At 38.0% G+C, this 114,357-nt stretch overlaps 2 protein-coding genes and 1 pseudogene across 6 annotated transcripts; 2 read left to right on the forward strand and 1 right to left on the reverse strand.

Annotated features, from left to right (window-relative positions):
* Positions 1 to 2,687: 2,687 nt before the first annotated feature.
* LOC118971676 (serpin B4 pseudogene) lies at positions 2,688 to 6,907 on the reverse strand (annotated as a pseudogene).
* A 1,205-nt stretch (positions 6,908 to 8,112) lies between these two features.
* Positions 8,113 to 82,221, forward strand: LOC108387119 (bifunctional glutamate/proline--tRNA ligase). Of its 5 annotated transcripts, XM_073221393.1 has the most exons (33): positions 8,133 to 8,429; positions 12,800 to 12,884; positions 16,130 to 16,229; positions 16,993 to 17,149; positions 18,388 to 18,527; positions 19,726 to 19,820; positions 23,381 to 23,507; positions 24,194 to 24,386; positions 27,712 to 27,883; positions 39,658 to 39,891; positions 41,112 to 41,196; positions 41,906 to 41,965; positions 42,260 to 42,280; positions 45,892 to 46,002; positions 48,461 to 48,597; positions 49,421 to 49,628; positions 50,225 to 50,337; positions 54,079 to 54,196; positions 58,875 to 59,231; positions 61,997 to 62,230; positions 63,531 to 63,793; positions 65,422 to 65,473; positions 65,919 to 66,128; positions 66,486 to 66,558; positions 67,908 to 67,987; positions 68,215 to 68,316; positions 68,953 to 69,108; positions 70,888 to 71,085; positions 71,547 to 71,720; positions 75,994 to 76,154; positions 78,159 to 78,237; positions 81,689 to 81,753; positions 81,855 to 82,221. In XM_073221393.1, the coding sequence occupies exons 1-33, from the start codon at positions 8,384 to 8,386 to the stop codon at positions 82,003 to 82,005; spliced, it is 4,557 nt and encodes a 1,518-aa protein (XP_073077494.1). In that variant the 5' UTR covers positions 8,133 to 8,383; the 3' UTR covers positions 82,006 to 82,221. The 5 variants fall into 5 exon arrangements, 4 of the variants coding, with proteins under 4 accessions (XP_073077496.1, XP_073077494.1, XP_073077495.1 ...); XM_073221394.1 differs by lacking the exon at positions 42,260 to 42,280 and having other exon boundaries at positions 8,134 to 8,429; XM_073221395.1 differs by lacking the exons at positions 68,953 to 69,108; positions 70,888 to 71,085; positions 71,547 to 71,720 and having other exon boundaries at positions 8,122 to 8,429.
* A 17,373-nt stretch (positions 82,222 to 99,594) lies between these two features.
* LOC140846146 (calcium/manganese antiporter SLC30A10-like) lies at positions 99,595 to 110,633 on the forward strand. Its single transcript, XM_073221634.1, has 4 exons — positions 99,595 to 100,250; positions 100,878 to 100,952; positions 107,509 to 107,748; positions 109,937 to 110,633. The coding sequence occupies exons 1-4, from the start codon at positions 99,686 to 99,688 to the stop codon at positions 110,404 to 110,406; spliced, it is 1,350 nt and encodes a 449-aa protein (XP_073077735.1). The 5' UTR covers positions 99,595 to 99,685; the 3' UTR covers positions 110,407 to 110,633.
* Positions 110,634 to 114,357: the final 3,724 nt, after the last annotated feature.

Here is a 114,357-nt window from a genome sequence, read left to right on the forward strand (position 1 = left end):
TTTTTTAAATACTGTCAACCTAGTATAGAAGCAATTCACCTTTAACTGGATGATGAGTATCTGTAAGAAACCAGCCACAAACATTATTCTTGATAGTGAAACAGTGACATTCCCACTGAAGTCAGGAATAAGACAAATATGTTCTTGTTCAGTTTTATCATTGGTACTGTTCAACATTATTCTCATGGTCCAAGACAGTGAGAGAAATGAGGTATAAATATTGGACATAAAGATAAAAAATACCTACAATGTATAATACATCTAAAAAAATGATTGGAACTAATGAAAGCACCCAACAAGATAGTAACACTAAGACCTAGTAAAGTAAACTCGAAATGAATCAAAGACCTAAATATAAGGCATGAAACCATAAAACTCTTAGAATAAAACATAGGCAAAAACCTCTTGAATATAAACATGAGCAACTTTTTCATGAACATATCTCCTCGGGCAAGGGAAACAAAAGCAAAAATGAACAAATGGGACTACATCAAACTAAAAAGCTTCTGTACAGCAAAGGACACCATCAGTAGAACAAAAAGGCATCCTACAGTATGGGAGAATATATTCGTAAATGATATATCTGACAAGGGCTTAACATCCAAAACATATAAAGAACTCATATACCTCAACACCCAAAAAGCAAATAACACAATTAAAAAATGGGCAGAGGATCTGAACAGACACTTCTCCAAAGAAGAAATTTAGATGGCCAACAGGCACATGAAAAGACCTCCACATCACTAACCGAAGAAATGCAAATTAAAACCACAGTGAGATATCGCCTCACACCAGTTAGGATGGCCAACATTGAAAAGACTAGGAACAACAAATGCTGGAGAGGATGTGGAGAACGGGGAACCCTCCTACACTGCTGGTGGGAATTTAAATTAGTTCAACTATTGTGGAAAGCAATATGGAGGTTCCTCAAAAAACTCAAAATAGAAATACCATTTGACCCAGGAATTCCACTCTTATGAATTTACCCAAAGAAAACAAGATACCAGATTCAAAAAGACATATGCACCCCTATGTTTATCGCAGCACTATTTACAATAGCCAAGATATGGAAAACAACCTAAGTGTCCATCAGTACATGAATAAAGAAGATGTGGTACATATACACAATGGAATATTATTCAGCCATAAGAAGAAGAAAATTCCAACCATTTGCAACAACATGGATGGAGCTGGGGGTGTAATGCTCAGTGAAATAAGCCAGGGGGAGAAAGTCAAGTACTAAATAATTTCACTTATCTGTGGAGTATAACAACAAAGCAAAACAGCAGCTGACTCACAGACTCCTAGAAGGGACTAGCAGTTACCAAAGGGGAGGGGGCGGGAAGGGTGGTTTGGGAGGAAGGGAGAAGGGATTGAGGGGCATTATGATTGTGCACATGGTGTGGGGGGGTCACAGGGAAGACAGTGTAGCACAGAGAAGACAAGTAATGACTGTGGCATCTTGCCACGCTGATGGACAGTGACTGTGGTGGGGGCTGTGTGTGGGGAGGGGACTCGATAATATGGATAAATGCAGTGACCACAATGTTGCTTTTGTGAGATCATAAGATTGTATATCAATGATACCTTAACAAAAAAAATCTTTACAATCTAAGAGAAACAAATAAGAGATCCCAAGGATTTCTCACTAAGTAAATGGCAGTGTGTTCCCGATATATCATGATTCAGTCATTCCATAATATTTTGTGAATGTACATCTCACATCTCTGATGTGCAGGAAACTGTGTTGGACCCTTTGTGAAACTTTAATATTATCAGACAAATTTTAAAAGTCACATCAAGTAAGAGGAGTATGTTTGGAAGACGGAAGCTCCACACTCTCTCATAGTATTAGCACTTCGTGAGAATATTGCTTATTATGGAGAAGGAAATGGTGACCAAGTCTAAAATAGCTATCCTGAGATAATCACATGAGATACAGGTTGAGGAGGTAAAATGCCCCAAACCATAGAGTTATGTGACTTCCACCTTGGAGTTGTTAACAGTCGTAAGAGAAATGCTGAGAATAATAATACAAGTTCCCTCATCTTAAGTAGTGACGTAAGCTTTACAGTTTTCTTTCCTCTCCCCAACTATTACTTCATTTAACTTAATTAAAATGTTTTGACACATTTAGAAAAAGATAAGTATTATTCTTTGGCCATTTGTGATATTGTGACCAGGAAAAAGAAAAGGTTCTTTCATTGTTTTATGTTTCAGTGAAATTATGCATATATAATCATAAATAAAGCAGATATGCAAAAAAGGGCCAAAACATAGAAACTGAAGTGGTGGCAGCATGAGGAGCTCTTTAAGCTATTTCAAAAGGGTAAGTATAAAGGCAAACGTAGTAATGAAAGATGATCTAAAACTACCCTGATTTCAAGGAAAACATTTTTGTCTAATTTACTACCTCAGACAGACCATCAGTGGAGAATATGAGGCTAACAGGTTATGCGACCATCTTTACAAAGTAAACAGCTGAGACAGTTCCAATTCTCACTTCTGTGTTTGTATCTGTGTTTAAGAGACATTAACCTGTGAAAATTATGTCTGAAAGGCTATAGATAAGAAAATGCAAGAGTAGCAGGGAAAAAAAAAGCTGAAGACATCAAAGACTTGTGAAGATACATTCAGAACTGAGATTTGAGTAAGAAGCCAATCACGAAAATCTGGGAGAAAATTGTTTCAGACAAAGGGATGTACAAACAGATAAAAGATGTGAAACAGGTGCCCCTGTCTCTGAGGTCACCCTCACTTTCTAAGTGCGTAACCTTTTAATCTTAAACTTTCTCCGACCTTTCAGGGAGCCTCTCCTTGCTGAGGCTGCCTGCTGCACTTCTCTCTTTAAGTAACTAAATAAAACTCTCACTCTGCTTCAAAAAAAAAAATACAAAATGGTAAGTCTAAAATAATGATAAGATGTAACAAGGCAATGGTAATGAAAGTTATAAGCTTTATAAGCTGGGCTTGCATTTTTTCTTTTTAAAAAATTGAGTCATTGTTTTACTGATAATGTATTTATTAAGAAAACCTCCAGACACATAGTCTCAAATATTACCTAAATTCAAAGAAATGTGAGTATCTAGGTTAATACTTTTGAAGAGCCGGTATAATTTGGTTTGGTTTGTTTAAAATGAATCAGAAACAGAATGATATTTCAAATTTAGAAGAATGGCAGTATTGAAATATCCTTTTATCTAATACTTGAAGTTGAACATTTTGTTCAAAGGGAATTTTAATGTGAAAAAAGTAGTTTTGCAAAAAAACATGTGGAGATAGACATGCAACTATTAAATTCTCATGACTATGAGATTAGAAAAGCAAACAAATCAAAGACAGCCTGTTATTTCTAGCAACCAAATTACTGTAACTACTCAGAATTTTGACCAAAAGTAGTGACAGACTAATAGCATCTAAGGGGAAGAGACTGTGCCAAAGGAAAAGATGCTGTTGGTCTTAATGTGCTTGATGGAGACAGGGAAGGGTGATCATAGAGTAAATCTTCATAAATTGGTAATGAAGTTGGAACAATTTCCATGCCAGTGGCAGCTGCAGCTCTCAGCCTTTCTCATTCACCTCTGCAAAGGACTGAAGTAGGGTTGTAGACACCTTGACGCCCCCACTCCCAGGCATGTCCGAGAAGTCAGAGTCCTGTTAACTGAAGGCATTCACTGTCCCTGTGGCTCCCAGCAAGGTCTTGAGGTCATAACTCTCTTCCAACTTTGAACTGAGCTAAGTACAAATCCACATCTCTCTTGCTTATATTCCGGGAGCTTATCCAGACTATTAATTTTTCAGTGCCGAGTTTATCTTCAAGCTTTTGCAGACCACTTACTTCATTTAACAACAACAAAAATCCTGCCTTAGATCAGCAAAATCCTGCTTGCCTTTCTATGGTGTTTATAGGATCGTGGCTTGCACATCTTCCAGGAAGGCAAAATGAAAGGGCTTGCTTTGTTTCATTATCTGCACAGATTTGCTCATATCCTTCTTCAGCCAAAATTCTCCCTTTTCAGTATTTTCTTAATCAAATTCCTGGCCACACTGCCCTATGAAATAGACTGTGTTCACCAGCACCAGTAAGGCAGAGCTACTAACAGAGCCATTGGGAAACAGGCCTTTGATTTTTTTCCATTTATTTGGCTTTCCACCCAAGGAATGATCTTTCTACTTCCTTGTGCAGCATTTACAAAATCAGCAGATTGCACAGTGGCTAGGTAAAATTTCTTAACATTATCCAAGTATTCCTGAAGAACTTGCTGTGTCATTTCTCCACAGAGCCTGTTGGCGATGTTCCATCCATGTTCATCAGTGGGGCTCTTTAGTAAGAAGCTTTTGGAATTGGTGAAGCACATATCCTGAGTTTTCAACCTGATCTGTGGTCGCTCTTCCTTTCTTCTCTGTGACTTCATTAAAGGACCTCCTCAATTTTGAATGCAGTGTTTTCTCGGGCCCCTAAGTAGAGCAGGGCTGGTGTAGATAAGATGCTAACAGGGGAAAAGAAAAATGTGCTCCTTTGATTTTCCATGAACAGAACAAATGCAAAGCGGGCCTTTGCTTCACTCTGTGATATGCTAGTATTTTCAAAGTGAAGATCTATTATAGTTTTCCTTTTTGATCCATATTTTCTTCACTCAAGCTCTTCTTTCTATAGGTTATTGAACTCTAGAGTTTTGCCTATAATACTTTAAAACATTCCTTTTTAAGCTTATTCACCAAAGATACTTTGACAGTATGTAAACTTTTTAGTCGTGTTTTCCACAGATGTGATGAAGGAAAAAAAGCTAAGCATAATTACCATTTTAATGTTTAATATCTGCTAATAATGTGACACAGTTTTCCCTGCATGGTCTTTTGTAAGAAGGAGGCACAGCCAAGAGTAAAGAACTATTAGTGACACTGTGGTATACTTGCTAAAAGATATGTATACAGTAAGAAATCGGAGAATTTGAGAGCTTTTGGAGCAGCTTGTCTCTGAAGATTGCCCGTTTCCTAGAGCTCTGTAATAAACTACTACAAACTCGGTGGTTTGAAGCAACAGATATTTATTCTTTTACAGTTTTGAAGGCCAGAAGTAAAAAATCAAGTTGTTGGTGGGACTGGTTCCTTCTGAAGGTTCTCAAGGAGAATGTGTCCCATAACTCCTCAGTTTTGGTAGCTGCCAGTAACCTTTGGCATTCCTTTGGTTGCAGCTCCACCATTCCAATGTCTACCTTTGTCTTCGCATCTCCTTTCCCTCTGTGTGTTGTTTCCCTGTTCTTTCTGAGACAATGTCATTCAAGATCCTTAACCTCATTATAAATGCCAAGATTCTAATTCCAAATAGTCATATTCACAGAGACTGAGGGCTAGGACTTGGACATATCTTTTCTTGGAAAACACAATTCAATCCACCACTACACTCCCCAGTGAAGCACCTGGTATTCATGTCTTTGTGTAGTCCCCTCTTTTGTATGTGGGTGGGTGGGCCCCAAGACTCACTGGTCACCAATCAAGTGCCTCAGAAGTGATGCTGTGTGACTTACACAGTCAGATCAGGAAGAGACTTGCCGTTTTTATCTTGATCTTTTGGAACCTTCATTCTCAGGGTGGACACACACCACCACGAGGAAGTCTTACTGCCCTGCTGGAGGTATCACTTGGAAAGGACTCAACTACACATGGAGAGGGAGTCGGGTAGCCTTCCAGACTTCCTAGCAAGGCATCAGGGGAGTGAAACCCATTTCCTAGCTTCCGTTTAATAGCACCAAGTGACCCCACTTGATGCCATATGGAGCATCTATTGGTTACACAGCCAAGAACTGCCAAAATTCCAAACCCACAAAAACATGACAAATAATAAAATCGTGTTGCTTTAAGTCACTAAATATTGTGGTGGTTTATTCATAGCAATAAATTGACCTTACTTTGAGTTTCTCTTTTTCTATTGAATATAAATAAATCACATATTGAAAATAAGGGGACCAGTAAAGGAAATACATAAATATAATTACAAAGAACCAATTTCTAATTAAAGTATCAAGAGTCTTGTTAGATACGGAAGTAAATTATTCCTCTTCCAGTTCTTAGATTTATATCTGCACTTCATGTAAATTAAACTCATGTCTTTAGTTTTCAAGTCCCAACACATGTCATTCGGTGGATTAAGCAAGCATAGCATAGTATAGATTGCTTTTCATTTGTTCATTCATTAATTCAACTCTTTATTGAGACCCTACCATTAAGACAAGCACAGTATATGGTGTTGGAGACCTGAAGATGAATAATAGTTCTTGGCATTGGAAAGCTCACACTCCAGTGACACTAGTGGGCTGGTTTGTATTAGAGATATGCATATGAAAGATTCTCCAAAGCAGGATCTATAAATTTTGAGAAACAAATTAATTTTTTTCCCTCCAGTGCTGAAACATCACATCTTTGAACAGTTGGCTCCTTCTCATTGGACTGGGCCCAGGTCCAAACACCTTTTTAAAGAGGCCTTCTTTATATCTACTGCTCCCCTTCTGATTCCATCCTCCTTAATCCCATTACACCCTTTGTTTTCTTAAAAGGCATTTAATGAAATTAGTTTATTTTCTGCCTCATCTCACTATAGTGTAAGCTTCATGAAATTAGGGACCTCATTTTTGTTCACTACATATTCCTAGCACTAATAACACCGCCTGGCATGTAAGATGTATTTTTAAAATAGTGAACGAACAATGTACCAAAATTACTGTAATACATTATTGAAACCTTTTGTGGTGCCCTCTCTATGAGACACCTTGAGAGTGTCTCTGTATTTAATTTAGTTAATTCCGGCCTCTTTTTTAGGGCAGTGGTGCTTTCCACATCATACAGATTTTTCCTTTTGGCTTTGAGTCCAGTTTTGTAGCTCATCCCAAGCAGGTGAATAGGACTTCATGCCATCGATTTAGTATTCTACCTTCTCTCTTGGTTCCACCTGACTTTTACATTCTTGTCTGCCTTCCTCAATAAAAGTTTGTTTCAACACATTTCTAAGTAAAGTACATGAAGCTCTGGCCTCATCCCCTCTGCTCAGCAAAACCAAACAACAAAAAGAAACATTCAACATTTATTTTTTGTTCTAAGAATTAACACACAGTTGCAAGAATACCTAAATTTTGTAAAATATGATGCAAATTAATTTTCATTGTTTCATAATTTTAAATTGCATTTTTCAAAGTAAATTCTGTACTACCTTCCTCCCAACCCTCTCAGCCATCAATTGCTTTATGGTCTTTTCCTGGTACCAATTGTGATAAAGTAGGAAGGACACCACACCGCCCCGGCCTCCTCCTGTGCTAGGCATTGTGGGGAATCCCAAGAGGTCTAAGGCAAGGTTTCCGCAAACAATCTTAAGAGCTAGCAGGGTGTGATGAGAAATCAATGTAAACAAAGGGAGGTAGAAAGGCACAGTTGGTATGCATAGAATCACCTGGAGAACTTGAGATACGGGTCCCATCCTTAGAGATTCTGATAGGAAGGTGGGGAAAGTGAGGGAGGTCTTGTTCTGATGCCTTACTTACCCCGTGGAGGCTGGCTATGTTACAGCCACTGTCCCGATGGGTTGGGACAGCCACACCTAACTCCTTTACCGTTGCATTAAGCACTCAAATCCCATTTTAATGGAAACGGCACTCCCTAGTGAACACAGGGATGTTTTTAGGAGGTTAAGAGAATATGGGAGTGATGCCTTCAACACACAGTTTAGTAAGAGGTACGCTTACCCTCTGAAAAGCTGTCTAAGCGCACGAACCAAAAGCAAATTGGGGCAGCAGCTTTTAGTTATTATGCCTTTTATATCATTCTTTTAGCCTTTATTTTCAGGTACGAAAATAGCTCATGAAAATCTATTCTGAAAATGAGGAAACATGAGAAAAGCTTCCCCCTTCTCCAATGCGATCGTGGCTATCGTCTGGTGTATATGCCTCCAGGACCTCTTCTGTGTTTCGGTACACACACAGCCCACGGGCGATATACCACAGCTCTCGCGTGTTTTCTTCAGTGTTCACGTGAGCGCCCAAGACAAGTAGCAACCGTCTCACAACTTGCTTTTCTCGCTTTACGAGGTGTCGTAAAGTCCCGTGGGTTTCAGCGCCTTTTCCTGGCGGCGTGGAGCGCCACGTAGGTCCTTCTGCCCCGCGAGGCCAAGGGGCCGAGTCGAAGGCTCGGAAGCCGGCGGCTGGTCGGAGACGGCGCGCGGCGATGACGCACGGCGGCGTGCGCCCAGACGGCGGCGGCCACGGCGCAGGGGAGGGGCGCAGGCTGCGGCAGCGGCAGGCGCGGCGCACACGTTGCGGCTTCTCCCGTTCGGGGGTGCGAGGTAGTCTGGGCAGCCGAGCGGGCGCGCTGACGGTAAAGCCGCAGACCCGCGGAGATGGCGATGCTGTGTCTGACAGTGAATTCCGGGGACCCTCCCTTGGGTAAGGGTCCAAGGCCGCGGCCTGTGTGGGTTGCGTCAGCCGGGAGGATGCCGGGCGGGGAAGGGCGCCGCGCCGCGGCTTTGCGCAGTGGCCGTCCCGGTCTGGGAGATTAGTGGGCCTGCCGCTGTCCCAGAGCTGTGCCCGGATAGGCCCCGCGCCCCTCGCTCCGGCGCGCGGCAGGTGGAGCTGCCCCTGGAGACGCTGTTCTGCGGCGTGGAGGGAGGCGGGCGTGCTGTGAGCCCGGCGGGGCGGCTGAGGGAGGCTCAGCTTAGGACCTTCTCCCTCAGAGGGCTGACGTCTAGCCAGCCGCGCCCTCCCTTTTGAGTTAGTTTCCCCTGGACATCGAGATCTGATTGTAAAAATAACATTTGGAACTTTAAAGTCCTTATTATCTTCACTTCCCCTCTTTTAGCATTTTCCCTGGTCATAGCTTTCTTCCTCCTCTCAGAAAAGATATTCAATCCAGTTTACTTAACTTCACGTTTTACTGGGTTTAAAGGGCGCAAAGGCAGACGATCACAGTAGCGTTCAAAATTTCAACTGAGGTTGCGTTTTTTTTTAATTAAAGGCGGCAGGGTAATTGCTGGAACATCTAAGTGCACTGCGGACTGATTCGGCTGCTTTACTACACACCCCATGGGTCAGCGTAAATGTCGGATCGCTCACGTTGCTGATACGGCTTAGATTTCATTTGGAATTGCTTTTTCAGTGTGGCCAAGGTTACTGTGGATAGATAGCGTAGAATTTACGCTTTAAAAAAAATTATTAGTTTGGGAAATTACACAAAAGAATTTAAGTTGTTTAGTGATATCTTTTTTGTTAATATGTATCTCTAGGATAGATCTACTTTTCTAATGTTGGAGAAGCCCAGACTTTTAGGTAAAATTAGCCACAGAGGGCTGACAAAATTATTCATTATATTATCAGTTTTGGTGGTGGTCTCAATCTACTGAGACAAAACCACAATTTAATAACCTTTAAAAAAATTTTAAATGCCAGTGTTTTAGCATATTGGTAATTATGGGTTAACCTTACACAAATCAGTGAACTCTAAAAAGAAATGGGTTTGATTTTGGGGCTGGAAACTACTAGGCAACGTTGTCTCATGGTTAAAGGCAAAGACGTTTGGTTCCTGGAGACCTCGATCCAATCCTGCTGCCACTTACTAGTTGTGGAACCTTGACATCTTCCTTGTGTGGCTTCCTCCACAGTTTCCTTGTTTAAGAAAAGGGGAATAATACCTTCCACATGGGGTTGGTTGCTAGAATTAAGTGAGACTGTATGTGGAGAAAGTTCCTGACACAATTTAGGTGCTGAATAGCTATAGTTTCTGCCAGTGAACTTAGAAAGTCACCCTGGGGGCGAGAGACCTCGTTCCTTAGTGATTATAGAACTCAGAACCACATTTTTTACCAATATTCTGGAATAAAGCCTGTCAGAAATTTGCTGTCATTTTAAACTGTGGACCAATTATAAGATAAATATTTGTTTTTCTCCCTCCTTTTTTAATTCTTCCCACTATTTAAAATAAATTTTTAAGTAATAAAATTAGGTAAAATATTTAGAAAAACAGATTGCATTGCTAGAATTTCCCTATTTTACATGCACTCAGCATGTGAAGTACTTTTTTTATGTTAAAATAATTTCAAACTTAAAAAAGGATAAGAATGGAACAAAGTACTTTTTTCTCCCTGTACCACTGGAGAGTGTCATACTGCAGATGATGATGCTTCAGCAGTCCCAGAATCCTCCATTGTGCGTCTCTGTCAAGCAAGGAAAGTCTTCACGTGACCTTACAGGACCATCAGAATCAGGAAGTAGACTTGTATAAAATTCTTCCATCTAATGCATAAAGCCCATTCATATTCCAACACTGATTGTTCCAGCCGTCCCCTCCATAGTGCAAGGATCAAAATTTAGGATCATTGTTTGCACCTAGTTGTCATGTCTCCCAGTTTCTTTCAATCTGAAATTTTTTTAAGTCTTTTCTTGGCTTTCATAGCTTTGGTTTCTCAAGGTGATAGCCCACTTACTGGAAGAATGTCCCCTGATCAGGTTGTGTGAAGTTTCCTTGTGGGTAGATTCGGGCCACATGTCTTTGGCCAAAGTAGCACGGAATTGATTTCTTGTTCTTTGCAGCCCATTAACTGGTGCACAGATTTAATTTTCCCCATTACTGATGATCTAACTTTGATTACTTGAGAGACTCTATGCGAGCTTTCCCCACTGCAGTTTTCCTGTTACAGTTAAGAAGCACTTTGTGGGGAGATTCTTTGGGACCATGTAAACCTTCACCCACTGGTTTCAGCATCCATAGATGCTGCCTAGTTATTTGTTACTAAGATGTTAGCAAATGTGACCTTCCAATTCTGTTGTCCCTTGTATGCATATTAGTTGGCATTTTTCTGTGAGATCTTTTTCTTTACCATTAAAAAAAATACCACAAAATGTACTCAGTATGTTATAATCTGTATTATTTCATTTTTTCTTGACTGGATATTGGATAATAGTATTTTTAAAATTAAGGTATCATTGATATACCATCTTAATGAAGGTTTCGCATGAGCAACATTATAGATACAACATTCACCTGTATTATCAAGTCCCCCCCCACATACTCCATTGCAGTCACTGTCCATCAGCATACTAAGGTGCTATAGAGTCATTACTTGTCCTCTCTGTGCTATACTGTCTTCCCCATGACCTGCCTGTATTATGTGTGCTAATTATAATGTCCCTTAATCCCCTTCTCCCTCCCTCCCCACCCACCTCCCCAGCCCTTCCCTTTGGTAATGGCTAGTCCCTTTTTGGAGTCTGTGAGTCTACTGCTATTTTGTACCTTGTGTTTTGCTTTGTTGTTATACTCCACAAATGAGTGAAATCATTTGGTACTTGTCTTCCTCTGCCTGGCTTATTTCACAGAGCATAATACCCTCTAGCTCCATCCATGTTGTTGCAAAGGTAGGATTTGTTTTCTTCTTACAGCTGAATAGTATTCCATTGTGTATATGTACCACGTCTTTTTTATCCATTTATCTATTGATGGACACTTGGTTGGCTTCCATATCTTGGCCATTGTTAATAGTGCTGCGATAAACATAGGGGTGCATATGTCTTTTCTTCTTTTCTTTGGGTAAATTCCTAGTAGTGGATATCCTGGGTCAAGTGGTATTTGTATTTTTAGTTTTTTGAGGCACCTCCATATTGCTTTCCACAATGGTTAAACTAATTTAATTCCCACCAACAGTATTTTCATTTTTTTAATTAAAATTTTTATTTTTTAAAATGAGTTTTATTGTTATGACTTGCATATGATAAAGTTTATCAATTTAAAATTACAAATTGATTGATAAATAGTATGGTGTGTAACCACCACAATAATGATATAGAGTATTTCCCTCATTTCAGAAAGTTCCCTTATGCATTTTGCAGTCAATTCCCTTTCCCCATCTCTGGCACCTGATAGCTGCTGATCTGCTTTTGGTCACTATTGTTTCACTTTTTCTAGAATATCACATACTTTGAGTCATATATATGTTCTTTGAAGATAGTGCTTTGAAGACTTAGCTATCTTGATGCCTGTAGCAGTCATTCGTTCTTTTTATTTGCTGTGTATGTCTCCATTGCATGGGTGCATTAACACTTATTTACTTCAGTGGTCAGATTGCCACTGTTTGCCAGTGGAAGCCCCTCCAAGTGTCCTTTTAGCATATCTCCTCAAATGGGGCTTGATATTTAGAAACCAATACCTGGGTGCCAGTTGTCCATCTTAGCCAAATTAAAGGACAAAGGAAAACTTTAATGTCTATTGAGAGGCAGATTACACTGTGTTTTTTAGAGTCTAAATTCTGGGCTCCCCACCACCTGCATTCAAATCTTGACTATTAACTATTTATTCAAGGACTTTTGCTAATTATTTAACCCTTTTGAACCTTAGTTCCTCTTCTGTAAAATGGAGATAAAAGGTGTCTACCTCTTAAGGTTACTACAGAAATTAAATATAACGACTGTAAAACATTTAGTAACAGTGCCTATTGCCTAGTAACCACTCAAATGCTTTAACAATATCTTTTATGCAAAGCACTATTATAATTTCTTCTTGTCTCTGGAGGGAGAAGAAGATTTATTTCAGTGTCCCTAAATGGAAATTGAGCATATTAAAAAGCACTTGGGCTTTACCAGTGAATGGTTTCTGATTCATTATTTCTCCATATCAGAAGACTATACGTTCTGTTTTACACACTTCTGGGAAAGAATTTTACTCCTTGCAGGACATAATATTGGTTTGTTGAGTCATCCTCATTGCTTTATGATTCAAGTTTTAAATAATACATTGTTTATAAAGACAAATCTTTTCATCTCATTTTTAGGAGCTTTGCTTGCAGTAGAACATGTGAAAGACATTGTCAGCATTTCTGTTGAAGAAGGGAAAGAGAATATTCTTCGTGTGTCTGAGTAAGTACTTTTATATTTTGTTTTCAGTTCTGAACAGCATTTTAAAAATATTCAGGATTCAGTGTCACATGCTTGTTTTACTTGCTAATCGGTAGGTTGTCCCTAGGAAAAAAAAAGTATGTTTTTTCTTACTCATTCTGAAAGAGCTGTATCCAGAGGCTTATATTTGTCAGCAACTATCTGATCCCACCTCTAATCTTTTGAAAAGAAACTAGAAATGTGCAGAAGGATTTAAATGTAGTAGTTTTTAATTTCAGTGTACTTTATTCTGGTGGAAAATGGAAGTATTTAAAATCAGTGTTATTAGGAAGTAAATTCATTAAGTCTGCAGAATTGAATATTGAGCATCTATGAAAAAGGCTTATGAAGATTTTTTTTAATGATGGATATGTTCATAACCTAGTGTTAAAAAAGTAGAATGTAAATGTAAAATACATAACTGCATAGAAAAATATGTTTGAGAAATGTACAACACCTTTAATACTGTTTGTTTCTGGGTGATAGAATTGTGGGTGGTTGTCTTTTTTATTGCTCTTTTGTTTTCAGAAATTTAAATGATGAGCATATATACTGCATATTTTTGATTAAAGTGAATTATTTGCATCCCAGTATATATGAAAGATTGAGTGCCTCTGGACTTGTCTCTTTCTTTTGGAATCCACTAAAAAAAATAAAAAGAACTGGAAAGGGAGATGTTATTTTCTTGCTTAGTTAGACACAACCTGGTTTTAGTTTCTTAGAACACTTTGCCAGATAGTGGAATCTGGACCAAATTGAAAGAGAGTTTCAAGGGTATTCTCAATTAGGATTCAGATCTTGAAATGTGTTAGAAGGTTTATAGTAAACTGACAGAAGGACTTACATTGGTTAAGGGGCAAGATACACAAAATATAGACTGACAGCTTCATGCTCCCTCTTTCCTTTTCCCTTCCAGTGTCATTCTTCACCATTCAGTGTTTACATTATAATGACCCCAAACGTTTTATTCACCACTGAGCCACATGTTACTACTTTTCATGTACAACTTTTACTTTTCCATGGAATAACTGTTGTTTGTTCGCTTTGATCTTTTTCTCCTGAAGCCTTTCTGATTTCTGTTCTTTTCTGTGTGAGTTCAGGAAATTTACAGGAATCTTCCCTTAGGTCTCAGTATTCTGAAATTTCACAATAATATGCTTTAGGATGGGTCTATTTTTCGTCTGTCCTCTGGGCACTTGGTTGCTTCTTTCAGTGTGGAGACTTGGGAATCCTTCTACTCAGGGAAATCAAAAAATTTTTTTTCTTTCATTTCTCTTCTCCATTTTCTGTTCTTTTCTCTTAACTTTCTGGAGAGTTCTTCAATGTTACCATCCCATTTTTCTATTGAGGCTTTCACTTCTGCTATTACATTTTTAGGATGTAAGAGTTCTGTTTTTTATTTTCTGAGTACTTTTTTGTAGTAGTCTGTTCTTGTTTTGTGATTGCAATGTATTGTTTCATTGCTCAGAGGACATTTATTTACTTACTTTCTAAGTTTTCTTATCCCTGCTTTTTTTTCCAAGTAATGTTTTTCTGTGTATTTCTCTTGGTCACTATCTTCAAGTTAAAGTCTTTCTTCAAATATTAGGTAACTCCTGAACGATTATCTCAGATTTTGACTGGGAGATTAAAGCTGTTTGCAAGTTCTGAACTCAGGGGTGGGCTTGTCAGCTCTCAGCTTTACTCTGTGATGCTCTGACTGAGCTTTTCATTTTGGGGGCATTTCTAATGTTAGGATCCTGAGCTCTTTCCTCTTGGGCTGATCAGATTATCCAGAGAAGACTTTTAGTCTTCTGTTGGGAAGCTGAAGAAAAGCTGGTACCAAAATATTTTGGTTACTGAGGGTGGGAAAAAGGCTAAGGATCTCAGCATCTGGTCTACATGTATTTTTTTTTTTTTTTGTATCATTAATATACAATTACATGAGCAACATTGTGCTTACTAGATTCTCCACATTATCAAGTCCCCACCACAGACCCCCATTACAGTCACTGTCCATCAGCGTAGTAAGATGCTATAGAGTCATTACTTGTCTTCTGTGTGCTATACGACTGCCTTCCCTGTGCCATCCCCCCTACATTACGTGTGCTAATCATAATGTCCCTTTTTCCCCTTACCCCTCCCTTCCCACCCATCCTCCCTCAGTCCCTCTCCCTTTGGTAACTCTTAGTCCAATTCTTGGGTTCTGTGAGTCTGCTGCTGTTTTGTTCCTTCAGTTTTTGCTTTGTTATACTCCACACATGAGTTGAAATAATTTGATACTTGTCTTTCTCTGCCTTGCTTATTTCACTGAGCAAAATACCCTTTAGGTCCATCCATGTTTATACATGTATTCTTTTATTCTCTCTGTTAACTGTATAGTCCAACTTATAACTGTGCCAAATCTTTTCCAGTCAAGAGATGCACTGTTTTACTCTTTAGAAAATAGTCTCCCGTTTTTGCCAGGATTAAGTTGAATAGCCTTAGCGTGCAGAATGAGGTTTGACAGTATCTGTGTTTCTGACTGATACTTAAAGAGACTTTCAATCAGTAGTCCTTATTTTAGTCCTAGTTCACTTTTACTTCCAAAGATACCTGGTTCCATTGATTTGTAAGTCTTTTGAGTACCTAAAATTTAAATTGGATTCATTTTCAATATTGTCCTCTGTCCACTTAAGATTCAGTTTTTTCCAGACCTGTTAAATCCATTTGTTTTCTAGCTTCTGAAATTGTATTGCTATTATTTCTTCTCCTTAGTCTTTTTTTCCTTATAGATGAGTATCTTTTAAAAACTAATGTCAAAAAATAATTTTAAGATAATGTATTTAAAAAAACACAAAACCATTTTGATTGGGTTTGATTCATCAGCTTTACCTGGAAGCTGATAAAACTAGCCTCTTTGTTAGAGTATATCCTTGATTTTTTTTTTTTGCTTTGATTTATTTTAAATCACTGTCATTTTCAGGATCCCAATTATATTTTCCTATTTTCACCACTAAATAGATATGTAGAAACTAATAGAAGGATGAGGCATCATAGATAGTCTGTTCTGAAGTGATTTGTTGGATTTAGCTGAACATTTCACAATAAATTGGAATTTGATAGGAACAGTAAAGAATAAATTATATCTCTTTACTGTAGTAGGAAATGCATAGTACATACAGTAAGGTTTCTGTTTTTTCTTCATAAATCTCATGACTTGATATGCTAGAGCAATGGTAATGTTTTATCTCATGCTTATATTTTAGAAATGTGGTATTCACAGACATAAATTCCATACTTCGCTATTTGGCTCGAGTTGCAACTACAGCTGGGCTCTATGGCTCTAACCTGATGGAACATACTGAGGTAAGGAACGAACATTTCCTTAGGTGTGTTTGTTTTGATTTATGCTTCTGCTTTTTTAAGAACTTCATTTTATTGAAGTTTGAACTTTTAAACCTGTACCACTTGTTCTATTGGGTCAGTAAGTGCTGTCTTCCTCTTCCTAGATTCCTAGAATTTCTTAGCTGGATGTGACTGTATAGATCATCCTTCACAACTCCCTTACTTTACAGATGAGGCAACAGGCCTACAAAAGTTAAGAGGTTTCTCTGGGTCATGCAGATAATTTGGATCCCATTTTCCTGTCTAAGAGTATATTGACTTAATTACAGCAATAGTGGATTAACTTGCAATATTGTTCTTCAAATGTTTTTGGACTTTTTAAATTCCTGTTTGTATTCAGCTCTAACTTTTCCTAAATTTTATAAAAATCAAAATGCAAAGAATAGTTTTTAAGTATTTATTTTTAAATACTGCAAATGGATGAATCTGTTTAAAAGGTAACAACTGGTTCAGTCAGGTTGGTTACTCCTTTCTGTTGCCAGATCTCAAATCTTTTTTTTCTTTTTCTGGAAGTGCCACTCCACTGTCCTGTGGAAACAGGAAAAAAAAAACCCAACAAAATCACAAAATTTGTTTAAGTGCCAGTTTAAGATGCCAGGCTATCAGAATTAAATCCAAATAATGGTAAACTGTAATTTGAGACAAGAAAGACATGGTACTGAGGTCTTTTGTTTGTTTCAATCTAAACCCTAGGGTATTTCTTTTCTGTTTTTTATGTTCACAGATTGATCACTGGTTGGAGTTTAGTGCTACAAAATTATCTTCATGTAATTTGTTTACTTCTGCAATCAATGAGCTCAATCATTGCCTGTCTATGAGAACATACTTAGTTGGACACTCTTTGAGTTTAGCAGATTTATGTGTTTGGGCCACCCTGAAAGGTATCAGTAATTCTTCTTAAAGAATGTTCTGTTTTAATTATTTAATATTCTGCTGGATAAGAAGTACACATATTTCTATGTGTATGAACAAATATATACATGTGGTTATGTGTGTGTATAAAATACATGGTCATACACACACATAGGCACATACTCACTTTGGACTTTCTTGCAAAGGAATGACCTCGCTGTCTCGCTGTCTGTTTTATTCCTACTCAGTCACAGGAAGTCCCTGTTTTCTACTGTCCCTGGAGATCCTCTCTCTCACCACTCAGCTCACCTCTTGCCTTTGAAGCTGACCTTGGTCCTCTAAGGTCACTTATGTCAGTACCTCTCCTATCTCAGCCATTACTTTACTCCAGGCACTATTGTCTCTGACTTAGGGGTGAGTGTGTGTGTGTGTGTTGAGGGGGTTGGCAATCTGTAGTTGTTCCTCTGGGATGTTACTTTTTCCATCTTATGTGATTAATTTTCAATAAGTAACAATATGGGATTGATGAGAGATGCAACAGGGACTTGAATTTTGTCAGCTTATTTTCTTTATTAAAGAAATAAGCACAGCTTTATTAAAAAACCACAAAAAGCCTGAAGTAGATATGCCAAAATGTTTTAACATTCTTTAAATCTAGGTTACATGGGTCTTAAAAAAAAAAATTCTCTATATTTTTTTGTGGCTTAAGCTTTCATCCAAATTGTATTTTCATAATAGTAACACTAAATGAAGACCATTTCTAATTAGGTGTTTTCATGTATAGATATGACATTTTTGTCTATTTTGATATTTGGCTTACTGGTCATGAAAGAATGGTAATATCTTAAGGAAGTAGCTTTGTGGTGCTTAAGACTTAAACTTTTCTTCAGTACTTATTTTGGTATTACATCTGAAGAAATGAGCTACTTCTTGATCTTGATATTTTTTTGTTGTTGTTCTTTGGTTGATCTATGTAAAGCTTTTCCTTGATTATGAAATGTAGCTTTGGCATTGTAGTGGATGTGTGGTGCTCGTTTGGGCAGGATTTAGTATTGACTTCAGTGAATTGAAATACTTTAATTTTTGTGCATTCTCTAGAATATGTTATAAAGTATTAGAAAACATTTCAGTGCATACCCAGATTTTAAAGATTTCATTATAGAAGCACAACTTTAAGTTTCTCATTTACTTAAATTAACCATAAATAGAACTTTGCTTTTGAAGTTGCAGATTTATTGAATGACTCTGAAATTGTGTTTGCCAATAGGAAATGCTGCATGGCAGGAACAGCTGCAACAGAACAAAGCCCCAGTTCACGTAAAACGCTGGTTTGGCTTTCTTGGAGCCCAGCAAACCTTTGAGTCAGTAGGTGCCAAGTGGAATGTTTCAACAACCAAAGCTAAAGTGGTAGGCTTTTTTTTTTTTGTTAAATGCTGACATCTTTGTCTGAGACCCTAGATCTGAAAAGAAAATTATTCCTACTCAAAATTCATTTTCTTTCCAGGAATAAAAAAGGATATGCTTGGAAGAATCTGCCATTGTTAAATTTTGGCTTGATTTTTGACCATTGACTCCATAAAGCCTTACTCTGTAATTATATGTCCCAGAGATTATGATCGTCCAGTGTGTGTCCCTTAGGAAGTTCAAACTCCAAGCAACTAAAATCTCATTATTTTACATCTGTACAATCTTTTCTTCCTCCTAAATCTATTCTCTGGTTTTTGACCACTGAATCCTGGGCTTCTGCAGAAGCACTTTGTCAATTCTGTAGGAGTAAGTGACAGTAGAAAAGATCTCTTTCCCAGCTAGTTTCTCTACTGTGATCTGTTGTGTATATTGAGTGTGTAGTAAAGTTTTGATTTAAAGATTTTCTGATGCAGTAAAATTTTTAAAAATTCTGCCTGCTTGGATAGACACCATAGTCTATTTAATTGTTTTGGCTAAAAATCTTTATTCTCCCTTTACCACTTTCACGTCTAATTTGTCAACAAGTTCTATTATTACTTCTTAATGTTTGTTTTCTGTCTCCACTGCTGTAGATTTCTCTTGAGGCCTCATTACCCACTGCTTGATTTAATACCATAATCCCATTACTGAACTTCCTTTTTTTCCCGTCTTTCTTCTAATTTAGCCTCTGTACTATACCAGATACCATTTTAGAAAATACAAATAAAATGGTCCTATTACCCCTTGCCTATCCACCCAACAAGCATTTATAACTTTTGTGGCCACTGCACTGCTCTTCCCTGCCTTTGTGTCTTCCCTGTGCTGTTATTTGTTTTCTTAGAATGAATGCCCTTATACAATCTGTGTGATATATTTTCACTTATTTTTCAAGGCCCAGCTTGATTTTTCACCTCGTTATAAGCTTTTCCTGATGACCCTAGGTGCTGTTGGTTAACTTAAACTGACTGCTCTAACGGCACCCTGTTACCTATGTTTGGTTTTATTTACGTCCTTCACAAGATTTTGAGTTCTCCAGTTCAAGGACAATCATTTTTTCTCATGAACCATGCCTAGCACATGGTGGGTACTGAGTTGTTAACTAAATATATTCTTAAACCTTTAGCCATGTAAATGTTTTTATTGTTGTTCTGCTTTTCAGGCACCTGAGAAAAAGCAAGATGTTGGAAAATTTGTTGAGCTTCCAGGTGCTGAGATGGGAAAGGTTACTGTCAGATTTCCTCCAGAAGCTAGTGGGTAAGAAAATATAACTCATGATTATAATTGAATATATTTCATGGAAAAGCTTTAAGATCATTACTAATACTTCTAGTATTAATAGGTTAATAATAAAGAAGAAAATAAGATTTTTAATGGAGGGAGTTAAAATTCCTAACATCTTACTTATTGGGTTTTAAGTATTCACAGTTGATGTTACTTTCTTAAGTTTGTAGTTTTAGTTTATTAACTCATTAGGCAAGACAACGTTTTTCTTCTTTTTGCCCCAGACAGAATTTTAATTATAAAGAGAAATATACATAAATATAAAGTCTTAGGTTTTATTTACATTTTGAGATGTTTTGGCTTTCATTTAATAAGGGTTTGTATTTGTAACCTGAGCAGTCCTTTCAGTTAGCAGTAAAAGTTATAGTAGATGAATTTTTAAGCTATTTTTTCCCAAATAAAGGAAGGGGTGTCCTGAAAAGCCCGTTCCTATTCAGTTCTTTCCATTATTAGCAGGTTTCCCAGCTCTTTCACTCTTGGCACCCGTAGAAAATGATAATATTTGAATAGCTCATTAGGGAAAGGGACTGTTCTCACTGGAGGCCACCCACCTGGGGCTGTCTCAGGTCTTGCCCAGCTTTCCGCACAGCTGGGGGGAGTCTCTGCTTTTGTACACGTGTCCACCTCTGTGAGGCATACTGGACAGGCTTTGTAATGTGCCCTTCCAGTGTTCTAATACAAAAAAATGCCTCTTCCCAGAGCAGTCAGCCTCAGGAACTTAGCCAGTAGGAAAGGATTATGCCATATTTTGTAGATAAAATGATGATTTATTTTCAAATTTCACTTAATTTCAGATTTTGTATTCTGTAGCCAGATTCTTACCCATCCATGGTGAATGGAATGTGTAGACAGTAGAGGTGGCAGATAAGGAAATCACTTTGTTTTAGCTCTTCTTAATAGTCATTCACAAACTATTTCTTAAAATACCATTAACAACAAAATCAGTTTTAGAATTCCACTTTTGAGTTTGCTGATTTAGGCAGTGAAATAATGGATAGGTAGAAGAAGATGAAAGAGAAATAATGATTATGGAAAATTCACAGACTAAATCATTGAATGGCCAATTGGTAATTGACTGAGTAGAATCTTATAAATAGTACCTACCCACATGGCTCCATACCCACAGACATCTTGGGTCCCAATATCCTGCTCCTTTGTACTTGGTGTGAGAGGTCATGGTTGTCCTGTTGGGCAGTGACTTTAATGGTTTGATAAAAACCACTTCCTTAGCGGTGACTATTTATAACTATGCCATTAGAACATTTGAACTTTTTGAGTCTTTTGTATTTTCTGTCACGTCTTGGAATAGTGAGTTCCTCATATTTATTATTTACTGTATAACATATGTTTTTCTGTTCTAAATTATGTCAGTCTCAGAGACCATGTTCTTGGCCAAATACAGTTTGAGATTTGGAATATAAATCAATGTTCAGGTTTTTTCGGTATTCATAATTTTGATCATATCCTCTTACACAGATAAAGGATTCATTCTTACCTGTTTTTTAACCTTTTTTTCCCATCTTGCATGAAAGATCAGAAGACTTGACTTTTGCCTTTTATTCTTTTCTTAGCTAACATGTATATAGCACCTATTATGTGCAGGTAGTACCAAGCACTTTACATATAGTAACATATTTAATCCTAACAGCCATATGAAGAAGGCATTGTTGTTATCTCCATTTGACAAAATAATTTCAGGAACTGATTCATACAACACCTTAGTGACTTGCCAAACTCAGACTACACTGTCTGGCTCTAAAATCCATATGACTTAAAATTATACTGCCTGTCTGTTAAGTGTGTCAGAAGCCTACTTCAGCATCAGTACTAACTAACTAACAACAGTGTGAATCTTATTTTCTTTAGCTATTCTGATGCAGGTTGTCTCTTGAGCTAATTATTTTAGTTATCTTGTGAATTATTTTGTAATCCACCTAGCTTTCTTGCTGTTTAGAATTATTAGAACCACACACGTTATTTCAGATTCAGAAATATCTTCAATAATGGTTTGATTTCATCACCTCTCTTAGTTCCTGTATGTAAAGCCTGGCACATTAACTGTCATTTGTAAGTAGTTAGGAATTATTAGTCCTTTCTTTTTTCTCCTAATGATGTCTATCACGTTACAAGTATAACATTTTGAGTGAAAACTGCACCCAGTCTTTCTGTTTCTTTCTTGGAACTCATAGTCCTTTATTTCATTTTTAATAAACTTCTTATTTGAAAATAGTTTTAGATTTACAGGCATGTTGCAAAAGTAATACAAAAGGTTTCCACATATGATGCATCCAATTTTCTCTTATATTAACATCGTACATTACTGTGGTACCTTTGTTACAAGTAGTGAACCAATATTGATATATTATTATCATCTTCATACTTTTTGGATTTCATTTTCCCCTAATGTCCTTTCTTATTCTAAAATCTCATCTGTAATACCTCTTATAGTCCTTTATTTTGTGCAGAAAGTTTTGAATAACCCTAAATGCATTGATTGTATCTGCTCCCATTAACCTGTGCATATAAACCCTTCTTAAAATGGAATTACTGATCTAGAATGCTGCATGAATTTCTAAAAAAAATGGGTTGAGATTTAAAAAATGACATAAACTTACAAGGGGTTGTACTTTCCCCTCCTCTTCTGGTATCAACCGGGATCAGAGCTGTGTATGAAAAACTAGGGTCCTAGACCAGAACAATGCAACTACAACTACCATTATCAATTAAAATGAAAAAAAAAACATGAATGAGAGCTGATTATTTAAATTTCCTTGCTCTTGTGCCATTTGCTGCCTGACAATATGTATTTTCAACAAAAGTGGTACAAGGTACTGCTTGTTATTGATAGAGGAGGATAATGATGTGTAATATCATCAACAGTGTATTTTATTTCTTAAAATTGTCAGCTGCCTATAGGAACAAAATAGTGTTTTCATAGATTGTGATTCATGGAGTGTTGGTGATGGATAAGACCATCAAGATTATTCAGTTCCAATCCTTTTATTTTGGCCCCTGAGAAAACTGAAGCCTGGAGAAGGGATGTGGCTTTTCTGTGGCTTCCAAAATCTCACATGCTCTTTCACTTACATGGCGACAGTGGCACTCTCAGAGGAGTCTCTAGCATGTGCTAGGTTGGTACACAGATCTCATAGCACCTGTCTTATTGAAGGTATACTATTTTGTAGCATGGGAAACGGTTTTGGAAGTAGTTTTCCTCTAACTCAGTGACCATTCATTCCTCTGTAAAGAAAGAAAAAGATTCTCCTTAAGGTGGTGGTGTTTGTAAATGACTTGTCCCTTTGTGAGATTTTACATTTGAAATTGTTTCTTACTCTTTTATAAATGTCGTCATCTTTTTCTTTCTTCCTGTCAGGGTCAGATTTTCTGTCAGAATACTTCTTGTTAGAAAATAAAATATGACTAGAGTACCAACTAGAAGGATTTTCGTTTAGTTCTCATCTCCTCAAAAAGGTTATTTAAGTATTTAGTTAAAACTTGTTAATGAGTTTTTTTGTGAAATGTTTTTGTTTTAGTTACTTACACATTGGGCATGCAAAAGCTGCTCTTCTGAACCAGCACTACCAGGTTAACTTTAAAGGGAAACTGATCATGAGATTTGATGACACAAATCCTGAAAAAGAGAAGGAAGATTTTGAGAAGGTAATTAAAGGTGTAGTGATGACCCTTTGTCAGAAAAGTTAATTAAAATTAGAGGGTGACCCAATACCTTCATGGTATGGACATAAATTAAGTTTGTTCTCATAGCTGTTTTTTGTTTTTGTTTTTTTTTCTCATCTGTATATTCTGTGTCTGGGACCTAAGCCAAAAAATATTGAACTCTCATACCAAAAAATTTCAATTTATTTTTTTCTTCCTCAGTTGTTATTGAATTTACCTAAGTGCTATATTATCCTATAAGTATCAATCACTGGAGGCAGGTTTCCTTTTTGTCATATTTTAAGTTTATGAATGAAACAAACACTAAGTAGGTATTGAAAAATGTGAAGTTTTCCTCCTAGCCTTTTATATAATCTTTATTCAGAAGCACTTCAATATAGTCAAAGAGAGGGCAAATAATTCTCAGTATGATCAGTAACAACCAGCTTTTCCAGTGTAAATGGAAAGCTTCACTGTAAGATCAGCATTCTCGGCTGAACACTTGAAGGCTACTGTAATGAATATTTTTTTTCATTTCTGATCTAATACTGTACAACTTGCACAACCATTTTCAGGCTATATAAGACTGGTGGTGTATTTTTACATTTGCCCAATGCAGTATCGAAGATTGAAGATACACGGGAAAATGCAAAAGATGAACTAATGGTTATTTTGGATTCTTATTGCAGGTTATCTTGGAAGATGTTGCAATGTTGCATATCAAACCAGATCAATTTACTTACACCTCTGATCATTTTGAAACTATAATGAAATATGCAGAGAAGCTAATTCAGGAAGGGAAGGCTTATGTGGATGATACTCCTGCTGAGCAGATGAAAGCAGAACGTGAGCAGAGGATAGAGTCCAAACATAGAAAAAACTGTAAGGCACATTTAATGTTTTCTATTTTAATTGATATTTTTCCTGTATTCTGCTGCTTTAGTAGAGTAAGATTTCTGCAGTGATTCTGGTTTGTTGGGAATATGATGCATATGCTAAGTCATCTCAGAAATCTTTTTTCTTTCTCTGTTAATCTTCCCATTATTCCTTTGCATCACAACAGCATGGAAAGTGCATGTGCCCTGAGTATCTGGCTTACTACATGCAGTCTGGCATTATGTTCGTTCCACTTGAATAATTCCTTCTGCAACATTTTGTAGTCTTCTCAGTTTAAATACTTAGCCTTTCTAAAGTGTTTGATGATAATGTTTTTAGTACCCAGATCTTCCTTTCAGCATGTGGGTAAATGTGAAAATAATATTTAAGCTTGGTACTTCTCTATACCTCTGAAATGCAACTTGGTAAAAAAGGATATCTTATTACATGTCCCCTGAGATTCTGAATCAGGCTATTATCATTCTGTAATTATGTTGCCAGATCTTCAACACTGTATTTAAATCTTGAGTGCGCCATCTGGGAAGAATAGTAAATTCAAATTGTTTCAGAGATCTTTATTTCCTTTTTCTTAAAGTTTCCCTACATTTTTAAAAGACATTGAAACTTGTTTTGATTCTTTAAGAGCAGGAAAAGTGTCCAGTATCTTCAGTAGTTTCCAAAAAGGATCATTGTTTTAACAGTTTTTAATATTCTACTCAGGTAGGATCACTGTCACTTGGGAAAGAGAGTTCTCTTTTCTGGTATTAAACTGTTATCACTATTTTTTTTGATTCCTCATTTTCTCGGATCCAAGAGTATCCTGCTTTCCACTGGAATGACTGAAGGGGCTTTCAGGGAGCCCAGGGCTCAGGCTCATAGGCAGAGCCATGCTGTTCAGACAGGCAAGGGCTGCAGCGCTGAAGCCTGTGGGCCCTATGGGCCGGGCCAAACTGGTCTGCCCCTTGGGCATGAGGCAACAAAGGACCAGAGCACTTCTGCTTCAAAGGAAGTATTAAATTTTGAAGTTGTCAGGGAGCAGCTAGCCAGGTGTGCCATAATGGGAAAATGGGAAATACAGGGTGGGAAGAACTTTCAAGCTGCACCTCCTCTCTTACCTTGTATTGTTACCTCATCAGTGGAAAACAATACTGACTTCTAAAATATATTCACAGAGTACATTTCCTAAGTATTTTGTGATTCTTCACAAAAAAGTGATACATTTAAATTAAAACCACAATGAGATATCATCTCACACCAGTTAGGATGGCCACCATCCAAAAGACAAACAACAACAAATGTTGACAAGAATGTGGAGAAAGGGGAACCCTCCTACACTGCTGGTGGGAATATAAATTACTTCAACCATTGTGGAAAGCAGTATGGAGGTTCCTCAAAAAACTCAAAAATAGATATACCATTTGAGCCAGGAATTCCACTCCTAGGAATTACCCTAAAAATGCAACAGCCCAGTTTGAAAAAGACATATGCACCCCTATGTTTATCACAGCACTATTTACAATAGCCAAGAAATGGAAGCAACCTAAGTGTCCATCAGTAGATGAATGGATAAAGAAGATGTGGTACATACACACAATGAAATATTATTCAGCCATAAGAAGAAAACAAATCCTACCATTTGCAAGAACATGGATGGAGCTAGACGGTATTATGCTCAGTGAAATAAGCCAGGTGGAGAAAGACAATTATCGAATTATTTCAACTCATCTGTGGAGTATAACAAAGCAAAAACTGAAGGAACAAAACAGCAGCAGACTCAAAGAACCCAAGAAGTGGCTAACAGTTACCAAAGGGAAAGGGACTGGGGAGGATGGGTGGAAAGGGAGGGGTAAGGGGAAAAAGAGACATTATAATTAGCACACATAATGTAGGAGGGTGCGGCACAGGGAAGGCAGTATAGCACACAGAAGACAAGTAGTGACTCTGCAGCATCTTACTACACTGATGGACAGTGACTGTAATGGGGTATGTGGTGGGGACTTGATAATAGGGGGAGTCTAGTAACCATAATGTTGCTCATGTAATTGTACTTTAATGATACCAAAAATAAACTTAGAAAGAAAAATGATACATTTACTCCAGGTACCAGATATTGGAACCATCACAGTACTTTTAAATTAACTGAATGTGCTATATAAAATGAGAACAGAATAATTTCTGTCAAATTATAGGACTGTTAAATAATTTTTTTTTGGTATCATTACTCTACAATTACATGAGGAACATTATGTTTACTAGACTCTCCCCTTCACCAAGTCCCCACCACATAACCCAATTAGTCACTGTCCATCAGCATAATAAGATGCTGTAAAATCACTACTTGTCTTCTCTGTGTTGCACAGCTCTCCCCATGCCCATGCCACATTATAAATGCTAATCACATGGCCCCCTTTCTTCTTCACCCCCTTCTCCCTCCCTTCCCACTCATCCTCCCCAGTCCCTTTCCATTTAGTAACTGTTAGTCCATTCTTGGGTTCTGTGAGTCTGCTGCTGTTTTGTTCCTTTAGTTTTTCCTTCATTCTTATATTCCACATACGAGTGAAATCATTTGATACTTGTCTTTCACTGCCTGGCGTATTTCACTGAGCATACCATCTAGCTCCATCCATGTTCTTGCAAATGGTAGGATTTGTTTTCTTCTTATGGCTGAGTAATATTCCATTGTGTATGTGTACCACATCTTCTTTATCCATTCATCTACTGATGGACGCTTAGGTTGCTTCCATTTCTTGGCTATTGTAAATAGTGCTGCGATAAACATAGGGGTGCGTCTGTCTTTTCAAACTGGGCTGCTTCATTCTTCGGGTAAATTCCTAGAAGTGGAATTCCTGGGTCAAATAGTATTTCTATTTTGAGCATTTTTAGGAACCTCCATACTGCTTTCCACAATGGTTGAAGTAATTTATATTCCCACCAGCAGTATAGGAGGGTTTCCCTTTCTCCACAACCTTGCCAACATTTGTTGTTGTTTGTCTTTTCGATGATGGCGATCCTTACTGGTGTGAGGTGATACCTCATTGTGGTTTTAATTTGCATTTCTCTGATGACTAGCAATGTGGAGCATCTTTTCATGTATCTGTTGGCCATCTGAATTTCTTCTTTGGAGAACTGTCTGTTCAGCTCCTCTGCCCATTTTTTAATTGGATTATTTGCTTTTTGTTTGTTGAGATGTATGAGCTCTTTATATATTTTGGATGTCAACCCTTTATCGGATCTGTCATTTATGAATATATTCTCCCATGTTAAATAATTTGAATTCAGCCAGATTAGTAATATGTCAGCTAAACTATGTACTATAATTACCATTTTATAGCTGTTGAGAAGAATCTACAAATGTGGGAGGAAATGAAAAAGGGAAGCCAGTTTGGCCAAACCTGCTGTTTGAGAGCAAAAATTGACATGAATAGTAACAATGGGTGCATGAGAGACCCGGCACTATATCGCTGCAAAATTCAGCCACACCCAAGAACTGGAAATCAATACAAGTAAGTGTGTCTCTTTCATTTTGCTAGGTAGCCTATTGTGATTTTGCTCTGATGATCTCTATACACAGTTGATGCAGAAGAGTCAGCAAATGTGGATTTTTTGTTCAGCCACAGCTTCAGTGGCCTTTGGTAAAGCTTGTATCCTCTTTGGTTGTTTACTCACTGTTCAGGAAAGTTATGGTAGGTTATTTTTAAGATCACTTCCATCCTTGAGTCTGCCTGAAGTTGCTTTTTATGTACTGATTAGGTATCCTGTGGTTATAACTTTACATGAAGATACTTTTCTGTTAAAAACTTTTACTCTTCTGGACTTAAATTGCTTAATAAAAATGATAGGATTAAAAGAATAGGATAAGGATATGGATTAAAGATGGCAGCATGAGAGGAGAGACAGAGGCTTCCTCCTAAAACTGGATATAATTAGAAAATATAGTTGGCGCAACTAATCCCGAGAGAGCAACAAGAAAGAGGACGGCGTCAGACTGCACACACGTGGAGAAAAGAGCAGACCTCACTGAATGGGGTAATGTACTAGAGCTGTGGCTCCGGGGGACCCGAGCCCCTCCCCCACCCCAGCTCACTGGCCAGAGGAAGGGAAATGGAGCAGGGAGGGAGTGGAAGGCTTGGGACTGCTGAATGCTTAGCTCCAGAGATCTGCTCTGGGAGCACAAACCTACATTTCATGGTGCCCTCATGAGACTCGCATGACTACTGGGTTGGAAAGTTAATACAGGCAGAGTTCCTGGGGGGATTGGGATTCTGGCCGCTTGTGGAAAGCAGGGATCCATATGCGGCTGCTCTGGGACAAAACTTAAACCTGTGTGACTGGCCCACTGGCTCAGGCAGTGGAGACAGGCACAGCAGCCGGGAGGTGGGGAACAGCTCTTTCCTCCCCGCCAGGCACCAGTACTGCTCCCCTGTGACCCCTGACATTGCTCCAGGGACTGAGCAGCTCCAGAATAGAGCTTCTGGACACTAGGGGGCGCCATATACAAACATGAAACACCAAAGGAACCTTGTCCAGAGTAAAATTATTAATACAACTCCAGAGAAAGATTTAAATGATACGGACCTCATGACACTTCCTGAAAGGGAGTTCAAAATAAAAATCATCAACATTCTAATGGAGGTATGGAAAGACATCCAAGAACTCAGGAATTAATTCAGGTCGGAGATCCAGTCGTTGAAGAGCATGATGGAGGGTATTAAAAGCAGGTTGGATACGGTGGAGGAGACAGTAAATGAAATAGAAACTAGAGAAGAGGAATACAAAGAAGCTGAGGCACAGAGAGAAAAAAGGATTTCTTAAGAATCAAAGAATATTGAGAGAACTGTGTGACCAATCCAAGCGGAACAATATTTGCATTATAGGGATACCAGAAGAAGAAGAGAGAGAGAAAGGGATAGAAAGTGTCTTTGAGGAGGTAGTTGCTGAAAACTCCCCCAATCTGGGGAAGGAGATAGTCTCTCAGACCATGGAGATCCACAGATCTCCCAACACAAGGACCCAAGGAAGACAACACCAAAACACATAGTAATTAAAATGGAAAAGATCAAGGATAAGGACAGACTGTTAAAAGCAGCCAGAGACAGAAATAAGATCACATAGAAAGGAAAGCCTATCAGGCTAACATCAGACTTCTCAGCAGAAACCTTACAGGCCAGAAGGGTGGCGTGATGTATTTAATGGCATGAAGCAGAAGGGCCTGGAACCAAGATTACTTTATCCGGCAAGATTATCATTTAAATTTGAAGGACAGATTAAACAATTTCCAGATAAGCAAAAGCTGAGAGAATTTACCTCCCACAAACCATCTCTACAGTCTATTTTGGAGGGACTGCTATACATGGAAGTGTTCCTAAGGTTGAATAGCTGTCACTAGAGGTAATAAAACCACAGTAAAGAAAGTAGAACAGCTAATTAGAAGCAAATGCAAAATTAAATTAAATATCCCCAAAGTTAATCTAGGGATAGACAAAAAGTACAGAATTTGATACGTAATATATAAAGAATGAAGGAGGAAGAAAAAGGAGGAGAAATAGAAAAGAACCTTTAGATTGTGTTTGTAGCAGCATACTAAGTGAGTTAAGTTAGACTTTTAAATAGTAAGGAAAGTAACATGGAATCTTTGGTAAACACGAATCTAAAACCTGAAATGGCAATAAGTACATACCTATCGATAATCACCTTAAATGTAAATGGATGGAATATACCAATCAAAAGATATAGAGTCACTGAATGGATAAAAAAACAAGACCCACGTATATGCTGCTTACAAGAGACTCACCTTAAACCCAAAGACATGCACAGACTAAAAGTCAAGGGATGGACGGAAGATGACTGGTTAGCCAGAGACGGGTAAGATTCCTCAAGGGAGGAACAACCTAAGACAGGCACAGTTGCAGGGGGTCATCAGGTGAGAAATTGGGGATCAACAGTGGTGAGGCTTAGAACCTCACCCCCCCTGTTTTGAGAGAAATTTTCTGCATCCGTGGATGTTTTAATGCCCTTGTCTAGCTTGGATTAACATATAGTCTACAGGCACACACCTGATCATCTACAATTGCTCTCTTACAACACTAAACTATGTTTTCTACCTTTATCTTGCATCTACCTACCACTTCAGCATTTTATTAAAAATAAAAATAATAATAATAATAAAGGGAGAAATGTGGGATCCACATATAAATCAAGTATAAAAATCAACCGAATATTCATATTTGACCTGATTGTTCATAATTCATAATGCGTGATCAAAACCGAAAGTTTCTGTGATGAATGCCCTTGTACTGTTCACCATGTAAGAACTTATTCACTATGTAAGAATTTGTTCACCATGTAAGAACCTGTTCGTCATGCTTCAGAAGATTGGAGACTGACGAGAATTAGGCTTGAGATGGATTAATGATTGTGCATTGAGCATTGACCCCCCCTATACAGAATTTTATTGTTGTTAACAACCATTTGATCAATAAATATGAGAGATGCCCTCTCAAAAAAAAAAAAAAAGTCAAGGGATGGAAAAAGATATTTCATGCAAACAATAGAGAGAAAAAAGCAGGTGTTGCACTACTAGTATCAGATAAAATAGACTTCAAAACAAAGAGAGTAACAAGCGATAAAGAAGGACACTACATAATGATAAAGAGCTCAGTCCAACAAGAGGATATAACCATTATAAATATATATCACCCAACATAGGAACACCAGCATATGTGAAACAAATACTAACAGAACTAAAGGAGGAAATAGACTGCAATGCATTCATTTTAGGAGGCTTCAACACACCATTCACGCCAAAGGACAGATCCACCAGACAGAAAATAAGTAAGGACGCAGAGGCACTGAACAAGAACACACTAGAACAGATGGACCTAATAGACATCTATAGAACTCTACACCCCAAAGCAACAGGATACACATTCTTCTCAAGTGCACATGGAACATTCTCCAGAATAGACCACATACTAGGCCACAAAAAGAGCCTCAGTAAATTCAAAAAGATTGAAATTCTACCAATCAACTTTTCAGACCACAAAGGTATAAAACTAGAAATAAATTGTACAAAGAAAGCAAAAACTCTCACAAACACTTGGAGGCTTAACAACATGCTCCTAAATAGTCAGTGGATCAGCGACCAAATGAAAATGGAGATACAGCAATATATGGAAATAAATGACAACAACACAAAGCCCCAACTTCTGTGGGATGCAGCAAAAGCAGTCTTAAGAGGAAAGTATATAGCAATCCAGGCATATTTAAAGAAGGAAGAACAAACCCAAATGAATAGTCTAATGTCACAATTATTATCAAAATTGGAAAAAGAAGAACAAATAAGGCCTAAAGTCCGCAGGAGGAGGGTCATAATAAAGATCAGAGAAGAAATAAACAAAATTGAGAAGAATAAAACAATAGAAAAAATCAATGAAACGAAGAGCTGGTTCTTTGAGAAAATAAACAGAATAGATAAGCCTCTAGCCAGACTAATTAAGAGAAAAAGAGAATCAACACATATCAACAGAATCAGAAACGAGAAAGGAAACATCATGACGGACCTGACAGAAATACAAAGAATTATTAGAGACTACTATGAAAACCTCTATGTTAAGAAGCTGGAAAACCTAGAAGAAATGGGCAACTTCCTAGAAAAGTACAACCTTCCAAGACTGACCAAGTAAGAAACACAAAATCTAAACAAACCAATTACCAGCAAAGAAATTGAAGCGGTAATCAAAAAACTACCCAAGAACAAAACCCTCGGACCAGATGGATTTACCTCGGAATTTTATCAGACATTCAGAGAAGATCTAATACCCATTCTCCTTAAAGTTTTCCAAAAAATACAAGAGGAGGGAATACTCCCAAACTCATTCTATGAAGCCAACATCACCCTAATACCAAAACCAGGCAAAGACCCCACCAAAAAAGAAAATCACAGACCAATATCCCTGATGAACGTAGATGCAAAAATACTCAACAAAATATTAGCAAACCGAATTCAAAAATACATCAAAAGGATCATACACCATGACCAAGTGGGATTCATCCCAGGAATGCAAGGATGGTACAACATCCGAAAATCCATCAACATCATCCACCAAATAAACAAAAAGGACAAAAACCACAGATCATCTCCATAGATGCTGAAAAAGCATTCGACAAAATTCAACATCCATTCATTATAAAAACTCTCAACAAAATGGGTATAGAGGGCAGGTACCTCAACATAATAAAGGCCATATATGATAAGCCCACTGGTCAACATCATATTGAACTGAAAGCTTTTCCTCTGAGATCGGGAACAAGACAGGGATGCCCACCTTCCCCACTGTTATTCAACACAGTATTGGAGGTACTAGCCACGGGAATCAGACAAAACAAAGAAGTACAAGGAATCCAAATTGGTAAAGAAGAAGTTAAACTGTCACTATTTGCAAATGACATGATACTGTACATAAAAAACCCTAAAGACTCTACTCCAAAACTACTAGAACTGATAGCGGAATACAGCAAAGTTGCAGGATACAAAATGAACACACAGAAATCTGTCCTTTCGTATACACTAACAATGAACTAATAGAAAGAGAAATCAGGAAAACAATTCCATTCACAATAGCATCAAAAAGAATAAAATACCTAGGAAAAAACCTAACCAAGGAAGTGAAAGACCTATACCCTGAAAACTACAAGACACTCTTAAGAGAAATTAAAGAGGACACTAACAAATGGAAACTCATCCCATGCTCATGGCTAGGAAGAATTAATATTGTCAAAATGGCCATCCTGCCCAAAGCAATATACAGATTCGATGCAATCCCTATCAAATTAACAACAGCATTCTTCAATGAACTGGAACAAATAGTTCAAAAATTCATATCGAAACACCAAAGACCCCAAATAGCCAAAGCAATCCTGAGAAGGAAGAATAAAGTGGTGGAATCTCGCTCCCCAACTTCAAGCTCTACTACAAAGCCACAGTAATCAAGACAATTTGATACTGGCACAAGAACAGAGCTACAGACCAGTGGAACAGATTAGAGACCTGAGCTAATAACCCAAACATATATGGTCAATTAATATATGATAAAGGTGCCATGGACATACAATGGGGAAATGACAGTCTCTTCAACAGATGGTGCTGGCAAAACTGGACAGCTACATGTAAGAGAATGAAACTGGATCCCTGTCTAACCCCATACGCAAAAGTAAATTCAAAATGGATCAAAGACCTGAATGTAAGTCATGAAACCATAAAACTCTTAGAAAAAAACATAGGCAAAAATCTCTTGGACATAAACATGAGTGACTTCTTCATGAACATATCTCCCCGGGCAAGGAAAACAAAAGCAAAAATGAACAAGTGGGACTATATCAAGCTGAAAAGCTTCTGTACAGCAAAGGACACCATCAATAGAACAAAAAGGTACCCTACAGTATGGGAGAATATATTCATAAATGACAGATCTGATAAAGGGTTGACATCTAAAATACATGAAGAGCTCAGACACTTCAACAAACAAAAAGCAAATAATCCAATTATAAAATGGGCAGAGGAGCTGAAACGGTAGTTCTCCAAATAAGAAATTCAGATGGCCAACACACATGAAAAGATGCTCTCCACATCGCTTGTCATCAGAAAAATGCAAATTAAAACCACAATGAGATATCACCTCACACCAGTAAGGTCACCACCATCGAAAAGACAAACAACAACAAATGTTGGTGAGGTTGCGAAGAAAGGGGAACCCTCCTACACTGCTGGTGGGAATGCAAATTAGTTCAACCACTGTGGAAAGCAGTATGGAGGTTCCTAAAAAAGCTCAAAATAGAAATACCGTTTGACCCAGGAATTCCACTTCTAGGAATCTACTCTAAGAATGCAGCAGCCCAGTTTGAAAAAGACAGATGCACCCCTATTTTTATTGCAGCACTATTTACAATAGCCAAGAATTGGAAGCAACCTAAGTGACCATCAGTGGATGAATGGATTAAGAAGATGTGGTACATATACACAATGGAATATTATTCAACCATAAGAATAAAAAAAATCCTACCATTTGCAACAACATGGATGGAGCCAGAGGGTATTATGCTCAGAGAAATAAGCCAGGCAGAGAAAGAGAAGTACAAAATGATTTCCCTTATATGTGCAGTATAAGAACAAAGACAAACTGAAGGAACAAAACAGCAGCAGAATCACAGAACCTAAGAATGAACTAACGGTTACCAAAGGGAAAGGGACTGGGCAAGAGGGGTGGGAAGGGAGGGATAAGGGCAGGGTAAAAGATAGGGGGCCTTACAATTAGCATGTATGATGTGGGGGGGCATAGGGAGAGATGTGCAACACAGAGAAGGCAAGTAGTGAGTCTGCAGCATCTTACTACACTGATGGACAGTAATGGGGTTTGTGGGGTGGGACATGGTGAAGGGGGTAGTCTAGTAACCATAATGTTCTTCATGTAATTGTAGATTAATGATAATAAAATGAAAAAAAAAAGAATAGGATAAGACAGCCAAAAGAGGGCTAAGTGAAATGGAGATCACCAGTCTTCTTTATAAAGATTACAAATAAAATATAAATATGCTCACTGATGTGTGGAAAACTCTGGACAATTTCAGAGGATTTCAGCAAAGAGAGGAGTTGCCAAAGAGCCACTCAGAGCTGAAGAATATAGTAACTGAAGTGAAAAATACAATGGACAGAGTGAATAATAGACTGCTACAATAATATATAGGAGACAATCAATGAGATGGAAATTAGAGAACAGGGATGCAAGGATGGTAGAACATTGGAAAATCCATCAACATCCACCACATCAACAAAAAGGACAAAAACCACATGATCATCTCCATAGATGCTGAAAAAACATTCGACAAAATTCAACATCCATTCATCATAAAAACCCTCAACAAAAGGGAAATAGAAGGTATGTACCTCAACGTAATAAAGGCCATATATGACAAACGCACAACTAACATCATGTGAAAAGCTGAAAGGTTTTCCTTTTAAGATCAGGAACTAGACAAGAATGTCCACTGTCACTACTTTTATTCAACATAATACTGGCATTACTAGCCACAGCAGTCGGACAAGATAAAGAGAGAAAAGCTGTCCAGATTGGTAAGGAAGAACTGAAACTACCTCTATTTGCAGATGACATGATACTGTACATAGAAAACCATAAAGAATCCACTAAAAAACTATTAGAACTAAGAAATGGATTCAGCAAAATTGCAGGATACAAAATGAGTTCACAGAAATCCATTGCATTCCTGTATTCTTACAACAAACTAGCAGAGAAATCAGGAAAACAATTCTGTTTACAATTGCATCAAAAAGAATAAAATACCCAGCAACAAAACTAACCAAGGAGGGGAGATAACTATACTCTGAAAACTATTAAGACACTCATGAGAGAAATTAAAGAAGACACTGGAAATATACAATGTACTTGTGGATTGGAAGAATTAATATTTTCGAAATGGCCATCCTGCCCAAAGCAAGAGAGTCAGTGCTATCCCTATCAAAATACCAACAGCATTTTTCAATAAACTAGAGCAGAGAATCTTGAAGTTCATATGGAATCACAAAAGACCCCGAATAGCCAAAACAGTCCTGAGAAAGACAAAGCTGGGGGTATTGTGCTCCCTGACTTCAAGCACTACTACAAAGCTACAGTAATCAAACAGTATGATACTGGCATAAGAACAAACCCATAGATCAGTGAAACAGAAAGAAGAGCCCAGATATAAACCCACACATATATCGTCAATTAATATACGATAAAGGAGCCATGAACATACAGTGGAGGAAAGAGAGTCTCTTTAATAACTGGTGTTGGGAAAACTGGACAGCTACATGCAAGAGAATGAAACCAGATTACTGTCTAAGTCATACACAAAGGTAAACTTGAAATGGATTCAAATGCTAAATGTAAGTCATGAAACCATGTAACTCTTAAAAGAAAACACACAAAAATCTCTTGAATATAAACATGAGCAATTTTTTTCTTGATACATCTCCATAGGCAAGGGAAACAAATAAGAAATGAACAAGTGGGAATACATCAAACTAAAAAGCTCTGTACAGCAAAGGACACCATCCATAGAACAAAAATGCAGCCAACAGTATGGGAGGATATATTTGCAAATGATTTATCTGGTAAAAGGTTAACATCCAAAACATAAAGAACTCATGCAACTCAACACCAAAAAACAAATAACCCAAAGAAAAAATGGGCTGAGGATCCCAACAGATACTACTACAAAGAAGAAATTAAGATGGCCGTCAGGCACATGAAAAGATGCTCCACATCGCTAATCTTCAGGGAAATGCAACTCAAAACCACAATGAGATATCACCTCACACCAGTTATGTCAGGAGCTGGTCTGAACCGCCAGCCTAATGACACAGTCCGGGCAGCCAGATGGAAGGCACTGCAGAGCCACCTTCCCAGAGGAGCAACCCCGATATCCCTCCTGCTCAAAATGTCCCTCCTAATAAATTGCTTATTTCGATCTCAATTCAAGCTGCTCCTTCAGGGAAGTGGCCATATCCAATTCTCCCTGAAAATTTTGGGTACTAGCCCTAAAGAAAATTGGAATAAAAAAACACTACTGCCCTTGTGACTACCCCTGATGATGAGAAAGCGAGACCCATGAATATTAGACCCTCATTTATAGGGGAGAATATATGGAAGATTTGCCTGGGTCGAGGTCCCTTCCCCCGCCCCTATGTGGCCTCCAAATGGCATATTCAGTGATTAATGATGACAGGTGGGTACAGAGAACAAATGATATTCTTTAGCCCTCCAAAGAACAGCCTGGCAAACTGTAAAACAAATGAGAACAGGGCATTACCTAACTCCAGATCAGAAAAATCTCCATTGTAAGTCTTACTGAAAATGGGTCCGAGGCATAGTCCATAAAATTTGTCTCTGCCTGCCAAAAAGCCATCGTGTCCTTTTAGAGAGAGCCTCTTTCTTTCCTACTGGAGATGAAGAATGGGAGTATAGCTATGAAAGAATGAGGGCCCTACATAAAAACAATAGAATAGTGACCTTTAGATAGTCATCTGTAAAGAAACCAAGAGTCTGGCGCCTACCTAACCTTTGCAAGATTTTCTGACCGCAATAACTAGGAACAAGGTCAAGTGATTTAATGTCATTTTCCAAACTCATGTAACCATGCTATGTGTCAAATAAATGATCAATGCCTGAACTTTACTTTATGTAATCAAAGAGTATATAAACAAGCTGCTACTTTTCATTAAAGGCCAGGCTCAGCTTTTGCTAGTGTCTGTGTCCTCATTTATTCATTAAGTCACCAATGCCATTCCTCCTTCAGGAACTCCTGTACTCACTGGAGCTGGACTCCGGCACAGTTAGAATGACCACTATCCAAAATATGAGAAATAACAAGTGTTGGCAAGGATGTGGAGAAAAGGGAACCCTCCTATACTATTGGTAGGAATGTCAATTGGTGCAGCCACTGTGGAAAGCTGTATAGAGGTTTCTCAGAAAATAAAAAATAGAAATAACATTCAACTCAGTAATTCCAGTTTTAGTAATTTACCTGAAGAAAACAAAACCTGACTCAAAGAGATATATGTGTCCGTATGTTTACTGCCGCCCTATTTACCATAGCCAAGATGTGGAAGCAACCGAAGTGTTCATCAGATAAATGGATAAAGAAGTGATAGATATATACAATGGAATATTATTCAGCCATGGAAAAGAAAGAAGTCTTGCCATTTGCAACAACATGGATGGACTTAGGTATTATGCTAAGTGAAATAGGCCAGGCAGAGAAAGGCAAATACCATATAATTTCACTTATTTGTGGAATCTAAAACAAAACGACAAAATGAACAAACCAGCACTAGACTCATAGACGCTGAATAGTGACTCCCATGGGCGAGGTGTTAGGAATGGGTGGATAGGGAGGAAGAGAGGGATAAAGGGACACAAAAATTCTCAGTCATAATATAAGTTGGTCCACAGGGATGGTAGTACAGGATGGAAAATAAAGCCTATGATTCTGTAATATCTTTCTATGCTTCTTCACTAGTTGGGGTGAGGATCTAATAGTGTGGGTGATTGGTGAGCCACTGTGGTGTATACTTGAAACTAATATAAGATTGTATATCAAATATAAAAAAGTGAGAATTGAAAGTTTACAAAAATATGAACGATACAAGAAAATGTCATGTTTCTTGTTTCAGTTTTCTGTGTGTGGGTTTTAGGTTAATAGATTTATTTCTTTAAATGGTTCCCCTCTCCTGTGAATTTACTTCATAACATAACCATGGAACATATTTTTTAGTATTTTGAACATGCCTACTACATACAAAGGCTGAATTATAACTTTTAAAGGGATTGGTGAATGTAAATGATCAGCTTACCAGCTAATGTGACTTTCTTTAAACTTGTAGGTAATAGATGTGTGTGTTCATATATAGACAAACATGTATGTGGTTACCTGTATATATATATATATATATATATATATATATATATATATATATACATACATGTCCTTCATTTTTAATGGGATGATTGCTTCTTGTTTTACCAACCAAATACTTCAAATACATCTGGAAAAGTGTGTTTGGATACACATTTGCAGTATCAAATAACTGCAGAGCATAACACACTAGCATCTTAATAAAGTTTTAGTTTAAAATTTAGAAGGCATAATGCGGTCATGTATTTTTAAAATTCAAACTAAAACTGCAGTTGGCGTGTTGTGTACATTTTTAAAACAGAAATTGTTTTTTAAGATGATCCCATCTTATGTGGAACTTTTAATTGACCTATTATTTTTTTTTTATATGTCAGAGATGGAAATGCTTTATTCTTGAACGTTTAGTTACTAAAGTGTTAAGCTTCAGGAATTTACTTGAGTGGAATTAAGATACTGAGAAGCTGAATTCCCTCAAAATTATTATGTATATTGTTGATTGCTTCTTACCATGGTATACATTGGCTATTACAGAAATATAAATGTAGAATTTGCTGTACCAGTGCCCAGTTGTTTATTAAATTGCAGTTTTTTTGTTTGAATATTGAGTGGTAACTTAATCATTGTCCTCAAAAGACTGATGTTTTGATATATTGTGCTATTATGAGTCATAAAGTCTGTTGGTTTCAAGGAAATTCCTAGTTTGTAAATAAATATTTTAAATTAATATTGCTTCTTATAATGCCTTATCTAAGATGGAAATGGTAAAATGCTTATGTTGTTTTTCAAAATACTCCCTTTTTTTCTCTAGTGTTTATCCAACGTATGATTTTGCCTGCCCCATAGTTGACAGCATTGAAGGTGTTACACATGCCCTGAGAACAACGGAATACCATGACAGAGATGAACAGTTTTATTGGATTATTGAAGCTTTAGGCATAAGAAAACCATATATTTGGGAGTATAGTCGGCTAAATCTCAACAACACAGTGCTATCCAAAAGAAAACTCACATGGTTTGTCAACGAAGGATTAGTAGATGGATGGTATGTTAGCTGTTACCTAGAAGTGAGAGGAAGTAAGGAGATGGTATATCAGTGCTGATGAGGGGTGGGGAGGATGAAGGGGAGGAGGTGGAATGGGTTGGCCTGGAGGGTTTCTGGTCTTTGTCTTTATTTCACCCAGTGCTTTACTTTAGGTCCCATCCCGTGTGTTTTAATGCTGCAGACAGGAAGTGCTCATTGTGGACCATGTGCATGGGAATGAAAAACACACGAGGGCACATCCTCTTTAGATTTCAGCATTAAATGGAAAAGTAGTTGTGACTCTCTGGTCCTTCATAGATCTGGCTACCACTCTCCAGCTGTGCTGAGGCTCTGAGTTGTTCTTTTCAGCTGGGTCCCAGGAAGGCCAAAATGCCGTCGGGGGTGTGGTAAAGACAAAAATGGTCTCTGCCTTGGTGCTGAAGACCCTTGTTAGTGCAGTTGCCTAGAGGATTCAACACCCAGAAAGTGTTTGAAAATCTCTAGCATATTGATTACCTATGTGCAGTTGCTGTGAAAAAATAACTGTAGGAGTTAAAATCATCTTGTGGCCATATATCTATGTGAATGAAACATTTTCAGATGGGTTAAGTCTATTTTTTTTACCTGAATTAATGGAAATGTATATATTATATTCATCATGTTATATACATTAAGTATGTGTTGAAAAATATATGTTTTATACTGTTTTATTGTGGAATTGAATATGATAAAAGGCAAGTTTATGTTGGGCCCCATACAAAGAATACTGGTGCACTTACTGAAGCTTGCAAATTTTTGCAGAATGTTAATACCCAGCATATATTTTTTGTAACCCAAAGGGCTTTATAGAGTATATTCATACATGGATGACATGATTCTCTCTTACTGGTTCTCATGGTCATACGTAGAATAGGGACCTTGAAGCTTAATGTTTTTAATGTATGGGTTTTCTGTATTTAAAGGTGTCATCTTTGTGCCTTTTTTGAAATGTGCTTTTTACTATTTCATTTTAGTGAGCATTCATTTTAGTGAGCAGTATTTGACTGTCAACAGTTTTCTTCTTCCATTGAATGTAGGCCCACTAATATTGTGAGATCTACCCAATTATTATAACCAGCTCTTAGTCCAAATATTTTAAGAAGTTGAATATAATTTATTACTCATTAAGGTATTTTGTACTCTTTGTATCTATACATTAAAAAAGTATCTCCTTGTTACTTAAACATTTCCTTATTTCCCAGGGATGACCCGAGATTCCCCACGGTTCGGGGTGTCCTGCGAAGAGGGATGACAGTTGAAGGACTGAAACAGTTTATTGCTGCTCAGGTGGGTGACAGTTTCTTTTCCAGCTTCTGTGTTTGAATTTTCAAGTATCTGTTAATATCCCTTTAGTCTTTATTATTTCTATTGTTCTTTCTATTCATTGTTCCCTATAATGCAAGGGCAGAAGAATTTTTTTTTTAAATGAGTATATTTAGCATCCTTTTTATTTTTTATTTGTTTTATTTTTTTTGAGAGGGCATCTCTCATATTTATTGATCAAATGGTGGTTAACAACAATAAAAGTCTGTATAGGGGACTCAATGCACAATCATTAATCAACCCCAAGCCTAGTTCTCGTCAGTCTCCAATCTTCTGAAGCATAACGAACAAGTTCTTACATGGTGAACAAATTCTTACATAGTGAATAAGTTCTTACATGGTGAACAGTGCAAGGGCAGTCATCACAGAAACTTTCGGTTTTGATCACTTAGCATCCTTTTTAATAATGGAAAATCAAGAATGTCCTAAGGCCTTAAGATAGGTTTGGACAGAGGCAGCTGTGGAATTTTTACCCAGTGAAATACTTGCCTGTTGATATTACCTGTTCAGGGTGATTAAATTAAGTTTGTATATACTGTTTTATATTCCAATGGAAGTAAACTTGGATACATTTTACTTGGTTTATTTTTTTCTAACATGCTTAGCTTAACTTAAAGAAAATATTCTATTAATACTTCTTTCCCTTTGAATAATTTTATTACTGTTTTTCTAGGGCTCCTCACGTTCAGTTGTGAACATGGAATGGGACAAAATTTGGGCATTTAACAAAAAGGTAGATGTTTTGACCCTTGGTCCTCTTTTCCCATGCCTAACTCCTGAATAATATAATACATGTAGAATTCATTAGTGTGCTCAGTAGAGAAAATTTTGTGAATATCATCATTTTGCAGAGTTTCAGGAAAATGGAATGTTTTTCTTTTTTCAGTATACAAAGAGCATTAAGCCTATTAACTATACCAAACAAGTAACAGTGATTGAAACAAACTAACTTGGAGTTATGGGGAAGTAACAGTTTTTTCCTTAAATCTTTTATGAACCCTCTGCATTTCATTTTTCTGCTTTCAAGCTGCGAGCTCTCTGTAAGAAGGTATTACTTCATGCTTCTATTTGCCTTAGTTCGCACATAGCTTTTAGCATATTACATGTTACAACCTGAGATGTTAAACAGCTTTGAAGCACAATCACATTTCTATAAAAGACTTAATTATACAAACCCATTGAAAACGCATTATTCCTAGTTTTGAAAATATGTCCTCTGGTTGTCTTAGTGGCAAAGGGAAGATTTGGCTAACTCCATTCTGTTGTTCCCTTGTGTACTGAGAGGACATAGAGTTTTAAAGTTACACATTTGATTGAGTTGCATTGAAGGTTTATTAATTCTGATTCTTGTGTCTTATTGAATCTAGCTTTTTGTGTTCTTGAAAGTTAATGAGGAATAGTGCATATCGACGTTGTTTATTACCAATTGGAAGCAGATACTTAGACACTATAATAAGGCAAACCATTAAATGCCATGTTTTAAACTATGGTTTCTGTGATTGTGTTCTGTAAATTCTTTTTTGTTGTATTGCTGCTTGATTGTGCTTGATGCCTTGCCTCAAGAAATAGTTGCTTGTCCTGCATGTGTCTTGAATTTGTTTTATTCAGTATTCTGTGTTTAGTCAGTTTTTTGATATATAAAGGAATTATTAATTGGTTCTTTCTGTTGCTGCAGTTACTAATAATAAATACAAGTAGAATATATAGGCAGAGTTAACACTGGTGTACTTTGATTAATAATCCAAGTTTTAAAGGTTTTAAGTTTTAATAATATGTTACATGTTCACTTAGTTAAAATATATGAAATATATTTTACTATAGTCATAGAGTTCTGTAAGGTCTGTTAGGATGAACAGCATATTCCCCTATCTTCTTTCCTTCATGTTCTCTCCCTAGAGAAATCACTTGCAGCTATTTTAGATCATTCTTTTGTGTTTTTATTGCCTGTGTGTCTGAATGAGATATATGTGATGCAACTATGATTTTTTAGTTTTAGGCATATCATTTGACTTCCCACAATGGAAAAAGAGGATTTGGATCATTTACTTTCTGTCATAACTTTTTGGTTTTCTTATAGTTGATTGTTCTGTTTCATCCTCATTCATTTTTGTAATTTTGCCTTAAACTTTCCATATAAACTAATAAATTTCCTGCCAGAATGTTCCCATGCCTCCAGTATTCTTTCATTTTCATCTTGGGGTCCTCTCTGACTGCTCTGCTCTGGCTTAGATGAGTGGCGCGGTAACTTCTGAAGCACAGCTGTCTCGAAGGGCAGTTGTCACCGTCGTCCTGCGGTCCCCCTGGCTTCTGTTCTGGGGTGGATTGCCTGGTTTTCGGATCCTCCTCTTTTTGTTACCCCTTTTCTTTGCTTTGCCGTAACCTTTGGTAGCTCCTGAGAAGGGCAGCCTGGGATAAAGGACATTTTTTGAGACCTTGTATATGACCGTTTTTTCACTTTGAAATTTAGTGACGATGAGCTGTGGTGTGAGTCTGTTCTCATCTGTGCCCATTGGAAGAACGTGTGGCTTCTGGTTGGGAAATTCATTCCTTCAATTCTGGTTAATTTAAAAAAAAAATTATCTTTTTTCTCCTCCTATGTTTTCTTCTCTCTGAAAGTCATCTTGAGCAGTTGTTGGGCCTCCAGGTCTGGTCCTCTAATTTTATTTTCTTTCCTATTTTCCATCTCATCTTCTGGCTCTGCTTTCTGGTAGATCTACTTAACTTTACCTTCCTGCCTTCTGTTGAGTTTTTCATTTATGCTGTCATATTTCCAAGATTCCCTTTTTGTTCTCTGATTTCCAAAATAACTTCTTGTTCCTGTTTCATGATTTGTAATATTAATAGGAATTATTATAATGTTTGCTTATAATATCTCTTTGCTGCATATTGCTTATTTTGGATTTTTCTTTCATTTTAAAGTTACATAAAAAATAATCAGATGTCCGGTTAACCTTGGTTATCTTCTTACTTTTAATGTGGGGGTACCAAAGGAGTGGTTGGAATCCCTGAGAGTAAGAGTTGGACTTGTCCACTAAGCTCACTGTTGGATAGTCTGGCTGGGCCAGTTAGATGGAGAACCTCCATGTCAGTAACTTTATATCTTACCTCTTGAATTAAGCAGTTTTTCAAGAGGAGTTTCTTTAAGTCACCTGCCTGAAATGGGAAGGACTGGCTGCCAGGGCTTTGGAGCCAAACAGGGGAAACTGTTAAGGGCCTCTACATGTGGTATCATACATTCACCTCATGCCCTCGTCTCATCCTCACGTTCAGCTCTTTCTGGTGTCTGCCGGGAACTAGACACCCTCTCTTTTGCAGAGAAAACTTCCATTCTTCCGTGGAGCGAGGGGGAGACAGTTACCTGGTTGTATGGGGCAGAGGAGGTGCCTCTGTAGGTCTTCCAGCACCCAGAATGTTGCTGCTGCTGTCCCCATCCTTTCCTGTTCTCCTAGTCCTTCTGGGCCTGTGGCTTTAAACAAGACCAAACCCTTCATGTCTTTTTAGTTGGGGGTATGGGAGGGAGTGAAAGTTGATGAGTATTTTTCAGTGTGCTTTATTTGTCCCTAAGTCTGTGGAATCTTTAGTCATTAAGCAGTGTCTTAAAAACAGTTCAAATTTTAAAATTTAAAATTCTGGTTGGTAGTAAAAATGAACCCATTCTTGCAGTCATGTACCATTTTGTTTCTGTTTTTGTTTGTATGCTGGTCTTCATGACATCTTCCTACATTTCCTTTACTTTCCCATTCTCTCTGATCCTTGAGTTGCAGACATTTTATTTAGGGTTCGTGTCACATTCAATCTCTAATTACTGCTTTGTTATTTTGTAGCTTGCTCTTTCTTTACAACTCAGTGAACTAAATTTTTTAATACCGTGGCATTGTGAAGTGATCATTAAGGACAGAGCTAAAACATCATTCTTTGACACTCCCTCACTTCTAATAACATTGTTTTTAAAGCATCTTCTGCCAAAAGACAAAGGGATTAACTCCACATTAGCTGGAGTTCTTTAACCACATGCTCCTTATGCTAAGTTAATTGGCAGATTTTTGTTGATTACCTGTGTGTGCCAGGCCCTTGGTAGGTTACTGGGAACACGGTGGTCCGAATACATTTATGTATAAATCATGCAGACCAGTAGAAATACCTTGTTTATACTTCAGTCTATAGACTTGCCTTATTATAGTGACCTAATGCTGTTTTGCTTTCAGTGGTGATGTGTTACCTAACAGTGATTATAGAAAAGGATGCTACAACACATATATCTATATTCCTTTGAAATGGACTTCTCCAACAGAAACAAAACTGAATATCACATTTACCTGTAGGGTTAATATATAACTCCAGTATAATTTTTCTTCACCTTCTAATACAGAATTAAAATTATTTTTTAAATGTTTCTGATATTATACTTTAACAGTTGGTTTCTTTTCACCTATGAGTAGTTATTCTTGGGAAGGAACTAAATCCTCCGTGCAGTCTGTGTTTAAGATTGGTTTTCTTTTTTCTGCTTGACAGTTAAATGTTGGAGAATAGCTAGCAGATAAACCAAAAAATTAGTAAATGCAGTAACAAAGAAAGCCAGCTAATATTCCTGGGCTATTTAATTTATGAAGTTTTTTAAAAATGCCTGAATATTTTAACATGAGTATGCATTTGTTGCAGGTTATTGACCCAGTGGCTCCACGGTATGTCGCATTACTAAAGAAAGAGGTGATCCCAGTGAACATCCCTGGAGCTCTGGAAGAGAAGAAAGAAGTAGCCAAACACCCAAAGGTCACTCTGCAACTTCACCCTGTTGTTCTCTCTCTATAGAAGGACTGGGATAATCAAAGGGAAAGTGTGGTTAGGTGGCAGTCATGTGGTTTGGGGATCATTTCCTATCCTATTACTTGTTAGGATTTGCTACTAATTGATATAAATATTTTTGTAAATTTCTTTCTGAAAAAATTTATTAGTAATCCATAGCACATCACATAGAACTGTTAGACTTACTTGGTAAGTCTTTTTTTATTTTTTATTTTGTAGAGGTAGTATGTATAAATAATTAGCATGTAAAGAATTTGTCTCTTCCTGGAGTCATTATGAAAGATGAGGTATTATATGTAATTCATGCTTTTATCTGTATATGGAAGGTGAGGTACATACTCTATTAACGAGTTTATTCATTCTAACCTTTGTCTTTAGCATTAGATGTAGTAATAGTGAATCTCAGCTTGAGTCCAGAGTCTATCACAGTGCCATTTAATCTGTTTTTGGAAACACTCATGAAATGAAAATGATACTTGGCCCATCTGAATTCAGAATGTGATTTTTAAATGAAGGTAGCAGTGAGTTCCTCTTAGTTAAGCCATGGTTATCATCTTGGATAGTCATGACTGCTTGGTTAAGAATCCTGAAGCAAAACTACATCTTTTTATCCCAGCTTTGTGAATTGTCTATAAATATCTTCATTATATAATGAAGATTATGTTCATAGACTAACCCATATACTAAGACTAATATACTTATAACCTTACTCATGACTATGTTATGTTCATAGACTACCATAAAAGATAATATGCATCTATTTAAGAGTGAAGGTCATGATGATGCCAGTTATTTTTAAATGATTCAGGAGGAAAAATTAGAGAGAAAAAGAAAATATGGCAAAACCATTAAACCATTAACCAGTGTTGAATCTAGGTGATGAGTATAAGGATGGTCATTGTCCTCTACTTTTCTGTATGTCTGGAAATTTTCATAATAAAAAGTTGGAATTAAAAAAAAAAAGATAATACGCATCATGAAGAGGTAGATACTCTAAGTTGTAGCCTTGTATGATTACCTTTCTGTATATAATATTAACTATTTTTTATCTTTAAAGATTTGAGTTATTTTAAGGGAACCCCTAATAAAAATCTGGGCACTGTGTATGTATGTAAGATTGATTGATTGACTTGGCCTTGCCTTTATTTTAACATCTGATTGGTTCAAGCAGGTGAATTGTGGTCATGTGGTATATTGTATCACCCAGTACAGTTAGCTTAAATATGAAGCTTGATGAATGCTTTAAATTTGAATGGTGAGAATACAACTTTTTAAGGGTGCTTATTTGTTAAAATGATAGTTGTGGTCAGAAAGCTTAGTTAATAGTTAAAGGATAAATAATAAGAAGTAATAGTAAAGAGCCAATTGATTAGCAAACATACTTTAAGTGACTGGATTACTTAGTTTGATCTGTGGAATTTATGTTACCATCACATCCTTCACAAAATGTTCTATGTTTAGCCTGTTCTGAGCCCAGCGTAATGTAAGTTGTTATACTGATTTTTCTCAACATTTCATTGAACAATTATTAAACACATGCTGTTTAACATTAATTTCAAAGGATCTTACCCTTTTATCTTATTGAATTTTATCAAACAAAAACTAAAATTTAATAAATACAGACTCTTTATTCCCTAGATCTCTTTTTCTTCTTCATATAATACATACTGTAAAGGCAGGAAATTTATGTATATGTATATGATACTGTATTTAAAATTTGTCCTCTAGACAAATACCATATGATTTCACCTATATGTGGAATCTAAAAAAACAAAACAAATAAGAAACTCATGAACACAGAGAACAGACTAGTTGTTGTCATAGGGGAGAGGAGAGGGTTGGGAGGATGTGTGAAATAGGTTAAGGAGAAAAAAATTTAATGAGAATGTTTGGTATCTTGATCTGGGTGATTGTTACATGAGTGCATACACATGTCAAAATTTATTAAGCTGTACATTATTTATGCATTTTATGGTATATGTACCTCAATTTTAAAAAAGTTTTTGTCTTCTAAAATATGAAAGGTCCACAGTTTCCTGCTTAGGTGTCATCTGTCATCTTACAGTGTTCTGCAGCCACTCACTGATCAGGAATGACTTAATTTTCTTTGCTTCAAGAGCAGTGAGATTCTGAAGATAGCAAAGCAGATTCTGGTTGGAGGGACACTAATTGACAAATAATACTGTCTTAGTTCTGCAAACAAAGAATGATTGTTTTAGGCTGGGAGTAATCTTAGGGGCAAGCCATCTCCTTTAACTTGATTATGCATTATTGGTCAGGTGCCTTACTTGGTGTCACAGACCTGGGATTCAAACTAATACAGATACATTTTGTTTGGTCAAAGAATAAAATGAATGAATGTATAAACTTGCATACTGGGTTCAATAAGTTGTTTCAACCAATATTTCTTGTTTTTATCCATCAGAATCCTGATGTTGGCTTGAAGCCCGTGTGGTATAGTCCTAAAGTTTTCATTGAAGGAGCTGATGCAGAGACGTTGTCAGAGGGTGAGATGGTTACATTTATAAATTGGGGCAACATCAACATTACTAAAATACACAAGTAAGAACTTTTTGTTTGTTTTCAAATAAATAGGGAAGAAAAGTCTTTTATGTTTATTCACTTATTAAGAATTACCTAATTTAGACTCAATTCATGTTGCTGACTAGGAAATCTTGCTAGGCATAATAAATACTGCAAATTCTGGACACATACCAGTTTGTTTTTTTCATACACGTTCCAGCTTATTAATAGGGTAGCAGGATATCTTACATGCTTTTGATGATGAAAATTATTGCATCTAGATAAAAAAATAGTTCTTATACTTAGGGCCCCTTTTTGTCATCTAAATCTCATTATGTATATTTTGTATATATAACATAATTTGTGTATAAAACATTCTCTATCCTAAAATCTACTTTAAAATTATGTTGTGATGAATGTGAACTTTTGGTTATTATATATAGTATATTACACATACTGATTTGCTCTTAAGATTACATAAATGGAACATTGTATGCTAAGATTAATTTCTCTAACTTCTGAAGTCTTAATTGTCATTACGTATGGTTTCAAGTAATTGTTAAATTTTCAAAATACGGTATTTTAAATTTTTACATGCTTAATGCAGGTGACTTTAAAATCTCTAAATATGTTCATGTTCTTCATCAGATAGTGAATTATTACTATCTTGATACCATAGATTATGTTTTATTCATTTCTTGACCAGTGTATGTCTGTCACATATTAGAAACTCAAGTAAATGTTTGAATTGAAATTTTTCTACAGAAAATTGCTTATCCTTTCTTTATAGACATAGAACAAAACAATGCACTATGGCAGTTATGGTTTATTTTCCTTAAACACTTTTCAATCTTGTATCTAGGAATCCAGATGGAAAAATTGTATCTCTTGATGCAAAATTGAATTTGGAGAACAAAGACTACAAGAAAACCACTAAAATCACTTGGCTTGCAGAGACTGCACGTGCCCTCCCGATTCCAGCAATCTGTGTCACTTACGAGCACTTGATCACAAAGCCAGTGCTAGGAAAAGATGAGGACTTTAAGCAGTATGTCAACAAGAACAGTAAGGTAGCCTTCTAAAAGAAACCACATTTCACCTTTCTGCATTATATAAACTTTTATTTAGTATCTTAAAAATTAGTTTTAAATTCCTCAAATAAAAGAAGATTTGAAGAACTTTGTTAAAATCAAATAATGTAAAAGAGCAATGTTCCCATTTTACAGATGACAGAAACTGAGGCACTGAGGTTAAGTAACTTACCTAAGGAAAGACAGTCAGTGGTAGAGCTGGGATTCAAACCCAGGCATCCTGGCTCCAGAGCCCTTGTGTTTAAGTCCTATACTAGTGTACCTTTCAGTTAGATCTAAGAGCTTCTTGCTCTTAGATCAAGTACAGTAATTTTCGTGGGAAAATTACTTATGTCTGCAGGGTTGCCAGTCAAGTTAGTAAAGTTTCCTGAAGCCTGTCAGTTTATAAATGTTGTAAAAATAGAGTAAAAGTAATTTTTTTTAATGCTTTACTGTGTGTGCTTAAGTAATAAAGTCTTTAACATACCTGTTTAAAATGAAATATTCCAGCTGCTGAATATACCATGTGCATTTTAGATTTGTTCTTGTTCTCTGATTTCTTAAAAAGTGTATTTGTTCTTATGTCATCTTTACAGAATGAAGACCTAATGCTGGGGGATCCCTGCCTTAAGGATTTGAAAAAAGGTGACATTATACAACTCCAGAGAAGAGGATTCTTCATATGTGACCAACCTTATGAACCTGTTAGGTATGTAAAAGTAACTTAATGTTTAAATGAAAATTCTTAAAGTTCCTTTAATAAACAATTTTAACATTATGTTAAAAATTGAACTTCCACTAAAATACTGTACTTGACTAAACCCAGTTCTCCAGTCAGTTTGATTTATTCTTCTACCTTTAATATTTCAGACTATGAGATAAGTGATAACTTTGTAAAAGAATAATATTAGCAAATAATTCATTTGTAAAACTACACCATCTTATAATTCATCTTCATATAATCCAAAATGAAAAGAAAAAATTTGAATGCATTGTATCTTTGAGTGAAAATTATTACTATTATTTTTTTCTTTATAATGCACTTTTATTAGATATAGTGTAGAATATAAATAGTGCAGGAGATACATTTAGAGGAAAACTGCAAAATGTTTGCATTTTCTTTTTAAGCCATAAAGTAATAGAATTATTAGGAGAACTTTCAGTCTCTAAAATTTTTGTCCATGTTCCTTTAAGTTTTCTTTTTGTCTCTGTTTTTTCATTTCATTTCTTTATCTGTGTCATCAGACCTCTCTCCTGAGTTCTAGACTTGTGAATCTAATGCCTTTTAGACATTTCTGACGAGATATCTTTCAAGTTTCTCAAACTCAAAATCTTCACAATTCCAAGATCCTAGATACCATCTCTGCTGTGTTCTCCGTCATTCCCCATTCCAGACAGTAAACCCTGTCGTTTGTACTGGAAGTCTAGTTCATCTCTAGTTTGTACTGGTCGTCTAGTCCATCTCTGTGCAGTCACTGCATTGCCTTGTTTCACGCCCTTAGCTTCTAGTCCTTGACTACAAAACAGTTTCTAAAGTAGTCTCTGTGTCTATAGTTTTGCCCTTTTCTAATCCATTTTTTATATGGCCTAAAATTTTCTAAAAATCCAAAGTAACAATTTTATCACACTTCCCTCCTGTTTAAAAATCCTTCTTAGTTTCAGAGTAGAATGTAAATTTCTTAGTTTTGATATCTAAGAATTTTTCATGTTATGGTGTCTCTACTCACCTGAGCCGTAACTGTTGTAATTTACCATTCCCTGATCTCTTCTTTTCAGGATAATGTACTGTTAGGGGCTTAACCAAAGGTATCAAGTGCTTTTGAACCTCTTGCCTTTTCCAGGAATGGCTCTGCTTCTCTTTCTTCATCTGGGTAGCCTTTCAAATGTTACCTCCTCCAGATCTCTAATCTGGACCGGCACCCAAAACTGTGTGTCCCTAAAGCATGCAGCACTTTCCTTTCTCGAATACTTACCTAGCAGTGTTGAATCTATCTTTCTATCCATCTGTCTATATATTTACTTTGTTTCCACCAGTGGAATTCATTAGGGGCAGATACTTTTTCCTTATTTATCATAGTATCATATTGCCTTTAAAATCAGATCATGCACGTAAATTATGTAGCACAGTGCCTGGTACTTACTAAGCCCTTGTTAAATGTTCAGCGATGGTGGTGATAGGACCAGCTATGGTAATGCCGGGAGCAGAGTAGGTACTCTATTTATTCTAAAGGATTGAATTATGACAAATGGTATTGGGTCAATTGGATGAACACATGTAAAAGAGTGAAACTGAACCCCTACCTCATACCATGTACAGAAATCAACTCAAATATGGATCAAAGACCTAAATGTCAGAGCTAAAACTAAAACTCCTAGAGGAAAGCATAAGTATAAATTTTTGTAACCTTAGCAATGCTTCCTTAAGTATAACATCTAAAGCACAGGCAACCAAAGAAAATATACGTAAGTTGAACTGTGTCAAAGTTTAAAAATTTTACACTTTCAAAGGACACCATCAAGGAAGTGAAAAGACAGCCCACAGAATGGAAGAAAATGTTTACACATATATCTGATAAAGGACTTAAATCCAGAGTAAATAAAGAGTTCTTAAAATTCAGTAGTAAAAAGACAGGTCAGTTGAAAATGGACAAAGGATTTGAATAGACATTTCTCCATAGCGGATATACTCAATAAGCACATGAAAAGATGCTCAGCATCATTAGTTAGTGGCATCACAGTGAGATACCACTTCATACCCATTAGAATGTCTGTAATAAAATGACAGACAATATCAGGTGTTGAGGATGTGGAGAAGTTGGAACCTGTATACATTGCTGAAAGGATTGTGAAACAATGCAGTCGCTTTGGAAAACAGTATGGCAGTTCTTCAAAAAGTAAAACATAGAGTTACCATTTGACCCAGCAATTTCATTCTTACACATATACATATGCTCACACAAAAACTTGTACACAAATGCTCAAAGTAGCATTATTCATAATAACCAAAAGATGCAAACAACCCAAGTGTCCATCAACTGATGGATGGATATGATGTATCCATATGAGGGAATGTTGTTCAGTGATAAAAAAGAATGAAGTACTGCTACAACATGTATGAACCTTGTAAATATGCAAAGTGAAAGAAGCTAGTCACCCTAGACCATATATTGTATGATTCCATTATATGAAATGTCCAAAATAGATCCATAGAAACAAAGTGGGTTAGTCATTGTCATGGGCTAGAGAAATGAGGGATTGGGAAGTGATAAATAAAGAGTACAGAGTTGCTTTTTGAGGAGATACAAAGTTTCTAAAACTAGTGGTGATGGTTGCCTACCTTTATGTAACTGTTGAATTGTATACTTTTAAGGGATGAATATTTTCGTGTGTGAATTACATACCAATACAACTATTAAAAAATACTGAAAAGATGGAAAGGGTCCTACTGTTACTGAATTTTTTCTCTTTTTAATTTTATTTTGTGGCATTTACCACATGATTTGAAGAAACCCCTTGCTTATAAATAGTTTCAGGCAAGATATTTTGCTAATTACTGTACCCTTTAGAATTGCAACATTCTTACAAAACATGTTACAGAAATTTTTCTGTTTGTAAGCAGATTAGGGTGGAATGTAGATAGATGCATTTCCTTTACATCAGTAACCGAGACCATTAGGATCCACTAATGCCATTTCTGGTGGCAGGCAGAGAGGATGTACTTTTGTACTGGGGTTAGTAGATAACATCTATAAAAGTTCATAAATTGGAAGTTCATTATCAGTGCTGTCCATTTTTATTTAGGTATTTTCAGGCATGACTCGGAGATATTGCAGGTTTGATTCCAGACAGCTGCAATTAAGCAAGTATCACAATACAGCGAGTCCAATGAATTTTGATATGTCAGTGCATGCAAGAGTTATGTTTAAACTATACTGTAGACTGTCAAGTGTGCAATAATATTATGACCAAAAAAATAATGTATTACTTAAATTAAAAAAATATTTTATTGCAAAAAAACTGCTAATCATCAACTGAAATTTTAGCAGGTCATAATCCGTGATCAATAGATCACCATAGCAAATATAATAATAATGAAAAATAAGTTTGAAATACTGCGAGAATTACCAAAATGTGATACAGAGATAAAAAATGAGCAAACGCTGTTGGAAAAATTACACCAACAGACAAGCTAGAGGCAGGGGTGCTTACAAACCTTCAGTTTGTAACGAACTATCTGCAAAGCGCCCATAAAGCAAAGCCCAGTAAAATTGTGTCTGTATTGTTTTTAAACTACTCTGAAAAGTCTCTGATTTGAATAAAAGAAAGGGCTGTTTATTTATACTTTGAAAAGCATCGACACAGTATCACTGCGTTAATCTAGGAATTCAATTTTAATTGCTTTCAGATAATTTTGTTCAAATTAACTTTTGGCCCTGCATTTTCTTTTTAGCCCATATAGTTGCAGAGAAGCCCCATGTGTTTTGATATACATTCCTGATGGGCATACAAAGGAAATGCCAACGTCTGGGTCAAAGGAAAAGACCAAGATAGAAACAGCGAAAAATGAGGTAATTCTGACTTTTATGGATATGTCTCTAATCAATGATCTTTCTGTCCTAGGGTTTAGACTCTATTTCTCTACAAATGGTTGTTTTTCTTACTGCTGAAACTGAAGAAGACAATAATTCCTACTTTTGGGGGTTTTGTGGTTGTCCTTTTATGTAAGTTTTCAAGACACTTTGCAAAACAAGATTTTTTAAATTTAATTTTATTATGTGAAATTTGAGGATGAAAGACTAGATGAGAAGAATGTTTTTAGAAAAGTTTTTTTTTCCTTATGGAGGCTGCGCTGGATCCTTTTCCTTTTAACAGCCTGTTTCACTCAGGAGCATTGTACAGAGCTGAGGAGCATCCTGAAGACCATCTATTCTTAGTTAGCTACTTACTTTATACTTGAAAGGAAAAAGCCTTGCTCAATGTGACAAAAGTTATCCCTGACAGAGTCGGGAACAGTGACCTGGTTTTCTGATTCCTTGTCTTTACTTTTCTATCATACTCCAGTGCCCCTGGGAGAAGAAATCTCGATAGTCATTGAGGTTTGGAAAAGAGAATATGGGCGGGAACTATATTGTGGATGATAGGAAGCTGTTCTACTTGCTGTTTAAAAATTCCTTTCTTGTCTTGTAGGTAATCTTTGTCTTTAAAAATGAGCTAGGAATCTGCCTGGCAGTCAGGGTTCAGCGGAACATTCCAGGTGGAGACATAGTTTCTGTCCTCATGACACGTGAGGTGGTGACATGTGTAGAGAATTGGGGACTTTATTATGTAGGCCAGAGGTCCTCAAACTTCCTCAGTTCATAGCACCATTAGTTTCTTAGTAAATTTTTTTTTAGCACCCCAGGCTAAGAATTCCTAATGGTTCTCCTTATGAAGTAGTTAAAATTTAATTCCAGTAATTTAGTAGCCATTTAAAAAATACATATACATTGAAAGAAAAGAAACTTAAATTTTATTCTTAAAATATTTTGTTCTCAAATGTTAAATATTTTAATTTCATTCTTATTTCTGTTTCATTCTGGAAGTCTTAATACAAATTGAAAGAAAAAATTTACTCTTGTATTTCTTTCTTGAACCTTGGACACTACCATGCTTATTTCTTGTTCCACATTGATTTTCCTGTGGTGTTTGATTTTTAACATGGCAGCTGTGGAAAATCTAGCTTTGCAAATACATGACAAATTGAAAGGAATGTAGTTCATTCTAATGTTAAAACTTCAGCAAAAACTCTAATATTAAAACTCTAAGCTGAACTTCTAAGTTGCTTTGAGCTTGTAGTACATGCAGTGTTTGACAGATGTTGCACATACTGCTCTGTTTACCTCTGCTGTTTATAGCGCCCTGTGCACCCTATGGCACCCCTGTGAACTGCCTCTGGCACCCTGAGCATCATGAAACGTAGTTTGCGATCACAGATGTTGGTGGGTGGGTGCCCCCTGATGACTGGGCCGCAGTGTAGAAGACATTTCAGAGAGAGGACTGGACTGGGTGTAGGATTCGGAGGCAGTGTAAGTGGTCAGGAAGCCAGAGGATGAGAGCCTGGAGGATACAAAGTAAGAAATGAATCCAGGAAGTAGAATTTGGTTAAGACAGTAACTTCTAACTTTGTTGTGGTTAACTGTTTAGGTAAATAGATGTTAAATAACCTGAACCAGGAAAGTCGGGAGTACACGAGTTTATTAGGAGATAGGAGTTTGGAACTATTTATAGTGGGAGGATCATGACTTGAGCTTTTGATTAATGTAAATCAAAAACTGTGATCTCAGCCAAAAAAAATTAAAGGAAAAGGAAAAAGAATTCAAATAGTGCAGTATCCCCATGCTATTTTGTGTATGTATATACCAGCAGTTCTCAAAGTTTCTGATCTCAGGACCCCTTACACTCTTAAAAAATAATTGAGGACCCCCTTTGTTTATATGGATTAATATTTATCAGTATTTACCATACTAAAAATTAAATAATAAGTTTAAAAAGAATTTGTTAATTCATTTAAAAATAATAAATCCAATTACATGTTTGTATAAGTAATATTTTTATGAAAAACAATTGTATCTTCCAAAATAAAACTTACAGTTAGGAGAGTGGTGTGATTTTGCATTTTTGCATATTCTTTTAATGTCTGACTTAGCAGCCTTGGAAAAATCGCACCATACATCATTAGAGGATGAGAACAAAAAAGACAAATTACAGTCGTAGTAGTGTTATGAAAATAGATTTGACCCTGCAGATCTCTTTGAAAGGGTCTAAGAAGTCCTCTGGGGTCTTTAGCTCATACCTTGAAACCTGCTGATATATATAATGGAATAAGTGGGAGACAGGAAATTTGGCTACTGTTCCTTCACTGGTCCCAGTTTCCACCTGTGCCTCTCTCACCTTTTGCATATACTGTAGACATCCTGTTGTTATGGTATAAGTTTATGTGTTCCTAAACATTTATGTTCTACAAAATGGCATACTTAAAATACCAGGTCTGATGTATCAGGAAGAATAGGGTTGGGACAAACCACTGAAAACCTTGCATCTTGTGTGGTTTTGGTCAGATGGTGGCTGGGTAGCAGTCACTGAAGGCTCAGCTAGGCTGGACATTCAGAATGGCTCACTCCCATGGGTGGCAGTTGCTGCTGCCTGTTGCTAGGAACTCAATGAAACACTGAGTGGAAGAGCTGCAAGTGACCTCTTCAGCATGGTAGTGTTAGGGTAGTGAGACTTGGTAGATGACAGCTCTAGGCTCCAAAGTGCATGTCCAGTAGACAAGGTGGAAGAGCATTGCCTTTGAAGATTTAATCTTGGAAATCTCAACATTTCTCGCATGCTCTGTTGGTCAAAGTAGTCATAAGTTGCCTCGATTCAAGGCGAGGGGACATAGACCCTACCTCTTAATGGGAGGAGTGTCAAAAAGTTTGGATATGCCTTAAAACCTACATAGATCCTAAACTGAGGTACAGTTGACTGCATTTGTACCCACATTGCAGTCAGCCATCATTTGCAGCCTCAAACCTTAAGGTGCATGCTCTGTCCTTTGCTATGTGGGTCTTTGAGGATATTTGCCTCCAGTAAAGTCTGATGCAGAATGTACCCTGCTGAGTCATCATCATTTATTTATTTATTTATTTAGAATGCAGAAGTAAATGTCTTTGAAACTTCATGGACCTGTGTACCTTCAGCAGGTGGCTTAATGTCATGGAAAACAACGTTGTTAAAGTACCTGCACTAAAGGAAGGTACCTAATGCAGGATTTTAGCTTTTCCTTAAGACCCTCATGTATTTGTAATGCTTTCTCTTTAATTGTGAGAAAGATTTTTCCTGTTTGCTTCTTTGACATAAAACATTGGTACAGTGGGAGAAATCACATTGAACTTGGTATGATTTTTTTTTTCAGGTTTTCACTGATATTGTTCCCGTTTACTGACCATGAAAAAGTCAGTTCATATTACCAAAAATAAACTGTAGCAGAGCAGAATGTATATATTTTTGATAGAGTGGCACACTTAATTGTATTCTTACCTTACTATATAACATCATGCACTTATAAATGCATATTAATGTTTGTTTGTGTGGGCATCATATTTATAACATCACCAAAAAATAAACTCTGAGTGATTTGAGAAATTTGGGGGAAGTTATTTTGATGATACGCAGCTTTGATTTACCTGCCGACTTCAGAATCTAGCCTCCATGGAAAATGCAGCTTTGATACAGCTTGAGGTGCTTCTTGGCTACCCAAGTAAAAATGTCCTAAAGACCATTCAGAATGCTGGGATTGGATCAGGACAGAGTTCTGGAGTAGAAGTGAAATGTTTTGGAGTTTAATACACATGACTCCATGAGTATAGATAAGGTTACTTGGAAAATTTAACTAGAAGACCATTAAAAAGTCATGGGGGAAGGTTTGATGTGAGCTGGATTTTAAAATCTGGAAGGATTTCTGTAGGGAGGAAAGCATTCTAGGCAGAAGAAAGCATGCCATCAAGAATAAAAGTAGTTGAGCTATTCACTACCCAGAGATGGTTTTAGTGATCACATCTCTAAGTTTGTTGCTTATACTTGTATATAATCATATGCCTGTAGCTACATAATTTTACACAAATGGAATTATTCAATAGTAATGATGTAAAATTGTGTCACAGTATTGCATGGAGCTCTTGCCTTGTCAACAATCTAGATATACATCATCTGTTAAAAAATGATTATTAATAGTATTACCTAACATTTACTGATACTTACTTTTTCTCAACCTTTGTAATATATGAAAAAGCTTTACATATATTTATTTCCTGTTATTTTCCTATCAATCTGATGGATTCAGTACATTTACAATTACTTTTACAGTTTAAAAACAGAAGCAACTTAGGTAACTAGTTAAGCTGGTGGAACAGTGATTTTTTCTCAGATCTGATGGATGTGTCATAATTTCTTTAGTCCCCTAATAGGGTAAAAATTGATGCTATTTTAGTTTTTTACAATGATAGCAATGCTCCAGTGAATATCCACGTACCTCTGCCTCTGTTTGCTTTTGTCATTTCTCAGGATAGATTTTTAGGAAGGAGATTATCCCTTTTTAACTTAAAGGAATTACAATTTTAAATTTTATTTTTAACCTGAAACATGGAACAATCAGTTTAATATAACTTGATGAGAAAATGTTTAACATGAATTAATTATTTTACTTTTGGTTTTCTGCCTCTGTAGACATCTACTCCATTTAAGGAAAGACCAGCTTCTTTGAATAACACCTGTGCTACATCTGAGGATGCCCTGGCCCTTTACAACAGAGTGGCTGCTCAAGGGGATGTGGTTCGTGAGCTAAAAGTCAAGAAAGCAGCAAAGGAAGATATAGATGCAGCTGTCAAACAGCTTTTGGCTTTGAAAGCTGAATATAAGGAGAAAACAGGCCAGGAATATAAACCTGGAAATCCTCCTGCTGCAGTAGTGCAGAATATTTCTTCTCAGTCATCAGCGAATATTCAGGAAAGTAAATCTCTCTATGACGAAGTTGCTGCACAAGGGGAGGTGGTTCGTAAACTGAAAGCTGAAAAGGCGCCCAAGGTCAGTGTGCTGGGAGGAGTCCAGACAATGTTGTAAGCAAGCTTGTGAATACAAATGACTTAGGGTGGTCTTGTCGTCTTTTTAGACGTACTGTTTATAGACTGCTTGACTATTTTGACATAACAATCAACATTTACTGACACCTGCTATGTGCCTGGCCCTGAAAATATTAAGAAGCATCTCGTCTTCTAGTGCAGAAGAGGCAGTGGGAGAGAAAACATAAACACTAACTGTAATCCCCTGTGATACGTATCGGTTCTCTCAGAAGTGTTTATGGTTGTAAGTGGCAGGGAAGGAGGAAGCAGTTCAAAAAGAGTATTTAAAATAGTCCTGAAATAGAAAAAGCCTTGTATGGATGAATGAAGTGGAGAGAAGTTACTCGTCAGTGTAGAGCCATGGTTCTTAAGCTTTATTGTAGAGAGCTTGCTTAAACACAGGTTGATGGACCCTGCCTCCTAAGGTTTTGCTTCAGTTAAGTCCAGGGTGTGCAGAGAAAGTCATTGTAAAAAGTCCGTCTGTATGATGCTGATGCTGCAGGCTGGGGACCGATGCCGAAGACGGCAAAGGTAGAGGCCTGAAGGTTCAAGGTGTATTCATAAAACAGAGGGTTGTCAAGGGGTTTTGGAGGCGTGACTGTTTCACATTCCTCATGGGGGAACCCTTAAGTGATACCAGATTTTGACTGGAGATTTTTAAAAAATCTAAATTCTCTGGTAAATTGAGCAGGTACTTTTAGTAGGTGCTTTTTGGTTACGATAAATGTGATACTGAAATAAATCTGACTTCACTTTTAGTTTAATTTATTGAATGTTTACAGTGTACCGTATCTGTTTAAAATACTGCTCTTTGTTTTTTCCCCAGATTCTAACAGTACTAAATAATGCTCTCTTCTGTTCTAGAGAATGGGCCCAGTTACTAGGAATGGAAGTGTTATTTAATTTATTTAGACTACTTTTGCCACTGTACTATGTACACTATGATATTTTTACACTTAATCCTCCCAGTAGTCATGTCCAATAATATTGAAACAATATTCCTTTTTTTACTTGCTGGGTTTCAGTAACCAATGAGAAACTGAATGTGAAAGTAGCTTCTGAAATGTACAAAACTGGGAAGCCAATTTTGACTAATTTCCAAGTTACTTCCCATTAGAGATAATGGTAGTGGGGCATTGCATTTTATAAGCAGGTTTATAAGCACCAGATACTTATGGTTTTACTAGTTTATTAAGCATGTCTGTGCCTGCCAACATTAATAATTTCTCTAAGTCTCTTACCATTCCATTGCATACAGAAATAGTTCTTTTACTACATCATATTTAGGAAGGTGATTGGCTGGGGATTTATAATGACAGGCTTCAATTAGGCTCTCCCCACCACATTTTTCTGCTTCAGGATCAGATTGGTGGTACTGGGTAAGAACTTATAAGTGTAAAGGTGCAGAGTATAAGCAAAAAGTGGACATGGAAAAAAAAAACCCCTGGACGTCCACCTTCAGCTCTCCCTTCAAGTCCACCTTCTGTGGCTCCTCTCCTTTTCTTCCTGCTCAGTAGAGTGTCCTTTATAATATTTTAAATTGTAATCTTGCCAAACAAGGGATTTTCCTTTGTGAAACGTATGCCATCTGACTTCATACTACTCAATACCTGCTTATAGTGTAAAATGGAACCTTTTTCAAATAGGCCTCTTTTTTGTAGAAATGGTTGCAGGACTTTTTTCCCATTTTCTTTCTTTTAGCTGATGGAAATTTTTCCTTTATTCTTGTATGTCTGACTAACTAACTGTGTCCTTTTTCTTAGGGCCACATAAGTTCTGCTGTGAAAATGCTTTTAATTCTAAAGACAGAATATAAGCAAGAGACAGGTTCTCTTTGTGCTATTTCTCTTCTTACCTTTACTCCCTATGAGTTGTGCCTGGTGTGCCAGACTCTGAACTGGCAGCAAAACATTGTATCACAAAATAGCTGCACAAGGAAATTTCATTTGCTCAGATTCTTTGAAGTACCAGTGCTTCCTGTATTGCTTTGACTCCCGCTTGTCCTCTTGGCTTTCCAGTGGTGTCTTGGTCTGGGGTTAAACAGTCCTGCTGCTCAGGTCAGGTACACAGCTTGGGTCCCTTGCTTGCTTTGCTCTGCTCGAGTCACAGTGTCTCAGTGGGGCTGAATGTTTCATTCTTTTTCATTATGATTTTGTTGAAGTATCACAGGATGATTTATACATATCAATGGCTAATTAAAATCTCAGTACACCTTCTCATTTCTTTGTAAATTTTTAAAAGAGTTATGTACTGTTTAGTTGTGCCCAAACTGAGGGTTTTTTCAGTGCTGTATTTAGTGTCTGTATAGTAGGCTAAAGAAAATAAGGTTTGTATAGACAAAGCCATTGAACTGATCTTTATTCTGATTTTGTGAATTCTGACTCCACTATTTACAGACCCATGGCTTGGACACTGAGAGTTTGCCTGAATGTTCCATTATTTATTTGTCTATTTACATATATAAAATAGAAAGTTGTAGTATTTTGTATGTATGTGCTAATGTTTATTTTTATGAGTTGCATATAGATTATAATATTCATACTTTTCACTTTCCATTAGCTTTTGTCTATTGTTTTAGGCTATTATTTAAATACTCCTTTGTGCGTGGGTTTCTCCATGACAGTTATTTGCAGGAATACTTTGGTAATAATTAATGACTTTTAATCAATGAAAGTTTCAGAAATTTCAGTAGGTATTAAATCTTTATCTTTTTTTTCTCTCTTATCTCAGGCTAAAGTAAATGAGGCTGTAGAATGTTTACTGTCTCTGAAAGCTCAGTATAAAGAAAAAACTGGGAAGGAGTACATTCCTGGTCAGCCCCCATTATCTCAAGGTTCAGATTCAAGTCCAGCCAGAAGCTCTGAGCCTACTGGTCCAGAAACACCAGAAGCCAAAGTACTTTTTGACAAAGTAGCTTCTCAAGGAGAAGTAGTTCGAAAACTTAAAGCTGAAAAAGTCTCTAAGGTTAGTGTGGTATTTTATTTGCATTTTTGTTTTTTGCCCTATGGGCTATTTTCTCCCTCATCAAATCTGGCTAACTTCTACTCTTGTATTTCAGTTTTTAACTCTCTTATCTTGCCTTTTAGAGAAGCTTCATTCATCCTTCCCCCCATCCTCCCAACTAGAGGTGACAGGATATTCTTATACAACACTGCCTTTATCTGTTGTAATACTTAAACATGCACAGTGTGTGTGTGTGTGTGTATTTAACATTCTCTACTCCTACCCCATACCCCTCTGTCTTTAATTGTGTGCTCATATCTGCTTATAAGTATATATATTTATTTATTTTAATTAAGGTGTTATTGATATACAATCTTATGAAGGTTTCACATGAGCAACATTGTGATTTCAACATTCACCCATGTTATCAAGTTCCCCCCAACACCCCATTGCAGTCACTGTCTATCAGTGTAGTAAGAGGCTACAGAGTCATGCTGTATTGCCTTCCCCGTAAACACACTATTTTCATTGCTTCTTAAATTATCTGTTTCTCTCTAGTCTGTGATACTTGAGAATAAGGACCTGGACCCTAGCAGTGCCTGGCTCATTGTAGGCCCTTGATGCACATTCTTCATTTTATTTATTCTCCAGTTCTGTCAATCTCAAATGGAATTTTTATTTTTAGCTCTAGTATAGTTTGTGCTAATTGCATTATCTTAAAGGAGTATGATTTATTTTCATACAGATTCATATGAGTGGAAAATAGTTGTCAAAAGTTTTGAAGTTTAATCCATAATATAGACTTGATTACCTTATCTTTATAATTATGAAATGTTCAGCATCTGTAATTTAATGGCACTTAAATTGCAGTGGAATCCATATTATATACTAGGGTTTTCTACTAGGACTCTTCTTTGATGATGGACATATTCTTTAACATTTTACCCAAACAGTAGTCACCCGCCATATGTGGCTAGTGAGCACTTGAAATGTGGCTATTGTGACCAAGGAACTGAATTTTAAATTTTATTTACTGTAAATTAATTTAAATTTAAATAGTCACATGTGCCTTGTGACAACTGTGTGGACAGTGTTGCTGTAGTACTATTTTTCAGTCCCTCTTTTCCTTGTTTGTCCTTGTTTGCCATATTCTTTTATTTCTTTTCAGTAGTCAGTATATTTAACATTCTCTACTCCTACCCATACCCCTCTGCCTTTAATTGTGTGCTCAAATCTGCTTACAAAACTTTGGACATTGGAACTTAGATAGTGATTTGAGTTAAATACTGCCTTCTCTGTTTCCTCTTTTGTCAAACGAAAGGATCAAGTAGATACAGCTGTACAAGACCTCCTTCAGCTGAAAGCACAGTACAAGTCTCTGGCAGGAGTAGAGTATAAGCCTGTCTCTGCCATTGGGACTGAGGACAAAGATAAGAAAAAGAAAGAAAAAGAAAACAAATCTGAAAAGCAGAGTAAGCTGCAGAAACCAAATGATGGCCCAAAGAAAGACTCTGTTAAAAACCAAGGAAGTGAGCCATCCTCAAGTGGAGCAGGAGAAGGGCAAGGGCCTAAGAAACAGACCAGGTAACATAACATGGAAACTTCATTTGAAGTGAAACAAAATTTTGAATAAATTCAACTCTTAAATTATTTGTTTAGAAAAAAACAAATTTTGGTTAGTTTGTCACGTTAAGTTGGAGAATGCTAAAGGTTGTAACATCAAATAGTTTTAGTGAATTTTCTATTTATTTAAATATGTTACATATTCATTTGCTTGGTTGGAGAATCTCAATATAAAATGTTTAGTGAGCGCCCCCTGCTTTCCCATCTCAGTTTCTCCTGACACCATAATAAATTGGTAATTCAAAATTAGTTTCCTTTGTATCATTCAGAGATTTTCATTTGATTACCCAAGTAAAACAAAATATATATGAAGTTGTCTTTTTCCTCCCTTTTAACACAATTGGTAGCCTAACTGTACTCACTGTTTGGCACCTTGAGCAGGTTTTTCAAATGAAAATCTTTTGTGGAAGTAAATGAGAACTTCATTAAAACTTTTAAAATGGTAGATATAAAACAAAGCTTGTTTAAAGACAAAGCAGTGGGATAGCCAGTGTTTTTAGTATCATCCATCTTCATGAATAATGTGATTTCCTTGTCTGTAATCCCCACCTTAGAATTAAAGTGAATTTTGTGCTAGGCTTGTTTAATGGCTTAATAAGAAAAAAAAATGCTGTTTTTAGCAACTACTATTTTGAGATACTTTGTTTATACTTCTGTAGCTGAATTTCAGATTTTTCCTCTCATTTCTTACCATACACACAATGTCTCCTTAAATAAGATAATACAACAGTTATTTTTCTTGACCATTGCCTGGGTGATCATATTTATAGAATAGTGGAAGAGAAAACAGAATCTTTGGCCTTTTACCCTCTGATTGGTCATGAATGGGTCAAGTTTCATACGGGCATTTTGTTGAGATAAATGTAAATATGGTAGGATCTTAAGCCAATAAAGCCGCCTTTATAAACTCTAAATGTGCCTTTTATAAAGTGTAACTAATGAGTAGATTTTTCTGTGTGGATGATAAGATCACAGTGCCTTGAATAATTGTGGGCTTTGAAGAAAATAATTATTCTCTGGAATAGTTTTTTTTTAATTGCAGATCTAATTCATTTTGGAAGCATCTATCTCTGTAACTTTTATTAGCTTCAGTTAAAAAAAAACTTGCAAGATACATAAGGATATATATATACACACACACACACACACACACCTGTATGTACACATGTGTATACACGTACAGCCAATGTTTTTATTACTTTCTATATGTTACTTTCAGGGAGACACTGCTCTTACTAATTTTACCTGGATTGAGGTTCACAAAAGGTTATTCTTATTTTTTAGTGAGAGAATACTATGTGAAATAGGCTCTGTCTTTATTACACAGAACTTTGTAAAAGACATGTCTGCATTAAAATCATGGCTTTCCTAGTTTTTGTGAACAGTGTCTCACTGCCTGTTAAGAGATGACTGAATTGTTTTCTAGATTAAAAACAATCGCAGGAATGAATATAGAAGAGATACAAATACAGAAATAACTCATACTGAAGAAAAACTAATACATTTGAACTTAGGTTTATTTCCATTCAACCTAAAAGCAATTGCTGAATGAAGGGACTTTTATTTTATTTTATTTTTCTTATCTGCAGGTTGGGTCTTGAGGCAAAAAAGGAAGAAAATCTTGCAGATTGGTATTCTCAAGTGAGTATGCATTCAGCTGATTTTTATGTTTTAAATTTCTCAAAGGTGACTTTATATTTAAATTCTAAAGTCCAGACACAAAGTAATTAACATAGAATACTTTTAGTAATACGTAGAAAAGTCATTTAATATGTAACAGTTTTATAAGCATGCTCATGCTCACATAAAGTAATGAATCGAGAAGTAGCCCTATGAGACAATCACTATTTTTTTTTTTTTGGTGAGGTAAAGGGATTATCCCCAAAGTCATGAAGATACTAAACAGCAGAAACAAGTTGGAATTCAAGTCTTTTGTACAGTTTACAGAAAAGGGCATTTTACAGGCACATTAAGAGGATGCACCAACTGTGGAAGCCTCCGTATTTGAAGCTTGGTTATCATATAACTTATTATTATAGTTTTGGTTCAATTTAGGCTGTAAAGACTATGTCTTTCTTTTAAAAAGGTTATCACCAAGGCAGAAATGATTGAATACTATGATGTAAGTGGCTGCTATATTCTCCGTCCCTGGGCGTACTCCATTTGGGAATCCATCAAGGACTTCTTTGATTCTGAGATCAAGAAACTTGGTGTTGAAAACTGCTATTTCCCCATGTTTGTGTCTCAAGGTGCATTAGAGAAAGAGAAGACTCATGTTGCTGACTTTGCCCCTGAGGTAAGTTAGCTTGCTTTATTTATTTTTGCAGTTTTTCTCTCAAAAACTCAAAAGTATACTTCAAGTTCACACTTGATAGTAATTTAAAAGCAAGTCATAACAACCAATTTCAAGAAATGTAAAACCATTAAAATTGCATTTCTACCTCCAGGGCAAGTTAGTCTGTTACATTAAATAATTAACTGGCTTTTACTTTCTGCTAAGTAGGGACAGTAAGTATCTTATCTTTTCTCACAGTGAACAGCAACAATTATTTTAACTTGCTTTAACTGATAGGATAAAAATTGAAGGTTTGCATTTGTGCTGCTGCTCAAAATGCTGTTAAAAAAATGTATGAAAAATGATTTTATCTTCTAGGTTGCTTGGGTTACAAGATCAGGCAAAACAGAATTGGCAGAACCTATTGCCGTCCGTCCTACCAGTGAAACAGGTGAGGATGGGCCTTGGAGTGTAGGAGAAAGCTCATTGAAACTTTAGAGAAAGCCTCTAGAGTTGAGTCTCAACTTTTATTTTGTGATATTTATAATCCTTGTTGATGATGTAAGGTTTAATGAATGTTGGTAAAGATGAATGTAAACTTAAGTTTTATAGAATTTTATTCTCTATACAATATCAATTGCAGAGCTCTTTATCATTGGGATAAAGGTGGGTTTCTTTTCAAATACTTGCATCATTTTTTATTTCATGGTAATAATTTTTCCGACCATTCCAAGGAGTTTTATTCCTGGAATAATTTTTATTCTTGGTATTGATTATAAAATTGCAGACACTAATGTTTTATGCCATATTTACCTATAAATTTTTCAGTCATTTTTAATAATACACTTACATTCATATAGGGTTTTATAGGTTACTGAGTGATCTCATTTATATCTTGTATTATTCTTACAACAGTGTAGTGAGGAAAGTAGAGGCAGGTGTTGTTATCTCCATTCTGCAGGTAAAAAGTGGTCTCTGTAAGGTTAAGTGATTTTCCTGAAATTATACTTAGTAAATGGAACTGCCACTTGGGAATTTTGAGCCTTTGGGCTTGTCAGTGTCTTTCACAGTGATTATCTGTCTTTAGAGTTACAGAGTGTTTGCTCATTATTTGCTACTTCTAGTGATACGCTTGTGTAATATAATGATGCATCATTGAAGTGATGACACCAGCATTTTTTTCACATGCCAGATTGGTACAGTTTCTTTTACTAATTATAGTTAATCATGAGTAGGCCATGACAAGACAGGCGCCCTCACTCAAATGAGCAGTTCATGGCAGGAGCTCTCATACTGTGGGTAGATGGTGTTAGATGAGTTAACCTAAATTCTGGTTGCAAAGGGTAGCTGTGCTGGATTCAGCAAGTTATATAACTTTTCTAAGCTCAGCTTCCACATTTTTGATACTTGAGGTTATGGTGTTTTACTTTGTGCATTGAATGTGAGAATTGAACAGGATAATGAATGCAAAGAACTTAATGTAGAACATGGTTTATACATATTTACTATAAGATTTTCACTTAGAGTTTTTAAGAGCAGCTGAAAAACAAATGTTAAACGTAAATGTCATTGTAGGGAACATAAAATTTGGCCAAGTTTAGATAGATTTACTTCCTTGAGTAATTCATTTTATGAAATACATAATAACACCATTCACTTACCATTACAAACATTGGCAACACATTTCCACAAAAACGTTTTAATTCCTATTATGTTGCCGATTTAACTCTTAACCATCTTTCAAAGAGAAATAAAGCCTTCAGTGATTAATTCTGCCTGTATTTTCCTGTGTCATTTCAGTGATGTACCCTGCATATGCAAAATGGGTGCAGTCACATAGAGACCTGCCCATCAGGCTGAATCAGTGGTGCAATGTGGTGGTAGGTACATACCCCTTCATATGTTATTTCATAATTCTTCTTACGCACTTTCATAAAAAAGAACATTTTGTTTTTCCTTATTTTTATAGTGAGAGAATTGGAGTATGGAAGCATTTTTGAAGTATTTTGAATCACAATGATAACTTCTGGATAACTTAGCACATAAAGTTGTCAATAAAAACAGAAAGGCTCTTTGTAATGACCAGTTGTATTCTTGCTTGTTCCAGCGTTGGGAGTTCAAGCATCCTCAGCCTTTCCTTCGTACTCGTGAATTCCTTTGGCAGGAAGGGCACAGTGCATTTGCTACGTTTGAGGAAGCAGCTGCAGAGGTATATAAAAAGTTGTACTCCTAGTAATTATGCTCTTTGTCTAGGCTATGCTCCCCTGTCAGTAGTAAATAATGTGGTGCTGTCTATTTACATAGTAATCATTCAATAAGGAACACTAGCTTGAAGTTTGATCTGCTCTCAAAATAACATAAAAAGATAATTTCCTAGCATAAATTATTTTGTTAGTTAAAGTTTATGTCTCACCTATTAAAAGAAAAAACTAGTTAATTCAAATGTAATTCCTCAATGAAATTTTATTAGAAAATGTGCTGTTTAAAATTTTCAGATGGAAATGTTTTTGCACTTTACCACATAGAAGAAATTATAATCCCACAGGTGAAATACATTATTCATCAGATTTTCACCCTTTCTCTTGTATATATTTCCTGAACATTTATTTTCTCTTACATTCTAAGTTTATGTACATTTTAAAAAGTTATTCTATTTCACACTGTTTTGTTGAATGTCTTTCTTAATATGTTTGCACTGGCTGCTTTAATCATTCCATAAAAAAGGTTTTTATTGTTTGAATTGCTTTTCCACCACAATTAGTTTTAAATAGTACAGTATCATAACTCTATAACAACTAAATATACCATCAATTTGAACACTTTTACATTTAAAATTTGTTAACAGGTCTTGCAGATACTTGATTTATATGCTCAAGTATATGAAGAGCTCCTAGCAATTCCTGTTGTAAAAGGAAGAAAGACTGAAAAGGAGAAATTTGCAGGAGGAGAATATACAACCACTGTAGAAGCGTTTATATCTGCTAGTGGAAGAGCTATCCAGGTATCAGCGTGTTGCATAGGATTCATAGGTGACTGCAAACATAAGTCTGTGGGAAGATCCAACAAATTCCAGCTCTCATTAGAGAGGTACACTTAAAAAAACAGTATTTATGTGCTTCCTAAACCATACTGTAATTTCAGGCAAATGTGTCTTGTTCCTATAAATCTCCAGGGTCAATTAAGTCAGGGCCTGTATCGTGAATTACCAAAGCATGAATTCCTTTTTAACCTTTGTAGTTAAAATTACCCCAGTGAAAAGGGCTGCTCACAGCAGTACACTTCTACAGTATTTTTTGACGAATACAAGTCTATTGTAAAAAATCAGGGAAGATAAAGCAGGTCTAACACAACTCTCAGGTGTGTGATCTTACAGTAATGATTTTTTTTTTTTGAGAGGGCATCTCTCATATTTATTGATCAAATGGTTGTTAACAACAATAAAATTCTGTATAGGGGACTCAATGTACAATCATTAATCCACCCCAAGCCTAATTCTCGTCAGTCTCCAATCTTCTGAAGCATAATGAACAAGTTCTTACATGGTGAACAGGTTCTTACCTAGCGAATAAGTTCTTACATGGTGAACAGTACAAGGGCAGTCATCACAGAAACTTTTGGTTTTGATCACGCATTATGAACTATAAACAACAGGTCAAATATGAATATTCGTTTGATTTTTATACTTGATTTATATGTGGATCCCACATTTCTCCCTTTATTATTATTATTATTATTTTTATTTTTAATAAAATGCTGAAGTGGTAGGTAGGTGCAAGATAAAGGTAGAAAACACAGTTTAGTGCTGTAAGAGGCAAATGTAGATGATCAGGTGTGTGCCTGTAGACTATGTGTTAATCCAAGCTAGAGAAGGACAATAAAACATCCACGGATGCAGAAGATTTCTCTCAAAACAGGGGGGTTGAGGTTCTAAGCCTCACCACTGTTGATCCCCAATTTCTCACCTGATGGCCCCCCTGTGACTGTGCCTGTCTTAGGTTGTTCCTCCCTTGAGGAATCTTACCCGTCTCTGGCTAACCAGTCATCTTCCGGGGCCATACAGGGAAATGTAAAGTTGGTAAGTGAGAGAGAAGCCATATTGTTTGAACAGGTTAGCTTTTTACTTCTTTGCAGATTTATGCCCTGTGGCTTCTATGCCTAGCATTTGTCTTGAGGTATCTTTACCACTTGGAAGAATTATGATACTCGGTAATTTTCTATATGAGGCACGAATTCTACTAAAGGGTTGTAATTAGGAAGGAAGAAGAAAAGTTATAGAAGTAGCAGATGGAATAAAACATAGGAAGATTGATTATTTCTTTGACATATCTTCTTGTAGAGTAACATGAGCACGTATAGGTTTTAAACTACTAATTAAATTGTGCACACACATTAACATAATAGGAATACAGTTACATAACCAAAGCAGATCTATAATTACCAGCCATCTCCAGTGAAGCCAAGAAAACCAGTTAGGCACCCTAGGCATTTGTGAAAATTTGTCTATATGATGGATATTGTCCAACTGTACTTGAACAGTCTGAGAGAAATCAGACAAATTAAAACAGCCCATTCCTGGACACTATTCACATCCCATATGTTCTTTTAACAGTAGATAGTCTGTAGTTGTAAGATTTTGGAGTGCTACAACTTGCACTTCTCCTAATTCTTGGTTGAGTTCCAACAGTATAGATCTAGTCAAATTTGTTGTTTTTACAGTAATGATTTTTAAAGGCACACTAGGTCATTAAAATTAAGCTTAATATTCCTTTCTTTGTTTTAGGGAGCAACATCACATCATTTAGGACAGAATTTTTCAAAAATGTTTGAAATCATTTTTGAAGATCCAAAGACACCAGGAGAGAAGCAGTTTGCCTATCAGAACTCCTGGGGCCTGACAACTCGAACCATTGGTGTCATGACCATGGTTCACGGGGACAACATGGGCTTAGTTTTACCACCCCGTGTGGCCTGTGTGCAGGTGAGGACAGTGTTTCTGTTTATCATTCCTTCTGTGAAATAAAAGCCATACTTACTAAAAGAAATTTGAAAGTGCGATTTTCAGAGTATTATTCAGGTAGATTTTGCTGATATAGAAACAACAAAGTACAATCTAGACCTTAGTATTGTATAACTATGTGTCATTTGTGTTACTGCTCTTAGTACTCTTTCAATTTTTTTTAGCTACTTTGTGTAAAACATTTTTAGAAATCAATTTTTGATTTTTAGTAAGTTAAATGAATTGTAGGTCAAGGGAAAATGCATTTAGCATGGACAGGCAATAGGAGGCTTGTAGCTGGACATTCTGTATAGATTAGAAATCACATTGATCTGTGTAAGGATGTATAGTCGCTAGTATAGGTTTTGTCTCCTGGATGTTATATATTGGCATGACTTCTTTCCAATTTTTGTATGAATTTGTGGTATTGTGCTGGGTTCTAGGTTGTGGTTATTCCTTGTGGCATTACAAATGCACTTTCTGAAGAGGACAGAGATGCTCTGTTTGCAAAATGCAATGATTATCAAAGGCGGTTACTCAGCGTTAATATTCGAGTTAGAGTTGATTTGCGAGACAACTACTCACCGGGTTGGAAGTTCAATCACTGGGAGCTCAAGGTAAATTCTTCAGCATTATCTTTTATTCTCACACTTCTGTTTGGGATTTATATTTTCTTTACTCTATATGCTTTTTCATTTTCTGTATTTTGATAGTAATGAGTTCTTTCCATCTCAGTGTTGAGCATAGGCACAGTTCAAAACCTTGTGATAGTGATATTTAAACTTAGTTTATATATATATTTTTATGTATTTGCTAAACTTAAAACTGTTTTTTGTGGAAGCTAATTTTTATTGTGTTAGAATACAAGTGATCCTGAAGACCTTGTTTATTATTACCAAGCCTCATGGTTGTTATACCGAAATATTTATACTGGAAATTCATATAATAAATAAGTTATTTCAACAGTAAATCCATCAGAATAACAGTGTATGAATCACCTATTTTCAATGTTACAGCTAATCTGTAAAACATCAGAAATTAATTTCATACTTTATTTTTTACACTGCATTGTTTCACAGTAATTTGATTTTTGTACATTCAAAGCTAGTTTAAATTCTGGTTTAATGTCTTTAATACAACTGTCATTTATTGCATGTTGTTATTGATCTATATTCTTAATTCCATTTTTCAGACTTCTTGCCATTTTTTCCTATGCGGAAACAGGGGATCTTATTAGATATAGCAATTAGAAGTTGAGAATTTATAAACTCAAATTACAGAAAAATAGATGAGGAGATGTAGTAAGATTGCATCTCCAAGCTTTCAGACATGTAAGCCCAGCAATGTTAGGATTATTTAATATTAATACATGTAGGGTTCCTAAAGTTGCTAATATATCCCTTTATTTGTTTTAAAAGGCCCCCTAAGCTGGTAACTCTTATGCCCTGAAAAATAGTAATTATATTGATATTGCTTCCCTTTTATGTAATAACTTTTCTTTACACTCTCTCCTACCTTTAATGACTTTAAAGATGAGTATTTTCTCTGTGTAATTTCCCTTTAATGGCAGTCTTTTTTGCTTACTTAGAAATAGCGGTTCTGTGATTCCACTAGGAGCTTGTCTAAAGCCATTTGTACTTGTCTGAGGTACCAAGTGTGGAAGGAGAAACTTAACTCCTTGCTACTTGCTGGACTGAAAGGGGAAAAATGTTGTCCATACTCGCTTCTGTATCCCTCCTCTTCCCCTTTCTCTTGTACCCCACTTCTCCTCCTGGGACTGATTTGACTTTGTCTCTGTCCCTCATCTTTTCAGTACCCTGGGGAACCCATACTGTGTGGGGGAGATATCTTAGTGTGAGTTGGCTCTGCTGCTATTCCCTTGTCTGCAGTTCTCAGGCAAGAAAACAAAACACACCTAAGTTCTAAACTTGATGCCTAAAATTAAAGACTGCTAAGAAAGAGTCCAGTACTGGTAAAAAGTACTGATTACTTTTGAGTGCCATTTTATTTCCATTTAATCCAAGAATTCCTGAGGAAAGAGAACATTTTGGGAGATGTAGGTCTAGATTCATTTGATAGTGATTAATTTTTTGAAGTGTGCGAGTGTGTGTGTATGTGTGTGTGTGTAATGGTCCTATGTATCATGAGACTTACTCAGATTAATAAGGAGTTACATAGTTTGATTGCCAGATTGGAGCCTATAACTCTCCCATAACTCTTCAATCCTCTATCTGTATTATAAAAATAGGGGAAAATAACAGGACTGAATTAACTACTTTTCATTTTACTGTGTTGGTTGATTAAGTAATTTTGTGTTGAAAAAAAACAGTCCTTCATCAGTAAATTCATAACTACTTAGAAAAAAACCACCAACAAAATGTAGGCTTTCTCCATGATTTGGTCTTAGATTGTCTTTCAGTATCTCCCTTTCATATATATATCCTTTTCTCTCTTCTCAGTCTCTGTTTTTCTACCTCTGTGTCTTATACTACTTTTTATACCTGGGTTATAAAAATTTTTTATCATGAATCAGTCATGTATTTATAATAAAGCAAGTATAGTGCAAAAAAGTGATTTTTCCTGCCTGAACCATTTGAAAATAAGATGCTCACCTGATGCCTACATTCTACAAATGTATTCTTACATATAATCACAATATAGTGAACAAAATTAGGATGCTAACACTGACATGACACTGCCATCTACTTCTAAAACCCATTCAGGTTTTGTGAGTCGTTCCACTAGTGTCTTTCATAGCAGAAGGATCTAGGTCAGAGTTGTGTTGCTTATAGTTACCATGTCTCTTTAGTCAGTCTGGAATGGTTCCACAGTTCTTCTTGGATTACGATGATTGCAACAGAGCACCTTTCTTCTTAGCTTTAATTAATATTTTTATGGAACCATAGTTTCTGATATTTTTGAGAGGCTTATGTAATCTGTTAGTATCATCATTTTGATGCTCAAAGTGTCTTCAGTATGACTGGTAGGATCCCTTATAGCTGACTTTTGTGTTTTTTGAGCACCTCCTTGTTTTTGGCATGACTTATCTGTGCTTTCCCTGCCCCAGCCCCGGAATCAGCCATATCTCTAAGAACCCCCGGTTCTGTTCAGTGGAGAAGGGTATATTAGTGCTGGATGTGCTCATTGCTTTTGAGAATCCATGGCTTCCAAGCCTTCCCAGTAGATGGTGCTGTGGAGTACCTTTGATTCCAATCAAACACCAAAGGACTCAGTTTTCTCCTATTCCGTATTTTAACTCCCTTCTCTGACTCCAGTCTGACTCCCTTCTCTAGCTCCACTTATCCTTAATATATTTATTTCTTTGATCAGACCCCATGTATACAACTAACCTCTCACTGCCGTTCCACCCACTCCACTGGGTGATGCCCTCCTCGTGCTACGTAGGCTCTGTCGCAGCATGCCAGGCCCTTCTCGTGCAGAGGCGCCCTCTCACCTTGACCGGCTTTGACACCCTGCTCTGGGCTGCTGCAGCTCGCTCTCTACCAGTACACGATACAGGCCTATTGGATTTAGTTGTCATGTCTTTTTAGTTTCCTGTAATCAGTAGTGGTTCCTCAGCCTTTGTCATTCACAATATTGATGCTTTTGTCATTATAGGTCAGTTATTTTATACAGTATTCTTCAGTTTTGATGAGTTTACTCATTATTATTTGCTCTCTACATAACTTTAATCTTTTCCAGCTGAGGATAGACTCTCTCTTGTGATTTTCTGTATTGACTTTCATTATTTGTGTGCCTGCCTTATTTACCCTACAAAACATGAAGTTCCTTGAGGACAGAATCTCCTTCTCTTATTCATCTTTTAAATTTCATTGTACTTAATACTGTTTTTGACACATGCGTGTATTGGATGAATAAAGGAAAACAATAAAATAGTGTAATATCTAGCATTCAGTAGTTTGTTCCATAGTGTTCAGTTATTTTATAAGTAAGTCTTCTCTAGGAGGTAAATTTCTTTTCTAGAGGAACATTTAAAAATTTTCTTCTGGTTTTGATTTGGGGGATTGCCAATCAGCTAAACTGTATGTAGGGGTCCTAACTCAAATTTAAAAAATCCAATTAATTTTAGAGGATCATTCACTCAAAAATGTTAAAAACCTACTGTTCCTCACTAAGTTCTAGGCCGAAAATTAGGTCTAAAAATTAGTCTCTCTAATCCTTAATCCCCCCATGGAATTACATGCATTCACAAGGATTGAACATTCACAAGCCTTAACCTTGCAGACAGTCCGTAGGGTTCTTTGTGAGAGCCAGCGGCTGCAAGGGACTGGTTCTCACAGTGCAGTCCTATAACGAGCATCCCTTGCAAACTTGTTAGAAGTAAAAATCCTCAGACCTGCTGTCATAAGAAACTCAGTGGGTGGAGCTCAACAACCTGTGCTTTAACAAGCCCTTCAGTGATTCTGAGACATGCTAGAGTATCCAGAGTGAGGGCTTTCCAGCCCCAAAGCATACCATCGTGCTGTGAGTGAGTCACGGGTGTGCCAAGGTCCTTACCAGCGCCTTGAGATGGCTTTAGTTTCAAGAAGGCTTCTCTTTTTTATCCCCGTGTGCCATACAGGTAGAGTTTTTTATGTTGTGCTCTTGCATGAGAAAAGGTAGGAACACTGATCAGAACAACTACCATTTCTTCTTTAAGCACTTTCTTAGCTTAGAACAACTTGTGCAGTACATTTTTTTCTGAGGTTTACACTTTCTTATTGGAATAGGTTTCTGCAGTATCTCAGGAATATTCTGTGCTTTTTGTTGTTGTTTGCTTATGGCATTTTTGTGTGTTTTTTATGATGTATAGTAGATAAAACCATGAAATAAGTCTCCATATTCAATTGGAGACATGCACGTATTTTAACTGCCTTTTTTGTTTTCCAGGGAGTTCCAGTTAGACTTGAAGTTGGGCCACGTGATATGAAGAGCTCTCAGTTCGTAGCTGTCAGACGAGATACTGGAGAAAAGCTGACAGTTGCTGAAAATGAGGGTGAGACTAAACTTCAAGCTATTTTGGAAGACATCCATGTTAACCTTTTTACAAGGTTAGTTCTTTAGAACTGTTATGTCTCATTTTGAAATTTTACTCTGCCTTTGTGTTCTACACTGAAGAGTTACTTGCTTACCCCAACTGGAAGTAATCGCCCCTCTGAACTCGCATGGGTCTGCATTCACCTTTCTTTTCATGCTTTGACTTGTATTACGATTATTTTCCTAACTGCTGTCTGTTCCTTGTTAGGTTTGTAGTGATGGACTGTCCATGGACTAATCTGGTTTAACTCTAGATCCAGGCTTTTAGGCCATACAAAATTTGAGGGATTGAGGCATTGATTCTTACATACGGAAAACACATTAGCAATACAAGGGAAGCTTTCAAACATAACAGCATCTGGTCTGTTCCCCAGAAATGTTTATTTAATTGGTCTAGAGTGGGCCTGGCAACTGGAGCATTAAAGCTCTGTAGGTGATCATGATGTGTAGCCAAGGCTAAGCACTGCTGACTGGGATTGTGGGTGAGGGTAGAGGGGAGCCTCGGGGCTGCCCTGACCTATGGAGAGAGGCCTTTTAGAATCGCACATCTCAAGGCAGAGGCACTAGAAGATTGGTAGCATATGTGTGGCACCTTATTTACTTCCTGCCCACTTGAAGCAAAGAGGGAGGCCCACCACTGCTGGGGATAGAAGCTCAGTTTGGGAGACGGTTGTTTGTACATCTTATTTGTTTGTTTATCTTCTTATACCCTGTGCCTTACCTCATCAGGCCTCCATAAATCTTTTATTTAAGGAGTGACCTAATTTTAGCCTTGGCTTTGGTGCTTACTTACATGTTTTTAAGCAAGTGATTTTTCTTCTTTTGGCTTGCTTGCCCTAAAATGGGAATGATAAGTCTCTTGAGGGGTTACTTCAAAGATATAATTGACCTCCAAATGAGTGATCCTTTTGAAGTTCATCAGACTCAGAACAGGTAATTTTGTCAGAGACGAAAGATTATACAGTTGCCTGCCTGATCGCTGCCGTTCAGCTGGTACATTTAGTGCAGTGGTTCTTTTCCGGGGATTCTCTCCAGAGTCACCTGGAGCTTTGGCCACAGAAACACCTGGGCCTCACACCTGACATTCTGATTCATTAGCCTTCACATAGGCTCTGGTGATCTGTTGTGTTGATATGTTCTTTATATGATTCACATGCACACGCCTGGTTGGAAAACCACAGCTTTAATGGCTAAAAAGTATCCTTTTATGTTAACATTTTTATTCAATAAATGTATGTTAATAATACAAGTTGCGTAAAGTACATTTTCCCATTTTAAGGCCTAAGCCTGAGTAGTGGCATATTCCTTTCTCTGGGTTTCATTAACTTTAACTTAGTCATATGGGCTCATCTCATGAGAAGAAAGTTGGAAGAAGGGGAAAGATTTGGTGACAGCTAGCTGTTGCTGGCACAGAGTTCACATGCTCTTAGCCCTGAGATTCAGAAAAGAAAACTGTGTCTTCCTTAGTCACCTCCCATGAGGCATCTTTATATAATATGTGACTTTGAATATGGAAGAGAATTTTCATTTCTAAAACCTGAGGTTCTTACAGAATGACATGGTATGTAAAGATAGCTTGAACAGTGTGTATTTATGTGTTTTTCTTTCTCAAACCAGTTTCATGCTTTTGTGTTTGATTCTTAGAACAATCCTTTATGGTAGTTAGACTTGCTTCAGTATTTTTCCAGTTTTGCAGAAGGGAAAACTAAGACCAGAGAGGTTTTAAAAAAACCCAGATCCTCATAAGCAGTAAGTGGTATTGTCAGGAATAGAGTGTTGGTCAATAGAGTTTTTTAATGGCAATAACAAAATTATTACCAGTTGAGTGATTGGCAAATTCCCCATTCATTTAATATTAACAATAATGCAGTAATAATCAGTTAACTGAGATTTTTCTGGATGACATCACTAGTGACAAAAATGAGATTCAAACTGAGTTCTCATTTCTAGGTTATTGTCCTATGAACTTTGTGATATAAAGAAAAAGTATGTATTCTTTTCTAATTATTTTTTGATAGGGCTTCTGAAGATCTGAAGACTCACATGGTTGTGGCTAATACAATGGAAGATTTTCAGAAGGTTCTAGATTCTGGAAAGGTAGGAGACTTCTAAAAAACTTTGAATATAAAAATAATTCAGTAAATGTTATTTTAAGACTCAACTTATACATGTTATTAACCTCTTTTTCAAGGCGAGTCACAATAGGATTATTTACTTAGTATTATATACTCTTTTCCACTGGCTTTGCTAATTGGGGCCACCTGCCAGAGTCCCGCTCCACAAGTCCAGAGGTCCCTGAAGGAGGAACAGTGTCGGCGAGTGAGGACACAGACTCTAGCAAAATTGCTAAGCTGGCCTATTTATAGAAATTTCAAGCAACATATAGGGGATTGGTTACATAAAATCATCAAAGAATGTGCCATTAGGTGATTTATGGCATAATCTTGGAATGTTCTCCTGCCTTCCCAACCATGAAAGGTCATTATGGCCTTTCCTCAAGATTTTTTTATTGCTCTAATCTGAGGTTAAATTTCTGCAAGGCAACACAATGTCCTCTGAATGTGTCTTAAAATTTGCTTAACCAGACTCCCACCTAGGCTCTCTTGTGAGGCATGTTTTTCCATAGTTCCCTGAAACCATTTACAGTAGAATGAGCAGCACTTGTTCTGTTCATTTTGAGTCTAACAATACTTACTATTATTTCTATAGTAATGATTCATAAGGGGGCTCTACCAAGATTTTCCCACCTGCTTTCCCGACCCACACCCCATGTTGGTCATCTCTTGTTTCTCCTGGGGGCCAAGTTGGCCAGGGAGTTGTACCGTGAAGTCACCTGAACTTTCTTCTATTTCCCAGCCCAGGGATAATAACCCACTGGCCTGAGGGGAATGTGCAGGGTCACAAGCTGAGTTTTATGATTGCTCTACAGCTCCTAACAGTCCTTTCTCTAGGGGCTTTTTCTGATTCATGAGGGCTGTTCGAATCTAGGGGAATAGCCAAATTAAGCAGTAGAGGAGGTATCAGTAGCCTTCCCTTTGGAGGCCTGCTGTGCAGCACCCATTCATCAGCCTTCTGGGCTGTGTCATCAGGCAGGCAGAGTAGGTTGGCCAGCTTTCCCTAAAGCATTGCAACATATCATTTTGGATAATACTTTGAACTGATTACGTAAAAAGCTTTTTTCACGCTTGATGTGCTGGCTAAAACAACATTCATTCTGTATGACCCTAATGTTTTCATTATTGAAAATTTTAATTTCTTTTTTCCAGCTTGGTGTAAATTCCTAAAATGAGCATTGTTTCAGCTTTAGAAATGTAATGTGCAGATTCCTAAAATGAGGTTAAAAGTGTTTCTTTCAGTTCTCTGACCATACATACTTACCAGACCTTAGTTGATTGAATAATAAGGGGGAAAGTATTGTTCGAGTCTAACCTTGTTTTTCGGAATGAGTACTCTGGCTCCTTAGAACTGCATAGGTCTTTGTAATTAAGTAATTAACACTTCTTCAAGATTTTTTCAGCTTTATGTGTTCTGTGTACATAGATGTTCCTACCCAAAACTTAATTTTCAGAAAGAAGAGGTACTGATTTGCAAAATCATTAATTAATAGAGTGAATCACTTACAAACGTTAGTGTTCTGGTATACATATTTTACGACCAGTGCTCTGTACCCCTGTTATAAATGAGAAAATCATAGGCCAGAGTCTAAATGAATTCCCTCAAGCTATATACTAGAATTTAGATCTCTGTTCTGACAAAGTTTAAAGCACTTACTTTGTATCTTTCTTTCTTTTCTTTTTTTTTAAATTCATTCTGGCAGTATAATACAGGTTTTAATACTATGGTCATAACCTCTTAATGTGTCCCTTATTGCATTATCTGGGAAAATATTAATCTCTCTGGCTCTTATTTTTTACTAATCTGTATACTATCTCAAAACAGATCATTTTACAATCCCCTTCAGATCCATAATTTTTCAATATTTAGCCTTCTCTTCTTGGTTGATTGCCTTAATAATCTTCCACCTTTCTGGTTTCTATCATTGGTCACTTGAGCCAAACTACATACTTCTAATAGAGGGCTAGAGAATGAATAGCCATCTGGTGAAGTGTATATTTTTCCTTTCACTGTAATTTATTTATGATTATTTTATTTTTGTTCCATTAATTTTTGAGTTTTAAAATTCCCTTTATTTTAGAGATACAGTATTCGCTTTTGCAGTGCGATCTATTGACATTGCATAAGAGTTAACCAATAGAGGTCACTATCAGCTGATCCATTGCTTTCAAAGAAATGAATCTCAATGGATGTTAGTGGAATAATGTCTTTTATTGTGACATTAGATAAGCTACTGGAAAGACTTCAACATCTAGTCTAAAGCAGAATATAGTGTTTTAATTTTATGGCCAGAGAGCACATAAAGATCAAAGCAGATTTTGTTGCTTGTGTTCAGGAGTCAGTTCCATACTCCACCTCACCGTCATATAGGTCAGCTTCGATGTGTTGACTGACCAACATTGGTGAGGATATTGTAAATAAAGTTGTATTTACTAGGAGGGGAGGAGGAGAAAGGGATCTTTGGAACCTGATTATATGTAAAAGATTGATTTTTCTATTCTTGTCTGTTGATATAAATGAATATTTTTTTTAATGTCTGATTTATAGGACTTGATTTTAGTAAATTTATCCAAGGTGACGTTATCAATTACATGAAAATAGATGTATTTATATGTAACGTATGTATTTTCACAGTTGGTGTATATTACCAATCTGTTGATCACCTCTCTTTGAAGTAGACATGTCATGAAAAATTTAGAAGTCACAACTGGGAGAAAACTTCATTCTTGTCTGGTCTGACATCCATATTTTACAAAAGAAAACATAGGGCTAGAGATGTTCGAAGAGGCAGTGAATTTCAGAATCAAGATAAAATCCCAGGTCTCCTCATTCTTCCCATTGTTATGTATGGTCTGTGAAAGAAAATTTGAGAGGTGTTCTTTTCTGATACAAAGTGATTTGGCTTTCAGATACCTTTGGACATTAGAAATGATTCACTTACCTATAACATGTTAAAATAGTGTGGCATAAATGAGGTTTACCTGATTGTCAATTATTATTGTAAATAAAGCTTAAAAATGTGTTCACTATTTGTTGTCTCCCCTCTAGCGTCCTGATCACCAGGTAGCTAGGTACAGTGGCTGGAGTCCAGGTTTGAAATGAGGGAGGGAAGTCCAACTGGAGTTTGGACCCAGGTCTGTCCATCCTGTGTTCCTTCCTTTCAGGCACTCTGTTGTAGCCAGTTTAGTTGGACATTTAAGTGTATTGCAAACATGTCCTCATGTTTTATGATTTGTGGGTTTTGGATGTGGGAAGACATTCTCTCCTATTTCTTGCACCTCTAAGTACAAGTCCTCAGCTGATTTGCAAGGTTACTATGGCTGGATAAAGGCTGAGAGATCTAGCCATTTTGTTTGTAAGTTTAATAGAGAACTCAGGTGTTCCTTTTATAGTAAAGAAGGAATTATAAAGACTGAACATTTTTCCTTATTAGATTGCTCAGATTCCATTCTGTGGGGAAATTGACTGTGAAGACTGGATCAAGAAGACCACTGCCAGGTAAGTATAAATAACAGATAAAACTTGTGAGGTATGGCAATGAAAAAGAATAGTAATATACAGCATAAATAAATGGAATTCTTACTCGTTTTTAATTTCAGGGATCAAGATCTTGAACCTGGTGCTCCATCCATGGGAGCTAAAAGCCTTTGCATCCCCTTCAAACCGCTCTGTGAGCTGCAGCCTGGAGCCAGATGCATCTGTGGCAAGAACCCTGCCAAGTACTATACCTTGTTTGGTCGTAGTTACTAAGAGATAAAACAAAACACCTATGTCCAACCCTATTCACTTTTTAAAAAATTGGTATCAATATCTTCCCAGACATAGACAGTTTTATGATTTTTAAAAAATAAAAGTTATAAAGGGAGGTCACATGATACAAACACATATTCTTATGTCTAAATTAACAGTGGAAAAAAGACTTTTCTGTAAGCAACCCCTGTAATAAATATCATGAACTAATACTAACACTGTTTTGTGTATTTGTTTCTAAACTTATGTACTACAAGGAAATTTTTAATGAAGAGATGAAGATAACTGAAATGTAGTAACTATTTTGATCTAAATATCCCTCATGTTCAGACTTTGAGTCACCAATTATCTCATTTTTTTTATACTCAAGTACTTTATTTCCTTAACTTGTACTGAATCTAAAATTGCCCTGAATCTTCCTGTTGAAAAACAAGATCACAAATGGACCAAAGGAAAAAAAAAAAAAACACCCTCTTTCCCTTGAGCTTCTCTCTCCCTCTCATTATGACTAGTCACTGTGGGATCTTCAGAAGACAAGTCATCATTTCTGAAAGATTGGTCGGACCTCCTCTCTTCTACTTCCTGTTTTGTACTTTTCCTCACCCTCCTGCCCCCACCCCACCAATTGTCACTGAGATCACAAATGCCACTTCACACCAAAGCTCACTTCTAAGTTTCTCATTTTACCACGTTACAGTGCTTCATTTTTGCTGCTATAGAAATTTTCTTTTTACCGAAATTACTCCTATGAGTTGCCCTCCTACCTCTCTTGCTTTTTTTCTTACTTTTGTGTCTTTCGCTGGCTTTCTTCCTTGGCCTGCTGCTTAGGCATTAAGGGAACTAAAGTTCCATAGTTGGCCATTTCCTGCTACCTAATCAGCCTCATCTAATCCCGTGGTGTCAGGGAACATTAGTGTGATGACAGTGCCAGTGCTTCCGTCTCTCAGTCTGTGCTCTAGACCTCTATTCCAGTTGCATACTGAATTCTCTTGAGGGTTCCAGCATTTCAGGTCATCCTATCCCAAAACCTTACCTCACTTGCCACTCCCAAATCTCCTATGGTATTTCCTGCCTGGAAGAGTATCATTACCAATATGCCCCGTAACCTAAACCAGAGACCTGAGAGTCATCTAGGCATTCACTCCAACAACACCATCTTCCATACTCATTTGGCCAGCAGAACATACTGCCATTAGCTCTTGTCCCTTGGTTCTCCCCTTTCACAGACCTCAAGATTGCGTTCATGCCCATTACCTCTCATGTTCATCACTACAATGGCTACAGCTTCATCTCCAGGCTAGGCTCCCTATTTCCACACATCTTTTTTCCTAAAGTACTATTTATTAAGGTATTTTTATCCGCCTTAAAATCCTTTTGTAGCTCACTGTCACTATCAGGATGAAATTTAAACCCTTTAGCCTAGTCTGGTTCAGCCTAACTGTCCAGTCTCCTCTTCAGCCAATCAGGCAGAGTCCTTTGCAACCTAACCATTTGGAGTTTCCTGTAAGTAACATGCTGTTTTCCATCTCTGTCTCTGTGCATTTGTCTGGAATGCCTTTAACTCCTCATTTCTAGTCTACTTTGTAAATCTCTTTACTTCAGGGCCCTGTTCCAATATGCTTTTTCACTTGATAGTGATAAATACACAAATAAAGGGAAAAGCCTTCACAAAGAACTTTAATGTTGAGCTGGGCTTTGAAGGATGAATAGAATTTTAATACACAGAACAGGAGTGACATTCCAGGCAGAGGGAACAGTATATGCCAAGCCATGAAAGTATATGCTATGTGTGAGAACTCAGCAGAACTCTTTTGTCACATACAAGCAAATAGAGCATGCTTTTAAGGTGGATGTTTTGAGTATGTGTAACCATATGTAATAAAATTAGTGTGTAATCGTTTAGGTACTCAAAACATCCTTCCTGAAAGCATGCTATAATAAGTTATAGCTTAATGTGAATATCTGAGACAAATTTTTTACTCAGAATCATAATTTATTGATCTATTATAAATTACAGTAAATTATGATATAATACTGATCTTTACTGCCATTCAGAATTTTTTTCTTGTTTTTCTACCCTTAGTGGCTGTGTAAACTGCCTATTTCTTTCATTTTCAAGTGGTGAGAAGTCTAATACCTAATTCATAAGGTTACTGTACCTCATATAAAGTACTTAGAACAGCCAAAGTAATCTTGAGAAAGAACAAAGGTGGGAGGATTGTGCTCCCTGATCTCGACCTATACTACAGAGCTGCAGTAATCAAAACAGTATGGTTCAGGCATAAGAGCAAATACATAAATCAGTGGAACAGAAGAGAGCCCAGAAATTCACCCACATCTATATGGTCAGTTAATATATGACAAAGGGGGCAATAATGTACAGTGGGAAAAAGTCTCTTCATTAAATGGTGTTGGGGACTCTGGACAGCTACATGCAAAAGAATAAAACTGGATTGCTGCTCCTATACCATACACAAAAATAAAGTCAAAGTGGATTAAAGACCAAAATATAAAACCTAAAACTAAAACTTCTAGAGAAAGGCAAGTACACTCTTGAACAAAGGGGTTAGTAATTTTTTTTCTGGACCTGTCTCTCCAGGCAAAAGAAACAAAAGCAAAAATAAGCAAGTAGGACTACATCAAACTATAAATTTTAAAATATTGAAATTCTACCAACCAATTTTTCAGACCACAAAGGTATAAAACTAGAAATAAATTCTACAAAGAAAACAAAAAGTCTCACAAACACATGGAGGCTTAACAACATGCTCCTAAATAATCAATGGATCAACGAACAAATTAAAATAGAGATCAAGGAATATATAGAAACAAATGACAAAAACAACACAAAGCCCCAACTTCTGTGGGACGCAGTGAAAGCAGTCTTAAGAGGAAAGTATATAGTGATCCAGGCACACTTGAAGAAGGAAGAACAATCCCAAATGAATAGTCTAACATCACAATTATCGAAATTGGAAAAAGAAGAACGAAAGAGGCCTAAAGTCAGCAGAAGGAGGGACATAATAAAGATCAGAGGAGAAATAAACAAAATTGAGAACAATAAAATAGCAAAAATCAATGAAACCAAGAGCTGGTTCTTTGAGAAAATAAACAAAATAGATAAGCCTCTAGCCAAACTTACTAAGAGAAAAAGAGAATCAACACAAATCAACAGAATCAGAAATGAGAACGGAAAACTCACGACAGACTCCACAGAAATACAAAGAATTATTAAAGACTACTGTGAAAACCTATATGCCAACAAGCTGGAAAACCTAGAAGAAATGGACAACTTCCTATAAAAATACAACCTTCCAAGACTGACCAAGTAAGAAACACAAAAGTTAAACAAACCAATTACAAGGAAAGAAATTGAAACGGTAATCAAAAACTACCCAAGAACCAAACCCCCAGGCAAGATGGATTTACCTCAGAATTTTATCAGACACACAGAGAAGACATAATACCAATTCTTGTTAAAGTTTTCCAAAAAATAGAAGAGAAGGGAGTACTCCCAAACTCCTTTTATGAAGCCAACATCACCCTAATACCAAAACCAGGCAAAGACCCCACCAAAAAAGAAAATTACAGACCAATATCCCTGATGAATGTAGATGCAAAAAATACTCAATAAAATATTAGCAAACTGAATTCAAAAGTATATCAAAAGGATCATACACCATGACCAAGTGGGATTCATCCCAGGGATGCAAGGATGGTACAACATTCAAAAATCCATCAACATCATCCACCACATCAACAAAAAGAAAGACAAAAACCACATGATCATCTCCATAGATGCTGAAAAAGCATTTGACAAAATTCAACATCCATTCATGATAAAAACTCTCAGCAAAATGGGAATAGAGGGCAAGTACCTCAACATAATAAAGGCCATATATGATAAACCCACAGCCAACATTATACTGAACAGCAAGAAGCTGAAAGCTTTTCCTCTGAGATCGGGAACTAGACAGGGATGCCCACCCTCTCCACTACTATTTAACATAGTACTGGAGGTCCTAGCCACAGCAATCAGACAAAACAAAGAAATACAAGGAATCCAGATTGGTAAAGAAGAAGTTAAACTGTCACTATTTGCAGATGACATGATATTGTACATAAAAAAAACCCTGAAGACTCCACCCCAAAACTACTAGAACTGATATCGGAATACAGCAAAGTTGCAGGATACAAAATTAACACACACAAATCTGTAGCTTTCCTATACACTAACAATGAAGCAATAGAAAGAGAAATCAGGAAAACAATTCCATTCACAATTGCATCAAAAAGAATGAAATACCTAGGAATAAATCTAACCAAAGAAGTGAAAGACCTATACTCTGAAAACTACAAGTCACTCTTAAGAGAAATTAAGGGGGACACTAACAAATGGAAACTCATCCCATGCTCAGGGCTAGGAAGAATTAATATAATCAAAATGGCCATCCTGCCCAAAGCAATATACAGATTTGATGCAATCCCTATCAAATTACCAGCAACATTCTTCAATGAACTGGAACAAATAATTCAAAAATTCATATGGAAACACCAAAGACCCCAAATAGCCAAAGCAATCCTGAGAAAGAAGAATAAAGTAGGGGGAATCTCACTCCCCAACTTCAAGCACTTCTATAAAGCCATAGTAATCAAGACAATTTGGTACTGGCACAAGAACAGAGCTCCAGACCAGTGGAACACTAGAGACTCCAGACGTTAGCCCAAACATATATGGTCAATTAATATTTGATAAAGTAGCCATGGACATAGAATGGCAAAATGACAGTCTCTTCAACAGATGGTGCTGGCAAAACTGGACAGCTACATGTAGGAGAATGAAACTGGACCATTGTCTAAACCCATATACAAAGGTAAACTAGAAATGGATCAAAGACCTGAATGTAAGTCATGAAACCATTAAACTCCTGGAAAAAAACATAGGCAAAAAACTCTTAGACATAAACATGAGTGACCTCTTCTTGAACATATCTCCCCAGGCAAGGAAAACAACAGCAAAAATGAACAAGTGGGACTATGTTAAGCTGAAAAGCTTCTGTACAGCAAAAGACACCATCAATAGAACAAAAAGGAACCCTACAGTGTGGGAGAATATATTTGTAAATGACAGATCCGATAAAGGCTTGATGTTCAAAATATATAAAGAGCTCACATGCCTCAACAAACAAAAAACAAATAACTCAATTAAAAAATAGGCAGAGGAACTGAACAGACAGTTCTCCAAAAAAGAAATACAGATGGCCAACAGACACATGAAAAGATGCTCCACATCGCTAATTATCAGAGAAATGCAAATTAAGACTACAATGAGGTATCACCTCACTCCAGTAAGGATGGCTGCCATCCAAAAGACAAACAACAACAAATGTTGGCGAGGCTGTGGAGAAAGGGGAACCCTCCTACACTGCTGGTGGGAATGTAAATTAGTTAAACCATTGTGGAAAGCAGTATAGAGGTTCATCAAAATGCTCAAAGCAGACTTACCATTTGACCCAGGAATTCCACTCCTAGGAATTTACCCTAAGAACGCAGCAATCAAGTTTGAGAAAGAGAGATGCACCCCTATGTTTATCACAGCACTATTTACAATAGCCAAGAATTGGAAGCAACCTAAATGTGCACCGGTAGATGAATGGATAAAGAAGATGTGGTACATATACACAATGGAATACTACTCAGCCATAAGAAGAGGGCAAATCCTACCATTTGCAGCAACATGGATGGAGCTGGGGGGTATTATGCTCAGTGAAATAGAAATACCAAATGATTTCACTCATCTTTGGAGTATAAGAACAAAGGAAAAACTGAAGGAATAAAACAGCAGCGGAATCACAGAACCCAAGAATGGACTAACAGCTTTTCTTCCTTCCTAATTACAACCCTTAAATAGAATTCGTGCCTCATATCGAACTTACCGAGTATCATAATTCTTCCAAGTGGTAAAGATACCTCAAGACAAATACTGGGCATAAAAGCCACAGGGCATAAATCTGCAAAGAAGTAAAACGCTAACCTTTTCAAACAATATTACCTCTCTCTCACTTACCAACTTTACATTTCCCTGTATGGCCCTGGAAGATGACTGGTTAGCCAGAGACGGGTAAGATTCCTCAAGGGAGGAACAACCTAAGACAGGCACAGTCGCATGGGGGCCATCAGTTGAGAAATTGGGGATCAACAGAGGTGAGGCTTAGAACCTCACCCCCCCTGTTTTGAGAGAAATCTTCTGCACCCGTGGTTGTTTTCTACCTTTATCTTGTTTCTAAACTATGTTTTCTACCTTTATCTTGCATCTACCTACCACTTCAGCATTTTATTTAAAATAATAATAATAATAAGGGAGAAATGTGGAATTCACATATAAATCAAGTATAAAAATCAAATGAATATTCGTATTTGACCTGATTGTTTATAGTTCATAATGCCTGATCAAAACAGAAAGTTTCTGTGATGACTGGCCTTGCACTGTTCACCATGTAAGAACTTATTCACTATGTAAGAACTTGTTCACCATGTAAGAACTTGTTCGTTATTCTTCAGAAGATTGGAGACTGACGAGAATTAGGCTTGGGGAGGATTAATGATTGTGCATTGAGCATTGAGTCCCCTATACAGAATTTTATTGTTGTTAACAACCATTTGATCAATAAATATGAGAGATGCCCTCTCAAAAAAAAAAAAACTATAAATTTTCTGCACAGCAAAGGAAACACTCAACAAAACAAAAAAAGGCAATCTATTGTGTGGGAGAATATATTTGCAAATGATAGATGCAATAAGGGGCTAATATCCAAAATGTATTAAGAACTATACAACTCAACATGAAAAAAAGTCTTATTTAAAAATGGACAGAAGATCTGAATAGACATTTTCCCAAAGGAGACATCCAAAGGGCCAACAGGCACGTGGAAAGTTGCTCTCAACATCACTAATCATCAGGGAAATGCAAATCAAAACCACAGTGAGGTATCACCTCACACCAGGCAGAATGGCTGATATGTGAGACAAATAACACATGTTGGCGAGGATGTGGAGAAAGGGGAATGTCTGTGCCCTGCTGGTGGGAATGTAAAGTGGTCTAGCCATTATGGAAAGCAATATGGGGGTTTCTCAAAAAACTAAGAAATATTATATGACCCACCAGTTCCACTTAAAACAATCACTAATTCGAAGATATGCATTCCTGTGTTCATCGCAGCATTGTTTGTAATAGTCAAAATACAGAAGCAATCTAAATATCTATTGATGATGAATGGATAAAGAGGTACATACATACAATAATAAAATATACTACTCAGCCTTAAGAAATGAAGTCTTGTAACAACTTAGATGGACGTTGATGGTGGTATGCTGAGTGTAATAAGGCAGACAAACAAATACCATGTGATTATATGTGGAATCTAAAAGACAAGTAGACCAGACCAGTGGTTGCCATAGAGAAGGGCATCGTGGGAATGGGTGAAATAAATGAAAGGTATAAAAGTTAGAATGTTTGATTAATCCTGAGTTGTGTAATGGTTACATGAGTGCATGTACTGTTAAAATTCATTGAGCTGTACAGTAACATATATATATTTTATAGTATGTATCTCAATCATTAGCCCTTTAAAAAAATTAAAAACATTTCATATTAAAATTAAGTACTTAGAACATGCCTAGCACATACTCAAGTAATAAATAATGGCTAATGGTAGTTATGACAGTGATGCACGGTCAACTGGAAGTTGCTCCCAATACACAGCTCTAGGTAACAACAGTTACTTTAGCTTCGAATTTTCTTCCTGCAAACTAACATAAATGGGTTTTTTTTTGAAGCAGAGTAAAAGTTTTATTTAAAGTTACTTAATTAAAGAGAGAAAAAGTGTGGGTGACCTCAGGGAGGAGAAGTGCCCTTAAAGGTTTCAGTTTTATTTAAAGAGAGAAAGTGTACACTCAGAGAAACGGCAGTGTGGGCTAACCTCCTAAAAGAAGTGTGCTGAAAAGTTGAGAAGTTTGAGGCTGAGACAGGGACCATGGGCTTAGAATAGGGTGAGAAAAAAGCAAGGCAGGATATTTACAGTCATGCAAGGAAGGCCCCCTGCTGAACATTAAGCTCTAGAGTCATTCTTCAGAGAGATTGATGCCGGGGTTCTTATTCATATAGCCGAAGAATGAGCTTCACAAACACTCAAGGTAGGAGAGCAAGGTTCAGGCTTTTATTTAGAGATAAAGTAAAAGGACAGGGCTCCTGGCTCATACCAGGAGGGACAACAGAGCCCCATACATGGTTTAAAGGACAGTTTTTAGCCAGTCCATGACAGGCTGAGAAGTAGACCAGAGTTGTTAACCACACTTTCTTGGGTTAGCCCTGGCCATTTTGGAGGAGGTAGTCATTTCTGATGCAAAGACAAATCCCCAGGCTATTTTTTGAAGCTTCAGATGAGTAGAACTAATCGCAGCAAAGCTTGAAGTTTGCTGCATTAAAGAAATTCATTATTTAAAGGAACTCTACAGTAAGTATGTATGTTAAGGAAGGGATCCATCACCCAAAATCTACATGTGGTAAACTGGCTTTTGTCTTAAGGTTCAGCTAAAATAACAAAATTTTCAAACATCTCAAAAATGGCAGTGTATCTCAAGGGGGTGTATAAACCTGAATCCAAACAGTATCCTTTAAGAAGTGATCGAGATGACAAACCATTAACTAGATACATGACAAAAGTGATTGTACACCTTGTGTGCATTGCAGCAAAAAAGAAAACAGGTCAAGGTATATTTGCTACTGGTACTACTCACTGGGACTACTAGTTTATATTACATGTTAGCAATTCCCAGTTCATCCATGACAGTGTGTTTAAAATAGTTTTAATTATGTCACTGTACCACAGGAAGCCTATGAGAATTGGACGAGAACAGTGACTCATTTGGCCTGCTAGTGGAGAGGCTTTGAGTCTTGAAATCATTGGCAGTAGAACACTCCATAAAACATGCAGAGAAGGTGTTTTGACTGGCGAGTCTGGACATATCAACCCACTTATATATGATAAATACTAGTCATCTGTCATAACTATGGTGTTCAGTAGCATCAAAAGTTTGGGAGGCAGCTACCATTACCTGTTACTTTTAAATGTATCTTTTGCCCTTGTCACTTTTACAACACTAGAAAAAGTTAGCCACTATTTAAATAAATGAGTGCCTGCTCTGTGCAAAGCCCCAGAGCACATGGCAGTGAGTAAAACCAAACATGATTTTTCCTCTTCCTGTCTTTCTTGGCTTGAAGTTCTTAGATAGAAAATCAGACAATCAAGTGGACAAGGAGATGGAGCCATGAACTGGGGCTGAGCACAGTTAGCAGGAGGCCTTTGCCTTGGCCTTCCTCACTGAGACACAGTGGGATCTTCCCTGCCAGCAGCAGCACACTGAGAGCTATCCTGCACTTGAGATAATAGCAGAAAAATAAATCAGCCTTCTCCTGCCACACCATCACGCTTAAAACAACAGACACATTTCCGTAGCTCAGTAGAAAATGTTAAATCAGTGTCTTTGTTCAACTTAAGTGGAAGATTTAAGAATTTGGAAAATCAGTAGTACCAAAATGATATAAAATGATTTTATTAAGTCTCATCTAATAGGGATATTTCAAAATACACTCTAAGTGTGTCACCAGAACCAAATTTTGTAATTAAGAGTTAGCTATTGAATGAGTGAGGGTCTGGGAAATAAATGCGGGCTGGTGACAATACTAACATCGCTATTACTTCACAAACGGTTAAGTACATAATTGTACTCTTCCCTCTCATTCCCTCATTCGCTCTCCTGGACAATCATTTCATACCTTTTATCCTTGCATTTTCAGTACTTCCTTTCTGACCTTCAGCTGATCATCTTTATTTCTATTTTTCTAAACACATAGAGACAGTAAGAACAGACCCACCACAGCCCCCACCCCACACCTCACCTGCTCGTGAGCCCTTATACCCCCTCTCCCATCTGGAACGGACTGTCCCTGCGAAGGTCACCCCTCCGCTTGTCCTCTCCTGCCTGCGCTCCGGCAGTTCTCCCCTTTGTCTCACCGAATTTTCTTTTTCTGCTGGGTCTTCCCATCTGCTTACAAACATGCGGTTACCTTCCCCAACCTAAGTTACCCTTTCTGGACTCCGTATCCTTTTTGTTTAAAGGAAAACTCACAGAAGGACTGTGTGACTTGCCATCTCTTGAACCCACTTCTTCTTTGCCCTCTTGTTGAGGCCACCAGGGGCCTCCATAACTTTCAGTCCAGTTGTCACGTGTGGTCCTCATTTTGCTTGGCCCCTGGGATCTGACCCAGCGGGTGCTCCGCCCTCTTTGAAGTGCATTCTTCTGGCCTTCAGAATACTGTACTTGACCTTTTGTCTCTCTGGTTTTTCCCTTCTCATCCCTTTGTATTTTCTCCTCTTTTCTATTTTCTTTCATTTCCTTGGTGACCTCATGAGTATTATGGCTTTTAATACTGTATGTTGTCAACTCTCAACTTCATATACCCCTAGTCCATCTTCCAGACTCTTATTCAACTGTCTCCTTAGCATTTCAACTTGGATGTCTAATTGATCTGCCACACACTTCACAACATCCTCACCCCATGCTTCCCTGGCTCCTGCAGCTGCCATCTTTGTCTTAACTTCATCTCAGTTGCAGTGTCATTTGTCCTGGCCAAAACCTTATGTCACCCTGACCGTTCTCTTTCTCTCATACCTCACATCCAATTGCTCTGCAACTTCTGTTGACTTGAACTTCAAAATATATACTGGATGTACTCATGGGTGTATGACCTGTGCTGTCTCACAGGGTCCTGTGCTTTTCTGTTGCTGTCTTGAAATTCTTAACAATGAAAATAAATTAATAGTAATAAAGTAGCATAGAATTGATCATCTTAACCACTTTTAAGAGTGCACTTCTGTTTTAAGTATATTTACATTGCTGGGCAACCAGCCACCATGACTTTTTCATCTTAAAACATTGAAACTATACACATTAAACAGTGACTCCTTCATGTCCCCTTCCCCTCTGACCCTAATACACTGACTTTGACTAAAACTCGGCAATTTAAATGTAGCTTGAATGATTTCCTTAGTATCTTGTAAATAATCTCCAGTTCAGTTGATGTTCCAACAGTGAGACTTCTCCTATAACCAGACTGTGAAAATTACTGTACTAAGACATCTTTTTCTTCCGTTCATGCAACAAATACTAAGTTCCTCACATGACAGACACTGTTCTAGATTCTGGGGAAACGGCAGTACATAAAACTCCCTGCCCTTATGAAGCTGACATTCTAGTCAGGGGCAGGGAGAATGAAGATAATAAGACATCATAAAACATACTTAGTGTCAGATGGTGATAAGAATGATGGAGACAAATGGAGCAGAGAAGAGGGATACAATGTCGGCATGGAGGTGGTACTGTAATTAATGTGATCAGGAAAGAATTTACTGAGATGTTCTTTGAGGAGAGATCTGAAGAAGACAAGAAACGGAGCTGTGAAGACATCTGAAAGATCTTCCTAGGCAGAGGGAGCCGTGAGGATGGGAAGTTCAAGGAGCACGAGGAGATCTCAGCATGGTTGGAGAGGAGTGACTGAGGGAGAGAGAGGATATGAAGTCAGAGGTGGTGGGGAGGGCAGGCCGCTCATGTGGAGTCCTGAGACCGAGTATGGAGAAGAACAGCAGTATCTTTTTAAAGAACCAGATCTAGTGTTGAGATTATATGAAAGCAGAGAGATACCAGTTGGGAGGCTACTGCAGTAATCCAAACAAAAAATATGGTGACTTAGATCAGGTGGGAGGTGGGAACATCCAGGCGGACCTGGGTACATAATTCATGGGGTCTGGTACAAAATGAAAGTGCAGGACCCCTTGTTCAAAAAATTGTTCAGAATTGTTAAATGGCATAGTCACTGTGGAAAATAGTATGGTGGTTCCTCCAAAAAATAAAAATAGAGTTGCTATATGATCCAGTACTCCTTTGGGGTATATATCCTTGAGAATTGAGAGCAGAGTCTCAAGCATTTGTTGTTCTTAGTCTTTTTGGTGCTGACCATCCCTACTGGTATGAGGTGATATCTCATTGTGGTTTTAATTTCTATTTTCCTGATGATTAGTGATGTGGAACATCTTTTCATGTGTCTGTTGGCCATCTGAATTTCTTCTTTGGAGAACTGTCTCTTCATATCCTCTGCCCATTTGCTAATAGGGTTATTTGCTTTTTGGGTGTTAAAGCGTGTAAATTTTTGTATATTTTGGATGTTAACCCCTTGTCTGATATGTCATTTACAAATATATTCTCCCATACTGTAGGATGCCTTTTTGTTTTCTTGACAGTGTCCTTTGCCGTACAAAAACTTTTTAGTTTGATGTAGTCCCATGAGTTCATTTTTGCTTTTGTTTCCCTTGCTCAAGGAGATGGGTTCAGGAAGAAGTTGCTTATGCTTATATTCAGGAGATGTTTGCCTATGTTGTCTTCTAAGAGTTTTATGGTTTCATGACTTACATTCAAGTCTTTAATTCATTTCGAGTTTACTTTTGTGCATAGGGTTAAACAATAATCCAATTTCATTCTCTTGCATGTAGCTGTCCAGTTTTGCCAATACCAGATGTTGAAGAGGCTGTCATTTCCCCATTGTATGTTCATGGCTCCTTTATCATATATTAATTGACCGTATATGGTTGAGTTTATATCAGGGCTGTCTAGTCTGTTCCATTGGTCTATGGGTCTATTCTTATGCCAGTACCAAATTGTCTTGATTCCTGTGGCTTTGTAGTAGAGCTTGAAGTTGGGGAGCGTGATTCCCCCCTCTTTAATCTTCCTTCTCAGGATTGCTTAGGCTATTTGAGGTCTTTTGTGGTTCCATGTGAATTTTAGAACCATTTTCTCTAGTTTGTTGAAGAATGTTGTTGGTATTTTGATAGGAATTGCATTGAATCTGTAGATTGTTTTAGGCAGGATGGCCATTTTGACAATATTAATTCTTTCTATGCATGTGCATGGGGTGTTTCCATTTATTGGTATCTTCTTTAATTTCTCTCATGAGTGTCTTGTAGTTTTCAGAGTATAGGTCTTTCTCTTCCTTGGTTAGGTTTACTCCTAGGTATTTTATTCTTTTCAATGCAATTGTGAATGGAATTGTTTTCCTGATTTCTCTCTCTGCCAGTTCATTGTTAGTGTATAGAAATGCCACAAATTTCTGTGTATTAATTTTGTATCCTGCAATTTTGCTGAATTCAGATATTAGATCTAGTAGTTTTGGAGTGGATTATTTATGGTTTTTTTATGTACAATATCATGTCATCTGCAAACAGGGACATTTTAACTTCTTCCTTGCCAATCTTGATGCCTTTCATTTCTTTGTGTTGTCTAATTGCCATGGCTAGGACCTCCAGTATGATGTTGAATAGAAGTGGGGAGAGTGGGCATCCTTGTCTTGTTCCCAGTCTTAAAGGAAAAGCTTTCAGCTTCTTGCTGTTACGTATAATGTTGGCTGTGGGTTTGTCATATATGCCCTTTATTATGTTGAGGTACTTGCCCTCTATACCCATAGAACCTTTAATCTTCATACAGACTCTTGGTATATTGTGAAATTATTCCCTCATATTGAAACAGCTGTTATTGCTAGTAACAAAACCATCATATTTGAGTATTTGAAACAGTTGCAAGATCTCATACATAAGCAAAGAACCCCATTTTATTTTGTGCATGTTAGATCTCATACAAAGCTACCCCAACCCTTGCATGAGGGAAATGTTCAGGCTGGTTATCTTAGCAAAATTTTCCTTGGATCGGCAATTGAGGAAGCCCAAAAATCACATCACATGCACCATCAAAATGCCATGGCGCTAAAGTTTCAATTCCACATTCCAAGAGAGACTGCTAGTCAAATTGTAAAAAACTGCTTAATATGCCCAGCTCAGAGTCCAATTCCCATTGCAGGAGTAAATCTTCGAGGTCTTAAACCAAATGCATTATGGCAAATGGATGTAACCCATGTCCCTAGTTTCAGTAATCTTTCCTTTGTACATGTTAGAATAGATACTTACTGTCACGTAATAATAGCTTCTGCTCCAACAGGAGAAGCTTATAAAGATGTTATTCAACATATATTTTTTTGCTTTTCCTATGTTGGAATGCCTTAGAAAATAAAAACAGATAATGCTCCAGCTAACGCCTCTAAAAGCTGTACATACTTTTGCCAGTCTTTTGGCCTTATACATGCTACAGGAATTCCCTATAATCCCTGGGGACAGGCTATTGTAGAAAGAGTCCACCAGATATTAAAACACCAATTAACCAAGTTACGAGAGGGAGATTTTAAATATAGTTCTCCCCACATTTTAAATCATGCATTGTTTGTTATTAGTAACCTTAATCTGGACTCAGCAGGACACTTGGCCATGGAAAAACATTGGAACCCTAATTTGGCAGATCCAAAACCTTTAGTAAAATGGAAAGGCCTGCTCACAGGTCAGTGGAAAAGGCCTGATGTTTTAATAACATGTGGGAGAGGGTATGCTTGCATTTTTCCACTGGACTCAGGTACACCTGTGTGGGTCCCAGACAGACTCTTCAGACAGGTCTCAACCACCGCCTCCTCCCCCACACAACTTCCCGAGAGGAAGTGAAAATCCCACCCAAGAAAGTACCTTGAAGAACCCCCTAGTATAGCGTTTATGGAATCTCACTCTGCCAGATTCCCCAGAAGCTCGCCAGTCGCGACTATGTCTTTCCCTGAGGCAGCGATTGGCAAGATCAACTCGAGAAAGTAATCCTCCAACTTGCGACCGGATAAAGAAGCTGACGGAGGAAGCCAAAGCTATAGTTCGCCTTCAGGGTTTGCCTATTACTAGTGAAACCCTCTTTATTGCTATGCTTGCAGTCGTGACCTATCAGGTAATTTGGGGAAAATCAGGGAAATCTTATTGAGCTTATCTACCTAACCCTCCTACTTTTCAGCCTATTACCTGGGAAAATGAAGACATTCCTGTTTTTACCAGTCTTACTCAATTGTTAGGGGGAACCCAATCCTCTATACAATTTAATCAGGCCATTATAAATTCCAATTTTTCCTTTTCTGGAGTTTCTAGTTCCCCTCCTATTTGCTTTATTACATCCAACTTCCATAATTCTTGGGTGTTTACCCGTTAGCCTTAAAGGATTGTTAACAGATTCCCCTACTTTTAATAATCCACAAGTGAGAGAATTGTGGTCTTTAATCCTTTACCTCCCAGGAGGACCTGACCCCAAAATAAAAGCACCTATAACCCATCCTAAATCATATATTTCCTGTCCCAGCCCCCTGCCCAGAAAATTCTGAAACAGATAACGATTGGTTAATTATAAATAGGAAGATAGGCTTTCCCGTATGGAGAAAATTTATGTATTCCTCTCAAATTGAAAGACCTGTACCAATGTTAAACCTTTCTCTATATGATTGGAGTTCCCCCGACCCCTCTACTGATTATAGAGCATATTTGCGTGCCTCGAATGTTCGCTACAAATAGAATGATGTTTATCTACCTTTGTCCCTAACTGTAAATTGATGGCATATTAATGCTTGGGTTCCTCCCATTTTGACCACATCCCTAAACGGTAAAGGTTTCTTACAGTCAGAATTGTGGCAAGCTATTGCAGGTGTTAGTCCAGTTAGTCTACATGGACCTTCTAGTATGACTAGTTATCAAATACAAGCCTGTTTACATACACCTTATGCCTTTCTTTTAACTCACAATTATATCTCTGAATATTAGAAGACAGGTTGATAAATTTGTGATTGTGCTCATTGTACTCTTTCTAATTTCTAATTACTCTTAAGAATTTCTGCTTAAAATAATGTTAAGATAATTTTGATAGTTCGCCATTCTCCTTATTTAATGGTTCCTGTAACTTTAAATTCCTCGTGGTTTGATGATTATGGCCTACAAGCCCTGAGAGATCCTAGCGCCCTTCTGCTCCACGGTCGGCGGTTTGTGGTTTCTCTAATTCTCAGAATTACTACCCTCATAACTTTGGCTACTTCCCTTTCACTTTTGGCTGTAGCACTCACCCAGGAGACACCCACTGCCACATTTACCAATCAGCTTTCCAAGAATATATCCTTAGTTTTAGCAACACAAGAAATTATTGATCAAAAGTTAGAATCCAAAGTTAATGCTTTAGAAGAAGCTATTTTAGCTATTGGTCGTGAACTAATGACACTAAAGTTTCGCTTAGTACTTTGTTGCCATGCAGATTATCATTGGATATGTGTTACTCCTCTTCAAGTCAATGAATCTGTTCATTCTTGGGAAAAGGTTAGAAATCGTATTATGGGTATATGGAATCATACTGAATTAAGTTTTGATCTTTCTAAACTTCACCAAGAGATTCACGATATAAGTCGGGCCAAAAGAGGTTTTTCCATTTTTCATATTTCTCAAGGATTCTTTAATAATATTGCCTCCTATGTTTCAAAACAAACTATTTCCTCCCTGTTAATTAATGTAGCTATTTGTTGTGGACTCATCCTTCTTCTCCTCCTTTTCCTTCCAGTCTTCTTCAAGCTATTAAAGAACAGCATCCAAAAAGTTGCACCTGAGCTTCATACCTTCAAATTAAAAAATAAAAAAGGGGGAGATGCCGGGAGTCAACCCACTCGGCCTGCCTGATGGCACAGCCCAGGAGGCTGATGGATGGATGCCGCACAGCAGGCCTCCAAAGGGAAGGCTACTGATATCTCTTTTACTGCTTAATTTGACTATTCCCCTAGATTCGAACAGCCCTCATGAATCAGAAAAAGCCCCTAGAGAAAGGACTGTTAGGAGCTGTAGAGCAATCATAAAACTCAGCTTGTGACCCTGCACATTCCCCTCAGGCCAGTGGGTTATTATCCCTGGGCTGGGAAATAGAAGAAAGTTCAGGTGACTTCACGGTACAACTCCCTGGCCAACTTGGCCCCCAGGAGAAACAAGAGATGACCAACATGGGGTGTGGGTCGGGAAAGCAGGTGGGAAAATCTTGGTAGAGCCCCCTTATGAATCATTACTATAGAAATAACAGTAAGCATTGTTAGACTCAAAATGCTGCTCATTCTACTGTAAATGGTTTCAGGGAACTATGGATAAAACATGCCCCACAGCGAGCCTAGGTGGGAGTCCGGTTAAGCAAGTTTTAAGTCACATTCACAAGACAGTGTGTTGCCTTGTAGAAATTCAACCTGAGATTAGAATCTAAAAGTATGAGAACAACAGAAAAATCTTGAAGAAGAAAAAATGATGACCTTTCATGGTTGGGAATGCAGGGGAACATTCCGAGAAACAGATTATGCCATAAATCACTTAATGACACATGCTTAATGATTATTTTATGTAACCAATCCCCTATATATTGCTTGAAGTTGCTGTCAATAAACAAGCCAGCTTCGCATCTTTGCTAGTGTCTGTGTCCTCATTCATTCGCCGACGCCGTTTCTCCTTCGGGGACCGCTGGACTCGCTGGAGCTGGACGCCCGGAGATCTTGGCCGGTGGCCTCCTGCCCAGCGAGGCCGGGACGCCAGCGAGGGGCAGGGGGCCGCGGGCGGCAGGCAGGCGCGGCAGGCACGGCGAGTCAGGGGCGCCAGGGCGAGCCCCCAGCTGCGGAGGCGTTTCCGGGCACCGCCGTGCGCCCTGCGGGGAGATGGGCCGCTACTCGGGCAGGACGTGCCGGCTGCTCTTCGTACTCGTGCTCACCGCCGTCTTCTTCGTGGCCGAGCTGGTCTCGGGCCACCTGGGCAACTCCATCGCGCTGCTCTCCGACTCCTTCAACATGCTGTCCGACCTGATCTCGCTGTGCGTGGGGCTGGGCTCCGGCTACATCGCGCGCCGCCCCGCGCGGGGCTCCCGGGCCACGTACGGCTACAGCCGCGCCGAGGTGGTGGGCGCGCTGAGCAACGCCGTCTTCCGCACCGCGCTGTGCTTCACCATCGCCGTGGACGCCGTGCTACGCCTGGCCCGGCCCGAGCGCATGGACGACCCCCAGCTGGTGCTCATCGTCGGCGCCCTGGGGCTGGCCGTCAATGTGGTGGGGCTGCTCGTCTTCCAGGACTGCGCCGCCTGCCTCGCCGGCTGCGGGCGACGCCGCCCGCAGCAGCAGCCGGCAGAGCGCCGGGCCCGCGCCGCCTCCGCGACGGCCCCCGGGGCCTCGGCTTCCGCGGAGGAGAGGAAGACGGAGGAGCGGGCGACCGTGTCCTCAAACGCAGCAGGTGCCTTTCGGGTGCATCCTTCGGCCCCCCTGCCTTTCCCTCCCCTCCTGCGCGCCCGGTCCTTCCTCCTCAGCCCACGCCCTCTGCTTTCTATTTCTTTTCCAATCCATTTCCTCTGCAGTTCCGCTTTAATTCTCTTCTGCTAACTTAACATACCGCTTACGATTTCTTTTATTCTACTGCATCCTCGGCAGCCTTTGTCTCTTTTCCCTACTGCTGATGGTCTCTGTATAGAAGAATTGATTTTCTCAGAATTCAGTTATTCTTATTGGGCAACAGATAGCACTCCCCAAACGCTGCCCCTTCAGGAGCTGCTAGCTGCGCCTAGATTTTTTCTCTCCCCCTTTGACCGTCCTCTGTCCCCTTGGGAGGTATAGGTTTTGGGGTGGCAGTGGACACCCACTTGCCTCGTGTTTAATTTTAACTTGAATGGAAGAGTGCATGAAGCCCAAAAGTGGATCACAAGGCTTGTTTGCAGGCCATATTGTACTATGCTGGGCTGTGTGTATGGAGGGGGCGGGGGGGTCTGGTAAGCTAATAGGATTTTAAAATAACAAAACCGGTTTTGAGTCCATTGGTTCTTTCTGTTTGTAGAACTTATACACAAGGTTTCTTCTCTGAATGCAGGTGATTCCCTGAACACCCAGAATGAGCCAGAGGAGACTGTGAAAAAGAGGAAGTCCGAAGCCCTGAATATCAGAGGTAGGGTTGACTTGGCATCAATTGGAAACCCTTTTCAGTAGGATATAGGGGCTGTGCCGTACCCTTCATTTCTGTTTGCGTCTTAGTAAGGTGCATTAGAAGGCGGGCCATTTACCTGCATAGACTATGGCCCAGCTCTTGCCTATTCACTGCATCGATTTTGCGGGAGGCACTAGCTGCTAATGATTTATCTTGCTGCACTTAGACCCATGCTGATGCTGCTACTCCAGAGCTTCACAGGTCTGTGGCATGTCTGCTTTAGCTGCTTCTGCCCCACCGTGGGTATCACTGACATAAAATGCAGCCCTTGCTAACTGAGTATGGTTTTGATACAGGTGGGGACAGGGTGGTGGCGTTGCTGAATGACCCTCGGTGCCTCAGTTATTTTCTGCCAGAAACAGAAATCTGTGATTGGTCTGTTGACACACTTGACCTTCCCCTTCCAGGCCCCAAGTGAGGGCTCTGGTGAGGCATGTGGAAGGCCATTCACTAGCATCCCTCAAGGTCGCAAGCCCTGGGCAGAGGCCAGCCCGGGGAGGTAAGAGGTGCATTTCTCACCAGACACCAACATAGCTCCTTTTCACCTCTTGGGCACAGGTTCTGCTTCAGACTGGGCGCAGAAGGGTCAGTCCCCACTCCTGACGCTGAGAGTCTTGAGAAAGATTATGCAGCCCTTTCTCTGATGTTTTGGGGAATGCCTGTAGTGGGGATTAGATGGAAAGGATATAAAGAAAAATGAATAATCCAGGACACCCCTTCAGTTTTGAGAGTTTTGATACCCAGAATGGATCTACAGGGAAAATCAGAAAACAAGGCATGAGCCCCTAAAAACATCTAAATAAATTAGTTTTTTATAATGGAACTGCATTGGGGGAATTTCTAAAGAGCATGGGTGGCGGTGAATCTAAAGCAATCTGTATTGAAGAATCTTGATCCTTTTTTACCTTTACTTTTCAAGGTTCAGTTTAAAAACTCTACATTGAAGGTTTCTGAGATGGAATTCACCATTATAGCACTTTCACCTTTCCAAGCACGTTCTGTTAATTATTCATTCTTATCTTTCAGAGAAAGAGCAAAGAGGAATAAGAGTAAGGGCTAGTGGGTATTGTGGACCTGTTTTGGGAAGCATAATGTAAGAGAAACTTGCTACTTTTGAGTCCAAAGCTATTGGAGCTCCTGGGTAGAAAAATGTCAGTGTAAATGCCTCGTTGTCTGGCTAAGCCCTGTGGTCCCCAGGCACTAGCAAAAGTGCCCCTCTGGCTTCTAACAGGTGCATAACGCAGTGGCTGGAAGATTTGGTTTGAGCTCAAGCTGTCTGGGTTTGGGTCCTGGCCCTGCCGCTTGAGACTCTGTGGCTTTGACAAGTTACTGGCCCTCTCTAAGCCTGCAATCCCCTCCTCTTCAAAATGGGAATAATAATTGTATCTGCTTTATGAGGTTCTTGTGACATACAGTATGTAGAGCGCTCACAAAAATGGCAGGAAGAGTAGCTAAAATTTAATGGAGTACGTACTTTGTGCCAGGACCATACATGAATGAGACACTTAGTATTGTAGCAGTCTTACCAGGTGGAGACTATTGTTATTCAGTAGAGAGTGGAATTGCCCGGCTCTATGTAACCTGTGCTCTTCTGCAAGGGTGAGCTCAGTGCCCACGCCTTGGCTAACAGTGTCCATGTCTCGGGCTAAGTGGGGGGCTGGCCTGACCTTAGGTCCTGTATCTTTGCAGCCATGAGTCAGAGAGGGGCCACAGAATGTTAGAGCTGGAAAGGTCTTAGGGAGAATGGAACATGCCCTCTTCATTTACAGCTAAGGACACGGAATCTAGAGGATCAGGTTGCGCCCCAAGTCATCCCAGCAAGCGACAGACAGAGGCAGGGCTGGTATCCTGGGCTCCTGCTTGGAATGTCTCCTCTTCCCATCACCACACACAGCCTTTAAACTCCTCACAGGATCTCCAGGGTATACAGTCCACTGAACGGTCACATTTCCAACACTTAGGCCACTGCTTCTGAAAGAAGGACTGTCCCCACAGATCTGCAGGGGAACAAACATCCCATGGGGGTGCTGTCAACAGAAACCATCTGTTGGTTTTCAATACTGTTTCTCTTGTTCCAATAGAATAAGAAAAATGGCCTACTGAGAAACACACTCCATCTTCTATTGCAAAGCACAGCGAAGGCACAGTTCTTTAAAGAATCTCATTGACGCGCATGGTAGTGGTCGACTTCCATTTAATGGGATCAAACGTGATGCATTAGAAATGTGACAGTGTGGAAAGACGATTAGCCCTTTGCATTTCAGTATAAATATAAATAGATGAATAGCAATCTTGCCTTCTTCTGAATGTACATGTCCTTTGGTGAGATGTTTCTTTCTAGTTCTTATTTTTTTCCCAATAGCAAAGATCTCTCATCCTTCCATAACCACTTGCTAATGCCCAGTGCTAAGGCACTGTGTTTCTGGCTATTCCATGAATTCAACAGCGCTGATGGCTTTTCTGAGCACTGGGATAATTATCTAATGTTTGCTTATGCCAAATTGCCATGTTATATGCCAATATTTTTGTCTTTTGTTTTTATCTGAAGACAACAATGAGGGTCAAGTGCTGAGCCGCCCTGTCATTGCAAAGCTAACCTTGGAGGGTTATGACTAATCGGATGATTTAGTTGCCTTTTAAGTGGTGATTTTTGTTCCTCAGATAATTCTGCCTGGTGTGTCTTTCTGAATCTTAGATGTGGTCACCCCAGAGTCTTCTCTGAAACCTGAATGGCATTCAGAACAAGGTCCTAATACTGCTGACATTCAAGGGCATGCTGTTCAGATGTCAGTATCCCTTTCTAGACATTTCTGCCCTTCTCATCACCCCTAAACTCTCTCCCCATCCCCCCACCATTGCACACTGATAGTGAGGTGAGGTCTGCTTGGGTTCTGCTCTACCTTCTACCAGCTCGGTGACCTTAGGCAAGCAACTTAGCCTCTTTGAGCTTCAGCTTCCTTATCTGTATAATGGTGACAACGCCAACCTCCCTGTGTTCTGAGAGCTCCGTGAGTGGTTGGAACAGCACAGAGGACCCACTCAACAAACGGTGCTCATGATCGTCATCACCTCGCAGCCAGAGAAATGAGGCAGATATAACCATCATCCCCATTTCACAGATGAGGGTCTCGTTGCTCAGCGAGGTTGGCTTTCGTGAGGTCCATGACTCATATAATGACTCTCGGGGTCCCTCCCTCCACCCTTAGTGTCCCCGTTTCCCATGCTACCCGACAAGCTCGTCTTCATCTGCAGCCCCCCTGGGGTTCTTTGCCTGGAGAACCTTCTCTCTGAGTTCGCTCTGGCTGGGATATTACTGCCTGTTGGAGTCTGTCTCCCCTTCAGAGTCTTGCTCAAACTACCCATCTCTCAAAAAGCCTTCCCTGTGACTTCCCATCTGGAGGTGATGGATGCATTTAACTCAGCGTCCTCCTGGTGGACTTCGGTCCCCAGAGCATAATGACCATGCCTTCTTCGTTCATACATGGGGGGTCAGAAAACATGGTGTAATACTCAGTCCCAAAGTGTATTGAAGTGGTGCTGCTTTAAGCAGTTTTCCCAACTGAAGGACATGTTAGTTTGGGTCATAAAACCAACTTAGTAAAGTATGATCAGCATTTAGAAATTTAAGTAGCATTGAATGAAATTGAATAGAAAATAGTAATAAGTCACATGTAAGGATAAATTTAGTTTTTTTACAAAACATTTGTTTTAGTGTGTGCCTGTGTGTGTGCTAGGATGCAAAGTAGGGTTCTGACTGTGGATCATGAGAAAAATAGGTTTGAATGGTATTTTATATAATTCTCAGGAGCTGGGAGCTAAGAACGAGATTTCTCAGAAGGAAAACCTGAAACTGGAACTTAGATCTTATATGAGGCAGGATGCACTGTGGTTCTTATGTCAGACCACCCAGACTTATATCCCCACTCTCACACTTCCTATCCATGTGCTCTTAGATAAGTTACTTCGCTGGTCTATGCCTAAGTCTCCTCATTTGTAAAATAAGAGTAACCTCTTCAGCAAGTCCTTAGTGTAAATACATGTAGCGTACATACAACCTCTGGTGCATGCCTGTTAGCTAGCATTACAGTTATTATTATTAAGGAAAAGACAGAAGTTACTCCAGGTCATTCCAGTAATGACTATTTTATTTTTATAAATACTGTTTCATTGAGTACCTTCCCTCTACACGTGCAGTGCTAAAATGTAAACAAGGGAGGTGCAGGGTGTGACTCTCACCTTCATGCTGCCTAGAGTCTAATGGAGGAAAGGAGGCCGACATGCAGGCAACAGAGTAACAGACTGTCAGGCAGTGAAATCCATGTCAATTGCAATAGGAAGTATTTGGTCTTCCTATTTTTATGGTAGTATTTTGTACTGCCTTGGAGAAGGTTAAAAGTCTGATATTCAGTTGCTCAAGGAGGAGCCAGGTGTACTGACCAATTCTTGGGAACATTTTGTTTCTCAAACTGGGAAATAAGATGCTCCTTTGGGGTGGAGTGGGGGAGAAAGCACAGAATTGGAAAATGCCACTCTTTAATGTTTTTGTTCTGTCAGGATGCAAATACCAGAAGGAAGAGTGGGATTCTTTTTATTCCTGTCTTTTCTGTGGGGATAAGTTGCCACAAATTACATTTCATTTGTTTACAAAGTGCCGTTTTACCAATTGATGCTGGGGTTCTTGTTCAGGGAACCAAAGAATGAACTTCGGGAACAGTCAAGGTAGGAAAGCAAGGCAGAGGCTTTTATTTAGAGAGAAAGTGAAAAGACAGAGCTCCTGGCTCAGGCCATGAGGGGACAAGAGAGCCCCGGGGAGGTACCATCTCTAGGAGTTTTATAGGCAGTTGAGAGACAAAGGGCTGGGGATGTACACCTGCTAAGTGGTCTCATATACCTTTGAAGAAAGAGTAGCATCTTATTAGTTTTCCTGGTTATTTCCAAGAATTTTACTGCTCTGATTCCTCCCAGGAGAGCAGCTTCCTGGTCTGGGAGCCTATCACTCAAGGCTGCCTGCTTTGCTCCCAAGGTGGGCTGGGTTACTGTCTTACTTTTTAACTATTTGGGTTTCAAGATGGAATCCTTCCTATTTTTTTACTATGTTGTTTTGGGCTTGCAGTAGTTTGGGGCTTGCTTGCTACATTGCCCAAGTTGCAACAAATCATTTGTTTAAGGCTGTAGGAAGAAAGGCAGCACTTGGGTAAAGTTAGAAAAAGAAGCTGGGACCCCATCAGGCCAAAGCAAATCCCACAATGGTTATCTTGCTTTGTTTTTTTTTCCAGAGGCCCTCAACCTACTCTGTCTAAGCCCATGATCCCTGTCTCACTATGATGCTACTCAGAACCCTGGAAATGTTGCCAAGAGGAAGAATTAGCCTGATGAAAGCATTTTAGTAGCTTTAGTAGAATTGCGGCAAGTTCTATCAAGTGAGACTCTTCAGGTGTAGCCATGTGTGAGTTACTACTATTTTGAATTATCATTAACTCTCCTGAGTCAATCTGTTGGATACTTAGAGAGACAAAGCAGACCTTTCTTCTATATGATTTGTTCTAGAGAAGTTCTTTGGAAACTTTTATATGCATTTGAATCTAGTTAAAATGCAGAATCAGATTTAGCAGGTCTGAGGAGGGCCCTGTGCGTCTGCATTTCTGTAAGCTTCCAGGAGTTGCTGATACTGCTAATCTGCAAACCATAATTCAAATAGCAAGATTCTGATGTTGCTTTTGTGTTTATGTTTTATGAGCCTTCTGACAGTGTTTCCCCTTGGTTACTAACTCCCAGTTTCGTCTGTGTCTAGCAATTGGACCCCCAGATCTCTTTGGTAGGATTGCATGCTTTCTGTATCATAATCAAACCTCTAGGAATGGTTCCCTTAATTAAAGACATCCACAATATTTGTGATTATCTGCAGCATTTTACTTTTATTTTATTCTGACGAATGGCCCTTTATTCAGCGGGAATGCTGCTGGAGTCCCTGTTCTCAAGGACCTCTTAAACCAAAGGCAGCTTAAACAATATCGGGCTGAGTGAGAAGTTGGCAAATGCACATAATGAAGGGAGAAGAACGGATCAAGACAGAGGGATGGCAGGATAAAAAGAACCTCTCTCTTGATATATCTTAGTTCCCTCTCTTTTTAAAAATGTTTAAAGCAATTTCAAGTACATACACATATATGAAAGGAAAAGAAACCACTTGCTCAGCCTCTGTTTCCTGGCTCAGTGCCTTCTGTGGAGTGGCAGGTGGCAGCAGTGTGGCACTGTGAACACGCACAGCCCCTCTGCCCATAAGTCTGCAGCTCAGAATCTTCCCAGGCTGTTCCAGATTCTTTAGCACCTGGGATGGTGGCCTGAGGTTTTGTGTTCTGTGAAGCAGTTGCCATTATTTTTTCATTCTAATCTGTCCTACTGTTCTAACCAAAAAGAAAACAAATAGCAACAAGTGTTCATAGCCTTGGGAACCCAAGTCAAAAGAGTGTCACATGGCTGGATCTGCGCCTTAGCCGTCTTTCTGTCTTCCCGGCAGGTGTACTTCTGAATGTGATGGGAGATGCCCTGGGGTCGGTGGTTGTGCTGATCGCAGCCACCATGTTCTGTGTGCTTCCTCTGAAGCCCGAGGATGCATGTAACTGGCAGTGCTACATCGACCCCAGCCTGACTGTCGCCATGGTCATCATTATTTTGTCATCGGCCTTCCCACTCATCAAGGAGACCACTGCCATTCTGCTGCAGATGGTCCCCAAAGGAGTCAACGTGGAAGAGCTGAGTAAGTCAGATGATGGTGACCTGGAACTGTGGCCCACTGCGTGTGTTCAGGCCAGAGGGCCAGCGTGATGTCAGACAGGGTTTGATCCATGTGTCCTGAAATAATGAAATGTCACCAGGCAGCAAAGACATCTATCATATGTTTTGTAGCCTTGTAAAGTGACTGACAGCTGTAAGAGCCAAAGGTCCTTTGCCGCCCATGATTGTCTGGCTCAGCTGCAGAAGTCTGAGAATATAGTGTTTGGGCAATACCTATTCGTGGGCAATTTACCCTCAAGTCAACGATGTATTTTAACTCAGATGAGGCCACTCTGTCAAGACCTTGATTTTTATTATCCTTATTCTGAAAACATGAATCATTCATTTGTATTCTACACCCTGCTTTCTAGTTAATTGAGTTTTTATGGACATGCAAGTCACCATGTCGATCTATCAGTGTAAAAAGGACTGTTTTAAATCCAGACCATTTGCAACCTCATTCAATAATGAAATCTGTTTCTTTGCTCGAACAGGTCAAACTCGCACTTTAGTTATGTGCACCTGAGGATAAAACTTTTAGAGACTTTATAGCATTTTCTAATGGGAACTATCTAGATGGGTGAGAAATTGAATGTGCAACTGTATTCTAGTGTTTCTAAATGGAGACTATGTTCTAATAGAAAAGAACATTTTCATGAATATTTGCTCTTATTCTGTCTGTCATTGCTTCACTAGCGATCCAGTAAACATGAAATAGAGCCCAGGCCCCCTATGGGGCTCAAAGTCGGGGACCTCATTTCATGACAAATACCTGACCTTAGGTTTGAACGGGTCTTAATAATGCCTTGTGTGGCCATGGCCAGCCTGTCCCCTCTGAAGGAGCGATTACGGGGTGACTGCTCTGGGGAGGTCACGGTGCTGCCGGCCCTCTGTTTAGTAGCGGGCACTGGGACCAGTTGGCAGAACCGTTGCCAACAGCTGGTGCTCCTCTACGATCTTTTCCCCTGGATGTGCTTTTTCCTTTTTTGACCTCTTCTTTGGCCTGTATGCCTACTATCTGCCCAAAGCTGCAGGGGGAGGAGGTAGAAGGTGGGGGAGAGAGGCAGCGGGGAGCAGATACACAGCATTGTCTTTGCCTTCCAGCTTCTCTCCCACTTGAGGGAACCGGATAAACATTCCAAACAATTGGTGATAGGGAATGGCTTATCAGGCCTCGCAACAAAGTAATATACGTATTTAAAAACAGGTGTTTAAAAAAATAACAATGACAATAGCAACAGTTTATGGCACTTATTACATGCTAGGTGTTCTTAAGTTCTTATATGAAGTTTATATAACAAACATGTAAATATATAAATATGTGAAAATACATTATACATAAGTAAATATATGAATAATGCATATTATATAATATAATTAACTTACTATAACCTATAAGGTACTCTTGTCACCACTCCTAATATACAGATAAGGCAACCCAAGCAGAGAGCAGGTAGGTAATGGTCCAAGGTCATGTAGGTAAATGATTGAACTGGGATTCAAACTCTAGCTGGCCACGAGGTCTTTGCTCACAATCACTCTTCAGTATCATCTCTCCAAATACACAGTCACTTTAGAAAGTATGGAAAACACATAGACAACACACTTATCTACCTTTTTGCTTATCCTTAAATATGCCACTTTCTTAATTGCTGCATCAAATTTCATTATGTAATTGATTTAACTATTTCCTTATTGTTTCCATTTTATTCATTAATACAAAGAGCATCGACCAACGAGCCATTCCTGTACATAAATACTTGGCTATTTCTTTTGGGTTAAATTCTTAGTACTAGAATTGCTGGTAAAAGTTTTCAAACCATATTGCCAAACTACCCCCTTTTAAAAAAGGCATCCTACTTTATACTCGCACTGGCAATCCGTTAGACTGTCCATTCCCTTCCCTTGCAAACTCAGCAACCCTGGGCAGGTGTTTTGGTTGTTAATTTCCTTAAATTGCTGTCTGTGGATTAACAATGTATGATGTAGGAAGTCAGAGGGGAGGAGTACGGGGAAATGTACCCATACAGGCACAGCTATCTTTCTTCCTATTACTCAGTAAATATATCATTGTGGTGAGAATGTTTAAAGGGACCACGTCCCTTCTGTAGTAGTTGCCTGCTTCAGATATAGCACTCACCGTAGTTATTATTTGCTCTTCTCTATTCTAGTGAGTAAACTCTCTGCCGTGCCTGGAATTAGCAGCGTACATGAGGTGCACATCTGGGAGCTTATAAATGGGAAGATCATTGCCACCCTGCATATCAAGTATCAGAAGGACAGAGAATACCAGGATGCCAGTGTCAAAATTCGAGAAATCTTCCACAAGGCGGGAATCCACAATGTGACCATCCAGTTTGAGCATGTGGACTTGAAGGAGCCCCTGGAACAGAAGGACCTGCTGCTGCTCTGCAGCTCACCCTGCATCTCCAAAGCCTGTGAGAAGCAGCTGTGCTGTCCCCCCAGGGCCCACATCAATGGCTGTGCTGAGCACAATGGCTGTCCCCCTCTGGACCCATACCAAAGAGAAACCACAGACGTGGCTATCGAAGTATCTCTGGAAGGCTGTCTGAGTGACCACAGACAAGCTGTCAGCAAAACTCAGGAGGACCAAGGTTATGCCAGCAGTACACATTTTTAACCTGGCGCCCCCCCTAAACAGACTGTATAGATGAGGCACCTTGAAAGCACCAGCTTGGCTTGTGGAGTGAGCTGTGTGGGTGGTAGGCCCTGCCCAAGCCTGCCGTGTGCGCTGTCTGCGTTCAGTAGGGGTGGGTTGGTTGGGATGTTAGTTGAACATGTCTGTTAATTAAAAAAAATTTTTTTTTATTAAGGAATGATTGATATACACTATTATGGAGGTTTCACATGAAAAAACAATGTGGTTACTACATATACCCATATTATGAAGTCCCCACCCATACCCCAATGAAGTCACTGTCCATCAGTGCAGCAAGTTGCCACAGATCCACTATGTGCCTTCTCTGTGCTACACTGTTCTCCCTGTGATCCCCCACACCGTGTGTACTTAAACATAGTACTCCTCAGTCCCCTTCTCCCTCCCTCCCACACCCCTCCCCCATACCCCTGCCCTTTGTTAACCACTAGTTCATTTTTGGAGTCTCTGAGTCTGTTGCCATTTTGTTCCTTCAGTTTTGCTTATATTGTTATACTTCACAAATGAGGGAATCATTTGGCATTTGTGTTTCACCACCTGGCTTATTTCACTGAGTATAATGTCCTCTGGCAACATCCATGTTGTTGGAAATGGTAGGATTTGTTTCTTTCTTATGGCTGAATAGTATTCCATTGTGTATATGTACCACATCTTCTTTATCCATTCATCTACTGATGGACACTTAGGTTGCTTCCATATCTTGGCTATTGTAAAAAGTGCTGTGATAAACATAAGGGTGCATATGTCTTTTTGAATATGACAAGTTGTATTCTTTGGGTATATTCCAAGGAGTGGGATTCCGGGTCAAATGGTATTTCTATTTTTAGTTTTTTGAGGAAACTCCATATTGCTTTCCACAATGCTAGCTTACATTCCCACCAGCAATGTAGGAGGGTTCCCCTTTCTCCACAGCCTCGCCAGCATTTGTCATTCTTAGTCTTTTTGGTGCTGACCATCCTTACTGGTGTGAGGTGATATCTCGTTGTGGTTTTAACTTGCACTTCCCCAATGATTAGCTGAATGTGGAGCATATTTTCATGTGTCTGTTGGCCATCTGAATTTCTTCTTTGGAGAACTGTCTCTTCATATCCTCTGCCCATTTGCTAATAGGGTTATTTGCTTTTTGGGTGTTAAAGCGTGTAAATTTTTGTATGTTTTGGATGTTAACCCCTTGTCTGATATGTCATTTACAAATATATTCTCCCATACTGTAGGATGCCTTTTTGTTTTCTTGACAGTGTCCTTTGCCATACAAAAACTTTTTAGTTTGATGTAGTCCCATGAGTTCATTTTTGCTTTTGTTTCCCTTGCTCAAGGAGATGGGTTCAGGAAGAAGTTGCTTATGCTTATATTCAGGAGATGTTTGCCTATGTTGTCTTCTAAGAGTTTTATGGTTTCATGACTTACATTCAAATCTTTAATCCATTTCGAGTTTACTTTTGTGTATGGGGTTAAACAATAATCCAGTTTCATTCTCTTGCATGTAGCTGTCCAGTTTTGCCAATACTGGCTGTTGAAGAGGCTGTCATTTCCCCGTTGTATGTTCATGGCTCCTTTATCATATATTAATTGACGGTATATGGTTGAGTTTATATCAGGGCTGTCTAGTCTGTTCCATTGGTCTATGGGTCTGTTCTTGTGCCAGTACCAAATTGTCTTGATTACTGTGGCTTTGTAGTAGAACTTTAAGTTGGGGAGCATAATTCCCCCATCTTTATTCTTCCTTCTCAGGATTTCTTTGGCTATTCGAGGTCTTTTGTGGTTCCATGTGAATTTTAGAACCATTTTCTCTAGTTCGTTGAAGAATGATGTTGGTATTTTGATAGGAATTGCATTGAATCTTTAGATTGTTGTAGGCAGGATGGCCATTTTGACAATATTAATTCTTTCTATCCATGAGCACTGGGTGTATTTCCACTTATTGGTATCTTCTTTAATTTCTCTCATGAGTGTCTTGTAATTTTCAGAGTATAGGCCTTTCACTTCCTTGGTTAGGTTTACTCCTAGGTATTTTCTTCTTTTTGATGCAATTGTGAGTGGAATTGTTTTCCTGATTTCTCTCTCTGCTAGTTCGTTGTTAGTGTATAGAAACGCCACAGATTTCTGTGTATTAATTTTGTATCCTGCAACTTTACTTAATTCAGAAACTAGGCCTAGTAGTTTTGGAGTGGATTCTTTAGGATTTTTATGTACAATATCATGTCATCTGCAAACAGGGACATTTTAACTTCTTCCTTGCCAATCTGGATGCCTTTTATTTCTTTGTGTTGTCTGATGGCCGTGGTTAGGACCTCCAGTACTATGTTCAGTATAATTGGGGAGAGTGGGCATCTGTGTCTTGTTCCTGGTCTTAAAGGAAAAGCTTGCAGCTTCTCTCTGTTCAGTATAATGTTGTCTGTGGGTTTATCATATATGACCTTTATTATGTTGAGGTTCTTGCCTTCTATACCCATTTTGTTGAGAGTTTTTTTCATGAATGGATGTTGAATTTTGTCAAATGCTTTTTCAGCATCTATGGATATGATCATGTGGTTTTTGTCCATTTTGTTGGTGTGGTGGATGATATTGATGGATTTTTGAATGTTGTACCATCCTTGCATCCCTGGCATAAATCCTACTTGATCATGATGGATGATCTTTTTGATGTATTTTTGAATTTGGTTTGCTAATATTTTGTTGAGTATTTTTGCATCTATGTTCATTAGGGATATTGGTCTGTAATTTTCTTTTACTGTGGTGTCTTTGCCTGGTTTTGGTATTAGAGTGATGCTGGTCTCATTGAATGAGTTTGGAAGTATTCCCTCCTCTTCTATTTTTTGGAAAACTTTAAGGAGAATGGGTATTAGGTCTTCACTAAATGTTTGATACCATTCAGTGGTGAAGCCGTGTGGTCCAGGAGTTTTGTTCTTAGGTAGGTTTTTGATTACCAGTTCAATTTTATTGCTGGTAGTTGGTCTGTTCAGATTTTCTGTTTCTTCCTTGGTCAGGCTTTGAAGGTTGTATTTTTCTAGAAATTTGTCCATTTCTTCTACATTATACAAATCGTTATTATATAATTTTTCATAGTATTCTCTAATAATTCTTTGTATTTCTGTGGTGTCAGTAGTGATTTTTCCTTTCTCATTTCTGATTCTGTTTATGTGAGTATACTCTTTTTTTCTTGATAAGTCTGGCTAGGGGTTCATCTGTTTTGTTTTCTTGAAGAACCAGCTCTTGCTTTCATTGATTCTTTCTATTGTTTTATTCTTCTTAATTTTATTTATTTCTACTCTGATCTTTATTATGTCCCTCCTTCCACTGAGTTTGGCCCTCATTTGTTCTTTTTCTAGTTTCATTGTGAGTTTGGACTGCTTATATGGGATTGTTCTTCTTTCTTGAGGTAGGGAGGTAGGCCTGTATTGCAATATATTTTCCTCTTAGCACAGCTTTGGCTGCATCCCACATATTTTTGTGGTGTTGACTTTCTGTTGTCATTTGTATCCATATATTGCTTGAGTTCTGTGTTTATTTGGTCATTGATCCATTGGTTATTTAGGAGCATGTTGTGAAGCCTCCATGTGTTTGTGGGATTTTTCATTTTCTTTGCATAATTTATTTCTAGTTTCATACCTTTGTGGTCTGAGAAACTGTTTGGTACAATTTCAATCTTTTTGAATTTACTGAGGCTCTTTTTGTGGCATAGTATATGATCTATTCTTGAAAATATTCCATATGCACTTGAGGAGAATGTATATTCTGCTGCTTTTGGGTGTAGATTTCTGTAGATGTCTGTTAGGTCCATCTGTTCTAATGTGTTGTTCAGTGCCTGTCTCCTTACTTTCATCTGTCTGGTTGATCTGTCCTTCGGAGTGAGTGGAGTGTTGAAGTCTCCTAGAATGAATGCACTGCATTCTATTTCCCCTTTTAATTTTGTTA

Source organism: Manis javanica, chromosome 14 (genome assembly GCF_040802235.1).
Source record: "Manis javanica isolate MJ-LG chromosome 14, MJ_LKY, whole genome shotgun sequence".
NCBI classification, from domain to species: Eukaryota; Metazoa; Chordata; class Mammalia; order Pholidota; family Manidae; genus Manis; species Manis javanica.

What these genes read in the sequence shown, in the direction of transcription:
- LOC108387119 (XM_073221393.1), top strand. Translation starts at nt 8,384, where the DNA reads ATGGCGATGCTGTGTCTGACAGTGAATTCCGGGGACCCTCCCTTGG. An exon ending in TTCCGGGGACCCTCCCTTGG is followed by an intron (nt 8,430 to 12,799) that starts GTAAGGGTCCAA and finishes TCTCATTTTTAG; the next exon opens with GAGCTTTGCTTGCAGTAGAA. An exon ending in GGGCCTAAGAAACAGACCAG is followed by an intron (nt 63,794 to 65,421) that starts GTAACATAACAT and finishes TCTTATCTGCAG; the next exon opens with GTTGGGTCTTGAGGCAAAAA.
- LOC140846146 (XM_073221634.1), top strand. Translation starts at nt 99,686, where the DNA reads ATGGGCCGCTACTCGGGCAGGACGTGCCGGCTGCTCTTCGTACTCGTG. An exon ending in CGTGTCCTCAAACGCAGCAG is followed by an intron (nt 100,251 to 100,877) that starts GTGCCTTTCGGG and finishes CTCTGAATGCAG; the next exon opens with GTGATTCCCTGAACACCCAG. An exon ending in AGTCAACGTGGAAGAGCTGA is followed by an intron (nt 107,749 to 109,936) that starts GTAAGTCAGATG and finishes TCTCTATTCTAG; the next exon opens with TGAGTAAACTCTCTGCCGTG.